General features: G+C 36.2%; 7 protein-coding genes, 1 long non-coding RNA gene and 1 pseudogene across 13 annotated transcripts; 5 read left to right on the top strand and 4 right to left on the bottom strand.

The window, feature by feature from the left end:
- Positions 1 to 15,398: 15,398 nt before the first annotated feature.
- On the bottom strand, positions 15,399 to 15,916 carry LOC141828910 (uncharacterized; annotated as a pseudogene).
- A 51,675-nt stretch (positions 15,917 to 67,591) lies between these two features.
- On the top strand, positions 67,592 to 72,505 carry LOC141829324 (uncharacterized). Of its 5 annotated transcripts, none has more exons than XM_074716776.1 (4): positions 67,592 to 67,745; positions 68,351 to 68,432; positions 68,498 to 68,568; positions 70,078 to 72,505. In XM_074716776.1, exon 4 carries the CDS (start codon positions 70,147 to 70,149, stop codon positions 72,232 to 72,234), a length of 2,088 nt encoding a protein of 695 aa, XP_074572877.1. In that variant the 5' UTR covers positions 67,592 to 67,745; positions 68,351 to 68,432; positions 68,498 to 68,568; positions 70,078 to 70,146; the 3' UTR covers positions 72,235 to 72,505. The 5 variants fall into 5 exon arrangements, with proteins under 5 accessions (XP_074572877.1, XP_074572876.1, XP_074572879.1 ...); XM_074716775.1 differs by having other exon boundaries at positions 70,042 to 72,505; XM_074716778.1 differs by lacking the exon at positions 68,498 to 68,568 and having other exon boundaries at positions 68,375 to 68,432; positions 70,042 to 72,505.
- Positions 72,506 to 72,901: 396 nt separating this feature from the next.
- Positions 72,902 to 79,811, top strand: LOC141829489 (uncharacterized). Its single transcript, XM_074716972.1, has 5 exons — positions 72,902 to 73,188; positions 77,725 to 77,986; positions 78,075 to 78,274; positions 78,360 to 78,547; positions 79,242 to 79,811. Exons 1-5 carry the CDS (start codon positions 73,094 to 73,096, stop codon positions 79,526 to 79,528), a joined length of 1,032 nt encoding a protein of 343 aa, XP_074573073.1. The 5' UTR covers positions 72,902 to 73,093; the 3' UTR covers positions 79,529 to 79,811.
- A 6,735-nt stretch (positions 79,812 to 86,546) lies between these two features.
- LOC141829391 (uncharacterized) lies at positions 86,547 to 88,373 on the bottom strand. Its single transcript, XM_074716850.1, has one exon. It carries the CDS (start codon positions 88,310 to 88,312, stop codon positions 86,777 to 86,779), a length of 1,536 nt encoding a protein of 511 aa, XP_074572951.1. The 5' UTR covers positions 88,313 to 88,373; the 3' UTR covers positions 86,547 to 86,776.
- Positions 88,374 to 92,313: 3,940 nt separating this feature from the next.
- On the bottom strand, positions 92,314 to 93,521 carry LOC141830126 (WRKY transcription factor 22-like). The gene is made up of 3 exons (XM_074717612.1): positions 93,193 to 93,521; positions 92,984 to 93,097; positions 92,314 to 92,898 (listed from the first exon to the last, which is right to left on the bottom strand). Exons 1-3 carry the CDS (start codon positions 93,519 to 93,521, stop codon positions 92,331 to 92,333), a joined length of 1,011 nt encoding a protein of 336 aa, XP_074573713.1. The 3' UTR covers positions 92,314 to 92,330.
- A 1,036-nt stretch (positions 93,522 to 94,557) lies between these two features.
- LOC141829711 (uncharacterized) lies at positions 94,558 to 96,817 on the bottom strand. Its single transcript, XM_074717240.1, has one exon. The coding sequence runs from the start codon at positions 96,805 to 96,807 to the stop codon at positions 94,630 to 94,632; it is 2,178 nt and encodes a 725-aa protein (XP_074573341.1). The 5' UTR covers positions 96,808 to 96,817; the 3' UTR covers positions 94,558 to 94,629.
- Positions 96,818 to 97,175: 358 nt separating this feature from the next.
- Positions 97,176 to 107,945, top strand: LOC141829428 (uncharacterized). Of its 2 annotated transcripts, XM_074716891.1 has the most exons (7): positions 97,176 to 97,417; positions 97,501 to 97,642; positions 103,589 to 103,716; positions 103,812 to 103,915; positions 106,753 to 106,840; positions 107,128 to 107,189; positions 107,460 to 107,945. In XM_074716891.1, the coding sequence occupies exons 2-7, from the start codon at positions 97,530 to 97,532 to the stop codon at positions 107,610 to 107,612; spliced, it is 648 nt and encodes a 215-aa protein (XP_074572992.1). In that variant the 5' UTR covers positions 97,176 to 97,417; positions 97,501 to 97,529; the 3' UTR covers positions 107,613 to 107,945. The 2 variants fall into 2 exon arrangements, with proteins under 2 accessions (XP_074572992.1, XP_074572991.1); XM_074716890.1 differs by having other exon boundaries at positions 97,176 to 97,642.
- Positions 107,946 to 108,862: 917 nt separating this feature from the next.
- LOC141829312 (TOM1-like protein 9) lies at positions 108,863 to 136,263 on the top strand. The gene is made up of 10 exons (XM_074716757.1): positions 108,863 to 109,131; positions 124,246 to 124,324; positions 126,887 to 126,985; positions 127,074 to 127,190; positions 127,354 to 127,514; positions 131,581 to 131,662; positions 133,171 to 133,256; positions 133,666 to 133,839; positions 134,180 to 134,718; positions 135,470 to 136,263. The coding sequence occupies exons 1-10, from the start codon at positions 109,031 to 109,033 to the stop codon at positions 136,090 to 136,092; spliced, it is 2,061 nt and encodes a 686-aa protein (XP_074572858.1). The 5' UTR covers positions 108,863 to 109,030; the 3' UTR covers positions 136,093 to 136,263.
- A 781-nt stretch (positions 136,264 to 137,044) lies between these two features.
- LOC141830212 (uncharacterized) lies at positions 137,045 to 142,259 on the top strand. Its single transcript, XR_012601934.1, has 4 exons — positions 137,045 to 137,172; positions 139,599 to 139,657; positions 141,916 to 142,035; positions 142,102 to 142,259. It is a non-coding gene; the product is annotated as an uncharacterized LOC141830212 (long non-coding RNA).
- Positions 142,260 to 144,179: the final 1,920 nt, after the last annotated feature.

The raw sequence follows: 144,179 nt of genomic DNA, 5'->3' as shown, positions 1-144,179 counted from the left end.
TGAAAAATCATATTGAATTTCTAACCAATGCTTTACTTTGTCACAAAGAGCCCTAATGGTGGGGCACTCAAAGAATAAGTGGCTATTGGACTCCTCTCGTTGATGACATAGGACACATTCCTTGCTCTCCTCATAGAGCATCTGATCTACCGTTCGTAATTTGGCATGTGCTAGCAACCATAATATGAAATGATGCTTTAATAATATTTCCGCCCTCCAAACAAATGGCTCCCAAATCACCGAAGGTCCTCTTGGCTTGAAGAAATCATATGCATTTTTAACCCCTTTCTTTCCTCCGACAAACCACTCTATCATCTTCATGTTCGCCTCCCCAACTCCATTCATTCCACCCAAGATTTTGCTCCGGATATCCACAAGCCTCTTCATTCACTGCTTTGTTAGCCTCTTTCTTAGCTATTGTATATATTTTTTTAAAGCTTTCCTCGTTCTTACAAATATATAATTCTTTATAGGCGGTTCATTTTTTCCTTTACTTTCTCCTGTAATTTCTCGTTTTACCATCAAGATTCCTTACTTAGTGGTGCATACTCCTTTGACTCACTAAGTACACTTTTGACCACTATTTTTAATTTTGATATTATCTAATCTCATGTTGTATTAGAGTCATCGTCTATTTCATCTAATGTTTGTACTCCTATCTTTTACTTAATTATGTTTTGTTTCCCATCTTTTAACTTCTATTACTTAATTTTAAGAGTCGTGTATATTTTCCTTCTATTGATATTATACTTGAGGTGTATATCTAACATTACTAACCTATATTGGATAGTTAAACTTTCTCCAGAAATGACCTTGTAATCTTTACAAATATCTATCTCTTTTCTTAACCATAAGAAAGTCAATTTGCGATATATTATTCCCACTTTTGAACGTGACCAAGTATTTTTCTCTTTTCTTAAAAAACATATTAGCTAGTTTAAGGTCATATGCTATCGTAAAATCTAATATATTTTTTCCTTTTTCATTTCTTATTTCAAACTCATAACCCCCATGCACCCCCTACTATATTTCTCATTTTTCATTCCGATATGTACATTTAAATCTTCTCATATTAAAATCATTTCATTTGGTGAAATATTTTGTAATACTTCATCTAAGTCGTCCCAAAATCTTGATTTGCTATCTCCTACTTGATGTGGATATATACTAATTACATTTATAGTTTTTTTTCCATTACTATCTTGAGAGTTATAATTCTATCCTTTTTCTAACCATTTCTGTAATTTTATCCTTTAATGAACTATCTACAACAATACTCACTCCATTTCTTATTTTATTATTTTTTGTGTACCATAACTTGGGTTCTCTATCATCTTTGCTTTCTTGTCTATCTATTTTGTCTCTTGTACATATAAAATATTAGTTTTTCTCCTAATCATTATATCTACTTCCTCTATTGCTTTAATAGTGAGAGTTCTTATGCTTCATATTTAAAATCTTAAACTATTAATTTTCCTATAATATTTTATCTTATTCAACTTATAGGGTGAGAATTCTTGCTTATTTAATACTACATCCAAGTTCTCCTTGCTGATATGTTATAATTGGATCCTATAACACGAACTCTTGTATATTTATCACTATACTCAAATTTTGAAGATGTAGCAATCCTTGCCGAGATATTACAGTAGGACTCTATAATATATTTCTTCTTGGAACAATCTAATATTAGTATAATAATTTAATAGATTCATTTATTAAATATTTACTTCAGTTTAACGGTGATTGATAATCTAATATAATTTTTCTTTTTTATTCAGGTTTGACATTGATTATGATGGGATTAATTCGTCACACGGAAAGTTAAAAAATATGTTGAACGTTGATTTTTAATTATGTTTTAAATTTATATGATAAATGAATTTAAAAAATTATCCATCTTATAAATTAATCGGGCGAACTTTATGCATGTGATTTGAGCCTTTCCTTGGTGTTTGAATTAGACGCATGGGCATGAACGTAAGGTTTGTATTATTTGTCTTGGAATTGTTTTTTCAAGAGATGTAAACTACTAAGCGGTGCGATCGAGTTTTTGGGCGCATGGCTCCATAAAGAAGAGGCAATTACACTATTCTACATCGTGCTTCGGTAAAAGAGCATTCTCATTAATTTTCTTGCATGCCTCTTTTTTTCAATCTTTCATTCTCCCGTGAGTCGAAAAAGATCTACTAGCATACCTTCAACACTATTGTTGCACAAGCAAAGATCTCTTAATAATTTGTTAAATATCACCTGGCGTGAATTTATCTAGAGGAGCTTCCTTTTTACCTTGTATGTTCAGGCAAATTAAATCATATTGATTTGGTAAATGAGCTAGCTTTAAATTTACCAAGCAAATGTTAAGTGAAAGAGAAATGGATTCATTTTATCAGATTAAATTACTGACTCAAAACACTTGCTGTCTCTCTCTCTCTCTCTCAAGACCATCGACGACAAACACAGTGCACATCCCAACAACGCAATCCTTCTCACGTTGCTTAATTAATATCATCCATTACTAAGCCAAAGACCATACAGCCAAATCCACACGCTAACTCTTACTTATTGGAACTAGAAGCAAGCAACCCCCATGTTCAAGCTGCCACGTCCCATGATCCGCGGCGCACCGATCCCGGCGCACAGGCTTTTGTGCTTCCGCTCCAGCATCACCTCGCCAGCGGAAGCCTCCGCTCCGACGCCGCCGGAAGATGAGCTACTTCCGGTGCTGTCCTGGATCTCTCCTTCATATGCTGCTGCTTCTGCTGCTGTTCCTGCACGACAGCCACAGGACTCACCTCACTCGCCTCTTGGGCTAAAGAAGCCATCTCCTGCCCTTCCTCTGCTCTGCTCTGCTCTGCTACGGCTGAGGGGAAGAAGTGGGTTGAAGGAGACGTATAAAGGGATAAGATCCAGAAGTTGGGATGGACACACGTGATATTCCATATGGCGAAACGTACCGGTATATCTTGTCACATCGCCATGCCGAATTAACTTTAAAATTAATTAATGAATCAAGTATTCCTATTAAATGTGTTATCATATTTTGAACATTAGATGAAAAACGGTTTCACTTTTTAAATATTAAAATAAAAAAAATACACTTCGTCTAAAACATTTTGATAATTTCTTAAAGACGCATTTTAATGTCCAAAAGGTATATTAAAATTTTATATTTTTTAAAAGACGTATTTGATTCTAAATGTATCCCTCCCTAAATATATTACTTCTTTGCGATACATGCCAATCATATTTTATTTAAAATTTTATTTCATTAGTTTAGATTCACATAACCTTCCCATTTTTTTACCCATGAAAAATAAATATATTATCTCTCTGTTCGGTGAAAATAATTTGTTTAACTCAATTCAGCGTTAACAAATCTCGTCGAAAACTTTAAAAGTCGAAACCCAACCCATCTTGTCTATCTGTCACTTACTAATAAGCTTTCTCTCTCCTATTCGAGTTTAGGGTTTAATTTTGCCTTATTATCCCTTGTCTTGTCGATCCTGCTCATCTCCCTGTTCTCCTATTGTAAATTATACTCTGCTTCATAATGACACTAGAATGTATTTCAACATATAGATTATCTCTAAAGTATGTGTTCTAGTTAAACACTGTGGATAATCAAGCTACCAGTTTACGAATTACTGACGTACATGCTTCTCGAAAATAGTCGTCCGGAGAGATAAAGAGATCTGAAAAGCACTTAAAAAGAAAATTAGAATGACACCAGGGGATCCCGACAAACCACTTCGACACTCAAGTTAGGGTTTTGCATGAGGAAGGAGTTTAATGACTTGAAAAAATTAGGATTGATGTGTGCATACCTATGCCCATGGGTATAGACAATATTTTATAGAGTTGATATCTGAAATATTAACATTCGTTTAAGAAATATTCTGAGATACGAGATTCTATTTCTTTATATGTATTCGTTTAAGAAATATTTTGAAATATTTTTCTAATCTAAGGATGAATTGGCTTTATAACTTTATCTCGTATGACACGTGAAGGTAATAGATTTCTGTCACATCACTCCAATTAGTCTAATCGAAGGAGGCATAGTTCGATTGACTGGACTGTGTTGAGTTGTCATTGGGATACATTGATGAGGTGTCATCGCTTCGCTCCATATGGATGAAGTGGTCATAATAAAATCTTGAGCTTGGGGCTAGGTGTAAGGCTATGTCATAAGCTCAGGGCTCGGTGCTCTAGATCTGTCGTAAAGTTAAGTCTCGAGTTTAGGGCTCGGTATGCTAGGTCTATCGTAGGCTAAGTCGTAAGCTCGAAGCTCGGTGCTCTAGGTCTGTCGTAAGATAAAGTCGCAAGCTCAAGGCTTGTTGCTCCAAGTCTATCGTAAGGCAAACTTGTGAGCTTGGTGCTTCGGGCCTGTCGTAAAGCAAAGTTGCGAGCTTGGGGCTCGGTGCTCTGGGTCTATCATAAGGCAAAGTCATGAGCTCAAGGCTCGGTGTTCCAAGCCTATCGTAAGACAAAGTCGCGAGTTCGGGACTCGATGTTCCGAGCATGTCGTAAGGCAAAGTCACGAGATCAAAGCTCAGTGTTTCGGGCCTATCATAAGGCAAAGTCGTGAGCTCGGGGCTCGATATTCTGGGTCTGTCGTAAGACAAAATCACGTGCTCGAGGCTCTGTGTTTTGGCCTATTGTAAGGCAAAGTCGTTAGCTTGGGGCTTGATGCTCAGGGCCTATTGTAAGGAAAAGTCACGAGCTTGGAGCTTGGGACTCGGTGCTCTAGGTCTATCGTAAAGCAAAGTCCCGAGCTCGAGGCTCGGTGCTCCGGGCCTGTCATAAGATAAAGTCGTGAGCTTGGGGTTCGGTGTTCTGAACCTATCATAATGCAAAGTCGCGAGCTTGGAGCTCGATATTCAAGATAAAGTCATAAGCTCGAGGCTCGATGTTTTAGGCCTGTCGTAAGGCAAAATCGAGAGCTCGGAGCTCGGTGTTCTGAGTCTGTCGTAAGGCAAAGTCGCGAGTTCAGGGCTCGATGTTTCGAGCCTATCGTAAGGTAAAGTCATGAACTCGGGGTTCGGTGTTCTGGGTCTGTGGTAAGACAAAGTCGCGAGCTCAAGGCTCGATGTTTCGGGCCTATCATAAGGCAAAGTCGCAAGCTTGGGGTTCGGTGTTTCGGGCCTGTCGTAAAACAAAGTCATGAGCTTGGGGCTCGGTATTTCAAGTCTGTCGTAAAACAAAGTCGCGAGCTCGAGACTGGGTGTTTCGGCCTGTCATAAGGTAAAGTCACGAGCTTGGGACTTGGTTTTCTGAGCTTGTCGTAAGGCAGAGTCACAAGCTTGGGCTAGATGCTGCAGGCTTGTCGTAAGGCAAAGTCGCAAGCTCAGGGCTCAGTGCTCCAGGCCTATTGTAATGCAAAGTCGTGAGCTCGAGACTCGGTGCTCCGGCCTGTCGTAAGGCATAGTCGCGAGCTTAGGGCTCTGGACCTGTTGTAAGGCAAAGTCGTGAGCTCGAGGCTCGATGTTTCGGGCTTGTCGTAAGGCAAAGTCACGAACTCAGGGCTCGGTATTCTAGGCTTGTCGTCAGGCAAAGTCGTGAGCTCAGGGCTTGGTGGTCTAGGCCTATCGTAAGATAAAGTCACAAGGTTGGGGCTCGGTGTTCTAGGCCTGTCGTAAGGCAAAGTTGCGAGCTCGGGCTCAGGGCTCGATGCATATGATTGAGTTAAAGTGCTAGAAGGAGGAGTGAATAGTGCTTTATCGCTTTTTCACTCTTTGAACAATTCATGCGTAAAATGAAAGTATGCAAAAATAGAAAATGCAACGGAAATAATAAATAGGAATATTTTTATTTTTACTTGATTTATAGTCACAAACTATTACTCCAAGACCCACAATCCGTGATCATTTTCAACGGACAATTCACTATAAAAACTCCTCTCTTATGACAAGGAGTTTTTACTTTACAAAATGTGTTAGGATTGGTAAACTTATACCGTCCTAATCTCTTAAGTACAAAAAGAAACAAAGAAATTACCGATTGAGATAATTAGGCTTGTAGTTGTCGATGCAGCTCCTCGGCATTACGACGACGTATTGGATCGAGTGTTTGTGTGCAGGAGGTAGTTGTAGATGTGTATTCAGTTGATATTAGGGTTTCCCCTCGCAACTGCTTATAAATCCTTATTCGGGCGCTTGGAAGGACTTCCAGGCGCCTCCACATCATCCCGTCGATCCACTTTCGAAGCTGACTTGGCATCTTCCGGGGGCCTGTATCCCTTCCGGGCGCTTAGATGCTGACATAGAGGTTATTGAATCAACTTTGACTCCGCAATACCTTATACATATCTGGGCACCTCGAACCTTTCCGAGCATTTGGTGGTTGAGGTGTCCCGACCACTAGGATTCTTCCACCTCATCTACCTTGTAGGCCCATTCCACTGACGTCCGATCACCTGGATCCCTTCCAGGTGCTTGGACCGTTCGATCACTTGGATCCAGATAAGGACGCCTAGAACACAAAGTTCCAACCCCTCCTTTCCTGCATTACAAGTTAGTTCAAAAATAAAATAACAGGAAGGAAAATAATTTTACAAACTGTTCGATCTTGACTTTGAGTTTCCAATGAAATTCATAGGTCAGACTAAAGCCTACTATTCCCCTTACCGGGAACGCGCCCTTACCCACTACACTAAGGAGAAGTTACCTTTTGCCAACCCGATCCTCGGCCTCCAGGGTTTCCACTGTCAAATGTTGCTAGGCTCTCTAGACTCGCCTAGACTTTCTACCTAGTGCTCTGATCTGCCAATTCTTCCTACTCAATCGTCCAAACCAGGACTTACTTGCCCAGTCCTCCAAATAAGGTCTTCCTTACCCAATCCTTCAGATCAGGTCTTCCTTGCCCAGTCCTCCAAACCATGTCTTTCTTGTCCAATCATCCAAATTAGGACTTCATTTGCCTAGCCGCAACTAGGACTTCCCTGTGCTACCTACATAGTTAATTCAGCTTATTAGTCCACTTCTCAAACTTAACTTGAACCTCCATTGCTATTATCAAAACTCAGGTTCAATCATCTATGCTCCTCCTTACATTAACAATCTTGCCATTTTTTATTATGGCAACCTAGGTTCCAAGTTAAGTAAAACATTTACATTAATAGAAATAAGTCATCATAGTCAATAACAAAAATTTTAAAAACTTAAAGTTTTAACTCCGCTTGACTTAGGATTCTCCCCTTAAAGTTAAGGTCTACTTAGAAAAATATTTTTGAAAACAACTTATTTTTCTTTCTCCCTCTAAACTTGGCATGATTTTTTACTTTGTCAATTTGGTTAAAAACCATCCAAGTCAAGTTTAACTTTTGAAAATATTTTGTAAATATTGATCATATTTTATAAATATTTTGAAATAATAATTTTGAACTTAATTTTAAAATTATTTGTAAACAAAAAATATTAAATATTTTGAAAAAAAATTTTTAGTAATTTATTTAAAAAAATTCAAGGCAATTTTCAAGTCATTTTCCAAGTCGTCTTCTATGTTAATTTTAAAATTTTGACCATATTTTTTAATTTAATTTGACCATACTCTCCCCCTTTAACATAATAAAAATAGTTATTTAAAAATTTGAGGGTGTTTTTAAAAAAAAATGAAACCAAAATCATAAAATTTTAATTACGTAAAAAATTAGATTTGAGTCCAAGCATGTCATTTATATAATATATAAAACATAAAATACTTAGATAAATTTTTTTATCCTTTAGGCTCATGTCTGACTTATTGGTATTGACTGACTATCAAAAGATAGTAACTTGACCAAGTTAGTCAAGTTTAAATGTATCATTCTAGCTAGCCTTTATTAAGTAGGAACACTTAACTTAATCTATATTTTTTATTTTTAGCCCAAGTTTATTTGGATGCACGGACATAAACATCGAAAACCCAAACTTTTACCCTATGCATCTCACACCGTTCTAGGTTTCACAATAGATAAGCAAGTTATATATAGCGTGCTTTGTGAGATGCGATAACCTAAGTCTATAGGTGCATGATCTCTACTAGGAGTGCCTAGACTAAGGCCAATTTTTATTTTTTTACTTTTGAAAAAAAAATAGAACTACATTTTTCAAAGACAAATATAATTTTGAAAACACTTTGAAAACTAAGTAATAGTAGATTTGAAAATCATGAGTTTGAAAAAAATTATGAAAAGAGATGTTTTAAAATTTTATACTTAGTCTACCAAGTACATTGCTAATTGTGAATAGTAATGCTATAAGAAAATATAAGTCAATGCACTAAATAGTAAATGAGTTAGAGTCAACACTATATCACTAGAGTCAAAATACAACTCAATAATAAAACAAGCTATTATTAATGGGGTCTACTAGGGATGGTGGATGAGGGTGGCCCATGCCCCAAGATTTGAGCATGTCCATCATCTCAGCATGCCTAGCTCTACCCTGCTCCTCCTAGACTCTCATACTGACAATCTGCTAGTCAGTGTCTGGTGACTGACAGACTAGTGACTGACTCCTTAAGTCTAATCACTCTCTTCTCTAGAGTGATAGGAGGTGGAGGTGGAGGGGATCTAAAGAAGGTTAGTTAAGTCGATGTCATCCTCCTCATCCTCGGTTATCAGTTGTGGCTGAGGCTGGTTCTCCTATCTCTAAGACAAGATTCCATCCTCATCTATATGGACCCCAACTAAGGAGAAGTTTCTAATACCTAACATGTCAAACTCACTAGCTGGTTTGACTTCACCTGAGGTGATGTCAAACTCAAGTGATACTAGGAGTGAAGTCAAAATGTGATAGTAGGGTATATGTACCCTCCTGCTAGTGGTGACACTAGATGAAAAGATGATGGTATGAAATATATGTCAACTAATATCTATGTCTAACCTATGATGTAGTACATATAAAAGAAATATATGAAAAGATCACATCATCGTGATATCCCTATAGTCAGGGGCAGAATACAAGTCACTAAGACTTGTATAGAACATAGTCCTGTACTCTGAGTCTGACTGATAGAAACTAGGTCACTGTAGGGATCCTCTCCTCTCCAAAAAAGTATGAATGCATGATGTCTAATGTGATATGTGAGTAGGGATCACCAAAAGATCCATCCCTAGGGGCTAGCAGATAAATGGACATAATGAATGTCTAAGTCCTAAGTGCTCTCTAATCATGGTGGGAGATAGGATAAAATCTCTCCCTACAACTCGGGTGGAGTAGGTCAGATCATCGATCTGAACTAGGTTATTGTACAGCTCGACACATAAATCTGTATTAACCGGGCTAGTACAATACACTAGTCTCTGTAGGCTGTAATGCTCTATGACCTCCATGGAAGGTATGCATGAACATACGAAAAATATCCTACATAAATATCTAGAATGCAGGGGTACAAATGTCAATGATGCAAATCTAATCCTATGTTCCTCAGAAGAGAATCTAGGATCTGTACTAGGGGTACTAGAAGTCCCAACCTCAGTAGTCTTCCTCTTAATCCTAATGCATAAATTAAGATTTTAACTAAGAAAAAATAATTTAATTGACTTTAGGATTGTTCAGGGACTTACCTAGGCATATTGGGTCAAAAAATAAAGAATTGACGACCTAAAAACCTTGACAGCAGGCGTAGGAAGAAGGCTTTTGGAGGTTGGAAGTAGATTTTGGGAATCTTGGAACTTAGGTCTCGGGCACCTATATAGACGTGATCCAGACACCTGGATTCTAATCAGGGTGCTTGGATTTTTTGCGGTGCGGGGCGCTGAATTTTTTCAAGCGCTTGGATTCTAAAAATTGAGGGCACCTGCATGAAACTATGGGCGGTGTTCGAAAAGGCTTTGGATTTATATCCAAGCTTCTGGATTACGTTGGACGCTTGGATTACGTTGAAAGTTAATTAAATTTTAAAGGTTTAAGTTTTTAAAAATTAATTAGAAAATTTAATTAATTATTAAGTTTAAGTTAAGTTAAGTTTAATTAAGAAATTAATTAAGTTGATTTAAAAATTAATTAATTAAGTTTAAAATTAATTAATTTAAGTTAAAAGTTAATCAGTTAAGTTTAAAAATTAATTAAGTTAAGTTTAAAATTTTTTAAGATTAAGTTAAAGTTAAGTTTAATTAAAATTTTTAATTCCATCTCACCCATTTCTAGATTATCAAATAGTTAATCCTATAGATTATGTGAGATGATTTTTAATTTTTAATCTTAATTAATTGAATTATGATTATTTAAGATTTGATTAATCTTGAGTTAGATTCAAGTTTAACCATTTGACTAATTAAGTGTGTATTTCAAAAATTAGCTTCTAGATAGTGGCGAGGCACAGGGGCCTTCTTGGGTATCGAAACAATGACCACCTTCTAAGACAAAACTAGTTCGAGAAATTATACACTTAGCTAATCTAGGGAAAAACTTTAGTCTAACTAGTCTAGGGTTTAGCGAGGTAGCTTCGGTTAGTTTCACTCAGCTAAGTAAACCAAATAGGGTACTCCTTACCCACTTGACTACTTAAACTGGTTTTTCTAGTGTAATATCATCTCGCCCCACCCTGGTACTAGGTTGTGCAAGTATTAATCAAATTTGTATCCTTAACTAGCCTAGGTTCAATCTAAGTATAATAAGAATAAAAAATAAAAAAATCAAAATCAAATAATTTTTATCTAACACGTATGGTTTTGGATCCCCTAGATTATGCCCCCTATTGGGTCTGATCAAATAGTGTATTTGATCCTTGGGAGTCCAGTATTGGTTCAGTCCAACTGGATTGGTCAAGTTGGACTTTGGAACTCATGCTTGGACTTAAGATTTCTTAGGTTTGATTTACAAGCGACAAATAAAACCTATGTCTTGCTTTATGTCCAAGCCTAAATCTGTTGTACACAACCCTTTGAGTTCCAAGCATCATATCAAGATACTTGGAGCCCGAAGTAAACTTTTTCAAAGATCTTTTCAGATTGTCAATTTGAAGTTTCAGATTAGAATTTTCTTCCTCAAATTTAACTTGAGTTGAAATTCTAGCCTGAACATTTTCAGTTGACAAGCTGATGTTAACTTTCTCCTTGAGGAGTGCTACCTCCTTTTGGAGAGAGTTAACTTAGACACTGGACTTTGTTAGTTTCTTAGTCAAACAGTAAATTATTGAGTATAATTTATCAGTCAAATTATTACTTACAATGCTATTGGGAACCTTCTGAATCAAATATGGATCTATGGCTCGAATTTGATTCAACTTCTGACTCTGTGTCTAATTCATCTCGGTCTTAACAATCTCTTCTCTTGCTGGGAGAGCTAGGAAGCTTGTGTTTGCTTCCTCCTCTGAGTCTTCTGAGGAGAACACATCCCAGGTGGTCTTGAACGCTTTCTTCTTAATTTTACGCTCCTTCTTGATTAGGGCAATCAGCCTTGAAATGCCCCTTCTCGTTGCAACCGTAGCAGGTGAGTTCGGTCTTGTTGGTTGGTGTTTTGGTTGAGCTTGCCTTTTGAATCATTTTCTTCATCTCGGATCTCCGAACTCTTCACTTCTTCTTGAACTATTTTTTGAACTAGATTAACTAGTTCAGTAGCAACCTCGTCGTTGCTTTCAGAACCTGATGAATCTTCGGATTGTTCCTCAGTTCATCATCTTATTTTTCAATCCTTGGTTTGACTTGCAACAAGAGCAATCCCTTTCTCAACTGGATTGACATTAGTTTGTTCGTGCAGTTTAAATTCTAAAAAGAGTTCATCTAATTTAATTTTTGAAAGGTCCCTAGAGACCTTATATGACATCAACCATTGATGCCCACAAGGTGTTCCTAGAAAACACTTTCAATGTGTACCTGATTATGTCTCAGTTCTCCATGGGTTGTCCTATGGCATGGAGTCCATTGAGCAGATCCTAAATCCGTGCATGTAGCCCACTCATGATTCACCTTCTTGCATCTTTATGTTGTATAATTTGTTCAATAGAAGGTTGTGCTTGCTCACTTTGGTGTCTGACGTTCCTTCATGTAGCTCGATGAGTTTGTCCCATAAATCTTTTGCACTTATAAAGGACCAACCTGGTTGAGCTCTTCCTTTGTTAGACCACATTATAGTGTATGGGTTGCCTTGGCGTCAGCTTCAATTTTTCGCTTTGTAGTTGCACCCCACTTCTCACAAGGTTGTGGAATGTCATCGTTGTCTATTGGAAGTGTGAATCCTATTTGGATCACAATCCACATTTCCATCTATGTTTTGAGGTGGTACTCCATTCTACGCTTCAAGTAGATGAAGTCTTCTCTTGAGAATAATGGAGGTCTGGCGATGTACTATAGCCTTCTTAATGGGTCATTTATCTTGCACAAAAAAAATCACAAAAAATATATCAAGACTTGGCCTTGGATTAGTAGTGTGGGAGAAATGAAAATAAAAAAAATTAGAGCGAAAAAATGAAAAATCTCGATTAGTGGTGGCACTAAAATTGAGCACCCCTCGCTCTTATACCAATTGTAGGATCGAGTTAGAGCACTAGAGGAGGTGAATAGTACTTTATCGCTTTTTCACTCTTTAATCAATCGTGTTTAAAATAAAAGTATGTGAAAATAGAAAGTGCAGTAGAAAGAATAAATAAAATACTTTTATTTTTACTTGGTTCACAACCACAAACTGCTACTCTAAGGCCTACGATCCATGATCGTTTTCGACGGACAATTCACTATAAAAACTCCCCTCTCACGAGAAGAGTTTGTCGCTTTACAAAATGTGTTAGGATCAATAAACTTATACCATCCTAATCTCTTAAGTACAAAAAGCAACAAAAAATTACTGACTGAGAGTACTTAGGTTTGTAGTTGTCGGTGCAACTCCTCGACGTTACGACGATGTACTAGATCAGTGTTTGCCCGTAGGAAGTCATCGTAGAAGTGTATTGAATTGATGTTAGGGTTCCCCCTCACAGTTGCTTATAAAGCCTGATCCGGGTGCTTGGAAGTCCTTCCACCTCCATCATCCCGTCGATCCACTTTCGACACTGACTTGGCATCTTCCAGGTGCATATATCCCTTCTAGGCGCCTGGATATTGACGTGGAGGTTGTCGGATCAACTTTGACTCTACAACGCCTTATCTTTAGACACTTAAAATCTCTCTGGGCGCCTGGAGGTTGAGGTGTCCCGACCACTAGGACTCTGCCACCTCATCCGCCTCGTTGGCCCATTTGACTAACGTCCGATCGCCTGGATCCCTTCCGGGTGCCTGGACCATTCGATCGCCTGGATCCAGATAAGGGCGCTCGGAACACAAAGTTTCAGCCCCTCCTTTCTTGCATTACAAGTTAGTCCAGAAACAAAATAACAGGAAGGAAAATAGTTTTGGTAAACTGTTTGGTCTTGACTTTAGATTTTCAGTGAAACTCTAGGTCAGACTGACGCCTACTATTCCCCTTACTAGGAATGCATCCTCACCCACTCCACTTGGGAGAAGTTACCTTTTGCCAACCAGGTCCTCCAGACTCGTTGGACTTTTGCTCAGCCTTGATCCTCAGCCCCCAAGGTCTTCCACTGCTAGACGTCCAGTCCTCCAAATCCGCTAGACTTTTTGCCTGGTGCTCTGATCTACCAAGACTTCCTGCCAAGTCCTCCAACCAAGACTTTCTTGCTCAGTCCTCCAAACCAGGTCTTCCTTGTCCAATCCTATAAATTAGGACTTCCTTGCCCAGTCCTCCAAACCAGGTCTTTCTTGCCCAATCCTCCAAATCAAGACTTCCTTTGCCTAGCCGTAACTAGGACTTTTCTGTGCTACCTGCACACTCAATTCATCTCATTAGTCCACTTCTCAAATTTAACTTGAACCCTTTGTCATTATCAAAACTCAGGTTCGATCATCTATGCTCCCTGCACATGGTGTTCTAGGCTTATCAAGGCAAAGTCACGAGCTTGAGGCTTGGTATTCTGAGCCTGTCATAAGGCAAAGTTGCAAGCTTGTGGTTTAGTGTTTTAGGCCTGTTGTAAGGCAAAATCGCAAGCTCGGGGGCTCGATGTTCCAGGCCTGTCATTAGACAAAGTCATAAGCTTGGGGCTTGGTGTTCTAGGTCTGTCATAAGGCAAAGTCGCAAGTTCAGAGGCTCGATGTTCTAGGTCTGTCATAAGGCAGAGTCGTGAGCTCGGGGCTCGATGTTCCGGGCCTATTACAAAGCAAATTTGCAAGCTTGGGGCTTGGTGTTCTGAGTCTGTCACAAGACAAAGTCGTGAGCTTGGGGCTCGATGTTCTGGGTCTGTCATAAGATAAAGTTGCAAGCTCGGGGCTCCGTGTTCCAGGCTTATTGTAAGGCAAAGTCATAAGCTTGGGGCTCAGTGTTACGAGCATGTTGTAAGGAAAAGTTACGAGCTCGGGGTTCGGTGTTCTGGGTCTATCGTAAGGCAAAGTTGCGAGCTCAGGGCTTAATATTCTGGGCCTATCGTAAGGTAAAATTGTGAGCTCGGGGCTTGGTGTTCTGGGCCTGTCTTAAGGTAAAGTCACGAGCTCGGGGCTCGATATTTCAGGCATATCGTAAGGCAAAGTCACGAGCTCAAGGCTCGGTGTTTCAGGCTTGTTGTAAAGCAAAATCATGAGCTTGGGGCTCGGTGATCCAGGTTTGTCATAAGGCAAAATCACGAACTTGGGCCTCGATGTTCCGGGCTTGTCATAAGGCAAAGTCCCGAGCTCGGGGCTCAGTGTTCCATGTCTATTTTAAGACAAAGTCACGAGCTCAAGGCTCGATGTTTCAGGTCTGTCATAAGATAAAGTTGCAAGCTCAGGACTCGATGTTTTAGGCACGTCTTAAGGCAAAGTTGCGAGCTCGGGGCTCAGTGTTCCAGGCCGTTAATATCCTGGATCATCATGGAAAATATTTGGTAATACTATATTTCTAACATTGATGAAATGGTTTAAATTTGTCAAGCCCTTCATTGGCAAGGTCGGCCCGTCGTCAACTCCAGGCTATAGATTCACTAGTAATGGAAGAGACCACTGGATTTTACAATTTGTCCGCAACTATGTCCTAGTCTAGGGAGATCAGGCCCTAAGAAAGGTAATTGCTGATGGATGTCACTAGTTCAAGACTAAGAGAGTTTTTGGAAGCACCTGAGAGTTTCTAGAGACACTTCAAGTGAACAAATATTAAATGAAACAATAATGTAAGGATTAGTAATCTGATGAATGAATTATAAGATAAAGATTATTAAAGAAAATATCTTGATGATCCGGAGAGAGGCTTATGCTCAATGTTAAGGCTCTACTTCAATAATGGTAGGAATGACTCCTTGTTTGGCATTTGTTAGAGAGTATATGTCTTGAGACGACACCATCGCAATTGCAGTGATAGCCAAATCATTTTTTTTTTCAAAAAATTACACTTCACTTTGATCTTATAGGAAGCATTCTCCAACTTATTCGTCGTATGTGTGGCGTCATTTTGGATCTATAGAGACCAACCGAAAATCTCCTGAGCTCCCTCTAGGAGCTCCTTATTCCCGTTGTAGGAGTGCATCATCCGAAACTGCTCGACTCTGAGCTTGTGCATGATCCACACAATCTGGAAGTATATATACTGGGAAGGTGGGAGGTCGACCTTGATGGCGTCAACCTCCAACCAAATCAGGAACTAACAAACCTTGACTCCCTTGAGATCCTTGATGCCGCCATACTTGATGATGTCAGAGACCTTGGTCTCGTAGTAGATGAGGTACTCGAATTTGATGTAGCAAGGGTTGTCGAAATCGACAGAGAAGCTTCCGTTGGAACTCAGGGAGAAGGACTTGACCATGTCAGGGAGGAGGCCTGGGGGAGGCTATACCGAGGGAGGAGATCGTAGATGGTGATGCTGTTAGAAGTCGAGGAGTGGCCTTCGACGGCAGCGAGGGAGAGAAGGAAAAGATAGGAGAGGAGGAGGAACAAGAAGAAGTGAGAAGAAGACGAGGAAGAATAGAAGATCGGCATCGCGTCCTAGAGGACGAGTCAGGTCAAGATTTGGGGAGGAAGGTTCAAGAGTCACTGCGTAGTTGCATTTCTTCCCATCGGAGACGGCGGTCAAGGGGGACCGGAGAGGGGAGATAAGGAATCAAAGATCGATCAGAGGGCGATATGGATTTAGACGGTAACTAAGGGGAGATGGAGGAGAAAGAGAGAAGAGGAGATCGAATATATAAGGTTTCATCGATGAGGAAGAAAAGAAACTTAGGATTTTGATAGGCGGAGATGGATCGCATGCTATCAAAGAAGATTTTTCTTGTTGCCAAATCCCACGGCAGCACCAAGGAAAATAAAAGAAAATCAAGAAGAATTTTTTCTAGTGTCATAGTTATTACCTCGCCGTAGCTTTTCTCTCCTACAGACTCATGATTGTCATTAGTTCTTTTGGTGTTAACCATCGTAGCGTCTCAGCTCAGAGTTTCCATAGATGGTGTCAATTTATTTTGGCCAATACACTATGGATGATCAAGCCACCAGTTTACGAACTACTAACATGCACGCTGTTAGTACCGATGGAATCAAAATATCTCCACAATGGTATGATATTATCCACTTTGAGCTTAAGCTCTCATGGTTTTGTTCTTGGGCTCTCCCCAAAAGGCCTCATACCAATGGAGATACTTTCCATCCTTTTAACTCCATGATCTTTTCCATGTACTTTAGATGTGGGACTATATTTGCACCCTTGCAACCCAACAATTCCCCCCTCAAACAAAGGACCACAGGCCCCCCTCAACGTTGTTTTTGATGTCTAAATCCTCGACCCACCAGGATTTTTTGCCCCTCGGTCCACCCGACCTACTAGGACTTCCCACCTAGCCGCAGCTAGGACTTTTTGCCCCTCGGTCCACCCGACCTACTAGGACTTCCCACCTAGTCGCAACTAGGACTTTTTGTCTCTCGGTCCACCCGACCTACTAGGACTTCTCACATGGTGTCTGGTCCTCTTGATTCAGACACGGGAGCACCCACTTCCTTTGTTTAAGGTTCAAACCACATGGTTAGATCTGGATCATGGCTCATCCGGCGGTTAGTCCGGTGAAGAGTGGTTTCGCTCTGATACCACTTGTTAGTACCGATGGAACCAAAATATCTCTACAATGGTATGATATTATCCACTTTGGGCTTAAGCCCTCATGGTTTTGTTCTTGGGCTCTCCCCAAAAGGCCTCATACCAATGGAGATATTTTCCATCCTTTTAACCCCATGATCTTTTCCATGTACTTTAGATGTGGGACTATGTTTGCACCCTTGCAACCCAACACACGCTCCTCGAAGATTATCGCCCAGAGAGATGAAGACCTGAAAAGCACTCAAAAAGAGAGCTAGAATGCCGCCGGGGGTGAGTCCCGGCAAGCCACTCCAACGTTCAAGTTAAGATTTTGCATGAGGAAGGAGTTTAACGACTTAGAGAAATTAGGGTTAATATGTGCATAGCTGTGCCCATGAGTATGGAAAACTTTTTATAGAGTTGATTTTTGAAATATTAGCGCCCCTTTAGAAAATATTCCAAGATATGAGATTCTGTTCTGATATACGCGTTCGTTTAAGAAATATTCTGAAATATTTTCCTAATCTTGAGGATGAACCAGCTTTATGTCTTTATCTCGTATGACACATGGAGGTAACAGATTTCTGCCACATCAGTATGTATTCGATTTCTAATGTAGTTCCCATGTATTGCATATGTTTAGGGTACATTAACTTGCATTCTTGGATATTTTGTAAAGTTTAGGGTTCCATAGTTGCATGTGACCTCACTATTTAGGGTCTAGAATTTAGGGTTTGTGATCAAAATTCATTGGATTTCAAAAACTAGCACTGTGGTGCTACTGTTCAATAACCAACACTCTTGGATTTCAATGAGCAACACCATCTCGAAGAGTAACATTGGTAAATTGAACATTTTGTATATATTTATTTGTGTATTATTTTCTTTTAATACATATAAAATTTCTATAAATCTTGTAGATATTGTAAATGATTTTCAAAATCTACATAGATTCAATTGAGTTGAAGTCATCTATCAATTTATTGCTCCTCAATTATCTATAATCAAGGACCTTTTTTCATAAAGTAAGACATATCAAACAACCTTATCAGTTTCCTACCTAAAAGGATTTGCCAATCTTTTGATTGTAAGAGTTTCTTTTTTAATGGTAAATTTAATTTTGTTTATATGGACATTAATATGTATATAACACTCCGTATTATAAAGCATGCATGGTTTTTGGAGCATGTCCCAATCCAAAAATCATATAATATGGAAAGTTCATGAATAAATAAGTGAAGGTCTACTCCTTCACGTATTAGTAAGGTAAGAGTTTTGTTGGACTAAGTCTCATCTGAACATGTAAATATCGAAGACTGTTAACTAAATTTATTTCATTTAAAGGTTCTAAATAAAATTTTCTAAATTGATAGGTTATTATTGAACTAGTCCTACCCCAGCTGAAATTACAATGTTTGAGAATCTCCCTTACCTCAATGATACTCCACATTCATTAGAGGCATCACCATTATATGTTATGGAAGTCAAATGCCCAAGTGATAATGAATGCCCCAACTACATTATTCATCAGAACCAAATCAAGGAGCTAATAACGAAGAACATCCAGCTAATGAACTGGTGAAAGAACTACTTGAAATAATAAATGATCAAGACAATATTGGTTGAATCAAGCAACTCCGTAGTCAATCCAAATCCTAAATCAGTTGCTTCTAGAGCCAAAACTAGGAGAGGGCGTGATCGAACTCGCTATGATTACAGGCATACTCCTATTGATAGTCTTATTTGGCACAAGCTTTTACCTTAAAGGAAGAGAAGTAACATGCACATCTATGAGCCTTTTGAGAACATAACAGGACAAAGAGTAGAAGCTGTTGTGGATAGGAGAAAAGAAAATTTGATATAGATGATATGCAAGAACAGGGAAATATTATCTCAATTTTTAAAGATAATTCTAAAGAAGAAGCTGAGGAGGAGGTAGTAAGGATTTCCAAAGTTAACAAAATGAGATTGGAAGCCATTGTCATAAGTCTATATTTACACTTCAATTAGTTTGAGTAGTTTGATTTCAATCACTATTTACATGTGTGTTTGGTTTATGGTAGTATGTTAAGAAACAATTTAAGACTCCTAAGAAGAAAAAACAAGATGAAGATGTGACCTACGTGTTAAATACATTACAAAAAATAAAGTATGGTAGATTTTAAAACACGTGAGGAAGCATATTATTGTTTAACTATAGCTTCCTTCTTCTATGGTATAAATGGTAATGTTTTTATAATAGAGGAATTAATTGATACTTATTGTTCAATTCTGTTTAGGAGGGGCTCATCATCTAGTAGGCCATACAGCAAGGTTGTATATTGTTTAAATAATATATAATATTTGAATATATTATATTAATTGGTTACTTATGTATATCTTTGCACAATTGTAGTCAACATCAAAATGTTTATTGATGTTTCTCATGACACATATAATAAAGATCAATATGAAAGAGGAAGGAGTTAGGTATATTTTTATACCTATGAACATTGATAATGCACACTTTCACTTGCTGTGTATCAACACAAAATCAATGACATTCCATTATTACACTCTCTTGCACATAATAGTAATCATCATTAGTTTTTGAAGCAGTGGTGAGTATACAATATTCATGTTTATCTTAGAATTACAGCATAAATTATAGTATATATTAGTTTTTCCATTCCATTCTTATAGGTATTCGAATTAAAAGAATATTCTTAGAGAAACTTACTACTATTCATCCTGACTTAGAATATCACCATTCCAATGATATATGAGTCTCTGTCACAGTCGGTTGCCCACAATAAAAAATCAGGTAAGTAATAGAGAAACAATATGAATATGTCATTTTAAATTAAATTTGAAATACTAAATTGCTCGTGTTATTTACAACAATGTCTGTGACTTTTTTATGATGCAATACATTAGATATTTGCTATATAATATGAAGATGGACTTTAAACAAGCAGACATTAAAAAATTTAGAATTGATGTATCAGTATCAATTTTAAGAGACATGTTCTCAAAAAATTCTATTTAATTATCCATCTTGTTGTAACAAGAACATTTGGTTGGGATACAAAAGTTAAAATTGTGTAATTATATTACTTTTATCTATATTTATACAATACAATAGAGCTATGGTTTCATTAGTCTTGTGTGATTTGTATATTGTATTTGTAACAATCTTAATAATTGTATATAATAATTATATTATGGTTGTGTTATTAATGTTGTTAATCGATGAGTATTGAACAGTATGTATGAAATGTGAAGTTTATATTGAATTGTTATAGGAATCACTCTACTATCAAGCTAAATAGAATACACAATATCTATTGGCATAATGGTGGGTTGAAGGAGGTTCTCAAGATAAAGATCGCCAAATAACGGGAAGACAAAATACTAGCTTCAAGAGTGATGAACCCGAGAAGGAGAGGAGAAGCTTGATTTAAAATAAATGGGTTAGGATTTTGTCAAGTTTCAAGTTTTTTATTTCGAAACACTGTGGTGCTGGTTTTCGAATACCAGCACCAGAGTGGGGTTGATATTTGAAAACTAGCACCACAGTGCTCTAAAAGAACCATCACAACAGTACTAGTTTTGGAAGACCAGAACCACTCGAGACCATGATTGGACACTATGTATACATTCTACACACTATTATCTCCCATCCCATTTCAAGTTTTCTGAAAGCTAAGTCCCCTTGGTCTATCAATGAGTTTCAATCAAAACCCATTGTTAGAGAGCTCTAATCGGGCTCATTCCACCTCCTATGGCGTTTTATAGTGCCCTAAAATCTGATTGTGTCTTCCTTTATCATCTTAAAGCATTCCCAACATTTCTAAAAAGGTTTAGAAAGTTTTAAACTTTGTGTCAATTGACATGATCTGATAACTTTAATTTAGAAGCTCAAAACTAGGATTGGACACTATTAGGACCTTGCGAGCTATAAGGGGGGTTGAACAACTCAAATTACTTCGTTGTTGAGATTTGGCTACGAAAACCTTGAAGCGACACATGCACAAGGCAAACTCGGATGATTTTACTTGATATTCACCTCCTTGAGGCAATTAATCCAAGGGTCCACTCCTAGCTATCCACTTCTACTAAACTTTCTCCTTCTTGGTTAAAATTTAAAGGTGAAGAAACCTTCTTACAACAAGATTATAGAATACAACAGTAAAATGAAACAAGAAGAAGTTACAATGAGTTACTTGAGAGAGATGACTTCTTCTTCTTCAAATGCTTGCACCAATGAAAGAGGTTGAGCTCAAGATCTTCTCAGCAAAAAGGTTAGCAAGAAACGCTGGCTTGAGATGAGAACTCTGCTTGCAAAATGTTCCCATTTTGCTTTTATATAAAGGCTTAACTCGAATTAGGTTGCAAACTTCTTTTCAGCCATCAGTCGATTGATGCATACCATCAATCAATTAATATGATCTCTGATAAGTATTCATGTCATTGAACGACTACTGAATCTTCTAAAATCTGTCTGATTATGTCGACAATTTGAACATCAATCGATTAATATATCATATCAATCGACTGTTAGCAATCAGTCAAATCTTGTAAATGGATCAACCACTTCTATTTGATTTTTGATTGATATCAGTCAATTAATGCAACCAACAATCAATTAATAACATCAGTCGAATTGAACAGTCGCATTCAATGAGCTTCTATTCAGTTCCTGATAGTCATCAGTCGATTGATATCCACCATCAATTGATTGATGTCATCAATCGAATCGAAAAGTCATATTCGATAAGCTTCTATTCGGTTCCTGATTGATCAGTCGATTGATGTCCACCATCAATCGATTGATGTCCACCATCAATCGATTAATGTCATCAATAGAATTGAACAGTCGCATTCAACTTGCTTCTATTCAGTTACTGATAGATATTTGTCAATTGATGGTACCATTAATTACTAATAGTATGAATCGATTGGTTCTTCGATCAATCGATTGATTCTCTTCTGTTACCCCTTCTAAGAGTTGAATTAGCCTAAACTACTCTAACTTCGTTCCTAGATACCTAATGTTAGATGAACATCTTGTTCTCTAGACTTTCATGTCTGAAGCTTCCTCATCTCCTGGTCTTCATGCACCCTTACATCCGATTTACGATCTGCTCTAGTTTTTTCCTTTTGCCAAGAATCTGATTCTTAACCTTCTTGGACTTTTCATACCTTACATCTGGTCTTCCAACTTGCATGAACTTCCCCTTGCCAAGAATTTGATCCTTAACTTTCTTGGACTTTTTCTTGTACATTTGTCACACAAGTGAGATCTCATTTTATTAGCCTTAACTTAAATGTTATCGAACCTCAAAATTATATTCCTTGGACATGATTGCATTAACAAACACCATGTATACATTCTATACACTATTATCTCCCATCTCATTTCAAGTTTTCAGAAATCCAAGTCTCCTAGGTCCATCAATGAGTTTTGATCAAAACTCACTGATGGACTTAGAAATCGCTGATTGGCATCATTGCACATCATGTAGGCTAATGAGGTGCATAGGAGTCCGAATATGTCCTCTTTTACTGTTTTAAAGCATTTCCAACCGTGCTCAAAAACTTTTGAATGCTTCTGACCACTATGATGTTGGTCTTTGAGAACTAGCACCATAGTTGTGTTGAAATCCTCAAACCAGCAATATTGTGGTTCTACACACTATTATCTCCGATCTCATTTTAAGTTTTTAGAAATTCAAGTCCTTTTGAGTTTTGGTTAAAACTCACTGATGGACTTAGAGAACTCTTATCGAGCTCATTCCAACTCCTGTGGATTTTTATAGTTGCCTGGAGTGCGATTGTGCCTTCTTTTATCATCTTAAAGCATATATTCCCAACATTTCTAAAAAAAGTTTAGAAAGTTCCAGACTTTATGCCAATCGGCACAATCTGATAACTTTAATTTCTAGGATTGGAGACCATGTATACATTCTACACACTATTATCTCTCATCCCATTTCAAGTTTTCAGAAATCTAAGTTCCATAGGTCCATCAATTAGTTTCAATAAAAATCTATTAATAGTCTTAGAAAATTCCAATTGGAGTCATTCCACATCATGTAAGCTAATTAGACGCACAGGAGTCTGAATATGCCCTCTTTTACTTTAAGTGACATGTATACATTCTACACACTATTATCTCCCGTTCCATTTCAAGTTTTCAGAAATCCATGCCCCTTGAGTTTTGGTCAAAACTCAATGATTGACTTAGAGAGCTCTGATCAGGCTCATTTCAACTTCGTGGATTTCTACTATTGCCTGGAGTGCATTGTGCCTTCTTTTATCATCTTAAAGCATTCCCAGTATTCCAAAAAAAGTTTAGAAAGTTCTTGACTTTATGCCAATTGGCACAATTTGATAACTTTAATTTAGAAGCTCAGAACTAGGACTGGAGACCATGTATACATTTTACACAATCTTCCATCCCATTTCAAGTTTTCAGAAATCTAAGTCCCCTAGGTCCATCAATGAGTTTGGGTCAAAATTCATTGATAGATTTAGAAAGCTCCAATTGGAGTCATTCCATGTCATGTAGGCTAATTAGGTGCATAGGAGTCAGAATATGCCGTCTTTTACTATTTTAAATGATGGTGCAAGTAGCACCATATGATCAACTTGGGTTTTAATATTGACAAAGGGCCAAAGTTAAAGTTACTTGTGATCTAATGTACTGATCAAGTTTGCAGGAAAGTCCTAATTGAGCCTAGGTAAGGAAATCTTGATTGGAGGAACTAGGTAAGGAAGTCCTAGTTGGAAGGACTAGGCAAGGAATGTAGGGAATCCTATGCAACAAACAATAAAATTCACAGGGGAAATAGGATCCCAACGAGCGATCCATACAAAAGAAAACTCGTACAAAGTTTGATTTATCTATCTAATAGATCTATACCTTTAAAACGAGTCATTCTCTTATCCCTCTCATCCTCGGTTCGCCAGATCTCTTGCACGTTCAAGCGTCCGTGCCTCTATGTGTATCCACATAAACACGATCTCAAGTTTCAGAGAAAAATCACCTTTGTGGTGTTAGCCACACAAGGAGATTCAACCAAAACAAGGAGGACGAAGAAAAAATGTGTTTGGCCAAGAGGGAGAAGAGAGCTCAAAAATGCCTTGTTCTTCTTGAAAATGCAAGAATTTTTTTTTATATTCATCTCATGAATATGAAGGATTTTTTCCTCTTTAGCTTCCCCACATTAAAGCCAATTAAAACTCAAATAGAGCACATGTTTCTCATGTTGGTTTTTCGTCTTCTCTTCATCCAATGAAGAGAAAAACTCTTGGTCTTCCTCTATTATTAATCTATTGAATATTTTAATGAATTAATGTCTCATTCAAATTTGATTGAGTCTAATCTAAATAAGTCTAACTCAAATTAGACTCAATCTCATAATCCAATTGGATTCACTTGATTCTAACTCAATTAATCAAATTCGGATCATATTTTAGTCAAACTAAAATCAATCAATCTCCAAAGTATCATGTCATTTGTGTGTGACCCAATAGGTTTTCGTAACGTTGGTAATGTGTCTAAACTACTTTAGACACATAAGCAATGAGTGACATCTAGCAATGCATCATTACTACCCAAGTGATGAGAAAGTCAAGATCCGACCTAACCTTTCCGTAACTACTATAATGTATGATGATGTCCTTCTATCCTCGATATCTAGATTGATCAATAAGGCATAGACCATGTCATCCTCGATATCAATCTTTGTGTTTCTTGATCCCCGAGTAGACTCACTGAAGCAAATGAGCTCAATATCTCATATTAACTCATTTGAGCATGACCATGCATTTTGTAGTTCTACTCGATCAAGGGGTCCATAGATATCATACTTGTCATATGGGAGGGATATATTTCATCTACATTATTCACATTCCTCCGCATAATTTGTTGCATACCTAGTGATCGACTTTATAATCCACCCTATTACGGATGACGCTTGACGATACCAAAGTACACAACTCCTTATATAGGGAATCGTAGTGACTTCAAGTCTAAGGACTATTCATATCAATAATCATATGAGAAAGTTTATGACACTCATATAACGATCCATGAAACTTTCTCATGGCAGGCCAATTCAATATATATTCTTTAATATATACACATATGTCAATGTGATATCACACATCCATGACTTATGAGATCAAGTCATCAATTGGCCTACATGCTAGTTTGTACTCTGCATATCCTCACATCTCCTTTATCGATGATCTCTTGAATGAGATGGAAGTGTAGTAGTATGTGTTTGGAACGCTGATAAGAGCGAGGTTCCTTAGCCTGTGCAATAGCCCCATTGTTGTCACAATAGAAGTCTGTTGGGTCCGCTATGCTAGGAACTATCCCAAGCTCTGCAATGAACTTTCGGATCCAAACAACCTCCTTTGCTACATCAGACGCAGCAATATACTTGGCTTCTATTGTAGAATTTACAATTGTGTTTTGCTTCGAACTCTTCCAGCTCACAACGCCACCATTCAAGCAAAATACATACCCTGACTACGATCTGAAATCATTCTTATTAGTTTGGAAGCTTGCATCATTGTAACCCTTTATAGTTAACTCCTCATCACCTCCAAATATTAAGAAATATTCTTTTATCCTTCGCAAGTACTTAAGAATATTCTTGACAACTGTCTAGTGACTTTCACCTGGATCTGACTGGTATCTGCTCGTCCTGTTCAATGCATACAAGACATCGAGACGAGTACATAGTATGACATACATGATAAACCCTATAGCAGATGCATAAGGGATCTGATCTATACAGTCTCTCTCCTCCTTAGAAGAGGGGCATTGAGTCTTCAAAAGACTCATATCATGTGAAATTGGTAGAAATCCCTTTTTGGAATTCTACATAGCAAAACGATGTAAGACCTTGTCAATGTATGTACTCTGACTTAGGTCAAGCAATCTCTGAGATCTATCTCTATTGTCACGCCCTGGGAGACAACTGTCCAAAAATTTCGGCAGCATCTCCCCTGTAACAATTGCAATTCCCTGAATACATATATGTCATAAGGCCTACATGGCCACAATAAGGCCTACACGACCACCATCCATACATGACAACACATATAACAAGTACACCAAAAACCAAACACATATACGCAAATCCACATGATCTAGAACAAGTCTTGAAACATAATTACTAATATCATAATCAAAATCAAAATTTATCGAAGTCATCTCGACAAGGGACTAGCAACGCGACTCTCCAGATAGACGTCAACCTGAAAAGAATGAAGCCAACGAAATGAGTTCAAGGAACTCAGTGAATATCTAGCAGATATGTATAATAAGCTATCTAGCAGTAATAATTATGCCAGTATGGTAAGAAATGCACACTGAAACTATGGGAAAGTTGTGTATACCAGAATTATCTATAACAACACAACGGCACGAACCATGCAAACAGATGCAACGTGATGCAAGGTCGCCAAACCAAATACATAAGGCCTCCTGTATGTACATGTTAAACATATGCAACAAATAAAATACAGCAAACAATAATAAATGCAATCCATGCAGTATGCACATGATGCAATGACATGGTCACCCTTGACGCCAGTCAGCCACCGTCACCGACAATGGTGAGGTCGAGTGGGTAGGGTTATGACAACTGTGCACTTTGTCGTCACTACTCCTACGTGATCGAGTGGGCAGGATGCTGGTGGAGTACACCTATCCTCCTACCTCAAGTACATGGGGGAGCATAGCTCTCATCTCCTCACCTCACAGTAAGAAGGAGGGATCCCTGTAATGCTACCACGCTGCGGCACCACTACCCCTGAGCGGTCGAGCGGAGCCTTGACAGAGCAATTGCACACACCCTCCTGATGTATCACTAACCCGTGAGTGGCAGTGTTTGCAGATCATGTAACTATTGGGAAACACTAGGTTCTGGTGAATTCTTGCAGAACAAAAATTTTTCAGAAACGAATTTAAGTTGCCCTCATAGTTAATCAAACCAAGGTTTGATCAACGCATTAAGATCATTGGGCTCTTGTGTTTGGTTTACAGGATCCGAGATAAAAAGAATAATTTAATTATAGCGGAAACATTAAATTATACCTTTTCTTCAGGATGCCTAGAAGAAGAAGATGACCTCTTGATCTTCTGTTGTATGTCCTCTCCTCTTCTCGAACGTTGTGTGGGCAACGATCCTTCGAGGCTTCTCGACTAAAATTCTTCTCCGATGGCAATCAAGAAAGCTAAACCTCTCCTCCTTCTTCTTCCTTCTTTTTCTCTCCTTCCTTCTCTTCTCAAAGCCGCCGGCCCTTACCAAGGATTTTACCCTTTGTTGTTCGGCCCTTGCAAAGAACTAGAAGAGAGGGAGAAGGAAGCTAGGGGCGCTGGCCCTAAGGAGGAAAGAAGAAGAGGGTGGGCGGTGGGGAAAAGAAAGGGATGAGGAGTTTCCTTTTACCGCCGCCCAAGGAGAACCACACCAAGGAATTGTGTTCTGATTAGCCTCCTTATCTAAACCCCCTTTTATATAGCCAAGCCATCATGGAAATTTAGAAAGATTCTAATAAATTTTCTTATCCAGATTCAGTTAGAAAAGTTCTAATAGAATCTTTAAGAAAAATTTATTATAAACAATCTAATAAACTTATCTTATCTAGATTTATTTTAGAAATAAATCTTTTATAAGATTTTATTAGAAAGAATCTAACAATCTTATCTTATCTAGATTTATTTAGAAATAAATCTTTTTATAAGATTTTATTAGAAAGAAATCTAATAAAATCCAATGGATAAGATTAGTCATCTTTTTAATAAATTTTCATTCTATTAATTTTGTTCTTATCTTTAACAAAATCTTTTTAATTATATCTCACTAATATTTAGCAAGATTCCATAATTAATATTTTGTTAATTTAACAAAATTAATTCATAAAATTTTATAATAAAATTTTGTACGAGAAGAGACGAAATTTCTTAGCGGAAATTCTTATAAAAATTTTTTTCTTATCCGAATTTTTCTCAGAAAAATTCTAAATAAAATTCCAGAAATTTTCTTTTATAATAAGAATTTCCTATCCGAAATTTCTCACAGAATTCTTTTTCAGAATTCTTTCAGAATTCATCCGGAGGTCTTCCAAGGTCTTCTGAGGTCTTCAAGAATTCTTCCGAAGGTCTCCGAGAGGTCTTCAAGAATTCTTCTGAAGGTCTCCATGAATTCTTCCTGAGGTGGATTCGAGGATTTCCAGAGGCTACAGTAGGGACCTCGAGGAGGAATTGGTTTTGGCCTCCGATGGGCTTAAGCTTCCCATGTTCCTTCTAAACACACAGCTTAAGTCCATCAATAATAACTCATTCCACTAGAGAGTTATTATTGCACTACCGCACCAATCCCATATTATAATATGGGCTCCTTCTTACTATAAGTACATTAATCTCCCTGTGTTTAAGATATCGTATGTCCGTTAATTAAATGAGTTACTGACGACTCAAATTTAATCAACTTCTAATACAAGAGTAGTATCACTCAACCTTTGTTATCATGCAGAACTAAGTCCACCTGTAGGGTTTACATGATAATCCTTTATGAGCTCCTCAAGGGGACATCATCATCCTGATAATATGGTCTTCTGTGTGTGACTCCGCACACTGAATTCCTCAAACAATATAATTTAAATTCACCAACACCTCAAACACCGGGAATTTAGTAAGCCACGATCGTGTGGACGTTTACTAATTCAAGCATTTGTAAGAGGAGGTTTTACCCATTAATTTTACTATCTTGTCAACTTAACTTTATGACAGGTAAAATTAATAGTTGGTTTATCTTTGGCCACACAAAATAATAGCAGTGACTCCGATGGGGAGGATACTATTATATGTGTTCTAAGTGTTCACCATTACTTGACACTAAGGCAATTATTTAGGATTGTGTCCCTTCAGATGGAGAAGATCACACGCTCTTAAATAATTCCTATAGTCATCCATTAAGGAAGTTTGATCTAGTGATCCACATGCAAACTCATCCGATGGGGAGGAAGGCACTCAGAGCCAACACGCAAGTTTGAATGCATCACTATCAAACCAGTAATGGAGGCCGCGGGATTTTTAAAAAAAATCCCTCTCCCACTTAGTTATTTTGATTTGAGGAATTTTAATTATGTATGCATATTTAATTATTCCAAAATTGGTTTCCAGGTCGTGGCGAGGCACATGGCCTTCTTGGTTATTGGATCATCAACCACTTCCTTAGACAAAACCAATTAAGGACATCATTAAATTATGCATTCATAATTTCCCACTAAAACCCTTTAGGTATTTTAATTATGTATACATATTAATTTGTTCAAAGAAATTGGTTTCCAGGTCGTGGCGAGGCACATGACCTTCTTGGTTATTGGATCATCAACCACTTCCTTAGACAAAACCAATTTTAAGAACTTATTAATAATGTACCCATAATGTCCCTCTAGACAAATCCTTAGGGGTTTTACCTATGTAATTCTATGCATAAAAGAAATAGTATGCAATTACATAAAACAAGGGATATAATAAAGAGCAGCATAAAGAATAAGCAAAAAATATGAAAAAATAATTTTCCAACTATTATGGCCTTTTCAATATCCGCCGTTCTTCAAGAAGCCTCCCTTTGACTTAGTCGCGTCTTCCTTGTTCCGCTGCGCATCCGGTTCTTACCACGCAAGAAGAAGTCGCAACAGTAATAGAAAAATTTTACATCTTTTCGATCCTATACTCCACAAAGGAGTTTACAAAATTCTAGATCGAACAGTAAAATAAATCTATTATTTTTACAGCAAAATACAACCTCGACAAACCCGAGGGATCCAAACACACACATCACATTATAAAAATTTTCTAGACCATAATAGTTGGAACCTAGGATGCCTGCAACCAAAGAGTTAATCTATTTGCACATCCTACTATTATTTTGCCTAATTTTATAAAAGTGCATGTAAAACTGAAACCAAACACACAGAGCCCTTAACCAATGCTCTGATACCATTGTTGGGAAACACTAGGAAACCCGTTCCGGTGAATTCTTGCAGAACAAAAATTTTTCCAGAAACGGATTTAAGTTGCCCTCATAGTTAATCAAACCAAGGTTTGATCAACGCATTAAGATCATTGGGCTCTTGTGTTTGGTTTACAGGATCCAAGATAAAAAGAATAATTTAATTATAGCGGAAACATTAAATTATACCTTTTCTTCGGGATGCCTAGAAGAAGAAGATGACCTCTTGATCTTCTGCTGTATGTCCTCTCCTCTTCTCGAACGTTGTGTGGACAACGATCCTTCGAGATATCTCCACCAAAACTCTTCTCTTCGATGGCAAGGAAGAAAGCAACCAAGCCTTCCTTTTCTTCTTCCTTCTTTTTCTTCTCCTTCCTTCTCTTCTCAAAGCCGCCGGCCCTTACCAAGGATGACCCTTTGTTGTCCGGCCCTAGCAAAGAACTAGAAGAGAGGGAGAAGGAAGCTAGGGGCGCCGGCCCTAAGGAGGAAAAGAGAAGAGGGTGGGCGGTGGGGAAAAGAAAGGGATGAGGAGTTTCCTTTTTGCCGCCGGCCCAAGGAGAACCAACACAAAGGAATTGTGTTGTTAAAGCCTCCTCTAAACCCCCTTTTATATAGCCAAGCCATCATGGAAATTTAAGAAAGATTCTAATAAATTTTCTTATCCAGATTCAGTTAGAAAAGTTCTAATAGAATCTTTAAGAAAAATTTATTAGAAACAATCTAATAAACTTATCTTATCTAGATTTATTTTAGAAATAAATCTTTTATAAGATTTTATTAGAAAGAATCTAACAATCTTATCTTATCTAGATTTATTTAGAAATAAATCTTTTTATAAGATTTTATTAGAAAGAAATCTAATAAAATCTAATGGATAAGATTAGTTATCTTTTTAATAAATTTCCATTCTATTAATTTTGTTCTTATCTTTAACAAAATCTTTTTAATTATATCTCGCTAATATTTAGCAAGATTCCATAATTAATATTTTGTTAATTTAACAAAATTAATTCATAAAATTTTATAATAAAATTTTGTACGAGAAGAGACGAAATTTCTTAGCGGAAATTCTTATAAAAAATTTCTTTCTTATCCGAATTTTTCTCGGAAAAATTCTAAATAAAATTCCAGAAATTTTCTTTTATAATTAGAATTTCCTATCCGAAATTTCTCACAGAATTCTTTCTCAGAATTCTTTCAGAATTCATCCGGAGGTCTTCCAAGGTCTTCTGAGGTCTTCAAGAATTCTTCCGAAGGTCTCCGAGAGGTCTTCAAGAATTCTTCCGAAGGTCTCCATGAATTCTTCCTGAGGTGGATTCGAGGATTTCCAGAGGCTACAGTAGGGACCTCGAGGAGGAATTGGTTTTGGCCTCCGATGGGCTTAAGCTTCCCATGTTCCTTCTGAACACACAGCTTAAGTCCATCAATAATAACTCATTCCACTAGAGAGTTATTATTGCACTACCGCACCAATCCCATATTATAATATGGGCTCCTTCTTACTATAAGTACATTAATCTCCCTGTGTTTAAGATATCGTATGTCCGTTAATTAAATGAGTTACTGACAACTCGAATTTAATTAACTTCTAATCCAAGAGTAGTACCACTCAACCTTTGTTATCATGTGGAACTAAGTCCGCCTGCAGGGTTTACATGATAATCCTTTATGAGCTCCTCAAGGGGACATCATCAGCCTAGATTATAGGACACAGTTTCCTTCTATAATCAACAACACACCATGTACATAATACTACTTCCCAACTCATCGGGCCTTTTGATCTATCGCTCTAAATCTCACCCGTTGATGAATCAAAGAAGTATATACTAAGTACATGTGTTTGTTATTATATTGGGATTAAGAGCATGTACATCGATAGTAACAGAGGTTTAGTTCGATTATATAGTCAGTATAAATCGAACAATCCTCAGGTGGTCCTGCTCAATACACACTAAGTGTACTAGTGTAATTCTATAGTCAAGACAGACTAAGACCAAATTACACTACAACCAGTCCAATGGTTTGTCCAATCCATCTTGGTTGTGAACACTGTTTATAATCTATAAGGAACTGATAACATGGTCTTCTGTGTGTGACTCCGCACACCATGTTTATCTACAATATAGATTAAGTGGACACTTGCATAAAAACTAAATGCAAACATTGACCAAAGAATAATTCTCATTTCAGAATGTTTATTTACATAGATAGCTAGGATTCTTGTATACATCCCAACTCTCGGGCTACGGAACATCTGAGAGCTGAGAACTACTGCTACCGTCATGTAACAGTCATGTAACAAAAGCTTCTGAGCCTGAATCGCAGAAATGGTTGATATTCCGTTGCCCTGAATGCCAGTGAAATACCACGAGGGTTGGTTAGGAGGTCGGAACGTAACCGCCCTCGTTTGGCAATCAACAGTGGCATGATAAACGGTCAACCAATCCATGCCAAGAATGATGTCAAACTCAATCATATCAAGAACTAGCAAATCTACTGTGAGTATGGTGCTACCGAAATCTAATGGACATCCTTTGACCTCCTGAGTGACTTCTATTGTATCACCAGATGGTAGGGATACCATCAACCATTGTGGCCTAAGGGTAGGTAGTCTACCAATCTCTCTCATGAAGTTACGAGAAATAAACGAATGGGAACTACCAGTATCAACTAGCATATCAGCGAAAAATGCATAAAATAAAATTGTACTATGAAAAACAGATCCATCAGCTCGCTGCGCATCCTCTCTGGTAACCACGTGGACCCGTCCAGTCTCGGGCGGAGGTGGGGGTGGTAGCGCTGCCAGAGGCTGCTGCGGCTGGGCTTGGGTCTGCCACTAAGGCGGATAGTGAGGCGATGCCGAATACTGAACCAGAGGCTGATATGCAGACTAAGATTGATATTGTACTGGTGGCTGGGACTGCGTCTGATACTGAACCGGTAGCTGAGACTACGACTGGTACTGAACCGGAGTTTGGTACTGAGGTCCCACAACTGAACTCTGCGATACCGTAGGGGAACTGAAGTGCTCCTGTCTGTGCATGTCATATGCAGCTGCTGCAGGGGGAGCTGTTCTCTACTGGCTATGTAAAGATTGGATCTTCTGCCCCCCCCTCTCTGTGATCCCGTCTGACCAAACTGTCCTCCCGGAATAGAAACTCCTGAAGACACGTGCTGAGCCTTCAACGAACAATCACGGCTCAGGTGTCCGGGCAGTTTGCAATAATAGCAAACTGACTGTCCCAGGGAGCAGGCTGATGTAATGTGATCTCTTGACCCACATCGGGTACAATGAGTATCACAGGCGGATTGCCTCTAATCCTATCGGAAAAATTGGGAGCATCCTAATGAAGATTGTCCTGACTTCTGGGGCTTGCTCGATTCCCCAGAAGCAATCCGACCAGACTCTCTACGACCGCCACGCTGCTGTCCTGAAGTCTGTGACTGTTGGGTCTGTGCTGAACTCTGAGCTGGTTGCTTACTTCTCTTTCTATCTCCAAACGCCCTCTGCTGGGTAGACTCTATCAGAAGAGCTCTATCCAAGGCCTCACGGTAGGAGGAAAGACCAAATCCTGCTATCATCACCTGAAGATGTCCATCCAGCCCCTGGACAAACTGTAGCATACAGGACCTGTCCTCAGCGACTAACTCAGGATAAAATCTGAGTAATCAATTAAAGTCAGCATTGTATTCTATCACTATGAGTCCTTTCCGCTGAAGACTCTGAAATTTCTGACGGCGCATCATCTAATATGACAATGGAAAATACTGACTCTCAAAGATCTCCCTGAATCTCGCTCATGTAATGTGCTACTCGCCTTAGGATCGTGTGCTACGTGGCCTACCAGATCTCAGCCTCGTCCCGTAAATTGAAGGCAGCCAACTCTACTTTCTCCCACTCGGAGCAAGCCGTATAGAAGAAGATTCGCTCCACCGTCTCTAACCAAGACTGAGCTGCCCTCGGATTAGTCCCTCCATGGAATAACGTGAATCGGCTTTTCAATGACTCCACTAATGCTAGAATCTAAGCTCGTGCCGCAATCAGATCGATAGGATGAGTAAGGTTCGCCACTGGGGCTGGCGGAACCATGGGTGGTACCGTTGCATATCCAGAGGTGAGTGATGTAGGGGGTGCCGCTGGATAAACCGGGGGAGGCATCTCTGGTGGTGCACTCGGATGTGTCAGAGCCGGTACTGCCGCATAAACAAGGGCAGGTACCTCATGTGGCACTGTCGGTGGAGGTGCCGGGTATGCAGTCGTAGAAGCTGCCTGATATGCAATAGGCACCACTGTAGGAGGTGTCTGGTATGCAGCGGGCACTGTTGGAGGTGCTTGATATGTCGTGGGCACTACTGGAGGAGGTGCCTGATATGTTGTAGGCACCGTTGGCAGTGGTGCTGAATACGCAGTGATAATTAACATTTTGACCGGGTTAATTAGGATCATATTGGGCTAATTTTGGTTATATTTCATGTTATAAATTGTATTTTGGGCTAATTCTTTACCGTGGATGAATTTTTGGTGTTTATTTTATTTTTCTATTGATTTATGGCATTTATTGATATTAATTAGTGGTAATTTATTTTGCAGAAAATATAATTTGAAGAAAAATCAATTTGGTTCGAGTTGGGCTCAAATCGAATTTAATTCGGCTCAATCAGGTTCAAAATCAGTTTGATTTAAGTTTTTGGTTCGACTTGAGTTCGGTTCACCTGGTTCAAGCTTGGGTTCACTTGATTAAGCTCAATTCAATTCATGCCCAAATCAAATCAGCCCTAAATTTAAATTTAGCCCGGTCCACTTCATTCATCAAAGACCAAATCAGATCAAGCCCAAATTCAGCTAAACCCGGTTCAAGACCAATCAAGCCGCTGGTTCAATTTGGTTCTGTTCAGCAGCTTCGGTCCATTTCCAATCGCCGGTTCACAATTGGTTTAAAAAGCTTACGGCAGTTCAATCTCACGGGTGGAGAAGAAAAAGAAAAGTCGCAGCTTTTTAGATTCCTAACGAGTTAATGGGGTTTAAACCCGTATCCAATAACCCTCTTTTTTTCTTTTTTTTTCTCTACTGTATTTTACTTCTATAGATCTTGATGCCTAGAATATAGGTTGTTTCACCTAAGTCCTTCATTGAGAAACAATTCCTCAACTATTTCTTCACAGACTGTAGTGAAGGGATATCAATTCCAATGAGGAGTATGTCATCTACATACAAGATCAAGAAGATAATTGTGCTCCCACTAACCCTCTTGTAGACACAAGGTTCATCTTAATTCTTGATGAAACCAAACTCTTTGATTGCATCATGGAATCGAAGATTCCAACTTCGAGAAGCTTGCTTTAGCCCATAAATGGACCTTTGCAACTTACATGCCTTTTCAGCATTCTTTGGATCTATAAAATCCTCAGGTTGTGTCATGTATACATCCTCGAGTAGGTTTCTATTCAGAAACGTGATTTTGACATCCATCTACCAGATCTCATAATCATGGTAAGCTGCAACAGCAAGCATGATCCGAATAGACTTAAGCATCGCAACTGGTGAAAAGGTTTCATCATAGTTAATATCATGAATTTGCTTGAAGCCTTTAGCTACCAGTCGCCCTTTATAAGTATGCATAAGATCATCCATGTTAGTCTTTCTATTAAAGACCCACTTACACCTAATGGGTTTGATCTCTTCAGGTGGATTAACTAAAGTCCATACTTGGTTAGTGTACATGGATTCTATTTTAGACCTCATGGCCTCTCGTCATTTCTCAGAATCTGGGCTCATCACAGCTTCCTGACAAGAGAAATGAATATCTTTTAAGCTGACAGGGTATCCTATTAGATCTGCGAAGAGGTTAGTCTACTTGAACAAGTTGTTGCTACACAACTTATTGTGCAACAAATCATGATCCACGATACTTTGTGGTGCCTATTCAATTTCCATCGAGGTCTCAATGCTATTTTCTGTATCTTGAACATCTTCTAGATGGATTTTACTCCCACTGGTTCTTCTAGAAATAAACTCTCTTTCTAGAAAAATGTCATTTCTAGTGACAAACACTTTGCCTTGTGTAGAATTATAGAAGTAATATCCCTTCATTTCCTTGGTATATCCTACAAAATAGCACTTATCTGATTTGGGGCCTAGCTTATCTGATACATAACGTTGAACGTAAGCCTCATAACCCCAAATCTTCATAAAGAACATCTTAAGACTCTTTGCAATCCATATCGTATATGATATCTTTCTAACGACTTTTGATGGAACTCAGTTAAGTGTGAAAATAGTTGTCTCTAGAGTGAATCCTTAGAATAAAGTAAGAAGATCTATCTGACTCATTATAGATCGTACAATATCCAATAGAGTATGATTCCTCCTCTCGGATACACCATTCCCTAAACCAAATTAAAATTAAACCAACCCATTAAAACCCAACCTGTATGCCCAGGCTGACAGAAACCAAACGTCAGAATATATATCCAGGCGCCTCGAACTGCCTCCCAAACACCACCCATAATTTCGTTTAGGCGCCCACGATTTTCGAAATCTAAGCCCCTGGAGAATATCCAGGCGCCCTGCACCACTACGAAATCTAGACATCCAGATTAAAATCCAGGCGCCCGAAACATATCTATATAGGTACCCGAGACCTAATTCATAGCCACCCCCAAATCCTCTTCCAACTTGTGAAAATATTCCCCATGCGGTCGTCAAGCGTGTTTAGGTTGTCAAATCTTCAACAGTCGATCTGATATGCCTAGGTAATCCTCTAAATAATTCCTAAGTTCAATTAAATCATTTTCTTTAGTTAAAATTTTAATTTATACATTAGAATTAAGAGGAAGACCATTGAGGCTGAGACTTCTAGTACCCCAGCACAGATCCTAAATTCCTCACTGAAGAGCATAGGATTAGATTTGCATCCATGATATTTATACCATTACATTCTAGATATTTATGTAGGATTTTTTTTTTACGTTCATGCATACCTACCATTGAGGTCATAGAGCACTATGGCCTTGAGAGACTGATTTATTATACTAGCCCAATTAACACAGGTATGTATGCTGAGCTGTACAATAATGTGGTTCAGATCAATGATCTGACCTACTCCATCAGAGTTGGAGGTAGGGGCTTCATCGTATCTCCCACCACCATTAGAGAGCACTTAAAATTTAGACATTCATCATGTACCTTTTTATATTACCCTCCTAGGGATGGACCTTTTGGTGATCCCTACTTACATATTACCTTAGATGTCATGCATTCATATTTCTTTAGAGAGAAGAGGGTCCTTATAGTGACACAGTTTTCATTAGTTAAACTCAGAGTATAGGACTATGTTCTATATAGAGTCTTAGTAACTTACATTCTACCCCTGACTACTAGGAATGTCGTGATGATACGACAATTTCATACATTTCTATTATATGCACTGCATCATAGATTAGACATAGATATTAGTTTGTATATTTTTCACAGCATCATTTTTTTCATCTAGCGTCACTACTAGTGGGAGGGTTCATATGCCCTACTGTCATATTTTGACCTCACTCCTAACATCCTTTGGATTTGACATTACCTCGGGTGATGTCAAACCAATAAGTGAGTATGATATGTTAGGCATTAGAAACTTCTCCTTAGCTGGGGTCCATATAGATAAAGATGGGATTTTGTCCTGGAGACAGACGAACTAGCCTCAGCTAGAGCAGGCAGCCGAGGACGAGGAGGATGACATTGACCTAGCTGACCTCCATCAGATTCCTCCACCTCCACCTCCTATCACTCTAGAGCAAAGAGTGATCAGACTTGAGGAGTCAGTCAACAGTCTACACGAGTCAGTTGTCACCTACCAACAAACTGTGGCTAGCCATTATGAGAGTCTAGAGGAGCAGAGTAGGGCTAGGCATGCTGAGATGAAGGACATGCTCAAATCTTAGGGCATGGGCCACCCACCTCCACCTCCCTAGTAGCCCCATTAGTTTTTTTTGTTTTGAGTTGTATTAGCATTGTCTTGACTCTAACTTATTTCCTATCTATTGCATTAACTTATTTATTTTATTACATTTTTTTGCTAAAGTAGGAATGTGCTTGGTAGACTAAGTTTAAAATTTTAAATTATCTTTCTATCATAATTTTTTTCAAAATATTTTTTCCAATCTATTATTACTTATACTTTCAAAAAAATTTAAAATCATCTACTTATCATTTTTGAAAAACTTAGTTTCAGGAATATATTTTCAAATTTTTAATTTTAAAATTAAAAAAAATTGAAATTAACCTAGGCACTCCTAGTAGAAAATATGCACCTATAGATTTAGGCTAACCGCATCTCACAAAGCATACTAGGCATAGCTTGATTGTGTATTGTGAAATCTAGAATAGTGTGAGATGCATAGGGTAAAAGTTTGAGTTTTCGATACTTATGTCAGTACATCAAAATAAATCTGGGCTAAAAATATGTACAAATATGGATCAGGTTAAGTGTTCTTGCATAGTAAAAGACTAGCTGAAAGCATATACTTAACTTGACTAACTTGGTGAAAATTATATCTTCTAATAGTTTTTTGTACCAATAAGTTAAACATGTGACTAAAGGATAATTTTTTTTATCTGAATATTTTTTATAGATAATATAAATGTCATGCTTGGGCGCAAACCCAAACATTGTTATTTTGATTGAAATTATATTTATTGCCTTTTGCAAATTCTTTTTAAAAAAAAATCCTTGAGATTTATTTTTGATTATGTCAAAAGGGGAGACAGAGCATATGCAAATAAATTTTGAAAAACTGCTTATTTCAAAGTATTTCTTGTGTAAAACTACCTTCCTTGGAATATGTTTAACATTTCAAAATCTTAATTGGTTTCAAAAGAAGCAATACTTTGAAATGTTAATTGGTTTCAAAAGATATTGGATACTAAAGACTCAGGTGGACACATGGATCATCATCAAGACTAAGTTTACTCTGTCGGTCAATGAAATTGGATACTAGCATTGGACTCCTGAAATTAAGAGATAGATTGAAGCTTACGCGAAGGCAACTCAGACATTACAATGTGGTTTGACCAAGGAGGAGCTCATCCACGTTGGCATCTTTAAATGCAAAAGACCTCTGGAACAAACTGGCCGAACTTCAAGAGCAAACCACGAGCACCAAAGTAACAAAATAGAAACCAATTGTGAACAGATTAACTAATATTAAAATGTAGGACTACGAATCATCTTTATTAGAAGAGTCAGGTAAGGGAGAAGAAACAAGCTTCCAGGCACTACCAACACAATATGAAGTGTCCAAGTCTGAATACGAGTCAAGATCCGAAGCTGAGTCCAAATCAAGTCACGAATCTATATCCGTTTCCAAAGGACCTAACCCAAATGTAAGCTCTAATATAGAATCTGATTTGTTTAACATAATTACATATTTAACTCATAAATTAGAAAATCCAACATATGAGTCAAATCACTCCTAAAGGAGATCAAACTCCTCAAAGAGTAGACTGACTTGAGTTTGGTAACCAATCAAGTTCAAGTCAAAACCTCAACTCAAGTCCAACAACTTAAGAAAGAGAATTCCAATATGAAAGGTCATGTTAACAAATTTAAAGGTTCATTGAAAAAATTCGCTATCGAATCCGGGAGACTAGATATGTTACTTGGGTCTCAATGAGTCGTGTACAACCGAACCAGACTTGGATTTAGATCAAAATACATTCAAAACAAATCTTACATGTCCAGATTTGGATTCAGATCAAAATACAATCAAAACAAATCTTACATGTCTTTAGTTAAATGAAACCAACCTAGAGTCCAAGCATGGATTCCTATGTCAAGCTTGAGCAATCAAGTTGGACTGAACCAATATTGGGTCCCTAAGGATCAGATTCACTATCTGACTAGACTCTATCAAGGGCATGATCCAACGGGGCCAATAGAAAATTCATTTTAGTTAGATATACTGCTTATTTTTTTTTGTTTAGTTTTTTACTTTTGAACATATACTGAACCTAGGTTAGATAAGAACACAAGCTTGATTGACACTTGGCCAACCTAGTACCAAGGTGGGGTGAGATGATAGTGCGTTAAGAAAGCTTGATCTAGGTAGTTAAGTGGGGTAAGGCGTACCCTACTTGGTTGGCTTAGCTAAATAAAACTAACTGAAGTTACCTCGTCACATCTTAGACTAGTTAGACTAGAATTTTTCAATTGATTAACTAAATGTTCAATTTCATTAATTAGCTTTATTTTAGAAAGTGATCGTTATTCTGATAACCAAGAAGACCACTTTGTCTCACCACAGTCTGGAAGTTAAAATCTGAAATGTGCACTTAGTTAATCAATGGTTAAACATAAATCTAACAAAAGGTCAAACAATTCTTAGAATTCAAACTAAATTATTAAACATAAAATTGACATCCATCTCACAAAATCTATAAGATGAGCTCTCTTATTTGAAAATATAAAAATGGGTGAGAAAGATTTAAAGTACAATCTAGTCAAGTTTAATCTAATCCAAAATTAACTTAAGTAATTAAAATAAAACTAATTACTTTAAATTTTAATTAAACTGAACCAATATAAACTAATTCATTAAATCAATCAAAGTTAATTAATTAAACATTAATCAATTAATTTTAATTATGCAAAATTAATTAATTTAATTAATTAAACAATTAAATCCGAAATTTAAAACTTAAACAACTCAATCAAATCCTAAATTTATAAAACCTATAATTTCAAATCTTGGAATTAAATCTAACTTATAATTAACTTAAAAGTTAATTAATCTGAAATAAATTAAACTAAATTAATTAAACCAAAACTTAATTAAATTAATCTCAAATACTTAACCAAATTCAAATTAGTCAAAACATAACCTTAATCAACAAATGGAAAATCAACCCCAAATTAAATTCTAAACTTAAATAATTAAACTCGAGTTAAATAATTCTAAAGTTAACTTAAATAATTAAACTCAATTCTAATAATTCAAACTTAACTCTAATTTAAATAATTCAAGTATAGTTAAAATACATAGTTCATAAATCAAGATAATCATAAAACAAATAGAATTAAGCAAGTATTCATCATCTTAGATTTAATCAATTCACCTAGTACTCACTCTAACCAAGTAATGAGACCAATCTAAAATTGACTAGTATCTTACTTAATGTAAAAAGGGTTAAACCAGAACAAACAATTAATTCAAAAGGGTTAAACCAAAATAAATTAACATGACTAAAACAATTAATACAAAAAGGGTTAAACCAGAATAAATTAACATGACTATTAAAACCTTGGAATTAGATGCATCCATACCTCAAATATACATTGATTCGAGCTAATAAACACTAACTTCCTAAAAGAGGTTATAACCCCAATGGAATGTAAGATTAAAATAAATATTATGCATATTCAGGTGACAATCATGCATGCTTGGACTCTTACTTTGGGTTGCTCAATTATACAATTTTTTTCAAGCATTAAAGTCCTTAGTTAATATATTACTTGATGTTACTTACTTATTTTTAAATGGAGGATTAAGGGATCGAAACTTGAAATCATTACTTAGAATTTTTGAAAGTTGTCTCTAGTTTCATCATTAAGTGCTTTCAAAATCTCAAAATTTTGATGTATTTTTTTAAACTCATTTCTAAACTTGCTTGTATTAACTAAAAATATTTTCTAAAAAAGGTGTTAAAAATACTTTTAACCTTTTTTTGAATTGATTTTCTTTTGATTATTAAGTATGTGTTTCAAAATAAAAGAGTTTTGAAAACTTTTTAAGTGACTAAAAAATCTTTTGAAAACTCTATCTCTCAAACTTCAAATTGAAAAACCTTTTTAAAAATTTACATTGTTAAAGAATTATTTAAAACATAATTTAAAAATATATTTTCTAAAAATTAAAATAGTCTTGGAAATACTTTTGAAAACTCAATTTTGAAACTTTAAAAAATTACAAAACATGTCTTTTGAAAAATATTTTTGAGTATTTAGAAAAGTTCCCTTTGAAAACTAATTATTGAAAACTTATGAAGACTTAGAAAAATAAATTTAAAACCTAGAATATTTTTGCGGAAGACATCCTATTTTTGATATTTGACAAAGGGGAGAGAGTAGAGTTAAAGTAAAATTTTGGGGGAAAATGAATTTATTTAGGGGAAGAAATGAATCAAGGCAAAAGTACAGGGGGAGAAATTAAACTACATAGGAGCAAACAATTGTTTTTATGCTTTACTTTCTAAACTTAATTTTTTTCTCCCACCTTCATTTATGTCATTTTTTTTCTTAACTTTAACCATGTTGTCAATTATCGAAAAGGGAGAGATTATTGGTGCAAATAGAACCATACGATCAAACTTGGATTTTCATATTGACAAAGGGTTAAAATTAAGATTATTTGTGATCTAATGTGCTAATCAAGTTTGTAGGAAAGTCCTAGTTGAGCCTAAGTAAGAAAGTCTTAATTGGTGGAACTAGACAAGGAAGCGATGGTCGAAAGGACTAGGCAAGAAAGTCCTAATCGAAGGGACTAGGTGAAAGTCTCGACAGATCGAGGACATCGGACAGGAAGCCCTAGGGGTTGACGGCACCAAAAAAGAAGCCCTGGGGTTGAGAACACCAGGTGTAAGTCTAGACGAGTCGAGAATCAGAGGTCTAGCAGAAAGTCCCGATGGTCAAGATCAAGCTGAGCAAAAGTCCAAACAGATCTGGTGGACCAAGATTTGGCACTAAGTTGTTGTGGTCCCTCCACATGGGCCACACTTGGGCTTAGGGTAAAAGCCCACTTTAATTTTGTTTTTAATGTGGAAGGAAAAATGCAGCCGCCGCATGCAATTCTGGTGTGCGTGAGAAACAAAGCAGCAGCAACGTGAGATGCAAGAGAACAAGAAAGGGAGAGAGAGAGAAGGTTTTGCAGATTTCTCCAGCGCAGTCTCGGAAAAACTCAGTTTGCCGGAGTTTGAACCGTTGGATCATCGTCAAATTTTGACAGCGTGTTCGTAACATCTTGGGCATCATTCTGAACGGTGGAGATCGGATTTTGACATCTGTAAGTCTGTCCGAATTTAGAAAAACGAACTGGAGAAATCTAGGATTTCCACAATTTTGTGAGGTTCTTCTTATTCCTAATTATTCTCTTATATTCATCATGGTTATGATAATGATGATTATGCTGCTGTATTGAACATTGGAGTTCCCATTATTATTGTTGATAGTGGAAGATTTAAGTGGCCAACTCGGTCCCGTGGTTTTTACCCAATTTGGGGTTTTCCACGCTAAAATTGGTGGCGTTCTAAATTTCTGTTTGATTTAGCTATTTGTTATTGTCAGATTTGATTGACTGGTTTGCATTGTCTATTTGATTACACAAAGTGGGAAAAAGAATTATTATTATTCCGCTGCAAATTATCTGATAACAGGTTTATTGAGATCATTCTTTCCCAACAAGTGGTATCAGAGCCAGGTTGATTGGCTTGATATATTTTTTGTGTTAATCAAATGGAGGAATCAAGTAATAACAACAATACTATGATTAAGCTCACGGCTACCAATTACTCAATTTGGAAGTCGCGAATGGAGGATTTATTATGCTGTCTTGATTATGAAGACACACTTTTAGGTGATAAAGGCAAACCTCAAGATATGTCAGATGCTCAATGGGCTAAATTGAATAGAAAGGCTGTTGGTAAAATTCGACAGTGGGTTGATAATAGTGTGTATCAACATGTTGCTAATGAGACAAATGCAAGTGTATTGTGGAAAACTTTGCAGGAGCTATATGAGAAGAAGAATGCACAGAACAAGGCTTTTCTTTTCAGGAAATTGATGTATCTCAGGTACAGGGATGACACCTCAGTTTCAGAGCACTTGAATGTTTTTCAAGGTATAGTAAATCAGTTGACTGGGATGGCGATACAGTTAGATGATGAGATACTTGCTCTATGCTTAATTGGTTCTCTACCTGACAGTTGGGAGACACTTGTTGTTTCACTTAGTAATTCTGCTCCAGATGGTAAGCTCACTGTGAAGATGGTGAAAGAAAGTATGTTGAATGAAGAAAATAGAAGAAAAGAGCGAGGATTAACTATGCATAATCAAGCTTTAGTTACAGAAAAGCGTGGAAGAAGCAAAAGCAAGACACCAAGAAATTATGATAGTCGTGACAAGTCACGAGGTAAATCTCATAGTAGATACACATTTAAGTGTTATTATTGTGATAAGCCAGGGCATAAGAAGTCTCAGTGCAGGATATGGAAAAGGGAACAAAGTGAGAAAGGTGAAGCGAAGAATGAAGATGTTAGTACAGCAATCGCTACAGATGGTGATGTGACTATTATTTGCGATATTAATAACATTAATCTCACATGTCAGGATTCTCATTGGGTAGTTGATTCTGGTGCATCATATCATGTCACTTCTCGTCGTGATGTGTTTTACAGCTATACAAATGGTGAATTCGGTAATGTGAAGATGGGGAACAATGCAGAATGCAAGATTATAGGCATTGGTGATGTCTACATGAATACAAATACTGGGTGCAAGTTGCATTTGAAGAATGTGAGACATGTTCCTGAAATTCGCTTGAATTTGATCTCCACTGGTATACTAGATGATATGGGGTACCATAGTTTCTTTGGTGAAGGTAAATGGAAGCTCACTAAAGGAACTTTAATAGTTGCCAAGGGAAACAAGTATAGTTCCTTATATGTGACAGAGGCTAAATCTTATGGGGGAGAAGTGAATGTAGCTGGTGATTTGTCTGCTCAGCTATGGCATTTGCGACTTGGACACATGAGTGAGAAAGGTATGCAAATGCTCTCTAAGAAACAAAATATTCCTGGCTTGAAGAACACAGATTTAAAGGTATGTACACATTGCATTACTGGTAAACAACATAGAGTTTCTTTTAAGACATTTTCTCCGTCTAGAAAGACAGATTTGTTGGATCTAGTGCATACTGATATCTGTTCTATGGATGCTTTGAGTCTTGGTGGTGCTCGTTATTATATTACCTTCATTGATGATCATTCTAGGAAGGTTTGGGCTTATGCTTTAAAGACTAAAGATGAGGCTCTTGAAAAATTTAAGTATTTTCATGCATCAGTTGAGAGAGAAACTGGTAAGAAGCTGAAATGCGTTCGTTCAGACAATGGTGGTGAATATCGTGGGCCATTTGAAGAATATTGCAGAATCCAAGGAATCAAGTTAAAGAAGACAGAACCAAAGACACCTCAGCATAATGGAGTTGCAGAGAGAATGAACCGCACAATTAATGATAGGATTCGTTGTATGCTATCTCATGCAAAATTGCCAAAGTCTTTTTGGGGAGAGGCAATGAGATTAGCAGTTGATGTGATTAATCTTTCTCCATCAGTTCCACTAAACCATGATGTACCGTTGAGGGTTTGGTCAGGAAAAGATGTCTCATACAGTTATCTGAGAGTTTTTGGTTGCAGGGCATTTGTGCACATTCCTAGAGATGAGAGATCTAAACTTGATAGTAAGACGAGACAATGCATTTTCATCGGATATGGCCACGATGATTTTGGGTATAGATTTTGGGATCCAGTCAACAAAAAGGTTATTAGAAGCAGAGATGCTATTTTCTTTGAAGATCAGACCATAGCAGATTTTGAGAAGTCAGAAGAGTCAAAGTCTAGCTGTGAAGGAGTTGATACAGGTATGGTGCGTCCACCTATGGTTTCTATTGATAATAATAATCATGTACCTGTTGATGATCCGACTTTAGCTGATGGTGAGTCAGTTCAAGAGAACCCAAATGAAATGCCAGTTGATCATCAGATTATAAGAAGAAGCACAAGAGAGAGACAACCTTCTACAAGATACTCCACCAACGATTATGTGATGCTGACTGATGGGGGAGAACCAGAGACTTATGAGGAGGTTTTGTCTCACGAAAAGAAAGGTGAGTGGTTAGCTGCTATGCAAGATGAGATAGATTCCTTGCATGAGAATCACACCTATGACTTAATGGAGTTGCCTGAGGGCAAGAGAGCATTGAAGAACAAATGGGTGTTCAGATTGAAGACTGAAGAGAATATTTTGCAACCAAGGTACAAGGCAAGATTGGTTGTGAAGGGATTTGGTCAAATAAAGGGAATTGACTTTGATGAGATTTTCTCACCTGTTGTGAAGATGAGCTCTATCCGAGTTGTTTTGGGATTAGCAGCTAGTCTGGATTTGGAGATTGAGCAGCTTGATGTGAAGACTGCATTTCTCCATGGTGACTTGGAGGAGGAGATTTATATGGAGCAGCCTCAAGGCTTTAAAGTTAAAGGTAAGGAAAATCTTGTTTGCAGGTTGAGAAAGAGTTTATACGGGCTTAAACAAGCGCCAAGACAGTGGTACAAGAAATTTGATTCTTTCATGGAAGCAAATGGGTACAGTAAGACTACTTGTGATCATTGTGTATTTGTGAAGAAATTTTCTGAAGGTGACTTTATAATTCTCCTGTTATATGTTGATGACATGTTAATTATTGGTCACAATACTGCCAAGATTAAAAAGCTCAAAGGAGAACTCAGCAAATTCTTTGCCATGAAGGATTTAGGTGCTGCTAAGAAGATCCTCGGCATAAAAGTCATTCGTGACAGGAAGAAGAAAGAACTTTGGTTATCTCAAGAGGGATACATTGAGAAAGTTCTTGAGAGATTTAATATGAGCAATGCAAAACCTGTTGTTTCTCCACTTGCAGGTCATTTTAAGCTTTCTTCAAAGGAATGTCCTATAAGTGAGCAAGAAAAACAAGAAATGAAGAATGTCCCTTATGCATCAGCAGTAGGGAGCTTGATGTATGCCATGGTGTGTACAAGGCCAGATATTGCTCATGCCGTTGGTGTTGTTAGTCGGTTTCTTTCAAATCCAGGAAAAGAGCACTGGGCAGCATTAAAATGGATTCTCAGGTATCTCAGAGGTACTTCTAAAGTATGTATACACTTTGGAAATGATAAACCTGTGTTGGAGGGTTATACAGATGCAGATATGGCAGGTGATATTGATTCAAGAAAATCCTTGTCTGGTTATTTAATTACTTTTGCAGGGGGAGCAGTTTCATGGCAATCAAAACTGCAGAAGTGTGTTGCTTTGTCAACTACAGAGGCTGAGTATATAGCAGTTACAGAAGCTTGCAAGGAAGTATTGTGGATGCAGAAATTCCTACAAGAGTTAGGCCATGAGCAAGAAAAGTATGTTTTGTACTGTGACAGCCAAAGTGCAATTCATCTCAGCAAGAATTCCACATTCCACTCACGTTCGAAGCATATCGATGTGAGGTATCATTGGATTCGTGATGTGTTAGAATCAAAGATGCTACAGCTTGAGAAGATTCATACCGATGAAAATGGTTCTGATATGATGACTAAGGCATTGCCAAAAGAAAAGCTTGTAGTGTGCCGAGATATTGCAGGTATGGGGGAGCCTTCCTCCATGTGATCGGGAGGGGGAGATTTGTTGTGGTCCCTCCACATGGGCCACACTTGGGCTTAGGGTAAAAGCCCACTTTAATTTGTTTTTAATGTGGAAGGAAGCAGCCGCCGCATGCAAGTGCGTGAGAAACAAAGCAGCAGCAACGAGAGAGAGAGAGAAAAAGGAGAGAGAGAGAAAGGTTTGCAGATTTCTCCAGCGCAGTCTCGGAAAAACTCAGTTTGCCGGAGTTTGAACCGTTGGATCATCGTCAAATTTTGACAGCGTGTTCGTAACATCTTGGGCATCATTCTGAACGGTGGCGATCGGATTTTGACATCTGTAAGTCTGTCCGAATTTAGAAAAACGAACTGGAGAAATCTAGGATTTCCACAATTTTGTGAGGTTCTTCTTATTCCTAATTATTCTCTTATATTCATCATGGTTATGATAATGATGATTATGCTGCTGTATTGAACATTGGAGTTCCCATTATTATTGTTGATAGTGGAAGATTTAAGTGGCCAACTCGGTCCCGTGGTTTTTACCCAATTTGGGGTTTTCCACGCTAAAATTGGTGGCGTTCTAAATTTCTGTTTGATTTAGCTATCTGTTATTATCAGATTTGATTGACTGGTTTGCATTATCTATTTGATTACACAAAGTGGGAAAAAGAATTATTATTATTCCGCTGCAAATTATCTGATAACAGGTTTATTGAGATCATTCTTTCCCAACAATTTTCTTAGCCTTAAAAAATATCGTTAGAAATAATGTAATAGTCTGAAATAGATTAATAAATTAGTGTTTGAAAAAAAATTATCAATATACGTGTATGTTCATCGATATTGATTGAGCCTCTCGCATAAGTCATAGACGAGTCTCCAGAATTATAAGTTTAATTTGCTTTATTCTATTGACTCCTTTGTTTGCACTCTTAGGTTTGCCAAAAAATAGAGATCCTGACTTAATTTTCCTCGATGATGTAGGGTAGTTTTTTTTCCTAGTTTTCGCATGATTAAGTACATGTCGAATGTGATCACCATATTCTTTCTTAAAAATCCTCTTTATTCTCAATTCTTTATTCAAGTCTCAATTGAATGTCTGCTAGAATGGGAAAAAATAATTAAGTATATATTCGCTTTAATTTCATATATAAACTGAAGGGGATATATACCTTAAACTCGTTCCACTAGAGCTCTTTTGTGGATGTTGGAATGCTTGTATATATCATTGAAGCCCCTCCTTAATGGTTATTCACTATTTTATTTATCTCACAAATAACGCATACAGAATTTTAAAATCTATCATAAAGTTATAAACAAACAATGTTAAATAATTAAGATAGTTGAAAAAAGAAAATATTTTAAAATACTTACGAATCTCCATGAGGGGCTATACACTCCTGAATGTCTTGCATCTCAGCGGTCGAGTATCTAGCCGAAGGTGTTTGTACTGGTGAAGGTACTAACAAAGGTATTGGCGAAGGTGAATAGGAAGATACTAGTGAAGGTACATCGAAAGGTCCTGCCTGATCAGGGGGGCGTAGGTACAATGTCATATGCTAAAACAGACTGGCCAAGAGTACTCTGTCTTTGTCCACCACGTCGAGACTATTAACCAAAATTGTTAGGGTAAAGTAAATAAAAATTTGATACATAATAAAGAGCATGAAAAAAAACTTACTATATTTATTAATAGATCAAAGAGTGCGCGAAACCAAACACTAAGATGACACCTCTAATGGCCTATAGGAAAAAATATAGTGCATTAACATATAAAATATATAAATTTAAAAATAAGACAGTATATAGACAACTAATTGAGCTACGAGTTTTATAAATTTACAAATTAAAACTAAATTTACTTATAAAAAATATTATCATATATGAAAATAAATCCTCATATTATTTTTATATAATAAAATCAAAGTCCTCATTCTCATTGGCATTCTTATCATCGTCGTTGTCGTTGTCGTCGTCGTCGTCGTTGTCATCATCATCATTCTCATAAATTTCACTTGCATCCATGTTTGTCACTATTCTACTGGGATCTCGTAACGTTGGAAGAATATAATCCTCAATCTGAAATGTGTTCATAACTTTCTCTTATTGATATACAATGTCTTCCCAATATTTCTCAATCTTTTTCTATGCTTTTGTTTTACAAATAGTCCACCAATCAATTAATTTTATCAATTTTTAAATTAGAATATGAAGCATAGAATACTTGAATCGCTTGTTGTGACAATACAAATGGTTCATATCTCTTATACAATCTCTTGTCATTTATTTCAATCAAATTATACAGTGGATGTACCTTCATCCCTCTAACAAGGTCAAACTAGTGACACATAAATAAAATAACTCATATTTCTAGGCCAAGGTATTCTACCTCTATAATTTCATCAAGCAAACCATAAAAAGCATTGCTTGCACATCCATTATTGGATGACTAAACACAAACCCCACTATTTATTGTAGTCTCCCTGTAGGATCGTTGAGAACGCTAGAGGGGGTGAATAGCACTTCCGTACCATTTTCAAAATTCATAAAGTACTCACAAATCTTTGCGATCAGAGAAGCATAGAATGCAGTGGAAAAAAGAAAAGACACAAGGAAAGAGCACACAGCGATTTACTTGGTTCACAGCCACAAGCTGCTACTCCAAGGCCCACGATCAAATGATCATTTTCAACAGGCAATCAACTATATAACTCTCCTCTTACGAAAGGAGTTAGTGATTACAAAATATAAGACCGGTAACAACGATACCGATCTAATGAAATTAAGCAAAAAAACAAATATACCAAAAGAATGATGATTGTGAATTCTGGTGCAGCTCTTCGGTATTACAATGATATTTCTGGTTGATGCTTTGCGTGCAAATAGCCATCGCTTGTCTGTAGAATGATGCTTCAAGGGCTCTCCCTTGAGGCTCTTTTATTAGAGTATCCGGGCGCCTAGAAGCCTTTCCAGGCACCTCCACACTGTCCGCTGATCTACCATCGACGCTGCTGACTTGGAATTTTTAGGCACCTATATCCCTTTCCGGGCGCCTCTATGCTGACATGGAGGTTCCGGATGAAGCTTAACTCTGCAATGCCTTATCCAGATCTGGGACGCCTGGAAGCTGAGGTGTCTCGACCACTGGGACTCTGTCATCTCATTGCTTCGTTGGCCCCGTTCCACTGACGTCCAGTCGCTTGAAACCCATCCGGGCACTTAGAGTCCAATCACCAGGATCCAGATGAGGGCACTCGAAATATAAAGTTTCATCCCCTCCTTTCCTACATTACAAGTTAGCACAAAAGCAAAATATAACAGGAAAGTAAAATAGTTTAACAATTATTTTGATCTTGACTTCGGATTTCTAGTGAAATCTTGAGTCAGATCGACGCCTACTGTTTCCCTTACCGAGAACGCGTCCTCATCCACTTCACTTGGAAGATTTTACCTGTTGCCAACCAAGTCCTCCAAACTTGTTGGACTTCTATTTAGCCTCGATCTTCGGCCCCCAGGATTTCCACTGCTAGACATCTAGTCTACCTGATCTGTCTAGACTTCCACTGCTAGACATCTGGTCCACCTAACCTGCCTAAACTTCTACCTGGTGCACTTAATCAGCCAAGTCTTTCTACCTAGTCCTCCACACCGAGACTTCCCACCTAACCCTCCAAGTTAGATCTGTATAGCCTCCAGCCAAGACTTTCACAGCCTAGTCTTTACTAGGACTTCCACTGCCTAGTCTCCACTAAGACTTGACTGTGCCTAGCCTCAACTAAAACTTTCCTGTGCTACCTACACACTTAGATCAGCTCATCAGTAAACATCACACACTTAACTTGAATCTTTTGTTATGATCAAAACCAAGGTTCGATCATCTGGTGTTCCCTGCACCAACATTCCCCATTCCATATTCTTGAGTATGAAAATTATATCCATTTATGAAATATGATAGCCAAGTGTGTACCAATGTTTTTGGACCCCATGACAGATGGATTGCTCTTGCTCAAGGTGAGTTTGATTATCGTGAACCTAAAGTCTGATAAATATGTTTAAAAGTCTGCATATGTGTATATCATGGTGCAATTTAGATTGTCTACTTACATATGATTTGAACTATGGTGTAAATTTTTCTTCACAGAAGCAATCAAACTCTTGTGTCGATATTTTAAAATATAAGTTTTAGAAAATCCTGCCATAGAATAATAAATTATAATGTAAATAATTTATGATATAAGAAATATAAAAAATAAAAATATATACTAACTTAAAATATAATATGATTTCTGGATAATTTAGTAAAATATATGTCTGGGTTGTCCGCTATCTTTGACCAGTTAAATATCTCTTCTTACCTAGTCCACTTAGTCAATCAAGGTAGTTAAAAATTGAGAATGAGTTAAAATTGAGATCAATAGGACCCTCATCATTTCTTCTTGCTCTCTACCTTTTGCTCTAAACATGAGGTTCAAAATAATATGATGCAAAAGTTATTACTTCATCCATAATGTATGTATTAATAATAGAGACTTCAACGTGTGTCTTATTTTTTATTTTTTTTCTTCAAATGATATAGGAATTTGATTGTAATATAAAAAATTATATTAGATATTAATATATAATAAAATTAGTAAATTTTATATGCATTAATCAAAAATAGAAATTTTACCTTTCAAATGGATACATGCATCGAAAATGGGTAGGACCTCCAACTTTGGTCTCATATGACAAGTGAATCAAAAGATGTTCAATGAAATCAAAAAATGAGGGTGAAAATATCATTTCTAAATTACATAAAATGATTGGAATGTCTCTCTCTAACATCTCCATATGTGAATGTCTCAAAATTGTTAAGCAAATATTATGAAGGAAAATGCTTAACTTCGGAATGACACCCCATATAAAATTTAGTAAAAGTTCCTTAAAAGCAATAGGAATAAGCTTTTCTATGAATATATGATAATCATGACTTTTCAAACCAATCAATTTGCATTTCTTTAAATTGACACATCTCCTAAGATTAGAAACATAATCATCTAAAAATCTCAAAGATTTTAACCATTCATAAACAACACGTCTCTAATCCCTATTCAATATATAAACTACTTTTGACTTTGGTCCTTTACTACTTTCATTGACATCAAGAGTGGGTCTTTTACAAAAGAGTCACATATCTTTTCTTGCATTCAGATTGTCTTTTATTTTTTAGCAATATTCATCATTGTATTTATTATATTATCAAAAATATTCTTCTCAATATGCATTACATCAGATTATGATGAATCAAATGACTCTTCCAATATGGTAAATCTCAAAATATACTCTGTTTAGTCCATTTATGTGTACTTCCATATTCATATGTTGTACTATATGGCTCTTCAATAACAGATGAAAAGTTAAACACTCTATACCAAATCTATTCACCTATTAATCTCAATGGCGGAGGTGTTCTTTCAATTATATTCTTAGTGAATTCATCTTTATTCCTTCTGAAATTATGATTTAGTGGTAAAAATTATCTTATGACAATTAAAATAACTTGGCTTCTTTCTATGTTTCAATCTGATTGACTTTGATCTCTCCATACATATTAGATATCCTAAGATCCCAACGGTACTCCATCCTGATAACATATCATAAGTCAGAAAGTCATTTATGGTCCAAAGAAGAGTAACCTTCATTACAAACATCTGATTAGTATGAACATCATATGTAGGAAAACCTTCATCTTATAGTTGTTTCAGCTCTGTAATCAGTGATTGCATATAAACATCTATTAACTTCTTCAGATTTTATGAGTCAGGCACAACCAATGTTAAAAACATATACAGTATTTTCATACACATCTCAGGTGGAAGATTATACAAAGTTAATATAATTGGCCAACAAGAATAATTTATTCTTGATTTATCAAATGGAGCAAATCATCAACACATAGACCTAACCTAATATTTTGAGGCTCCTTCACAAATTCAGGATATGTTCTATCAAAAAATTTTCACGCCTCTGCATCTGATGGATGACACATTAACCCCTCTTCTATTTGATGATTTGCATGTCAAGTCATGTGTTTAGAAGTGACCTTTGATGCATAAAGCCTTTGTAACCTAGGAGTTAAAGGCAAATAAAATAACTAAGTGTATGATTTACGTCGTTGTTGACTCCTGCTAGTTCTCTTGTACCTAGCTTGATTACATAATTTACAAACATCTGCATCTTCATCATCTCCCCTAATATATCATACAACCATCTCTGCAAACATCAATTATTTTCAATGGAAGACCTAATTCTTTCACAAGTTTTTTCATATTGTAAAAATCATTGGGTATTATGTGATCACATGGCAATACCTCTCCAATAACTTGAATAAAATTATTAAAATAATCTTCAGACACATTATGCTCTGTCTTGACATTCAATAGTCTTGTAGTGAGAGATAATTTAGTGTGACTATCACAACCAACCCACACAGGTTCATCTACAATACTCAATATTTCCTGAAATTAGATATATACATCATTATTCCGTTTTCATCAACACCTAGTACTTCTACCTCCTCCAACGGTGGTGTATAAGTAGTAAACATTTGTTCAACTATTGGAGGACAACTAGAACTTGCACTACTCGGTTCGAGAATGAAATTCTTACCCGTTATCAATTACCATCCTCTGATATGGATTTAGTTGATTATAATAACTCTGATCTCCACTAATTAAGACTTGTATATTTTGCCTATAATCCTTATTAGATATGAATAGTTCACCATGACATGTCCAATTATAGTAATTCAGGTAAAATCAAATCTACAAAGATGTTCTCGAACTTTATCATATTGTAAAAATTTATCATTGTAGCACTTTCTACACGAACATCTTATTTTATCTTCATCTATAAACTCAACATTACTACAAGAAAATCTATCCAACCCACTAATAAACTCATCAGTTAAACTTCGACATTCAAGTATGTTCTTTTTATACATCCAACTCTTTTTTTCTATATTTTTTCTATTTTTAATTTAAATTTAAAAAAACTATACAAATAAAAGCTAGTACCTCATCAACAACAATAACATAATTAATTATTGCTAAATTTATATAACAATAAGTAATATTATAGTAACGAATGTAGATATACCTAAAATAAGTGAACAAAAATGAGTGTCTCCAATACTTTAAGCCCATGTCAAAATGAGATCTACACAAACAATATTACGAAGTCAACAATCAATATAAGGGTGCACAAACAAATATTTTTGGTAAACTAAATGAATATCACAAAAATACACTATTGAAGAATGGATAGATATGTCACTTTAAGGCTTCCTAATGGGAAATAAATTTTGACTATTAATACCTATCAACTTTGACCAATTGCCTCTTACATCAGTTTTTTCACATCTCTAAACAATTGTTCCACTTAATTTTTTTCACTTCTCAGTGAACTGATTTCTAAGTTTACTCAACACCCCACATTCAATCACCTCCAAATAACAAGTTTTGCACCTACGTGGCATAAACTATAGCCAGTGGTCGGTGGCCGACCAACCTCAACGGTCAACCAACCTCGCTCGTTGTCTAGCAGTCGACCAGCCTCATCGTCTGACGGTCGGCCCTCCTCAACGGTCGGCCAACGACAAACCGACCTCATCGCCCGACGGTTGGCAACCTCAATGGTCAACCCGCCTCAGCGACTGACCAGCCAGGCTAATCGCCGGGCGGCCGACTAGCCTAAGCCAGCGCCCGAGGTCATGGTTAGCGACCGTCGCACCTCGTGTCCATGATCGATGGTCGTCGCACATCGTCGCAACCAGATCCAACCGGTGAGGGAAGGGCAAATGAGAGGGAAGGAGAGGGGAGGAAGCTTGCCGCTGCACCTCTCCAAGCTCTCGTTCGTCATCGTTGTGGTCATCATCGTTGTCACCTCGAAGGGAATTTAGGGGATCGGGGGAGTTGGGGTATGAAGTTGATTTGGGGGTGGGTTGAAAACTTGTTAAATTAGCGAATTCGACGATGAAGGTTAATTCATCGTCGAATTCGTCGTCAAATTTGAGATCAAGTAGATTTTTAAATTTGACAATAAATTTATGATTCGTTGCTAAATTAACGATGAATAGAAAATTTATCATCAATTTGACAACAAATAAAGTATTTATCATCAAATTTAGCAACAAAAAAATAATTTATCGTTAAATTAACGATGAAAAAATAATTCATCGTCAAATTGATGATGAATTGAAAGTTCGTTGTCAAATTCCCATCATATGACACGTGGAGTAGAAATTTGAAAACTATTTTTGTACATTTTTTATTTTTGTATTGTTTTGCTTAAACAATATTTCTGTATTATAGAGATTTTTTATTAATTTTTTAGGAAAAATTAAGTTAAATAAGGATATTAATAAAAAATTTGTAAATTTCTAAATCCTAAAAGTTAAAATTGTATTTTGTTTAAACACACGGTTCTATATAGTAAAAATATCCACATATGGGTGGATCATTGGTCATGACCCACTAAACTCATTAAGGCCACAGGATTTGGTGGGAGCTTAAGCATAGCCACAATCTCAATGCAACGACAACAATCCAAAACATATTATTCCTTGATCGAAAGCTCTCTATAAGCTTAGACAGTTGCAATAATCTATTATACATAATAGAAAATTATCAAGTTGTTTGGTAATTTATGATAACGACTCAGATTAGTTCAAATAGAATGACTCAAAAGAATGATAATTTTGAATTTTACAATAGGAAGTATAGTGGCATCGATATTGAGGTAGAAGAAGAAAACGCGACGCAAATGAAGAGGAGGTTGGACATAAACTAAAGAAAGTGAAGAATTGATCTACCCTTCCAAGTAGAAGTAACTCCCCACAAATCACACACCCAAGTTATCGATTGAATTGATTTAGAGAATCCACTAATTAACTCTCCAAAGACATCATCCTTAGAAGAAGAGAAGGGAATGACTACATGACTTAAGGTCAAAATAAACTATATAATAATCTTATAAAATGTTGAATGGGTACATTTTTCCTTCGCATAATTTACAAATAAACTGATATATATATATATATATAGTGTGTATAATTATTTATTTCTTCCACCATGGACCATAAAGAAACCAACAAAAGGAAGATGTTGGGCATTGGATTTCTTTAGCATTAATTTCTTCCTCCACTCACTCGTAAATTACAAATGCATAGGTTTAGATTGGTGAATCTGATATGCATTAGTGAACAAGCTCATAGTAATTGCTTAATTAGTACAAATCACATCCTTACGTTTTAAATAATGCAATTGTTTAGTCAAAATGCAAGGCTTCTTATCAAATTTAATTGACTTAGATTAATTAATTAAGCATTAATTAATCGGGGCCGATGCTTTACATCTTATTTGCTAACATGTAGCTGAGTCAGGTGGGACCCGGTCAGATTTGTGTGTTTTTTTTTAATTTATTTGATGACCATTACTTTAACCCTATCTCAGTCGCCAAGTGCGATTGCCGAGTGCCTTCCACTCGTTGTTTTTATTATTTAATTTTTGGTTTATATTTTAAAAAAAAATTGGTACGATCATGGAATCCAACGCAGTGGACGGGAGACATGTTAGTTGGAACTGTAAACCGGTATCTCCTTTATTTTATTTTATGTTTTATGTTTTATTATTTTTTTTATAAAAGATAAATATATATCATCAAAGATAAATACATGAAGATATAGGGTTCCAATAACGTCTACTTATATCATGTCTGACAAACTCTCAGATCTGAACAGTTGCCAAAGATATATTATACATGTGTTCACATAAATATCAAACACATCTCTCTCAATGTCTTTCACTCTATCATGTATACAAAAACATATCTACACATATCTCTCAATGCCTTTCACTTTATCATGTGTACAAAAACATATCTCTACTACAGGAAGACATGATGTCCGTCTCAAGTAAGAGGATAGTTATCCAATCATCCTCCTGTACTTTTATATTTTATTATTGATATAACATCACGTCGTTCATAAATCTGGTAATTTTTTTAAAATATAGTTTTATTATATGTGATACCGTCAACCTGAATAGATAATAAAAGATAATATTTCTAAATTTATCTATTTATTACTATAATTATAATTATTATGATTATATACTATATTTAATATTGTCATTTATTATTTAGATAATTTGTATAAATAAATTTTTTATATACAATAATAATTTTTTTTGTTCAAATATGGTGTCAGAGTCTGTCTTTTTCTTCTAAATATTTTTTCTCTATGGTGGTTTTTTCTTCTACTGCCGCTACAAGCCGTTCCTTGCGCCGATCTTCTTTCCAATTTCTTATCCTTTAATTTTCCAACAACAGCATCTTCCCTATTTCTTCTTCTCCTCCCAAACACTAGCAACTAATTAATCCTCCCTCTTCTCTTCTCTTAACAAATTTCAGCAACTCCAGCACTACTCCAACTTGCAACGAGGGTCCTCTTCTCCAACAGCCAACAACACAAGAGCAAGAGTCGTCTTTGCGATCGACAATAATATCGCAAGCAACATCAAGTAATCATCTTTGCCGAAGTCAATTATTTGATGTATATGATAATCTACAATATTGTCAAGGTGGTGAAAAACAAAGTTCGGAACAATGTCAAATTTATCGCATCGTTGGCAGTGCCGGCTCAAGGCATAGGCCACTAAGGCCTATGCCTAGGGCCCCCAATAAACTTAGGGCCCATTGTTATTAAAAAATATATATATTAATAATTTTTTTATATCAATCAAACAACATATTTATTTCATGAGATCACGGCACTTCGATTTTCATAGGACCACATCATGCTTATATGATTACGCATGAAAATTTGATACCGCTTCATGCATTTGATGCATTACTCACGCCTGCATGGATGAAAATTAATGCATGGCTGAATTGATGAATCATTCTAAAAATAAATATCTTAATAAAGTCTTATTTACGTTCAACAATATCTTAAAAAAGATTAAATAATCTAACAATTTTATCAATTGAAAAAATTTTATTAATAAAATTTAAATATAAAAAATTTAATTAATAATTTTACATCTTAAAAGGGTTAGAAAATTAAATTTTATATAAAAATCTATTTTTAAATTAATAGTTAGAAAACTAAATTTTATATAAAAACTCTTTTTAAATTAATATTTTATTTAAAAATATTTTAAATCTATCATTGTCGGTCGCAAGTCCGAATGAAAAAGGATGAGGAAAAATTTTATATTTTAAAAAAATGTATTAAAAGTCTTTAAAAAAATTTAGCCTAGGGCCCCATAAAACCTTGAGACGGCCCTGATCGTTGGCTATATTGGTAATCATTATCCTAGAAGATTTGATTGGTCATATAATCGGAGATGTCAAATTTATCTCAGAGTTGGACATATTGGTATTCAATGTCTAAAAAGATTTGACTCAAATTTCGTTAGTGGTACTGCAACTTCACAAGTCTATCCTAAAGTATTATTATCAATGTCTACTCTTAGTAAATTATCAGAATTTTCATCTACTGAATGATATATTGACACAAAAATAATTGATCATGTCACACCAGACTATAACATTCTTGCAAAAGTAATATTGTATTAAGGTTCAGATATGGTGCAAGTAGGTGATGACTCAGGTTTGCATACTGCTAATCTTGAAAACGCGTTTATTCAATTATCTAATTGAACTTTTTGCATGCATAATATTTTTCATGTTCCATCTATTATAAAAATTTTACTCTCCACTCGTCAATTTTATCTTGATAATAATATCTTTTTTAAATTTCATCATAATCATTGTCTTATCAAAAAGAGAGGAACATGTACTACTTTATTTCATGGTAGAATAAAAAAATGACATCTACTTTCTTCAAAGTTCCTCGACAAATCCTTAATTGGTGAACGCACAAATAAACTTGCTTGGTATGCTCGACTTGGCCACTCTTCTTTTCGCATTGTTCAATCGATCATCAATCAGTATAGTTTACCTACTTCCTTTGTCTCCTCCCCATCTCATTTTGTATGGAAGCTAAAAGTCATAAGCTATCTTTTCCTTTATCTAATTATGTTTCTAATTTTTCACTTGAAATAATTCATTTCAATGTTTGGGGTCGTGCACCTATCTTATCTAACTAAGACTTTTATATTGTGTCACTTTCATTTACCATTTTAGTAAATATACTTGGTTTTATTCTATAAAAAGGAAATATGATTTATTAGACATATTATATCATTTTCAAAAATAAGGTATACTTCTTTTAATTGAAGATACTCTCTCTTCATTTTGATTAGGGTAGCGAGTATTAAGCTCTTCATCATCATCTTATATCTTGTAGAATTGTTTATCGAGTCTCTTACCCTCACACTCCCAAGCAAAATGACTCTACTGAGAGAAAATATCTAAATATAATTGAAACTTCTTTAGCTCTTCTCTATCATGCATCAATTCATCATAATTTTGGGATGAAGCTGTTAGTATTATAGCATATCCATAAATCGTCTTCCTACCCATTGCTCAATCACAAGTGTCCTTTGGGAAAATTTTATAATCAAACTCCTGACTATATTTTCCTTTGAATTTTTGATTGTGTATGTTATCTGTGGTTATGCCTCTACTCTAAATATAAGCTTGACTCTCGTTCTCTACAATGTGTTTTCCTTAGTTATAACAATTTATATCATGGGTATCATTGCTTGCACATACCAATCGGGTCGATATATATTGATGGGAAAGTCTTGAAAAACCGTTCCGGTAGATTCTTGCAGAATAAAAATTTTTCGGAAACGATCTCAAGTTGCCCTCATAGTCGATCAAACGAAGTTTAATCGACTCGTTTAGATCATTGGGCTCTTGTGTTTGGTTTACAGGATCCAATATAAAAGTATAATTTAATTAATGCGGAAACATTAAATTATACCTTTTCTTTGGACTTGAAGGATGTAGACGACCTCTCGATCTTCTGCTGTATCCCTCCCTCTCCTCTTCTCGAACGTTGTGTGGGCAACGACCTTTCGAGAATATCTCCACCAGAATTCTCCTCTCCGATGGCTTGCTAAACTTCCTTCTCTTTGCTTGGAGAAGAGAGAAGAAGAAGAAAGGGTTGAAGTTTGGCTGCCGAGAAGGTCTCGGCCACCAAGAGAATAATCTCGTGTACTTCTCAAAGCCAAGCAACCCCTTCTTTTATAGCCTGGCCATCTCCCAAATATGGTATAATTTGAGCCATAAACATGGTATGATTGATTCATAAACATGGTATGATTTGAATCAATCAAATCAGAGAATTTTGGAATGATTTCGGAAGTTACCAAATTGAACCCGCGGCCTTTAATCGATCAAACAATCGATTAAACTCCGTAACTTTTTCTCATTAACATTGGTAATCGATCAGGTGATCGATTACCAGGCTGGTAATCGATATCAGGTGATCGATTACCAGTCATTCTGCCCGGAGTCTTGGTAATCGATCAGCTGATCGATTACCAAGGTGTGTAATCGATCAGCTGATCGATTACACCTCCTTGCATGAGCTCGAATGCCTGGTTTCTTCACGAATTCTTCCAAGGTGGACTTGAGGATTCCCAGAGGCTACAACAGGGACCTAGAGGAGGAATTGGTTTTGGCCTTCTGATGAGCTAAGGCTTCCCGTGTTCGCCCTGAACACACAACCTTAGTCCATCAATAATAACTCATACCACTAAAGAGTTATTATCGAACTACCGCACCAATCCCATATTACAATATGGGATCCTTCTTACTACAAGTACATTAGTCTCCCTGTGTTTAAAATATCGTATGTCCGTCAATTAAATGAGTTACTGACAACTCGTATTTAATCGACATCTAATCCAAGAGTAGTACCACTCAACCTTATTATCATGCGGACAAGGTCCACCTGCAGGGTTTACTTGATAATCCTTATGAGCTCCTCAAAGGGACATCATCAACCTAGATTATAGGACACAGATTCCTTCTATAATCAACAACACACCATGTACATAATACTACTTCCCAACTCATCGGGTCTATTGATCTATCGATCTAAATCTCACCCTTTGATGAATTAAAGAAGTACATACTAAGCACATGTGTTTGTTATTATATCGGGATTAAGAGCATGTACATCTATAGTAACAGAGGTTTAGTTCGATTATATAGGCAGTATAAATCGAGCAATCCTCAGATGGTCCTGTTCAATACACACTTAGTGTACTAGTGTAATTCTATAGTCAAGACAGACTAAGATCGAATTACACTACAACCACTCCAATGATTTGTCCAATCCATCTTGGTTGTGAACACTATTTATAACCTATAAGGAACTGATAACATGGTCTTCTGTGTGTGACTCCGCACACCATGTTTATCTACAATATAGATTAAATGGACACTTACAAATATTGACCAAATGTGATTCTTATTTCAGAATATTTATTTACATAGCTAGGATTCTAGTATACATCTCAACATATATTTCACATTATATTACTTTTGATGAGTCTCTATTCTTTTTTTCAGCAGGTTCTCCAATTGCTCCCTCAAATACAGGTGACACCATTTTGTTACAACCTAATATTATATCATATATCAGATATCTGACTCCCTTCAGCGAGAATTGATGTTAATTTAGGAAGTGATGGTATCCTAGGCCCAGCTCCATCTCCACCTCTCTTTAGGGTCTCTCCTATTGATTCCCTCGTTGTATCATCCAATCATGAGAATGATCATCTTCCTTTATTGAATGTGACACATATTACATCTTCACCATCCTAGCCTACTTTCTCACCCTCTTTGTCAAGTGACTCCGATGAAGATGCTCCTCAACGCATGCTTCCTTTAAGTGACATCTATACATGATGCCCACCAATAGCCATCCAATATCCTCTTCCATGGGCTCTAGTGATCTCTTCTATACTTTCTAAGCCAACATGTTTTACCCAAGCAGTTAAGGATCTAAATTGGCATGTTGCATAATGGGACATGGAGCTTAGTTCCTTGCAACTCCTCCATGAATATTGTGGGCTCTAAATGGATTTTCCATCTTAAGTATCATGCTGATGGTTCTCTTGAAAGGTATAAAGCTCATCTTGTGACTAAAGGATTCAGTCAACAGTTTGATATTGATTTTAATGACACATTTAACCCAATCATTAAATTTATAACTGTTAGATTATTGTTATCTATCGCTATCAGCTCCAATTGGTCAATCCGACAATTAGATATTTCTAATACTTTTTTCATGGCCATCTTGAGGAAACAGTATTTATAGAGCAATTGCCCAGGTTCATTCATCCATAATTTTCAACACATGTTTGTCAACTCAAGAAATCTATATATGGTCTTCGACAAGCCCTTTGTGCATGATTTTATCGTCTATCCACTTGATTATAAGCTCAAGGATTCTTTGGCTCAAAGATCAATTCTTCTTTATTTTATAAGTGCAATACTGACTCTATAATATTTTTTCTTATTTGTGTAGATGATATTTTACTAATCGGCAGTACTGATAAAGAGGGCATCACTTTTATACTTCATCTTTCTTAATCAAGAATTTCTGATTCGAGATCTTGCAATGCTCGGTATTTTCTTGGTATTGAACTTTTCTCAAATTTTGAAAGTTGTCTTCTCTCACAAAGAAAATACATCACTGAAATTCTGCAACGGGCTAAAATGAATGGTGCACATCATATTTCTACACTAATTGTTGTAGGTAACTTTTTCTACATCGTCATCTTCTCCACCTATGATTGATCCTTAAATGTACAGAAGTATTGTTTGAGCATTACAGTATGCCACTTTTGTTGTCAATCGAGTTAGCCAATTTATGCATACTCCCTTTGAACAACATTGGAAAGGTGTTAAAAGGATTCTTCATTATCTCAAAGGCACTATTCTCCATGGTCTCTTTTCATTTCGTCATTCCTCAAAAGAATTAAACGCCTACATTGATACAGATTAAGCTGCTTCTCTTGAAGATAGACGTTTTATTGGTGGATATAAAATATTCCTTGGTTGAAATATCATTTCATGGCATTCTAAGAAGCAACCTATTATTTCTCACTCAAGTACTGAAATCGAATATAAAGCAATAGTCAATGCAACATCAAAAATCATTTGGCTTCAGTCTATTCTTTCTTAACTACATCTTTCTTCCCATGTTACTCCTAAAATATGATGTGATAATATTGGAGCGACATATCCTATTGCAAATTCAATTTTTCATGCTTGTACCAAGCATGTGAAGATTGATTTTCATTTTTGTCCACAAATGTATGGCAACTCACCAACTTTTAGTTTATTACATCTCTACAGAAGATCAAATTGTTGATATTCACGATAACGCTTTACTAAGTTGGCATTCAACGTCCGGACACTCCCATTGAGTTTGTCGGGGGCAATAAAGGCAGAGAGAATAATAATGTGTAGGATCAGTGGACACACTAGAGGGGGTGAATTGTGCGTTCATCATTTTCGTTCGTTCGTTCTATTACAAAAACTAGCAGCGGAATTAGAGAAAGAGATAATTAAGGATATGTGGGTTTACTTGGTTCCTAACCCCCTGGGGTTAGTACATCTAAGGCTTATGTACGGGAGGTGTCCGCCCATTAGTGGTCTCTTTTCTGAACTTTTGTTCGAAGATAGAGAAACCTGTCTTACAGTCCAAATTATAACAAGTAAAAGTACAGAAAGTAAGACTTAAAAATAAATAAATTCTCATCATACCTATCTGAAAGTCCTAAGCGCAGCGCACTCCTCTTGGAACTTCCCTGATTGCAGGAGCAGGATATCATTCGCATTCAGCAGCACTGCAGGATGAAGAGTAAGGCATAGAGAGATAATCCCCTTGTGGTGCATGTTTAGCCTCCTTATATAGAGTCTTCCAAGCGCCTAGATCCAATCCAATTCGATCTCTTCAGACTCTATCTGAACTTATTCTTCTTGATCCGAGTGCCTGGATCTTCCAGGGGCACTTGGACCGTCCGAGCGCCTGGAAAAACATCTAAGCGCCTGGATCCAATCAACTCGGGTTTGACATGAGTTGACCTCGGGGGTGGTTTGGCTACTTCTGTGTGTTCCTCTTATGCTTCTTTCATTTTGCTTCTAGCTCCTGGTCCCTGCAAGATAAGTATACAAACATGTAAACACCCATAAGCCTACTTGTAGTATGTTTGACCTATTAGGCTTATATAAATTTTACCCTATAGGTCTAATCTACTGTCTTACCCGTGCTTAACTCCCTGTTAGGACTAGTCACTTCCATAGGTAGACTTTCCACATGCCAAACATCCGGTTTAGACTTTCCCTTGCCTAACTTTTAGTTAGGACTAGTCACTTCTATAGGTAGACTTTTCAGTTGCCAAATATCCAGTTTGGACTTAACCTTATCTAATCTTCAGTTAGGACTTTCCCTACCTAATCCTCCAAATCAGAACTTCTCCAAGCCTCCAACTATGGTCTACTTAGCCTCCAGCTAGGACTTCTTTGCTCAATCCTCCAGTTTAGGACTTCCTCTGTCTAGCCTATAACTAGGACTTTTCTAGCCTCCAACTAGTCTCAACTAGGACTTTTCGCTAGTCTTCTAGTCAAACTGACCTGACTAGACTTCACTCACATCCAAATATTAGGTTATGTTTGGAGATCTAGGTATATTATCAAACATCGAAACTCTGGGGACAGACTAGTGCTCCTTGCATCAACATAATGGACAATAATCTCAAATTAATTTCAATCAATCGAGATTTACCATATCTGATATTATCATCATGAATCGATCGCAAACGATAATATTTCTAAGTTGATCATATTTGTTGTTATGATTATAATTATTATGATTATATATTGATGCAGGTGCTATGGGTGACGTTGCCCCTTCTTGGATGAAGGTCATGTTGGGAGTATCAAGCTAAAGTCAAGCCTAGCACTGACTTGGCAGTACTATTCAACATGACCCAAAGGAGTAGAACCCCACCCAAGTGAAGCCTGGGCAAAACCCCATAACTATCTCGGCCTCCATGCTGTCTCAGTTATCTCTGTCCGTCTTGGCCATCTCATCTCGGTCCATCTCGGCTACGTTGTTTAGTCATCTCAATCCCGAGTCTCATCTCGACCACGTCGTCTCGACCATCTTGGCCCCATCTCGGTCTGCCGTCTTAGTATCTCGATCATCTCATCTCAACCATCCGTTGATCTCGTGTCTCATCTCGACCATCTCGGCATGCAGTCTGGGTCATTTCAGTCTCGAGTCTCATCTCAGCTTTACCGTATACCGTCCCATCTCGACCACATCATCTCGATCATCTCGGTCTCAAGTCCCATCTCGGCCACGCCGTCTGGGTCATCAGCCATCTCATCTTGGTTTTAAGTCTCATCTCGGCCATGTTGTCTCACCCATCTCGGTCCCAAGTTCCATCTCGACCACACCATCTTAGTTATCTCGATCTCCAGTCTCATCTTGGCCTCTATGCCATCTCATCCATCTTGGTCCCGAGTCTCATCTTAGCCACGCCGTCTTGGCCATCTCAATCCTAAATCTTCGACCTCCACGCTGTCTTAGCCATCTCGGTCCCGAGTCTTATCTGGGCCACGCTGTCTCGACCGTGTCGATCGTAAGTTTTGTCTCAACCATGCCGTCTTGGCCATCTCAGTCTTGGGCCCTACATTTACGTATTCTGCAAACCCCCGTCCTCTATGGGCCCACTAAGGAGGAGCGTGAATATTTCTGCAGACATGCAGCAGCTTAAGAATAAGCAGGCGGTTATGAGGTTGTCAGACCTAGTCCCCTCGGGTATCCCTTCCTTTCTGCATATAAGGTCAAATTGAAACAGTTGTCGAATATGATCCTCTGATAGATTTCCATAATGGTGTCATCCCACCCAACGTGGAGATATTTTCAGATGATTATAAAAACCTTAACACGAAGTCTTATTCTAGGCCATAAGATCACGGCGGCCCCAGTTCACGGTGGCTTCTAGTTGCGATAGTGTGATGGTCGCTTAGCTATAAGTTCGCAGCCTCTCCTCGAGCCCAACCATTGCCTATCCAAGAGCTCACTACTAACCCGAATTTACTGTAGTTTCTCTTAAATCTTTTTGCATAAATTACGCTAGTTTTTTTTTTCTTCAGTTGGGATGATCTATACTCCGGAGAAAACTAATACGATTTTTATATTTAAAAGAAAATAAATCTCTTTTAAGTTTTATAATAAAAAAACTATATTGATTTTTTATATTTGCCTATTTAATTAATCTGACGCAGTGGTGACGTTCCCACTAAAAAACAATTCTTAAATTTCATTAACACTTTAAAAAAATAGATTTCGTTACCCACTAAAATGTTTTCTCTTTAAAAATTTATCCTCGCCAACTCTGATAAATACTTTTCTTCTCATTAATAGGGAAAAAAGGCCCAACAATTTAAAAATTGAGATTATAAATAAATTAAATATAAACTTAAATAATTCATTAAACTAAATAAATAAATTTTAACACATATCTACTCGATATATAAACTAAATTAAATAAATATATTGAAATGCAATTTATCAATATGTATAATATGATATTGCAAAAATAATTCATCAATAAAAGTTTCTATCAGAATTATAAATAAATTAAAAAAACTCTTAAAATAATAAATAAATTTATGATATCAAACTCAATTAATTAAATAAATTAAAATATATAATAATTTTAAATAATCAAAAATTAAAAATTTGATAATATTTAAACGGGTTAAACTCAAATTAAATTCACACTAAGTTCAAATTCTTAAAAACAAAACTTTCCACATTTAATTCATTTTAGTTTTGAATTGAATTATCTCAATTATCTTATTAAATAATTTACATAATATAAAATTTGACTCATTTACGGTCTCATGAAAAACTAAAAATCAAAGATATAAAATCAAGGGAAAATTTTGGACGAAAATAAGAAACAATAAAAGGTAATTCCACTATTTTTACAGAATTGGATATTCTTGAATCAATTACCATATGAGTCGAGCCGTAAATGGCAAATGGAACTTTTGCACTAACCAATAATTCAGGGTGTTGTTTGCAAAATTTCCGGTTCCATTTATTCTTGGATTTGCTTGCCACCCTTTCTCCGTTCTTTCCTCCGTGTGCGTGTGAGGCTTCTGGTTTCCGCTGCCGTCCGCGAGAGCGAGGAGAACAGAGGGAGTGGGAGGTTAAAATAATCAAGAAAGAAGAGGAATAGAACCCTAGATTCTGTCGCCTCGATTGGGACCTCCGAATCTTCGGAATCTTCGGCTCCTTGTTCTTAGGTATTCCCGAATCGATGGGAGGTCCTTTTTTTTTTTTTGTTTTTTTAGCTTCATCTTTAATGTTTGGGTTGCAGATTTCCTTCGTATTTATAGTGAACTTGTGGATCGTTTGATTCTTCTGCTGCTTCCTGCTGGGTTCTATGTCATATGATGTTTTGACGTGACTTCTAACTCCATGCTTCGATTCGGTTGGTTCTGCCCCTTATTTGGTGGGTCTGTTGTTAGGAAAGTATTTTACTAGGGGAAGAAAATGTTTCCATTAATTTTTTTACGGGTTCTTCTGGTTTTTTGTTTTATAGTTGTTTTTTTTATTGATCAAAGTATTTGTCTACGTATTTGGATTTGGGTTCGCTGGTGTTTCTCTGGTCTGTCCATCTGCGATTGGGATTTTGAGTTGGTTTTGTCTGTAAAAAATGAAAAACTTCAGTTCATGGTGGAATTCATGGTGGAACTTTTTTTTTTCCAGCCATGTGTTTGTATCTTGTAAGTAGGGAATTGGGATCAGAACGTGTTCTGTCTGTGTATGAACTATCTAGATAGATTATTGACCATCTTCTACATGATTTGGTGGTGAATGAATCTAAAGTTTTGATTTCCCTGCCCAGCTGTATTTTTTGTATCTGCTGCAGAGTTGATGCACTGAAATCTGGAGCTGTCAACTGCTTATAAAGACATCAAGTTTTTCAGGTTTGTATGCTTTCCTTGAACTGGTTAGCAGTTATTGAGTGTGATCTTTTTTTTTTTGAAAGAAGCCCTTGTGTGGGATCGTGAACTGATCTAATATGTATTGGAGGACCAAAGAAATCTTAGAAGTCGAAATCTGGTATGTTTAACTTCGTTTAATTAGAAAGAAAACACATTTCATATTTTGTTATTTTCATGATTTTCCAGAGATTTTAGCACTCCATTAAATTTGAGATGCTTCTTAGATATGGCTTTATCCTGAGAATCCAACAGATGAGTATCATGAATGTAATTCAATGTACAATTGAATACTCATGACTCATTATTGGTTTGATTTAAAGCTAAAATTGGTAGTTTTAGAAGGTTGAACATTGTCATAATTTGTAAACCTGAAACTTTCTGATCATTTCTGATTTGGAACTTCTGCAATTAATTTTCTCTCGCAATGTTTTGATGAGTTGGAGACATTTCGTAGTTAACAACATTAGGTTGACTAGGTTTTTAATGACTTCATCCGATTAATTCTACATGGTTCTTCCAATAAGCCATAAAGTGTGATTATCATTCTACTTCTAAATGCTAGTTTTTGTTTTTCTTGGTTGAAACTTCTAAACTAGTTGATACCAAGCATTACTGCTAAATGGACCAGTTATTTCAGCAGGATCACTCTTAAGTTTTTTTAAAAAAAATTTCACTCTCTTTTTTATGTCTTTTCCCTCCTGCCATTTCCTATTTCTTTCTTCATTTCTTCTCTTTATACTTCTTCATTGTATTCATCTTATATTGTTATGTTGGTTGATACTAGTAAAAAATTTATCTGATCACTGACCATTATCTGGAACACACTTATACTTCAAACATTGAATCCCTACTATTTCAAGTTTCTTTACAAAATCATATACTCATAGAGATTTGTTATGACATGTTCCAACTTAATATCACATCCATTCCATAGATATTAACATGTGCATGTCTTTCTAGTGTGAAAATTTTAGAATGTTTAGGCTCAATAATGACATATTTTATAGGCCCCTACACACTAGTAGATGCCCTCAGTTTGTGTTTGTGTTGTTTCATGTATATGGCATGCTTAAGCTCTTGCTTCTTTTCAACTTGACATTGTAGATAAATGGTTTACTAATTCTTTATTTGTACAATAGGTGTGTTTCTCTCTTTTGAGACCTCAGATAGTATGTGATTTTCTTAGCTTTATTGCTCAATCATTTATATCACTTTATGCTAAACTTTAAGAAGGAAATTGGTAATCTTTCAGCAATATGATTGGTTGTGCAATTTTATCATGCATACTGTGTAAATTCGATCTATAAGGCTATTACATATAACTTGTATATTTAAAACAGAAAACGAAGTATAAATTTAGTTTACATATACTTCCCATTTGATATAAGACAGGTTATGGTTTTAGTATTGGTATCTCCAAATAATAATAAATGTTTCTTAGGTGGCATCTAGTGGGAATAATTTTGTGACTGCCTGTGGTATTCTGTTACAGGGTGGTTTTCATGCTTCTTATCATTGTATTTATTTTGGAAAATTGATGAAAATTTCTTGTGATTTTTGTATTTTATATTCAAGCCATGTTTCTATGCAGAAAATTTTGACTGGTTCCAGTTGCTGATTGTTATAGGCTGGCAGCAATTCTTAGCCATAAATAAGCACATTAACAGCCCTAAAAAGTTTTAGCAAATGGATCGGGATGATACATCGGGTTTTGTTAGTGGAGGCTGCTCTGATCTTTCCAGATACTGAACATATATGGCACATCCCCGGAAGTCTGGCAACTGGTTCACTTGTATCAACATTTCATTGTGATTGTATTTTGGCAACATCTGTTATGGATAAGAGGCATGGTCATCTTGGACTCAGTTTAAACTTCTCTTCTGGAAGTACTTTAAAGGATTTGGCTCAATCTCATACTGACACCAAACTATGGAATGATTCTTCTCACTCTCGTTTGAATGGTCTTAATTTGAAAGGCACCAAGAGGAAGTTGTGTGATGTATATGAAAGTGGTATAGAAGCTTCTTCTCTGACACTTGGCTTAGGCCGTCCAGCAAGTTCTTCGGATAGCAGTAAGAAGAGCTCTGCTACAGCTTGCACCATGTCTACAACCAGGGAAACAGATGATGGGTCATCCATGGATCTTGGACTAAATTTTGATCTCAACCTTGGTAATGAAAATATAATTGGCCCGATAAAACCTGCTCTTGATGTTCCAAAGGCTAAAGTTGATTTTCAGTTGAGTTTATCAGTAGGTGCATTTGACTCTGTTGTTACTGGTGTGACTCCAGTCTTTACTGACAACTATTTATCAAACAACATGCTATCTCTCTCTCAGGTGCCAACTGTTGATGAAGGATCAACTTCATCTCGCTGGTATAAGAGCAGGTTATTGCCATTTTTAAATAGTCCTGACAAACATGATAATGTATCCCCTGTCGAAGCATTCCATAATGCATCTACTCAAGCTGGACAGTCAGATGCCTCTTTGTCAACAATCATCCAACCACAGAAAAGTTCAGTTGCCATTTCTGGTGTAACCCAAACTCAACAATGCAATAGCAACACTAAAAATTGTCAGTTTCCGGGATGTTCCAAAGGAGCTAGAGGTGCTTCTGGGCTGTGCATAGCCCATGGTGGAGGGCGGAGGTGCCATAAAGCTGGCTGTCAGAAGGGAGCTGAGGGAAGAACCATCTTCTGCAAAGCCCATGGTGGTGGTAGGCGATGCCAACACCTTGGCTGCACTAAGAGTGCTGAAGGTCGCACAGACTACTGCATTGCTCATGGTGGTGGACGTCGTTGCAGGCATGAAGGTTGCCCTAAAGCAGCTAGGGGTAAATCTGGTCTATGCATAAGGCATGGTGGCGGCAAGAGATGCCAAAAGGAGAATTGCACAAAGAGTGCAGAAGGGCAGTCTGGATTATGCATTGCCCATGGAGGCGGCCGACGGTGCAAATATCCTGAATGTACAAAGGGTGCACAAGGCAGCACAAATTTCTGCAAGGCACATGGTGGGGGTAAGCGGTGCACATACTTGGGTTGCACAAAAGGGGCTGAAGGAAGCACACCATTTTGTAAGGCACATGGTGGAGGGAAACGTTGTGCATTCCAAGGTGGTTGCACAAAGAGTGTACACGGTGGCACCCAATTTTGTGTGGCCCATGGTGGTGGAAAACGATGCGCTGTATTAGAGTGCACTAAAAGTGCAAGAGGTAGGACAGATTTCTGTGTTCGTCATGGAGGTGGAAAGAGGTGCAAGGTTGAGGGTTGTGGAAAGAGTGCTCAGGGCAGAACTGATTTCTGTAAAGCACATGGTGGTGGTAAACGGTGCTCATGGGGCCAACCTGAGTCAGGTCTTGGTATCAAAAGCCCTCCCTGTGAACGTTTTGCTAGAGGAAAGAGTGGCCTCTGTGCTGCACACACCGCTCTAGTGGAGGATCAGTGCGTTCATGGAGAACGGCAACTTCTGGCCTTTGGTTCAAAGAATCAAGGAGTCATAAAACCTGAGAAGATGAAAGAGATTGTTGACCTAGCTAGGTCTGTGGAAATGGAAAATGAGAAGCACGGTCTCTCCTGGGTTGCGAACAATACTCAGGAATATGTGCATCTCACAACACCTCTTGATTCCAGGGTGGTTTCTCTTCCAGAAGGCAGGGTGCATGGTGGGAGTCTTATGGCTATGCTGGCTACCAATTCAAGTATTGGTAACACTTCTACAAGTCAAGTTGATTGCTGGAACCCTGAACTGGGGACATCATACGTTGTGGCTCGGAAATGGTTATAAGGGCTAAAAGCTGGGTCTTTAATGTTCTATTATCCCTGTAAACAATTTCTCCCAGGTACATTGTGGCATCATGATTGGTGACCTAATTGTCACAAAGTCTAGTTTCCCACTGATTGTTGTTTGAAAAATTCCTCTACTTTTAGCTGCCCTTCATACACGACGCAAAGGAAACTCTGTAAATTCTGCCTGGAATGTGAACTCTAGGCAGGCAAATGGATGCTTGTAGGTTTTTAATCATCTGCTAAACTCTGTAGATAATCTCCTGGCAGTCTGTTCAAAGTGTGAATGGCATTGCTTGTATGATGCTTATTTTATTTCGGATGCGCTGTAAACATGTTTAATTGGCCAGAAATATACAAAACCTAACATGGTAAAACCTGGTGTTTATCGTTGCAGAACTTGCGCGCGCTCTCTTTTTTTTGGTGGGCGGATAAAATTACAGCAGCGGATTTAAAATAATTGTTTTAAAAAATATTGAAAACTAACACCATTCTAATCTTTACCGTTTAATTTTTATAAATAACATTTAGTTGTTTTTTAAATTCTTACTGGAATTACAGAAAAAAGCAGATAAAGCGTGAGTGAATATTTGCCAAAATGCGACTCGTTGGTCCGTAAATAAGAGAGTGGGAGTGAGCAGTCGCGGCAAGCTTGCGACGGAGTGAACTTTCGTCCATTACTCTAGTCGACTCGTTGCCTCTCTCTTTTCCGATCGGGGGCGTCTTTCTCGTCTCCAGGTCCGTTGGATTAGCACGCGGGGCGAGCCCGATGGTTCATTGAAGACACTTCTTTTTTTTAATCTCGATCTGAACCCCCTCCGTCGGAGCCGCCTGTCCTTGCCCTACCCTTCGCGAGCGACATGGGTGCATTTCCTTGGTGTTTTGCTCTTGTTGCTTTCGGATTCTTATTCAACGAACTAGATGCCAGCGCCGGCGACGCGGATCCGGTCTATAGGTACGCGACGCTCTTAGATTTGTCTCGAAGATGTGATTCATTGGATGATGCAGTTATTCTTCCGTGAGTTTGCACATATATGCGATATTTTGCATGAGATATACCAATATTAATCTGGACCTGGGTTTTCTCTAGGCCATTTTTTAAAAAAATTGCGACGCAGTAAATTAGTGGAGGAGTGAACAAAAACAGATTTTGGCATTATTTGATTAGGGTTTCATTACCCAATAATGACAACTTTGTTAAGACCTTGTGAGCTAGGAGAGGGTTGAATAGTTCAACTCGCTTAGACTTGATCTATGACAGCAGAAACTTCTTGCGAACCAGCCACACTACGGATACAATATTAACTCAAATGATTTTACTTGGTATCCATCTTGAGGCGATTAATCCAAGGACTCACGCTCAGCTCACCACTTCCGCTAACCTTCTCTTTCTCGGACAAATCTCAAAGGAGGAGAAATCCTCTTACAGTAAGATTACAATGTTTTGCAAGAACAATTAAAAAATATAAAGAAGAAGAAAAGAAGTTTTACAATGATCTTGATAGATTTGCTTCTTCTTCTTCTAGGGATTGCTTTAAGTTGTATAGTTGAACACCAAATGGATTCTTTAGCACTTTAGCAAGAAAACTTGGAGCAATATGGTATGAACAATGCCAATCAACGGCTAACTCTCACCATTTAAATATGTTCAATTTTTTTATATTAGTTGACTGATTTGGTCAACGACCAATAATGGCTTTTGATCCTTCTGAAATGATGTTTGATTTTGTCAAATTTCAAATGTCAGTCGACTTATTTTATTCATCAGTCAATTGTTATGGATAATCGAGTTACCAGTCAAATCGATTCTCTTCTGTTTGCTTCCGAACAAAATCAGTCGACTGATGTGAAGAATCAGTTGAATCGATTCTATTATATTTGCTTCCGAAACAGACTCAGTTGACTGATGTGGAGAATCAATCGAATCGATTTTATTTTGTTTGCTTCTGAAACAGAATCAGTCGACTAAAGTTACTTGTCAGTCGAATCAATCATCAAATCAATTCGACTGACATGGGTATTAGTCGGCTACTATTTAGAATCCAACCTAAAAGCTCAGTATCAGTCAATTGATTAATACCTTCAATCGACTAATACCAACATCAGTCGACTGGATATCATTACCAATTGACTGATGGAAGGTTTTACTGAATTCGTCTAAATTACCTTCCGCGCATTTAATCCGTGATATGCTCGATCTTTCTTCTCTTGCTAAAAGTTTGGTCATCAACTTTCTTAGACTTCATTTGTCTCACATCCGGTTTTCTGACCTATAAAGACTTTCTCTTACCAAAAGTTTACTTCTCGGCTTTCTTGGACTTCTCTTTGCCTCACATTCGGTCTTCTTACCTGGAAGAACTTTCCTGCACACTTGATGCACAAGTGAGATTTCTCATACTTTGCTCTAAACTTTATTGATGTCAACCATCAAAATTATAACTCATGGGCACGATTGCATCAACAAACCTCCTAAGCAAATCCTCTGAAATGATTCTTCATTTAATGGCACAATTATACACATAGATTATCAAAGTCTCCAAGAACTAACCAGTTTGGCGCATTCCTTAGTTTGGCGACCTATGATTCTAACACTACTCATATTCAGCTGTATGGTATTTTGTATAACCATATAGTACGTCATTAATTAATTTCTCATTAGGACTTGTAACAAATTACTTGTGAAATTAGTTCACTATCTACAAAGTCTAACACTACGAACTTGTATCCAAAACAATTAGGCGTTTGGATGAAATTTTCCATGTCAAAAGATAGAATCCGCCATGCAGGCCAAAAAACAAAACCACAAAAAGTTTAACAGAATTATGTAACAATCTGAACCACCGGTCTTCCTTCGTACATTCTTGATGCAATCTGTGTCAAATTCAAATTGACAAATAGATAAGTAAACAAGATAACACTGGTTAAAAAAATTAGATTGAGAACAAGGCATAATTAATATGAATCTAAAAGAATAATTTTTTACAGTATTTAAAGACTAAGTTTAATTTTTTTAATTCTCGTCTCTTCGTCATTTAGGAGCAAAAGTCATTCATAGTTTGGTTGATTGATTTAGAAATTTGTTCACTTTTAAGAGTTTCCTGTAGTTGAGAATGAAAGGTTCCCACTTTCTTTTACTATTGATTGATACTAGGAATATTGTCTCAACTTTTAACTCTATTATTTTAAAATTATGAAACTCAATGTATCAGAAGAGTTAATCAACTTGTCTTGGGGAAGTGCTGGCCAAAAAGATAGAATCCGCCATGCAGGCCAAAAAAAACAAAACCACAAAAAGTTTAACAGAATTATGTAACAATCTGAACCACCAGTCTTCCTTCGTACAATCTTGATGCAATCTGCATCAAATTCAAATTGACAAATAGATGAGTAAACAAGATAACACTGGTTTAAAAAACTAGATTGAGAACTAGGCATAATTAATATGAATCTACAAGAATAATTTTTTACAGTATTTAGAGACTAAGTTTTTTTTTTTAACTCTCGTCTCTTCGTCATTTAGGAGCAAAAGTCATTCATAGTTTGGTTGATTGATTTAGAAATTTGTGCACTTTTAAGAGTTTCCTGTAGTTGAGAATGAAAGGTTCCCACTTTCTTTTACTATTGATCGATACTAGGAATATTGTCTCAACTTTTAACTCTATTATTTTAAAATTATGAAACTCAATTTATCAGAAGAGTAAATCAACTTGTCTTGGGGAAGTGCTGGCCAAAAAGATAGAATCCGCCATGCAGGCCAAAAAGAACAAAACCACAAAAAGTTTAACAGAATTATGTAACAATCTGAACCACCAGTCTTCCTTCGTACATTCTTGATGCAATCTGCATCAAATTCAAATTGACAAATAGATGAGTAAACAAGATAACACTGGTTTAAAAAACCAGATTGAGAACAAGGCATAATTAATATGAATCTAAAAGAATAATTTTTTACAGTATTTAGAGACTAAGTTTTTTTTTAAACTCTCGTCTCTTCGTCATTTAGGAGCAAAAGTCATTCATAGTTTGGTTGATTGATTTAGAAATTTGTGCACTTTTAAGAGTTTCCTGTAGTTGAGATTGAAAGGTTCCCACTTTCTTTTACTATTGATTGATACTAGGAATATTGTCTCAACTTTTAACTCTATTATTTTAAAATTATGAAACTCAATTTATCAGAAGAGTTAATCAACTTGTCTTGGGGAAGTGCTGAATGGATGTTTGATTTACAGTTATCCATGATTAGGATCTACCTTTTGAACCCGCTTTGCTTTTATTCTATGCAACAAAACAGTAATATATTTCTCTTGTTTAGAACTGCACAACTGGTGTATTCTCAAATCAATCTTTTGTACTTTTTAAAAAGAAAATTTCATCCCTTTAGAATGCTTAGTTTGGACCTTGATTTAAAGGTTTCCTTATTTGCACTACTTCATAGATGAATGTATTACTTGACAAGTTTGCCACTTGAAGGTCTAGAAAAGAAACTTGCACTTGGGTTTGGCATGATTGAGTTATCATAGTTGTGTGTTCCATAAACACAATGCATAATATTCGACCAAGGAAACTAAAAGTCTTGATATCAATACAAGCAACTTAGTTTACATTACCCTAGGCAATTGCATTGATGACGTTTTCTTATGTTTGGTTATTGGGAATGTCCTTGATGCAACGGTAAAGTTGCTGCCATATGACCTAGAGGTCACGTGTTCGAGTTTTGGAAACAACCTCTTGCAAAGCAGGATAAGGCTGTATATAATAAACCGTTCTCTAGGACTCCACATTGATAGGAGTTTCGTGCACTGGATTGCTCTTTTATTGGGAATGTCCTTGCAGATGTTACAGACCAGTAACAAGATATGCATCTAGGAAGTTAGAACCAAATGAGATACTTTGTGGAATGGTCTATCGATAATAGTAATAATTAAAGGTTAAAATAGCATGCAATTAACTTGTTCCATCATTGTATTGTGTTGATGCTGCTGTTTAATTTAGTCCAAAATTTCAACTCTTTCTTCTTGTTTCAGCTCGTTAGTCACTGGACCTGGAAATAGAGATGAACATTCATTTTATCCTTTTAATTTATCAGTAATGCATGCGCATCTTTTTGGAACTTCATACTAGCAGATTACAAAAAATAACAGCTATCCAATTGTGATACCATAGTATTCATCAATTTAATACCACTTTGTTGGTTTTTCACATTCAACGAGTTCATGAGGCTTAGATATTGAACAGAAAGGTATGTACTATCTTTGGGTTGAGTTATACAACTTTATTATTTTTAACAAATATGGCTAGAAGATCTTGCAATTGTTAACTATTGATTGTTGAGACTTCCTTAATCATTTGCTTTAAATTCTTTCATTATTTTTTAAACATTTTTTGTGTCTGAATTTAAATTGACAATCGATGGTTGGACTTAAATTACTTGGAAGTAGATGCTTTACACATGAGGTTATGTTTTGTGTTTCATGTCATCCCTGTGCATCAGAAATTGTGTGGAGCAATGTGAAAGAACTGGAATAATTGGTGACCATACGATTGAACACTGCCTGTATTCCAGCAATGATATGCCCCTCAATAGTTCATGGTATCTACAAGAGCCACTTTATTTGCAATGGAAGCAACTGAACTGCAGGAGTGACTGTCGGTACTACTGTATATTGGAGAGAGAAAACGAACGGGAAGAACTTGGCTTAAGTCCTCACAAGTACCATGGAAAATGGCCTTTCAAACGTGTATCTGTTTTCCAGGTTTGGTAATTCATGGTGTTTTAAAGATTAAATTTCATAATGTTGAACTCAGTAAACGCTTTATTAGCAACTTCCTCTTTTTATGCAGGAGCCAGTTTCTGCTATCTTTTCAGCGTTCAACTTATTGATGCATTTCATTGGTTGGCTGACATTTTTCATACTTGTAAATTACAAGTTGCCTCTGAGGCCTCAGAGGCAGAGGACCTACTATGAATACGCTGGTTTATGGCATATATATGGCTTCTTATCCATGAATGCTTGGTTCTGGAGTGCAATATTTCATACCCGGTATATGATCTAATCTCACATAATTTACAGCAGTTCATTACTCTCTTGATGAGTACTTACCTGATGATGTTGGCAATGATTGCAGAGATATTGGCCTGACAGAAAAGTTGGATTATTCATCTGCAGTCGCAGTACTCGGATATTCACTCATTTTGTGTTTGCTGAGAGTGTTCAATGTGAAGGATGAGGCTTCAAGAGTCATGCTTGCTGCCCCAATTTTAGCTTTTGTGACAACTCATATTTTGTACCTCAACTTCTATGAAATGGATTACGGTGAGATCTCTATTGTTTAAATTTAGCTTCCATGCTTCTTTCATTTTGACATTGAATCCTTAACCTTTCCCCTTTTCATTTTCTTTATGCGAATTTAATCACTTGTTAACCTGTACTGAGATGCACTCCTTTCAAATTAAAAAAAAATAAAACTAGGACATGTAAAATAGTTTTTTTTTCTACCCAGTAAAATGCATAATCTCTAGTCAATATTCAAGTAGTGACAATTCTGTTTCTGAATATTCTGTCAGTAAACATTCAGTTCTTTAGTTTTACCACTCTAAAGAATCTTGGATCCAATTTGAGATTAGGTTACTTCATGTCATTAAACTCATTACCTACTAACTGTTCAAGTTTGGCCGTAAGGTAGCAAACACAAACAAAATTGAGTGCTGTGCTTCATCTGATATATTTTCTTTGGTTTAATGTCTTCATGTAATATTAAAGTTTCTTTCACACTAATCATCTCCAAATATTTAGAAAAAACGTGACTATTCTTTCTAAATTCAGGTTAGATTCAAAGTACTATTGTCCTTGAGAATATTAGTCCATATCTTTTATATTGAACATAAAAATTGTTTAGTGTACTCCAAATTCAACACTCATGAGCATTCATGCACAGTGCAGGTGCAAATCCATGCAGAACATAGACATATCTTTCTCCCCAGTGTCTGATCTCTTTCTATTTCATCAGGGTGGAACATGAAAGTGTGTCTTGCGATGGGCATTTCTCAGCTTCTGATATGGGCAGTCTGGGGTGGCATAACTCGTCACCCCTCATGCTTCAGGCTGTGGGCAGCTTTATTCGGATGTGCTCTCGCACTGCTTTTGGAGGTGTATGATTTCCCTCCGTTTCATGGATATGTTGATGCCCATGCTTTGTGGCATGCCTCCACTATTCCTCTCACATATCTTTGGTGGAGCTTTGTCAAGAATGATGCTAAGTTCAGGACATCAACTCTTGCGAACAAGGCTAAGTGATTTGTTCCAGTTCAATTCTCACCATCATTGAAGGTCTTTGAAACCCTGGAGGTAGCAGGGTGCTCCTGAACTCATGATCTTGTGAACTGATGGAGTCCCACGCTTTACCACAGGTCCGTAAATTGACTCACTTCCATGTTAATGACTGGATCTATTTCTTCCAGATAGATTCTCGTGATTGAATTTATGCACCTTATGGCAGACAGGATTTATTGTCTTCTAGAAATTTAGTTCATTTGTTATCCAGTTGAAATTACTCGAGTATGATCTACAGGACTCTTGTCTGATGTATTGCCTGAGAAATATTGGTGCAAATTACTGACTGTCAAATGGTAGCAGATCAGAGAACAAATGTACGGTTAGGAAAAAAACAGACAGTCAAACATATAAATCTCCAAAATGTATCCACTAAACTCATATAAATTATTATTATATTATTTGATAATAGATAGATGGCTTTCTCCCTAACTAGTCTAGAGACATATATTTAAAGGTCAATTTTTAAATATTCATCCATATTAAAATTTATATATTATTTAATTATTCCTCTAATTGTTTTTGTCATTGGACTATACCCATGGAGTTTTTCTTCCTTTAAAAATGTTAAGATACTCCAACATTTGTCAAATGTGCATAAAGTTTTGAGTGCTTCACTTGTATAATAAATAATTTTACTGATTATAATAAGACAATTATTAAACCAATAAAGACAATTAACATCCAGCAATAATAAAGTATAAATCGAGAAATTGTAGTTAATTATGATGAAGGAGGATATTTTTTGACTTCGTCGAAATTCAAATCTTTATCTTTTTTTTTTGTAAGTGTATTCTGTTATAACCAATTCAGCTATACTTTAGGGATAATAATAAAGTATTCTGTCACATGATTAAGTATTGTGATTAATTATAATTGTATGGCCGGATACTATCTTATTAAAGTGATTAATTACAACAAATATACCGTAAGAAAATAAATCTCAGGTAGGACAGGCCGCATGCTACCCCTCGCCTGCGTGCGTTAACTATAATATAAATGATCTAATTAAAAATAAAATGTAAAAGTAGCGTGATTCAAATACAAATAGATAAATAAATAAAGTAAAATTCATGAATTCACTGAGTTAAACGCATTTTACTAACTAATGTCTCATGTTAAACTTTAGAAAGATTTCATTGATTTTAAATCATGTAAATTTATATTTAAACTTATATGATATGTTGATTATATATAATTTATATTGATAAGAATGTCACGATCCCCCTTAAACATGGGTAACCCCACCCCACCCCACCCCACCTCACCGCACCCCACATCCACATTGTCATCCGTAACCCAAATCATTGAAAATAAAACTTCCAGTTAATGGTTAAGTGCTTCCATTTTTTTATTTTTTCAAAATAAAACTTTTAGATATCTTTAATTTTTTTTTAATCTGAATATCTAAGCCTTCCGCCCAATTAGTCCCGAAGATTAGACCCAATCTTAATTCAAAACCGACAATTCCTAATAAATCGATCTTTAACTTTAACCGTCCAAGATAGTACGGTTCGAAACTGTCAATTCATAATTCAATTCATAATTCATCACAGTTCATCACGGTTCAATAATATTATATTAAAAAAATAAAATTATAAATTAATAAAAAAAAAAAAATTTCTTCTTATTCTTTACGTTTTGTTTGGGAGAACGTGCACGAGGGAAGGGAAGAGAAGGGGAAATGAGGGGAAAGAGAATTTTGATCCTTATTTGGGATGGAATGAGTTAAGGAGGAAAAGACAAGAAGGGTAAGTTTTATCCTTGCTCATGAATCGCTAAAATTTCTTATACTCCAATTTGGGGTGTAAGGAAAAGAAAGAAGAACTCAAAAATATTTTATTCAATTTTATCGCTATTTTAAAATATTAATTTCTAAATTAACTCATCTATTTAGGTATATAATCTTTGCGTCATTGCTCCTCACACAATGTGTGGCGTCATTATCTAATGTCCAACTGCTGGCACTATACGATGTCGGCACCAGCCCTCGCAGCAAATCTCTCCGAGGATGAAACTTAAGAGGACAGAAACAGATAACCCTAATCTTTTTCTTCCTCTTCTCCTCCAAGGACAGGGACTTATCCAAAAAGCATGTGTTGTCTATTTTAAGACCTTTCATATTTCAACTTCTACATATAATATTAACAGAACTTTATAATTTTCCATCCGTCTTCTACATGCATTGTCTTTTTTAAGAAGTGATGATATTTTTATAATTTTATATATTTAATTTTCATTTCCCTTCTTTTCCTCTCAAACAAAATAACATATGTTACGTTAATAAACATTCCATCTCTTCTAAACAAGAGGAACATAAATACTTTCCCCTTCCTTTTCCTTCCTTTCCCTCCCTTTCCATTCCGTTAATGAACCTTCTCTCACCTCATCCAAATAGAGCATTAGGGTATAGGGAATCAAAGTCTACGTAGTTCTTTTATCTTTTTACTCACCTTAAGAAGTGATATGGCTACTCATCTCCATTTTCCATTCTGTAATATTCATTTCTTCGGTATCAAATTTTTTGACTTCGTCATCTGAAAGTTGCATTCCTTGAATTCTTTTTTTATGTTCTAATTCAATCCTCGAGTAATGCTTAGGCTTCCAATGAGTCGGGAGATAAAGTCGATCGTCATTTATTTAATATGTTACCCCAAGCATTGAATATCTGTTCCACAGCAACTGTTAACACTAGATAAACTAAAATTTCTTTGGTAATCATGGATAGGACGGAAAAACTTTGAGCCTTCTATGACTACCATTTTAGGATATCGAAATCCGCTTCGTTATATACTTTATTAAAATCAAAAGAAGTCATAAAATAATTCTCAAATTCCTAAGTGGAACTTGAGGATATTTATGGACGTTTCATCCATTTTTTTATAAAAATTATGTATTTGTAAATATAATTTTAAATTACTACTACTAATACTTTTTTCAAAAATATTATTATATTATATATTTTATATTATATTCTTTATAAATATCATATAAATAATTTCTAATATTATATATAATATTATTAGGAAATGGAATTGAAGTATCGTAATACAAAACTAATATTTTTGATAAAACTTTTAATTTATATCTAGGATATGAAGCAAATGCAACTAAATAAATTTCAGGAATATAAAAAAAAAATTCATTTCGATTGTATTGCTAATACACAAGAAATAAAATTTTATTGTTATTATTTTCATTTAAAACTAATATTATATATATAAATCCATTACAACTAAATGAGAAGTAGGATAATAAAAATTAAATAGTTATTCGATTGCATCATTAAATATTTTTAAAATTTTATAAATATTATTATAAATATTTTATTAGTGTGAAAATAAATATATATTAGTATTATTAATAGTTTATATAAAAATAAATATAATAGTTTTTTATATTGAAATGAATCTTGTAACAATTGATATGTTAAATTCCAACGTATTATATATCACGTGAAAATTTTTTAAATCTCATTCCATTAGTTTTACAAAATCTACCTCATTGTTTCATTATAGATGGATGTAATCATAAATAAAAAATAACAATTTTAATTGGTTTAATATGATTTTCTAACATTCTTAATCCATCTTAAATACATAAATTTAAAACATAACATACGCAATAAATATAAAAAATTAAATCATCAATAATAAGTTGACATAAATTTACTTCATCAATACTAACAGTATAGAACTAACATTGTCAAATGATATTAAAAATATTTTATGAATTAATCTATATTCTTTTAAAATTAAAAATAATAACTATAAGATATTGTGAATAATATGTGATTCATCAAAAACTGTATAAACTAATAATCTTTTTAAAGATATGCAAGAGTTATTGATCCAATGATAAGTCACACTCATATTCAAATGTGTTTGCCAATGATTACTCTAAATATCAAAATATTAAAAAAATTATTATTTGATTTACTAAATTCTTTAATTATTTTTTCTCCTTATTTTACAAACCTTTTAATTATTTTTGTAAATATAATTCTAGAAACACGTTTACCTAAATTAAGAAATTCTTTACAAAACTCTTTTAAAAGTGCATTTAGATTAAACCTAAATGAAATATGTTTTACAGAAATAATCTAACTAAAGATTCTCTTAATTTATTATCAAAATATAAAAATAAACTAGAATCAATACTTCCATTAATGAAAAATTTAGATAATTAATCTTGAGAACGGTTAATTCCATATTCTGTCAGATGCTTCATTTATATGCCATTTCAACGACCCATAGTCATCACCGACTTGAAATTTATAGGAAGCGTTATAGTGCTTACATTTTATATGCAATTCTTTCAATGAGAGAGTGATCTTCTTAAAATATTTAGTAAAAATAAAAAATGAAGAACTTTCCGAACCTTAGAAATAATTGCATTAGTACTTTTTTATATTTTGGGTATCGAAAGTTGCTCGATTTCATCATCATTGGATTGAATGTTGAGCTCCTCATTCAGATTTATTATTTTCTTGTCCCTCCGAGATTAAGATGATAAAGCTCCTCAGCCTTCTTCCATTGTAGTCAGAAGTGGAAGTCGAAAGCGTGTAGAATTGAAGTCAAAAGCATATAGAGATTGCGGAATTGAGAATGAGAGTAGAGAAGATATGTAATAAAACAATGAAATGAACTATCTATTTATAGAGTTTATAGAGTAACGGATATTAAATTGTAGTCATTGATCAAAAATGGTTAAATGATTTTAACCGTCGAAAAAATACAAACTCCCCCATCTGTTATAACCGCTTGTTCAAACGGTCAAAACTATCAATTCAACGATTTTTATTGGGTTTGAATCGTAGCCGACTCAACACCCCTACTGAGCCAATTACGATTCTGACCTGGCAACTGGTTCAATAAGTACCCGATCGGTTAACCAGTTATGAGCTCGAGTTGGACCCGCCCTGCGGTCGGGTCTATCAGAGGTAGACAACCTTCCTCCTTGGTTCATCTACCGGATAAATCCAAAAGCATAGTAGTTTCTCAGCCAACAACCGGCTTTGTCCAGATTTTCAAATATTATGGGCGTAAATTGTCCTATATGAGAATCAAACCATGATTGTCGGAGATTGTCGGAGAGACCGCTGGATATCTTACTACTACACCGAACCCAAGGGGAGGGCATTTTAGATATCTTTAACACATAATCAAAACGTTATTAATTATGGATGGAATTATTAAGTTATGGAGATGCGTTATTAATCATGGATGGAATTATTAAGTTATGGAGATGCTACGGATGAATAGGGATGCAAACGAATTGAATCGAATAATATAAAAATATTAATATTTAAATTTAAGTTTAAAAAATATATATGATATTTAAAACTTAAAAATATAAATAATTTTAACTTGAATTCAATTGGAAATAAAATTTAAATTCAAATTCAGTTCAAATTATTTGAACCTTAATTCAAACAAAATCAAATTATAATTTAAAATAATTTAAATTCAAATTCAATTTAAATTATTCTCACCTTAATTTAAACATATTTAAATTAAAACTATAAAAAATAATTAAAATTCGATTTAAATTCAACTTAAATTTGATAATTTTAAATAATTTTCACGACTAAAAAAACTCAAGAACAAACTTGATTCATTTGCCCCCCTCGATGGATTTGCACCCCCTAATGATAAGGCGTTCCGAGCGAACAGGAAAGTTTATCAATGCCGGTAAAAGGCGAATTAATATTTCTCGATGTTCTAATATTTAGCAAACTAAAACAATTATAATTAACAAAAGAATTTCTTTTAATTAATAAAAAATTACAAAATAACTTTTTTTAAAATAGCTTCTTTTAGAAAAGGTTTTTCTTAGAACACATATTTATTTTTTTTAAAATATTTATAAGGACTCCTACTGTTGTGCTCCAAGTAATTGCAGGAGCCACCAACCTTATTTAAGACCTCTATTTATTTTCAAATGCAAAAACAAGAGAAAGCAAGGAATTGTAGTATAGTATCGACCAACTTACCAAAATCTTAGCTTTCCAGGAAGAAAGGACAAGAACTTGACTTTTTATATTACTTCCATCCAATCTAAGGTGATATCTAAATTGTAAATTGAGAAGCTCAATCCTCGTCCTAACTAGAAAACATGATCACAGAGAAATTCTTTTGTAGAATTTAGAATAAATTCTGTTCCAACTCTCAAAATAGAAGATATTTAATCAAGAGAACATCAACACTTAAATTATTTGTTGATATATCTTTTATGCTCTAATTGACCAAAAATTGATGGATGCAATCACTAGTAAGTTTAATACCTACCATAAGAACATAGGATTCCAAATCCATGTATAACTATAATATCTAGACAATCAACAGTAGTCTTTATAAGCAGTTCATGATAGGGATATGAAGCTCCTACAAATTGTGTAGAGGAATTCTCCAATTAAATCCTCCTTACAGTGGGCAACTACAACCTACATGAATTGGAGTGGACGCTAATTTCATGTTAGTACTAAGTATTTCCGAATCCAACATCTCTCATGCCCACACTAAACAGTGAAAGCACATGAATGATGTAAAAAAAATTTATCTAAAGGGTGAAAGCTTGTTCTCCATGAGTGACAATGAGGGAGGGAAGCCACTGATTCAATGTAATTATTAATCTAGTGTACCACACTGAACTAGTTATGCTTCTGGGTTTTCAATTCACATCTATATGAGAATCACAAGTTTAAACTCTTTAACTTCAGCAACCCATCTATGGATTGGTTTACATGTCATGATCAAAAGAAAAAAAAGTAAAAAGAGGCTTGATGGTGGCTCACAAGAGAACATTCTACCATCAACAAAATTTAAAAACAAAACAGCACATAAAAGATTACAAATCAGATAGAAATATGATTGCCAAAATATTTTTGATAAACTTCAGAATCAAGAGAATTTAAGATGACAAAAAGTTAATTGAAGACAACAAGCATACAAATAGGTAATTGCACTAGTAAATGGTTTAATTTCAAAAGCGTCTTTCGTTTTTTTTTTTTTGCAAGCAAGTATACAGCATAGAAACTTCATATACAAAAATTCAGTAATCACAAATTACTAGTCACACTATCAGTGCAGTCTAGCTATGATGATAGAACAAGTGAAAACTCGTGTCATGTGCCTATCATGCATCAGTAGGCATAAGAGAAAAGATAAACAAGCATTTCTTATGTAGACCTAGGGCGAAAGGAAGTCTAGATCACCAAGGAGAAGCATACCCTGGCCTTGATGGAGGAGAACTTGATGCTAAGCTTCCATCTCTAGAAAACCTTGACTTCTCTTTAGGAGTGCTAGAAAATGGGCTAGACCCACGATAGCTTGCTCGAAGAGTCTCATCCACAGAGCTTGAAGATTTGGCAATGGCTCTTCTCACAAACTTCTGAGCAGCTGGAGAAAGAGTTCGCACACTTGGGCTGGCACTACCTCCTCTGGCAGGCGATGGCAGTGGCGGCTTCTTAAACATCTTGGACCTTTCCCTCACCTTTCGCGCAGCTTCCCTCGCCAAGGAATGAGCTTTCATGTCTCGAGATGAAGGCAGTGGGATTCGAAAATGAGGCCCATCACTACTTCCTCCTATATCAACAGGTGACTCCTCCAGGTCCAATCTCATAGGGGTTCCCTCTATCTCTCCCCACGTCATGAAGGGGGATTCATCAACACCTGGGGCAGGGGAAGGCGTCCTAACGAAGCTGTATCCATTCTCAGCTTTCTTGGAGGAATCCACATACATGGGGTTCGGTGTCTTTCTCAGATCTTCCAAGTCATAGCTTTTTGATTTCTCAGCCTCTCGATTAGCAAACGGCCACGCCGCACCAGGAGTGGTACCAGCAACAGGGGTATAAAGGATGGCAGCCGCTTCCTCATCCTTTGTCGGGTTGGCTTCGGGTGCTGATTTCCCATGAAACCGGGTGTTGGAGCGGTCGATCTGCTTGGTGAGGCCCTTCAGGCGCTCGGCCCGCTCCTCCTCCGTCAGTGGCGCTTCCTCCTTTTCTGCAGGATTATACATGAGGAGATTCTTGGCCGTGTATTTCCAATCCTCCAACGTGCTTACAGGTTGCCCGGAGGTGCCGTACCCATCTGTTATCCGGTCTCTCTTCTCCTCTTCTAGGGTTAGTAAAGCTGGTTCCTTCTCGCCTTCCAGCAGGTGGGCGTACTTCTCCCTCCTCTTTCGATTGACTTTCTCCAAGATCTTAGAAAAGCTCTCGTTATCCTCGCTGGTGTACCGGCGGAGGAAGTCGTCCAGCGAGACAGAGGTGTCGATGTCAGCCAATGGATCATCGGGCGCGGTCTGTGCGGCAGCGCCGCTGGAGGCATGACGGGCCGAAGGCGTCGAACCGATGGGGGTGGCGGAGAAGGAGGGAAAGAATGATGACCCAGGGGTGCGGGTCCTGGAACGGCGAGCGGAGGCGGTGGCAGCGCCTGATTCCCCAGCAGCGGCAGCGCGGCGCTCGAGGATCTTGAGCTGGGCGTCGCGGATGAGGACGGGGTCGCCAGATCGGACAGCCTCGAGCCAGTCGAGGCGGTCGCGGAGCTTCGGGATGTCGGGGAAGAAGTCGCGCTCGATGATGCGCTCTATGGCAGAGACGTAAGATTCCTCGTCGAGGACAGCAGCGCCACGCTTCCGAGGGTTGGCGGCGGTGGAGGTGGAGGAGGGCGTAGCTCCGTCGGTGGGTAGGGTGGAGGCGGAGGGGGGAGTCGAGATCTGGCGGGGGGAATGGCCAGGGGAGAGAAGCATGGCTGCGCGATTAGGGTTTCAAAGAAAGGGAACGGGGTGTCGATGGATTGGGGGCAATGCGCTGTGCCCGTGGAAGGAAAGTAATAAAGGCAAGGGTTGGTAGTAGAATAAATATATTAGGAAGGGCTTGAAAAAGATTAGGAACGGAATATAAAATATATTATTATATTAAAATATTTTTTATTAATTTATTTAAAATTCTTTAAATTTAATCAATTTTTTATAACCAAAATTATTTTAAAAATTTGACATAGTTGCTACAATATTTTTAAAATAATTTTAATCAAGTTAAATTAATTTTAATTAAATTTAAATAATTTTAACTAACTTAATAAAGAATATATAATTTGATATAAAAGTGTTTCATATATATAGTATATTTTACTTTATATCATATCATGATATAAAAGTGTTTCATATACTTTAATTAATTGTTGACTTTTCTACATTATTATTTTTTCTTAAATGACTTTGAATGCTTATAGGTGTGTTGTGTTTTTCACCATCTGATGCTCGAAGTGTTTGATCTAACCATGTCAAATCATCATCTTCTTAAATTGATGGCAGGGCCGGCTTTAGGCATAGGCGGGTAAGGCCTATGCCTAGGGCCCAATTTTGATTGGGGCCCAAAAAAATTTAAGGTATTTAGGGTTAATGGAGGGTAGATTATTAAAATCCGGATCCGGAAAGCCGTCCCTTCGCATTCTTTCTCGCCGCGTCCCGATGTCGCCTCTTCATCCCGATGTCGCCGCGTCCCGATGTCGCCTCTTCATCCCGATGTCGCCTCTTCAAAACGCCCCCTCTTCGGCTCTTCATCTCCCCTCTTCGACCGCTCGACGAATCCACACGAGCAGAGACAACGAGCCGAGCTTCTTCTTCGCGTTCTTCTTCGACTGTTCGACGCGAGCAGCGACAGCGAGCCGAGCTCAAGCAGGCGCCACCGCCGGCCCGCCAGGCGAAACCGTCTTCCTCCGTTCCTCGCCCCTCTTCTTCGACTGTTCGACACGAGCCGAGCTTCTTCTTCGCGTTCTTCTTCGACCGTTCGACGCGAGCAGCGACAGCGAGCCGAGCTCAAGCAGGCGCCACCGCCAGCTTGCCAGGCGAAACCGTCTTCCTGCTTTTGTAGGTTGGAGTTCTGTTTTGTTGATCGAATTGTTAAAGATCCTTTTCTGTTTTGTTTTGTTTTGTTTTGTTTGTGCTTTTTGATTCTACGGATGTTACTTTAGATGCAAAAGCGTAAAGTTGATCTGTTCTTATGGCTTGTGCCTTGTGGAATCGCATTAAGGTCTTCTCTTTTTGGATCCTGTCTTCCAAAGCCTTCCAACAGGAGGAAGCAAGAACCATGTTATCGGCAGCTTGCTTCCCAATAGTTTTCCTATTCCTTACACAATTACGGCTTTTGGATCTTCCTGCTTGTGTAGGTTGGAGGCTTCTTTCAGTCGGCTCTCCGATGCTCCATTAATTTCAGCCGTCGGATCATCCGCCGCAACAACAAAATTAGTTTTGTGGTTTAGAACACCTTGCTTATTTCAAGGATTTATTGAACACCATTAAGTTCAGTATTTAATTGCATCTGTTTGGCATTGCACCGTTTTTTATTCTTTCTATCGATTCATTGGATTTCTGCTTCTCAAATTTCCTTGTCATTTTTCCTTGAAACAAAAAGATTAACACATCCAAACTGTTTGCTAATAATGTATTCGTCAAGATATTGCATCAACAAGGATAGTTTTGCTCCTGTAAAATTTAGAAATCTTACTTTTTTTATCTATCTCTTTAGGTTCTGGAGCCAGACAAAGATTAAGGAGAGCTCTCAACCAAAATTAAAAGAAATTCGCCTAGGGCCCCCCGTGAGCTTGAGCCGCCCCTGATTGATGGTTCATTATCTCTTATCATTCATTTAAGATGTCATCATCATGAAAAACATGATTAAAATCTATCATACTGTAAAATTCATCATCTTCTTTTTTGCGTAGATGGACCTAAAAAGTTCTAATCGAATTCATTACAACTTTTATAGCTTTCTATAGCGCCTAAGAGTACAAGGTGCCCTCTGTTATCATTGTAAAGGATTCCTAACATTTTTCAAAAAGTTTAAAAAGTTTCAAACTTTGTGCCAATTAACATGAACATATAACTTTAAACAAGAGACTCAGAGTTAGAATTTCTCATCATATCTACTCTACACACTCCACACCTTCATCTCATTATAAAATTTTAGAAATTCAAGTCATCTAGATCCATCAATGAGTTTCGGTCAAAATTCATTATTGGATCTAGAGAATTCTAATCAGACTTATTTCAACTCCTATGTGTTTATTAGGTGAATCTAAGTCCAAATAAGCTCTCTTTTATTATTTTAAAGCCCTCTTAACAATGCTCAAAATGTTTCAAAACTTTTAGAACACCATGATGTTGGTCTTCAAAAATCAGTATTACAATGTGTGATCAGAACCAACACTGTAGTGTTGGTTTTTAAAGACCAGCACCACTGTAGTGCTAGTCTTTAGAAACCAGTATCATAGTTTGTGCTAGGCACACCACCATAACTTTATCTATGTGTATTAGGACCAAGATTAGATACCATATATAACTTCTACATACTAACCTCTCTCATTTTATGGTAAAATTTTAAAAATCTAAATACCTTAGGTCTATCAATGAGCTTCCATCAAATCCATTAATAGACCTAGAGAATTATGATCATACTCATTACAACTCCTATAGGTTTCTACAATGTCTAGGAGTCCAAAGACATCTTTTGTTATCATCAAGATTTCCAACATTGCTCAAAAGATTTAAAAAATTTCAAATTTTGTGCTAATTAGCACGAACCTATAACTTTGTATAGGAGACTCAAGGCTATGATTTCACATCATATTTACCTTCTACATATTCTATATTTCCATCTCATTATAAAAATTCAGAAATTCAAGACGTCTAAGTTCATCAATGAGTTTCGGTCAAATCTCATTGATAAACTTAGAGAACTTTGATTAGACCTATTTTAACTCCTGTGAGTTTATTAGGTGAATCGGAGTCCAAATAAGTCATCTTTCACTGTTTTAAGACCCCTTCCAATGCTCAAAATAATTTTAAAATTTTAAAATATTATGATACTGATTTTTAAAAATCAACATCACAGTGTGTAATCAGAACCAACACCATATATATTGATCTTCAAAAACTAACATATGTTGTATTTAAGCTATGGTACTATTTTAAAAAATAAATATCAAAATAATTTTTTATTTTATTATTTTTATTAATAAAATTAGCTCTAGTTATTAATTTTATTTTTATTTTTATTTTTTATAATTAGATATTAAAAAATAAAATATATATTAAAAATAAAAATTATTAATCTTCTTTTTATATTTTTTAATTTTTATTACTATTTTAAATTAAAATTAAATAAATTTAGAAGAATATTTATTATAATTCAAATGATGCTGAAATTTAAATAGCATTTAAATTAAATTATAAGATGAAAAAAAATTAGAAAGAGAAGAAAGGAAAGAAAAGTCAACCGTTATACATTCAAGAGTATAAAATTTAGTGTTATTGTTGAAAATAAAATTTGAAATTTAGTGTTCTTCTGTAAAATAAATTAAAAAAGAGAGTTTGAATCCTTATCATCTTCTACAATTTAGTGCTTATTTGAAAATAAATTTAGTGTTCATTTGAAAATAAAATGAAATTCGTCATCCCAACAATCTCACATAAAATAAATTAAAAAATTATAGTTGATCATAATAAAAGAGAGTTTGAATCCTTATCATCTTCTACAAGTGTATTCCATGTAATCAACTTAATTATGCTCAAAGATTGAAATTTAGTGTTTGAATTTACATAATAGGTAGAAGTTAAACAAATCAATGCACAATTTAGTTTCTGAAAATCCAATGCAGGGATACATCCGAGACTTCCCCAAACAAGAAGAGCAGGCGACCTGAAGATCTGATGATCGCATGTTCTTGTCACTGTTTCCTTCCCTCAAATCTTTCTTTTCACTCTGCTACGAAGCAGAGACAGCCTCACAGGCAGTAGTAGTTGTGTTGTTGGATTCGCCCTTCGATGACTGCAATGGTAGAGGAAATAGGGGGTCGCCAAAGCCACCGTCGCCGTCGAATAACGCTACCATATCCGCCGTCGGAGACCCGCCGGTACCCTCCTCCGAGCTCATAAACAGCAAGTCGTCCTCGCCCATCATCTCCATGTCCTCCACCAGTAGTTCTCCCGCCTCCTCCTCGTCCTCCATCTCTATCTCCTCCTCCTCCTCCTCCTCCACCCCTTCGTCGCCGCATTTATTTCGCCGGAGGAGGATGGAGTCGGAGAGACGCGGGGTGGGTAAGAGCTCAAGCGCGGCGATCGTGGACAAAGGACTTGCTATTGCTTCATGGTTGGCTGCAGGGGTTGTGGGAAGCTTGGGACGGGTGCTTCCGGCGAGGGAATTTCGGTGGGTGGGCTTGGGGTGTTTGTGCTCGCCAGTGTAGGTGACGATGAACGCCTCCGGGTCCGTCCGGCTCCTCTCCACCTGCTTCCGGGCGGTGCAGTCTTTGGAGCTGCTGCATCTGTAGTATCCCCTGTTTCCGACGTCAAAGTTGGCCTCTTTTTGTTGATTTCTAAGCAAGACGAGAACAGCGAAAGTCAGAGGAGCTGCTTAGTTACCGGGGATAAGGTGATCCTTTGATGGGCTTCTGCCCGTACTTCCGCCATGCCCACACGTCGGAGGAGAGCCCGTCGACGGTGACGTGGCGCACCACCTTCTTCTGTTGGTTCTTCCTGAAATATTATCAAAGATCCAACTTTTATGCTAAAAAATCTTCTCTTTTGAAAACAATCGGAGAAGAAATCAGCAAAATTTGGGGACGCTTTACCTTCGCAGGAAGCGGGAAGTTTGGGAAGCTGTCCGGCCCACTTTTCCGCGGAGTGGTGGTTGGTTTGACTTTGGCTCCACCATGGCGCCAGAGCTCAGAACAGCGGCGGAGAGAGGCGACAAAGAGCCACCTTCTTTCCCCAAGACGCCACTCCGGCTCTCGTATGCTTCCGATATACTTATACAAGCTCCTCTTTTCTCGTCCGCCATCACCCAGAGATGCTCTAAGGGCCGTGGAAACGCCCACAGGCGGTTCCTCGTCGCCGTCGCCTCCCCGGACGGCCGGCAGCTCCGCACTACCGCGCTCAGGTCCCAGTCGTCGTCGTCCATCTCCTCCGCCAGGAACATCCACCGCGCCCCGACCACAGCAATATATATATATATATATATATAGCAACACCGACGCGTGCAGCCGATGGGCGTTGACAAAAGAAGCAAGGTTGGAGGTCGGAGAGGAGGCGGAGAGCAAGTCGGGATGGGAGAGGGGAACAGAGACTCTGACTTTTTTCAGTGGAGTTGACATTTATACAAAACCAGTGGCAATGTGGTAGCAAGAGCAATGATTTTGATGATGGTGGTGAGCGAGCATTGGATCCTTCCAATTAGTCAAAGCACATCCACTGAAAACCGTGTTGGTTTTGCAGAGATCGGAAAGAGGAAGCTTGTTCGCTTATTTCTTGAATTTTTCAAGCTTTGACTTTGGAACAATGTCAAAGGCGAGAGAGAGAGGCTGATTAATCCTAATGAAAATTCATATGCATCTCCATCAACATTAATTTTTAGTTGATTCTCGGAAAAATAACATGGTTGAACTGAAAACACTGAAGAATCACAAGGACATGCGCTGTGATTTTGACTGCGATTGCACAATCAATGGGGCAGTTGAGGCCAAGCTGTCCCAACTGTGCTCTCTTGACCACACTCATCAGTAGACAACACTGCACAAGGTTGACTGAGCAGAAGCAGCATCTTCGACTGCTACAACTGGAGCTGCAGTAATAGGTCAGAACTCTGAATTATGGGTGCTATATCACTTTGGGAGATTGTATTCCAGGAATGGAAGAGGAAGAACAGAGTAGAGCAGTGTTCAAGAGAGGGAAGACAAGTGCGGCGGCTCTCTCGTCTCGCTGCTGAACAGACCTTCTCTGCTTCTTAGTTTTGATGGAATGGAGATGCGAGTCGGGGAAGGAGGTGCCATCCGTCAGCTTCTCTTCTGGGTCGTCCGTGGGGATGGACCAGCAGCACCTACGACACGGCACCTTGGCGTGATCCAGAAGATCTTGATCATATTCAGGGGAGGAATAGAACACATAGGGCTATAACAAAAACTACAGATGAAAATCTAGAATAAAGGTATAAAATGTAGTGTACAATGTGCACGAAAATTGGCGCAGCCAGTTCTAAGAAATGGGGCACACAAGGAAGCTGCCACAAGCTTTCAAATCTGAGCCCCTGCAACCTCTATGCCACTCAGTTTGTGCAAATCAGATGAAATTCCCATCTCTTCCATCCTTTTCTGTAGGATGAGTAACTTCTCCTGACTTCCAAAATTACGATAACCAGATATCATTGCACTGCAAATACCCTTGTCAGGAAGCAATTTCTTCTGCAACATTTCTTCAAATAAAGTTTCAGCATCTTGCATCTTTCCTTCTAGACTCAGATGAGTAATCAAGGCGTAATAAGTAGATAAGGTTGGTCTGAGGCCTAATTTCTCCATCTCTCGGTAAAGCTCAATGGCTTTCTCTGTAGAACCTGTATTGCAATAGGCAGATATGAGAGTATAATATGTAATTGCATCAGGGCTAAGGCCTTTATCTTTCAAACTAAGGGCAAGGTCTTGAGCTTCTGTTATCTTCCCACTTCCACATAGACCATTTATGATAGTATTATAGGTAGCAATGGTAGGCGATAAACCGCTACTCTTGATCTCCTCTAGCTTTTCGAAAGCCTTTTGCAACTGACCCTGTTTAGAATATGCATCAATTAGAATATTGTATATCTTCACACTAGGTTGAACATCTCTTGATAACATATCTAGAAAAAGAGCCTCTGCTTCAACAAGCTTGTTGTTCTTGCAAAATCCATTGATCAGTGACCCATACGACACAGCATTTAGTTTCATTCCCATGTCGTTCTGCATCACATTGAAAATATCAAAGCACCTCTCGAAATTACCAGCTCGCCCATAAGCATCAATGAGAGTGTTATATGTTGCTACACATGGTGAAACGCTCTTCTCTATCATCTCCTTGATAAGACCCTCTGCCTCTTCCATCCTCTGCGATTTGCACAGACCATTTATAAGTGTATTGTACGTAATCTTTTCGGCTTTCAATCCAAGTGACTCCATTCGTCCCACTGCTGCAAAGGCTCCGTCTATATCACCTATCCGACAATAGCCATCAACAATTGTATTGTAGATCACATTGGTGGGGGCTAATCCTTTCCCTAACATCCTTTGCAAGACCTCCTCAGCTTTGGCAACTTTCCCATCCTTACAAAGCCCATTCAGAAGTATACTGCAAGTGTGCCCTCCAATTGGGACGCCAGCTCTAACTAATTCCTCAAAGAAAGCGTCGAGGTCGCCAAATTTTGCGTGACCATCAAAGAGAACACTATATGTGAACCCATCAGGCGTTAGACTTGCTTTTCTCATCTCATCCAACAAGGCATTTGCATCATCCATCCGGCAGGCGCGACAAAGCCCAGAAAGCAGAGTATTATATGTAATGAGGTTTGGCTTCAGTTTGGAAGCCAACATCTGATCCCGAATACGAAAACCAGCATCCAAGTTCCCAACTTTGCAGTACCCATCAATCATCGTATTAAAAGTGACGAGGGTAGGTGCAATTCCCCTCTTCCTCATTTCTTCATACCACTTCTGAGCGTCATCCGGGCGCCCTTCCTTCCAGAAACAAGAAATAAGACAATTAAAGGTGAAAGAATCTGGCACTAACCCGTCCTTGTGCTCCATGCACTGGAATAATTCAGTCGCTCGGCAAAGATCTCTAGATTTGACAGCTGATTGAATGGCCTTGTTGTAGGTGCAGGTGTCTGGGCGGACCGGGGAGGCGACCACCCGGTCAAATAAGGACAAGGCGTCGGAGTACCTCTTCTGGGAGACAAGGGTCTCGAGCAGGAAATTGCAAGCCGGAAGAGAAGGGAAAAGGTTCGGGCTTTCTCGTTCAACCAGAGAGAAGAGATGAAGGGCGTCGTCGGGCAGGTTAAGCGAGGCGTACGCGAAGACGAGAAGGCTGCAGGCGGATTGGGGGAGGTGTGTGTGACGACTAGGGGATGCGCCGATAAGGGATCGTAAGAGGTGGGAGGGGGTGGGGAAGAGGGGCTTGTGACACCGGATGAGGGTTTGGGCGAGGGAGACGGAGGAATGGAATCGGACCTCCTTCTGCTGGATCTGGTAGCGTAGCTTAATCAACAGCTTCTCCGCTGCCTCATTCGCACCTCCTCCTGAGCCACCGCCTTCGGCGGCCTTCTCCGTTCCTCTTCTGAGGCGATCAGCTTCAATGGAGGAGAAGAATCTTCTTCGAGGAGACGGAAGGAGGAAAGGGGGAGTCGTTAGGGTTCTGCCAAAAATGTGACGGACGAACTTCGCCATGCCTCCACACTTTTTCTGATTGCCGGCGGCGGCGTTCTGTTTCGACGCTTTGGGGGTTTTTGACAGATTTTAAGGGGACCAAGAAATTCATTTTTTGTATATCCGAAAACGTAAAAAGATATTAAATTTGTAATTATATAAATATGCAACTTAAAACTGCCATAACCTTACTTTTAATTAATACATTAATAATTTATTCTCTATCAAAATTTTTATTCAGTGTTATTCAATTATAAGTGTAAATTTTAAATTATGCAACTACGCTCACACTAGTACTGCCACTTGCCGCATTTACCTCCGAAATACTTTTATAAATTAATACAGAACCCACCTTTTTCGGCCTAATAATTCTCTATCACCGCCATTCCTTCCGATTCTTTTCAATCTTTTATTCGTTTGCGTCGCCGCCGCGTTGCGTTGAATCTTATTGATAGGGAAGAACAAATTCCTCCCAATTCCTTCTCATCCCCAAACCTCCACGAAACCTTATTCCCTATTCCCGATTGATTCCGCTGGCCTGATCCGCCCTTGGTAGAATTCGATTCGCCTACGCGACCCGGAAGTGATAAATCTCTGCCCCCTGAAACCCGGAAACCCTACTCTTTGCACCGTTGTTCAAATCCTTTCTTTGATTTTAATTCAAGAGCGGCGAGAGGGTAGGTTAGGTTACCAGATTTCCTGCTTTTTTGGCAGGTAACGAGGATTGGAAGCTAGAGGCAAGGATGGTTTTCTACTTCAAGGTCCGCCCGGATGTTGGGGACTACACCATCTTCATGGGGTTGGACAAGCACGAGAACGAGGAGCTCATCAAGTATGGTTTCCCCGAAGACATTTGGTAATTACCTTTTTCCATAATGTTGATTACTTAATCTTGTAGCCGATGGTTCCGTATATATCTATTTGTTGTCTTCTTGTCAAATTCCGATGTTATTGCATATTCATAGTCGATTGCGAGTTTGTATCTGCAGTCATTCTTTGTCCAGCCTCTTGTCATGCCAATTGCTATTCTACACATGGTAATTTGTTTCAGTACATAACTTTTCTTGTATGGACCAAATCTTGCTAGTCATATAAATTAAGAGAATTTGAGGATTATCAAAATGGAGAATTGAATTAGATGATTCTAAGATGGTCACAATGATAGGACTGGTCCATGGGTTATTGGGGGGCTTATTTGGTGTTTTGGTTCATGTCTATCTTCTAAGGGGTTTTTGCTTTGATCGTCGTTGAGTGCCTTTTAACTTTCAGCAAATTCCCAAAGGGTGCATTTCAAGTTTGGTTTTGCCCAAAAGGCACACCCAAGTTTAAGAATTCCCAAAAGACGCACTTGATTCCGATTTTACACCTCTTCCAACCGCTTACTTCATTTGCGGTTTTCCAATGCATTTGAGCCACATTTTAATTAAAAATTCGTTTGTTGGTTTTAATGGCAACGTTGAGCCCCATGTTTTCCTTATCTCTTTCTGGTTTACACGCAACTTATACCATCATAAAACACCGGTGGGATTTCAACAGAGTAAAAATACTGACGGGAAGAGTAATCGAACAAACCCTAAAAGGTGATATTCTAAGGGGTTTTTGCTTTGATTGTTGTTGAGTGCCTTTTAACTTTCTACAAATTCCCAAAGGGTGCATTTCAAGTTTGGTTTTGCCTAAAAGGCACACCCAAGTTTAAGAATTCCCAAAAGACGCACTTGATTCTAATTCTACCCCTCTTCCAACCGCTTACTTCATTTGCAATTTCCCAATGCATTCGAGCCACATTTTACTTATAAATTCATTCGTTGGTTCGGATGGCAACGTTGAGCCTCGTGTTTTCCTTATCTCTTTTTGCTTTACATGCAATCTATACCATCACAAAACACCGGCGGGATTTTAACAAAGTAAAAATACTGACGGGAAGAGTAATCGAATAAACCCTAAAAGGTAATCTAAATTTCGACGCCTCTCAAACTTTGAGGATTGACTGTTTTCCAAAGAAGGTTTCAACATAGCAGCTTGCTCGACATTTTTTTATCGATTCTCTTTAAGATTTTCTCATGTGTGTTTCTAGTTAATTTGTTTATTTATATTGATTGTAATAGAAAAGTTTGTTTTAGGGTTTCCCCCCTCCATTTCTATGTAGATAGGTTTTTATAAACTAAATACAATCATCCGATTATAATGTGGTTAGTTTTTTATATGAGATATTAAATGGATAGCAAACGAAAAAAATATATTATATATTTAGAGGTTTAAGTTTCTACAACTTATTAGTAGTGTTTTTTACAACTTGGTGTTGAAATTTCAAAATCTGGAAGATGTATAGTAGTTCGAAACCCTAACATAGTGATGTTGAACATTATATTCCATCACCATTTTGGTTCTGAACTTTTAAAATTCTAGCACCACTCTAGTGCTTAATTTTCTATTGTGGTATTGGTGATTTAAATTCAGCATCCTATTGGTTCTGTGTTAATTTGCACCTGAGAATCTAAAATGATTAGTTTTCCATTATGAGCTGACTAAATTGAAAAACATGAGGTATCTCTAACTTTTAAAACTTGAAAATGTATTTGAAAATCTAAAAGTTTGAGATGTTGAATCCCAACTTTAAAATATATTTACTAATAGACCACAAATTTGGTGAATATCTTGTGTGTTAAAAAAATAGCAAAAGGGGGTTGTTTAATGATCGCTATGTGTTGATTATGTAAATGAACAGTTCACGATTCTTTCCTTTCTTTGTTGGAGTGCAAAAAAAAAAATTATTAAAGTGACCTAAAACACTTGCCCATTGGAGTTTCAAGCCAACATCAACTAATGTCTATAATTTTTAAAAAATATAAATTATTAATATGAAAAAATAAATGTGTAGATGCACAAACAATCGTTGTAAAATTTGACATTAATATAACACTATATCCCTGTCTTTAGCAACATTGATGCTGGTTTTTCAGAAACAATACCATGTTGGTTTAATTTCTTTGTTTTCTAAAATTCGATGGTGTTAGTTTTAGAACAGCAGCACCACTGTTAGTTTTTGAAATTAAGAACCACCTTGTTTTGATTACACGAGAATTACTTTTTAGGGTGGTATTGTACTTTGAAATCGAGCACTATAGTGGTGCTAGTTATTGAACATTAGCACTAGAGTGGTGCTGGAGTTAAGTTGGTTTTTTAAATCCATACATCTCCTATACCCTAACAAGTCAAGTTGCATGCAACTATGGAACCCTAAACCTTGCAGAATATCAAAGAATGCAAATTAATGTGAAAAACAAACCCTAAACATATGCAATAGATGGGGAATACATTAGAAACAGATGTATACATTTGGAGATGATCGAGATCGAGAGGTTGAAAGACCTTTTAGCGCCATTGTAAAATAGGAGTACAGTTTACAATAGGAGAGGAGAGATATGAGCAGTGTCGGCGTCGACAAACAGGACGATAAGGCAAAATTAAATCCTAAACTCGAATGGGAGAGGGAAAGTTTATTAGTAGGTGAGCTTCAATGAAAACCCTAACTCACTTGTCGCGAGTTGAGAGTCTATGGGGTTTCAGCTTCTACAGTTTTAGGCGACAAGAGAGACGAATTATTTTGACCGAGCAGAGAGAGAAGATATTTATTTTCGTTGCACAGAGAGATGTGAAGGTTACACGAATCGAAACTAACGAACAAATTTTTAATTCAAATGTGGCTCGGATGCATTGGAAAACCGTGAATGAAGTAAGCGGTTGGAAGAGGGATAAAATCGGAATCAAGTGTCTATTGGGAATTCTTAAACTTGGTGCGCCTTTTGGGCAAATCCAAACTTGAAATACTCTAGGCTCCTGGTGTCAAAGTTCATAAGGTTAGGACCAAACATGTTCAACCGTCTAGTTACTGATATGAAAACAAATCTTGTTAGGGGACACAACAACAACCAACAACAGTTAAGCTTTATCCTACCAGGTGGGGTCGGTTGTATGAATCTTTCTACGTCATTGAGCTCTGTCCTCTACTATATCATCATTTATATTTAAATAAATTTTATCTTGTTTTATTGTTTCTAACTAAATCTTTTTTGATTTTCCTCTTCCTCATTTGATGTGCATATTTGTCATAGTTTCATATTACTTAACTAGAACATCTATTTGTCGTCTACGTACATGTTCGTACATTTTAAATGTCTCTCTGAATTTTCCCTTAATAGGTGTAACCTTGACTTTCTCTTTAATATTTTCATTTCTTATCTTGTCTATCTTTGTATGCCCACACATCCACCTTAACATTCTCATTTTTGCAACTTTCATCTTTTACTTATGTGCTCGAGTCATGTCTATCCGAGTCATAGTTCAATATTCAACTCCATATAACATAGCAAGTCTAATCATCGTTTTATAAAATTTTTCTTAAGTCTTAAAGATACTTTACGATCACAAAAAATATCTGACGTTTTCCTCTATTTTAACCATCCCGTTTGTATTCTATATAAGATATCTTTGTCATCTCTCCGTCTTTTAGTAGAAATGATCCTAAATACTTAAAATTCTCCGTCTTTTTGTAGAAATGATCCTAAATACTTAAAATTTTCAATTATAGATAGCTCATCATTTCTTATCTTAACAATTATCTCATTACATTTAATATTACTAATCTTAAATTCTATATATTTTGTCTTTACTCTACTAAGCTTAAAACCTTTCACTTCTAGCATTTTCGTCAAGATTTGAGTTTAACATTTACTCCTTCACGTGTCTCATTTACCAAAATAATATCATTTGCAAATAATATGCACTGTGGTACCATATCTTAGATATGTCCAGTGAGTTTGTCTATGTTTAGTGTAAAAAATTTGGGATTTAGAGTTGATCCTTAATGTAACCCTATCTTTACGGAGAACGCTTTAGTTAATCCACTTGAAGCCTTCACTCTTGTCATTACATTTTCATTTTCCTTGTGATTTTATCATAAGTGTTTTTTAGGTCGACAAATACTATATGTAAGTCTTGCTTCTGTTTCTGATACTTTTCAATTAGTTGTCTGAGAAGATGTATAACTTCTATTGTCGACCTTCCAGGCATAAATCCAAATTGTTAAGGGACTAATAAGGAAATTAATTGGTATGCCTTCTTTGCCTAGTAGTATGTGGATCCCTAGGCAAAACCTAATCCTTTGAAGTCGTTCTCCATTTGTTATCATTGTTGAAAAATTTGGCTTCTCATCTCATTCTGTTTTAGTTTGGTAGCTAATTGTTGTTGATTAAATTATGTGTGCTTCTTGAGTTAATGAGGATCGAGACAAGATGTGAGCAAATGATGGCGGACTCTTGCATTAATCAAGATTAAGGAATCCCTTATGGACATTGTTGAATATTCGAGAGCCTTCTTGAGCATCTACTTCATTTGACACGAACAAGCAATTGCACTTGTCCTCCAGTGAGAATGGTTCGTCAAAATTGAAGAAGGGACCTCTTGCACATTGTTTGACCATCTCAAATTGTTCAAGCATCAGATAGCTAGTGGTTTTTTTTGCCCTTGAGTTTTTTTTACAGTATTGTCAATTCTTTAGATCTCCAATATTTTTTGTTCATAGAAGTAGGCGAGACGTGAGATACTTTGGATGATGTGCCTTAACATTAATTTGTAGGTGTGGCAATGACCTAGAGGTGAAAAGGTCCATCTCTTAGTTGGTTAGTAAGGGTCCTACATAAGTAAGCAAGTGCTCGAACTAGCACAGGTTCTCATTGACTGAGCATGTATGTCAGAGCTTGGTTGTTCTCGTAACGTCCCATCTTGATCTGGTGGTTTGAAGTGATTGTAGCAGAGCTCCTTGAATTCTTTCCACCTTGCTCAATTTTTAAGAATCATACTAGTGCATTTCCTTCTAAGTGGTAGGAGACGATGTTAATCTTTTCATATTTATTTCTAGACACTTTGGTGTATGAAGAAGTGACCACACCATAATAACCATGTGAATAAGTCTTCTCCGATCATATTAGTGGAGTCTAACCTTGAGGCTTGATGTTACAATCACTACTGGAGTCACTCCAAGGAGAAAAAGTTCCCTTCCTCAGTTTCCTTGATTGCCCTCCGGTGTTCATGGTCCATTGGAGCCTTTATACACTGCTATTGTTGTCTCTCATTCATGTAGAGGTCAAGACTTGGGTGGCTAACGTTGTACATTCTTCTCGACCATTGGCTCCTTGGTCATTCTTCTTTTATTTCCTCCGTAAACTCCAGCACACTAAGTGGAAATTGACACCCATGGCTATCTCTGATACTAACTTCTTGTGGGCGCGAGCTTAGGAACAAGTTTACAGGCAATTCAGCTTCAGTTTGAGCTCAAAAGTGGGAGCAGTGACCTTCGGTTCCCCCTTGGAAGCCAGCGTAGCTAAGTTGTAAGAAGAAGAGGTGGCTGGCTAGATGCACAAACTGTAGAAAGAGAGAGACCAAGGGAGATAGAGAGAGTTAGAAGAAGATAATTTTATTGTTTCCATTATGCCATTAGGCTGCATTTCCCCTCCTTTAGAGTAGCTTATTCAATTTGGTTGCAATATTTTTGCTAACTAATGAGTAGCTAATTTTTCGCTAATTATTTTTTGTTGCTTTGTCAGGTTAGTTGCTTTTAGATTGGTTACTGTCCCATCTTTTCTTCTGTCTTTCCTAAGGACCTCTCTTATCAAATTTGTTGAATTGTAGGCTTCTATGGTTCCTTGTGGTGCTAGGATATGATGGTTCAGTTTGGCTATCTTCCCAGGAAATTAATGCTTCTGCAAGAATATCAACTTCTCACTGAGTGTCATTATGAGTGCAGGTTTCATGTAGACAAAATGTCTTCTGCACATGTTTATTTGAGATTGAACAAGGGCCAGACTATTGATGATATAAGTGAAGGTTTGTTGGAAGATTGTACCCAACTTGTCAAAGCTAATTCAATACAAGGTAAATATATAATAGAAGAACATTGTCTTTCCTTTTCTGTAAGATTTTAGAAAATATGTTACATTTATTTTATAATCCTGTGTATTTCTCTGCAGGCAATAAGATGAACAGCATTGATGTTGTTTATACACCATGGTATAATTTGAAGAAAGCCCCTTCAATGGATGTTGGCCAAGTTGGTTTTCACAATCCTAAGATGGTAAAGCTACATATTTTTGCTCACATGATGGCTGTATCTTTCACAATATTATATGTTGGCTTGCATGGAATTTCAGTTCACTTACAAAGTTTCATCTGAAATGATCAACTTAAAATTTACATTTTGCTAGCTGATGTCTTTATTGCTCTAGTAATCATTTGGATCTAATAATTTGTGATGCACTCTTCATCTTTGGTCTCACCATAGGACCTCACCGAGTTCTTGTTTATTGAAATGAAATGAAATGAGATTTAATGTAAATTTATTGGATTTCTATAGTGATATAGAGGCCTAGGATATGATCTAATGCAATGATATCAGGCTGTCAGACGAGTCGACCTGCCAAAAATATATCATCTAACGGACCAGGGCGGATTGATCCGCTAGCCTGGCGAGCTAGGAAATTCCTAACCTAACCTAACCCAAGGTGGGTTGCCGTTTAGGCGGGCTAGCCCACGAGCCTATAAAAAAAATATATATAAAAGATAGGAATTTTTAAGTTTGGGTTGCGGATTGGCGGGCCAGTCCACGTGCCTATTGAGTTTTTTACTTTAGTTTTAAGTTTTGAAAAAAAATTTCTTTTCAACCGGCGCTGCGGGCCAAAAATTGAGCCCTCCACAGGCCGACCCGCTTGGACCAACTACCTGCGCAGGCAGACCCGTTTAGGCCCGCCATATGATGGTTTGATAAAATTTCAACCCAACGTGCTTAAATTGTTTAACGAGGCGGGTCAATCTGACGAGGTCAACTCAAATTGATGGCTCTATCAGTGGCCTCTTGGCTACTTGCCTAGGCAGCTTGGTAAGGCAGGGCTAAGCTAGATGGCATCAAGCTTATCCTAAGTGAGCACCTTCCAAAAGCATGAAGCACCTCACTCTAGGCACTCAACTCTTCACGGGCATCTCTTAATGTAACTAATAGCTAAAAGGGAAATAATGTTTTTTTTTCTCTATATTGCCCTTAAGGTTCAAAATCTTGAGTTGTGCAGTCATGTAGGAGTTTTAGTCTTTGACTAGAACAATACTGATTCGATATTATGCCAACATTTTGATGTATAATGCTAGTGACAAACTAGAGGTGGAAGAAGGAAAGAGATAAAGATGACAAAAACAAGAGATTAGATAACTATATACTTGAGTTTGGAGTTTGTGTTACATCTGAAATTGTACAATTTTGATATTATATATGGACATAAACTAAAAATAATAATAACATTATTTCAATTCATCTTAACCATGTTGTAGCATTCCATGGGATGTTGAGTGTTGGCATGAGACAATATTCATTGACATGATTGACACAATGACATAAGAGATATTGTTTGTACCAATTAGTATCTAGTTTTAGTTATTTATCGGAATAATACGTTTTGTGTTACTTGACATCATATGAGATTTCAAACCATGATTGCCCTTTTATTCTTTATGATAGTAATTTCTAGAGATTCGTAGGGATGATGAAAAACCACTAAACATAGAAAGGAAAAAATAAAATGTTATTAAGCAAGGACTCATATAAGATTACATTGTAAAAATTAAGGTTTTCTTAGCAATGTTTGTTGTCATAAAGTCTATTAGGGCTTTTGTTACGATGCATCCACAAGATGAATTTTTTACTTAGTACACTTTCAATAATCGACAAGATGATAACGAATATGGACTTAACTCCTAATCCTGATTGAAAAGAAAAAGTCTGATACCTCAAGTTAATCCTTGGTGAACGCCTTCGATAATTAGAATAGATGCCCTTGAGGCAAGCATGAAACATCTCATTCTAGGCACTCGGCTCTGAGGGACACCTGATTCAACTAATTCTTTTCTTCCCTTTTTTCATGTTACGAATCTCTGGAGAAAGTACAGAAAAGGGGGAAACAAATAAAATGGTTAAGCACAGAGGCATATGTGACGCATGGTTCAAGCGGGATCTTCTTAGCATCCATGCATCACACATGAGAAGATTTTCACTTTCACATGTAGTCAAGAGAACTTCTTGACCAGTTTGGTAAAATTTTCTCAGGTTGATAGGCTCTAAATTCTAAGATAAATCTAGGTAAGAGAAAAATCAGTGCGCTTTACCCCTATACTTGTCAACTGTACATTCTACTAATTAGATGAATTAATCTTTCGTTTCTGTAGCACGTCATTTTAAATTTCGTTTGTTATTGTTTGTACATCCTATAACAGAGTTCATTATTTGTTCTTTATTGTTATAGTTTGACTCTAGTCTCTGTCCCTCATAGTTCCAGCTTTAGTCAGTTCATACAATCTTTGCGATTTGTGGAAGTATGATGCTTGCTTTATCTGTGTGGATATATTTGATTGCTTGTAGTATTGAATATTAATTTCTAGATATCTATGACAAATTATAATATTGCTCTGTTTTTTTTTCATTCGCTTAGTTGCATATAGGTTATTTTTTTCACTTGGGCAAATGCCTTGAGCTTTATAGGAGCTTCATGCCTTAAAAATGCCATGTGCTCTAAAAACGTTGACTTGATTCAGGAAGCATCTTAAACTAAAATCTTGATGTTCCAAATTCGGATATCCTTTTAGCACCATTTATGTACTATGCTACATTAGATTCTTCCAATATTTTTTACTTGATGTGCAGTTGTCTTTTTTTATTTTAATTTGATTTTGTTTTGATATATTCGGTTCAACTTAGTTTTTTTCTTTCTTATGCACGATTACCCTTTTTGATAGTCTGGACTATGGAGACAGTTATATTGTAATGTGATTACATTTGTTTGTTATTTGAAATGAAATTTGGCTTTATATGTCTGGCTTTGGCTTCCTTCTTTTGAAGTCTCTGTAACTGGCCTTGTTTATTCTTGACAGGTTAAGACATTCAGGGTAGAAAAACGCATAAATGAGATTATTAACAGGTTGAACAAGACCAAGGTTGAGAGGAAGCCAGACTTGAAAGGTATCAATTTGCAGTTGAAATTGTTGGGTAAATATGAAAGCAATAGACATTATATTGATTAATATGATCTAATTATAAGTTGAGAGACTTTAGCTTATATTGCAAGCATGGCAGAGATTATACTTTGCCAAACAGTGTTATTTGAATTTTCTCTTTTCTACACTGTCATTGTATTTCATTTGAAGTGCACAGTAGAAGAGAATCGCTTGTAACTAGCTTTAATATTTCTTTCCCGTACATATATTGGTATTTTGTTTGAGCGTGACAATTAACTTCTTTGTTTGAAGCTGAGAGAGAAGCTATCAATGCAGCAGAAAGAGCAGAAAGGAAGGCCCAGCTAAGGGATAAAGTGAGTTCCTTTTTTCACGTTTAATGAATAAGCACATTTGGACGACACATTTAGAAAATTGTGCTACAATAGGCAGCTCTATCAAGTTTGGCTAGGTTTCTTCTATATTCATGAGGTTCAATTTGTGCTACAAATTATCTTATTCTGCATGAGTGACTAAAGAATGTTTCAGTTCCTTGGAATTTTAATTGCTCAATCGACTGCATTGCTACATTACTTGTATTTTGAGAAATCTATTTTCCTCAGTGCCTCGTTTCCATGGTCTTGCAGAAGAAGAGGGAAGAACTACAGAAGCTTGAAAAGGAAAAACAAGCAGAGGTAAGGAGCTACAAGAGTCTGATGGTCTCCGAGAAGATGACATCCAACAAGCAGATTGCATCTGCTAATAAATCCCTGCAAGAACTTGAAGATGACTTCATGTGAGCGTCGAGGGAAAAACTGTTGGTTGATAGAAAAAGTTGAAGCTTTCAAAGATCTGCTTGTTCACTCTGGAGATGAATTTTGTGATTCCGGTCTACTCCAAGGCTTTCATTCCCTGGTGATGAAGCCCTCACTGATCATTCATTCATCAAGCCTTTAACTGTACTCTTTGATTTCATGGAATGTGAAGAAATAGTTGGAACTCTACCAATATTCTGATCAGTAATATTTTTTTTTATAGCGGCATGCGACCGATTGGGTTTGCAAAATTATACGGTTACATTTGTACTTATTTTTCTATCTGACCGTCCTTGATGAGAAACTATACTTCATACTGGGGATCAAGCTGTGTTTGTGCATTCATATGAGAATAAGTTATTTATCGAAATTTAATTTGTTAATTTGATCAACGGATGATCAGCACATTGCTTCATACTGTCCGGTGAAGTGCGAAGCAAGCCCCATCTATACGTCAGTGTGATTAGTCTTTCCCTAATTCTGTCATCTTGTTCATTTTGAAAGCGTACATCGAAGCAATTTTGATTTCTTGTTACTAATTATCTCTTGAGATTTTTAGACGTGTTCATGCTCCATGATTGGGCTTGATCAAGGAATGAATTTATGAATCAATCTCTCTTTAATTATTAATTTAAACTTTTTAACCACTTTTTAAATTTATGTTTTAGGAAGTTTGTACATCACGTGAATTGTCATGTTCTGAAAAATTACAATGAATTTTATAATATTTTGTATGATTTATATCGGTGCAAATAATGTAATTTAAGATATGTTTGATATGATATTTAGGATAGGATTAATATGATAGGATAAGAATTTGGAATTTTTGAGATATAATTGAATTAGTTATGACAGAGTAGAATTGTAGAAAAAAATTTAAATTTTGATGAAGTTGAAATAATACTTTCTTCTAATTTACTTTTTCATATATGATAGTGAGATCGATGATATAGGATCGTTAGATAATGGATTTTATTTTATTTTATTTTTATTTATTTATTTATTTATTTTTTGTGCAGAAGATAAGAATTTGAAATTTTAAAAACTGAATCGGATCGGATTTTTCCCACGGGAGAACATGAGACGGCGATTTTCCTGTGTGAGAACTCAAGGAACAGCCAATCCATCCAATTTCTCAACGTCAACACATGAAAACATTTTATTGGCGGGCGGCCCAAGGAATAAAAAAAATCAAAATAATAATAAAAAAAGACAATGCCGACTTGCCTTCTCTCTCGAAGATAAGGGGAAAGCGAATTTGAGCTGCGTGCGCAGGTTTCTTCCTTAGGGATTCGCCTTCTCAGCCGTTTCGCCATCTCGATCTCCCTCTTGAGTTGATTCCCTTCCGGTCGCATCCTCTTTGATAGGTTCGGTTAGTTGTTTGGGGTTTTGGGGCTTCGGCGATGGCGGGCGCTCTGGTGGATCGAGCCACGAGTGACATGCTCGTCGGTCCGGATTGGTCGATAAACCTTGAGATCTGCGATGTCCTCAATCACGAACCCGGGTATGTGATTCTGCACTGGCTTCTGCTTCCTCTTTCCTTAACGCTGTTTATTTCTTTCTTCTCAGTCGGAGTCCTGTTTCTTTTGTAGCGAATTTCTCTTCAGAGTGTAAATATTGATTTTGGTTGTTGTTTCTTTCTTCTGTTGTTTGCACCCCCTTCAAAATTCTCGATTCTTGTGGATGTCGGTTTTTATGCTACGAGATCGAAATATTTAAGTTAACCTTTTAATTCTAAACAAACATAAGGTTTATCAGCGTGGAATTCTCATCCATTGGGTCAGGTAGGAACTACTTTAGAAAAATTGCGTTTTATTTTAATTGTTATGCTTTGGATGAGACTAATGAATTGGAACCATCGTATTCTTATATTCTTATTTAGTATCCGATACCAAAAAAGAATGGTTTGGTTTAGTTGCACTAATAACTGATCATTTCATTTTGCCTTTTTTTTGTACCTTTCGATGTTTGATATTATCATAGACACTGATCATCTACTACTTTCTCTTTCCTAGGGAAAGGTAACAAAATATATCCATTAAGTGATTGTAATTATCCATAAAAGTGGAGTTTAGAATTTTGCATACTTGGGAATGTTGACTGGACACCGAGTCAGTTTACTTAAACTGACCTTGCTTCATATCCTGGATGGCATACGTGAAGTGACATCCTGTTAGCTCTAATCTTCACTAATTCATTGTTACTCTGTTAATAATTTAAATATGATAGTAAGGTAGGAGGCGTAAATGCTGAATATGTTATTATTCATGAAGTTCTGAGTATTACAGTTGAACGAGTGTAACGGGATTTTTATTGGTGAAACTAGATTGCAGCAAATGATTAATTTATCAGTGAGAGTCTCATGGGAGGTTGTTTAATGGTTTATGGTTTACGGCATCGTCAATACAGACGTTATTAAACAACATTGGTAGACATTGTGATGAAAAAGTGTAAACTTTGGAGTCTTTTTTAGGGTGGGGGGGGGGGGGGGGGGGAAGTGGTGGGAGGGGGAGGAGACTAAAGTTCAAATTATAATTACATTTGTTACGTATTTTAATCCTTATGTAACAACCCATTTAGATGAGAGAACTCACTTATTAACTTGTTAGGCTGCACCATTGTTCTAAAATCCTCAAGTCCAAATTAATCTAATCTTATAGAACTCCTCTATTAACCCACAATTCACCATGTGGGGCTAATTATGGTGTTATAATCTCCCCTACTTAAGGCTTGAATCATCACTATTTATTGGCATGTGAGGCATAATGATGGCTCCACTATCACGTATGCAACCGTTTCCAATGCCTCAACATGGTTTTAATTAGATTGGATATGATACTAATTAAGTTGTCATAATGTCTTTGTTTGAAACAAATTGCTTAGCAAGTCTGATAACAAGTGATCATGACATTATTACATAAGGTGAACTAAAAGAAGATAACGTCTCTTAACTTGCTCTTTTTTCGCAGTAAGCTCGCTATGCCGCTCATTGTAATCTAAAAATTGTTTATGCAATTGGGGTCACCGGCGGCTGAATATGGTTTTCCTTGAGTCAAGGTTAAAGTAATATATAACAAATGTAAGATCAAATAAAATATATAGAAGTGATTAAGAAAAGCAATAGTGGTGCATTTTACAATGAAAGCATAAGACTATAAGAATATAGAATGCAAACCCAAGACATGAGTGACTCATTGAGAAATGCTGATACTCCTTCAGAGTGGTATACACACCTACCGCAATGTGCCACAAATTCATGCAGTAAACTTGTTGTTGCCATGTTTGACAATTGAGGTCCCAATAAGGGACTACCATGTAACATAATCTACCAATCTTGATTTTCCACATTGTAGAGTAAAACAAGCATTTGGGTATGCCATTAATAAGAATATGAAGTTGATTATCAAGAGCAAGATAACATACAAATAAAAAGGAATTATTTAACTCCTTGTTATGCGAAATAAGTTACTAAGTTTTTCTATTGTGATGGATGATTTATTAGCCTCCAATCCATATGTGATGGGTCAATTCTTTCTAATATTTTTTTCTACAATTTATATTTAATCATAGCCTAAATTAATAAAATCTTGTAAATTGCTTAACAAAGCTTATGAATGTATTTATTAGAGTCATTATCAACTAACTATTTACTAAGCATGTTTATTTAGTTTAAAACATTTGAAATCAAAATCTATATAAGATTATAATTTAGCCATTAAATTAAGTGAGAAAATACACAAATTAAATAGTTAGGTGCATAACATTATAAAAACTTAAATTATGTTAATTACTGTTCTGGCCAAATACCATGGATGATCAAGCACTAATCAATGAACGGGTTGATGTGCCGGTGGTTATCGTTGGAGATGACGAAAATACTTGAAAAACACTCTAAGAGTTAGAACGACGTCGAGATGGATCCCGATAAACCACTCTGATGTTTAAGTTAGGGTTTTGCGAAAGGAAAGAGATTAAGGGCTTGGGGAAATTAGAGTTTCGTGTGTGCATACCTATTCCCCTGGGTATGGATAATCTTTAATAGAGTTATCCATGTGTTCCATCTCCGAAACATAAACATCTGTTTAAGGTTTGTTCAGAAATATGTGTTACCATTTATAGTATATTTTCATATATGTGCTCTCGTTGTCCATGTCTTCTGTGATACTTGCTTGCTTGGAGAAATAATTTTTTGTGATCTTATGGGTGAATCGGCTTTATGAGCTCAACCTATAACCGGATAAAGAGAGACCTAAAGCTGAGATGAGATCGGCGCACGAGATCGAGCAAAGGTCGAGGTCGGGACTCGAAGTTTGAGGCCGAGATTGGAACCCGAGACCGAGTAGAGGCCAGGGTTGGCGCTCGAGGCTTGAGGTTGAGATCGGAATTCAAGACCGAGTAGAGGCTAAGGTCGGCGCCTGAGGCTAGAGGTCGAGGTCAGAACCTAGGACTGAGTATAGGTCGAGTCGGTGCTTGAGGTTGAAGGCTGAGGTCGGAATCTAAGACCGAGTAGAGGTCGAGGTCAAGACCCGAGGCTTGAGGTCGAGGTCGAGACCCGAGGCTTGAGGCCGAGGTCGGAACTCGAGACCGAGCGGAGGTCGAGGTTGGTGCCCGAGGGTTGAGGCCGAGCAGAGATCGAAGTCGGGATCCGAGACCGAGTAGAGATCAAGATCGACGCCCAAGCCTGAGGTTGCTAACTTATTATCCTTCGAGATTTATCTAGTCCTCCTTGGTCTTGACTACTAACCCCATATCATTCCGGATCTCGTGGGCCACGTGGCAGCTGTAGGCTTCCATAGTATCATAAGCTTTTTCAATTAGTCTAGTCGAAAGAGGCGTAGTCTGACTGACTGGACTATATTTAGTTGTCATTAAGATATCTAACCTGACGAATCATGGTGTCAACACCTCACCGGGACAACTGTTTAGGTCCTTGTTTCTTAGGGGATAAGATATTACATTTAATGCTCGTGATACGCCAAATCACTGATGAACGTAGGTTATATATGATTTTTAACCTTGTTTAACACTCATCTACTTGTAATTCATTGCATATGATCTACTTATCACACCTTATTCCTTTATTATTATATGTTTCTACTTCTTTTGCTCGGAGATCTGCTCTTTGTATGTTTTTGATTGACAGGATGTAATTCGAAGCTAAAACGATGTATTATTGATGGTGGAGCAAGGAGTGGAGAAAAGAGACTCACACTGACCGTGCTCATCATCACGGGTGGGTTTCTTACGCAGCAAACATGAAGAAAAATGGAGGAAAAAAAATAACAAAGCAGTCAAGGTCATGCCCCAAGGCACGGCCATGTCACACAATCATGCCTCTATTTTCACATGACCATGCCTCTATTTCCACACGGCTGTGCCTTATTCCTCGTGTGCAAACAGTTCAAGGTCGTACTAAGAGGCATGACCGTGTCTTCTATCTGGACAGTTTTGCAGACTGAAAGTAAAACGGACATAACTTTTAGCTCAGATTGACCCACGGGCCGTGCCACCTACCAAAATGAAAATAACTTTAAGATCTACAACTTTGTTTTAGGGTGTGCCGAATGATTCCTTCTCTAGGCTGTGCTAAATAGCATGGCCATGCCTCCTAACCATTGTCATGCTCGGTGCTTTGTCCAAACTGCAGACCAAACTTTGAACTATCATAATTTTCGGCTCAAATGGAGTTATGGGTCGGTCCATCCACCAAATTGAAGATAATTTGATGCTTTACAATTTTGGTTCAGAGTTCAATTAATGAAAATTGGGTTTATTGGGTGAAAAACTCGTTGAGGCGGAGCCTTGTAAATCAGGAAAAATTTGAGCAGTTTTAGGGAGAGGATAAAAGGGGAAACAAACCCTTTCTTGAGGGAGGAGGGGGATATTCTTCAAACCCTAAGGTCTTAGCTTAGGGAGGGTTCTCCTCACTTTGGGGAGACCCTAAAAGCTTCATCTTCGCCCATCCATCCTACTCCGGAGCGAAAAGATCTTCTAAGGATGCCCGAGCTTCAAGATAAGTCCTCCTCTCTCTTGTGGATGACGATTTTCTTGCATTCTTGTTGTAGTCTTTTTGCAATGGAGTAGATCTATGAGTTTAGGAGGTAGGATAAATATTAATATAATGATGGTGATGTAGACAAAAATCTTATCCATTTGCAGATGAAACTTCAACAGCAGCTAGGTCTAGAGGGAAATTGTGAGCATTACGTTCGTGCATTACTTCCATACCAAGGTTTGCGCGGTTGATGATATCAACCCAAGTGTTAATAACACGACCCTTATTGTCAACTACGGATTGGTTAAAATTAAAACCTAGTTCATGTTATTTTTCTCTATTCTATGAAGTGTTTATACTTGTTTCACATATTGTGTGCCTTGAACGTGTTTGATGATATATTTATGTGAGCGTATGTACATGATTATGAGGGGTAGATTACGGTGTAGGAAGATCTTAGGATCGTATGGTAGGGGCGCCTTATAACAAGAGGTAAATCTTAACTGGACTTTCCGAAGTTATCCTTACATGGTAGTAAACTCTCATAAGGGATAGCTAATAGTTGGTGGCCACTAGGACAAAGTCTTTAATAGAGGTACTCGGTGACAGAGGGTATGCCGTTTGGATCGTATGTTCGAGGCGCCCTGTGACAGAGGGTAAACTTTAACCGGACTTTCTGGCGGCACCTTTACTAGAGGGTCACCACACTAGGACTTCAAGGTCAAATGCCAACGTAGCCTGACGAGGTCAGATTGGTATCTTAGTTAGAATCTCTACAAGGTGGTAAACATAGAGAGTAAGGGAGTAAACATGGATTAGGGACGTTACATAGCATTGATGTGAAATCGAAATTCTAGACTTATCCATCTCGACCTATTAATCCTCAAGTCAATCTCTCTCTTTACCATATCCACAATCCACAATTCTCAACCTATTCGCTTTCTTTAGAGTCTAGATAACTAGCCTTGTGACATCACTATAGCTATCAACAGTTACTGTGGATTCGATACTTTTTATTACTTGACGACGACCGTATACTTGCGGTAGCTATCAAGTTTTTGGCGTCGTTGCCGAGGATCGAACCCGGGTCACCCGCGTGACAGGTGGGAATACTCACCACTATACAAAAACTTGATAGCTACCGCAAGTATAAGATCGTCGTCAAGTAATAAAAAGTATCGAATCCACCGGGACTGTTGATAGCTATAGTGATGTCACAAGGCTAGTTATCTAGACTCTAAGGGAAGCGAATAGGTTGAGAATTGTAGATTGTGGATGTGGTAGAGAGAGAGATTGACTTGGGGATTAATGGGTGGAGATGGATAAGTCTAGGATTTCGATTTCACATCAATGCTTGGTAACGTCCCTAATCCATGTTTACTCCCTTACTCTCTATGTTTACCACCTTGTAGGGATTATAACTAAGATATCAACTTGACCTCATCAGGCTACGTTGGCATTTGACCTTGAAGTCCTAGTGTGGTGGCCCTCCAGTAAAAGTGACGCCAGAAAGTCCGATTAAGGTTTACCTACTGTCACAGGGCGCTCGGACATACGATCCAAACGTTATGCCCTCTATCACCGAGTACCTCTATTAAGGATCTTGTCCTAGTGGCTACCAACTATTAGCTATCCCTTATGGGAGCTTACCATCATGTAAGGATCACTTCGAAAAGTCCGGTTAAGGTTTACCTCCTGTCACAAGGCGTCCCGGTCATACGATCTTAAGATTTCCCTACACCGTAATCTACCCCTCATAATCATGTACACGCGCTCACACAAACATATCATCAAACACATTCAAGGCACACAATATGTGAAACAAATATAAACACTTCATAGAATAGGGAAAAATAATATGAACTAGTTCTTACATCACCATTATTACGTTAATGTTCATCCTACCTCTTAAACTCATAGATCTACTGTATTGCAAGAAGACTACAACAAGAATGCAAGAAAATCGCCATCCACAAGAGAGGGGAGGACTTATCTTGAAGCTCGGGCATCCTTGGAAGATCTTCTCGCTCCGAAGTAGGATGGATCGGCGAAGATGAAGCTTTTAGGGTCTCCCCAGAGTGGGGAGAACCCTCCCCAAGCTAAGACCTTAGGGTTTGAAGAATATCCCCCTCCTCCCTCAAGAAAGGGTTTGTTTCCCCTTTTATCCTCTCTCCAAAATTGCCCAGATTTTTTCTGGTTTACAAGGCTCCGCCTCAACGAGTTTTTCACCCAATAAACCCGGTTTTCTTTAATTGAACTCTGAATCAAAGTTGTAGAGCATCAAATTATCTTCAATTTGGTGGGTGGACTGACCCATAACTCCATCTGAGCCGAAAGTTATGATAGTTCAAAGTTTGATCTGCAGTTTCGGCAGAGCACCCAGCGTGACAGTGGTTAGGAGGCACGACTATGCTATTTAGCACAGCCTAATGAAGGAATCATTCGGCACATCCTAAAACAAAGTTGTAGATCTTGAAGTTATCTTCATTTTGATAGGTGGCACGACCCGTGGGTCAATCTGAGCTAAAAGTTATATCCGTTTTACTTTCAGTCTGCAAAACTATCCAGATCGAAGACACGGTCATGCCTCTTAGCACGGCCTTAAACTGTCTGCACACGGGGAATAAGGCACAACCGTGTGAAAATAGAGGCATGGCCATGTGAAAATAGAGGCATGATTGTGTGACATGGCCGTGCCTTGGGGCACGGCCTTGACTACTTTATTGTTCCTTTTTCTTCATTTTTCTTCGTGTTTGCTGTGTGGGAAACCCACCCGTGATGATGAGCATGGCCAGTGTGAGTCTGAGTCTCTTTTCTCCACTCCTTGCTCCACCATCAATAATGTATCGTTTTAGCTTCAAATCACATTCTGTCATTCAAAAACATACAAAGAGCAGATCTCAATCCATTAATCCCCAAGCTAATCTCTAACGACAGTGGCACGCTACCAGGAGGAAAGAGTTTGCCATGTGAGAGAGGAGGGGCTCCCAGGGGCGAAGGTTGTAATAGCGAGTATTATTGTAGCACCTTTAACATCACTTGGGAGGCCGATTCATTAATCTTCTCTAGCGTAATGACTATTACTTCGTCGTAGCTTTTTTCCCTAGCGGAGTCGTGGTTGTCATTAGTTCTTTCGGTGTTAATCATTGCAATGTCTTGACTTAGATTCCCACAATGTTGTTCTAGCTAAATATTGTGGATGATCGAGTCATCGGTCAACGAACGGGTTGATATGCACACTCCTTGGAAGTTGCTATTGGAGATGATGAAAATACCTGAAAAACATTTCAAAAAGAGAGTTAGAATAGCACCGGAGATGAATCTCGACAAGCCACTTCGACGCTCAAGTTAGAGTTTTTGTGAGAGGAAGGAGATTAAGGACTTGGGGAAATTAGTGTTTCATGTGTGCATACCTGTGCTTCTAGGTATGGGCAGTCTTTTATAGAGTTATCTATGTGTCCCATCTCTGAAACATAAGTATCTGTTTAAAGTTTGTTCCGAAATACGTACTATCGTTTATGATATATTTTGATATACACACTCCTGTTGTCCATTTTTTCAGAGATATTTTCCTTGTTTTCCAAGAGAAACAATCTTAGGGTTTCATGATTTTACGGACGAACCAGCTTTATGGGTTCAACCTAGAACTGAACAAGGAAAGGTCCGAGGCTGAGATGAGATCGACGCATAAAACCAAACAAAGGTTGAGGTCGAGATCGGAGGCTTGAGAGCGAGGTAAGAATTTGAGACCAAGCAGAGGTCGAGGTCGGTGCTTGAGGTTGGAGGTCGAGGTCGAAACATGGGATTGAGTAGAGGTCGAGATCGATGTTCGAGGCTGAAGGGGAGATAAGAACCTAGGACCAAGTAGAGGTCGAGGTTCAGACTCGAGGTTTGAGATCGAAGTCGGTGCCCGAGGCTTGAGGCCGAGTAGAGGTCGAAGTCGGCACCTGAGACTAAGTGGAGGTCAAGGTCGGCATTTGAGGTTGAGATTGTTAACTTACTATCCTTCGAGATTTATCTAGTCCTCCTTGATCTTGACTAATAACCTCGTATCATTCCGGATCTTGCGGGCCATGTGACAACTGTAGGCTTCCGTCGTATCAATTACAATATCTTGATTTTAAAAAATATTTTGGTATGTTAGATGGGAAGCAAAAAAAATCATCAGTAACATAATTAAATTTCAATCTTAATTAAACAACAACAACCAAGCCTTATTCTACTAGGTGGAGTCGACTATATGAATCATTCTACGTCATTAAGCTCTATCCCTACTAGATCATCATTTATATTTAAATAAATTTTATCTTGTTTTATTATTGTTAACCAATTCTTCTTTGACCTTCCTCTTCCTCGTTTAATATGCACATTTGTTATAGTTTCACATCGCCTAATTAGAGCATCTATTGATCATCTACATACATGTTTGTACCATCTTAAATGTGTCTTTCAAAGTTTTCCCTCAATAGGTGCAATCCTGACTTTTTTTAAATATTTTTATTTCTTATTTTGTCCATCCTTATATATTCGTACATCTACTTTAACATCTTCATATCTGCAACTCTCATGTTCTACTTATGTGTTCGAGTTATAGCGCAATATTTAGCTCCATATAACATAGTAGGTCTAACTATCATTTTGTAAAACTTTCTTTTTAGTCTTAGAGGTACTTTACTTCACAAAGAATACCTGACACTCTCCTTTATTTCAACCATCCTGCTTGTATTTTATATAAGATATATTTTTTAATCACTCAATCTTTTTGCAAAATGAATCATAAATATTTGAAGCTTTTATCTTTTATTTTAACAATTATCTTATTACGTCTAATATTTTTAAACTTAAGTTTCATATATTTTATCTTTACTTTACTAAGTCTAAAACGTTTCACTTCTAATGTTTTCTGTCATGATTTGAGTCTAGTATTTACTTCTTAATAGATCTCATCTATTAAAACAATATCAAACAACAAGCACTACGGTACTATATCTTAAATGTGTTCAATGAGTTTGTCTAGTAAGTTCAATCTTAATTAAACAATTATATAAAACTGTCCATAAAAACCCAAATTAATTGGACAATTTAATTAATCACATGTAGTTGAACAAATTAACTAGATTAAATGTTATAACACTAATGATGAAATATAATAATACCAATGACAAATAGATAACAATAGTGACTTATTCGTATTAATTCTACTAAATACATCATTTCTGAAAATTGAAAAAATTAATTTCATGAATCCTTTACATGAATTTGGTTAAATGCATATGATATTAACTTGAAAGAGAATAGGATGAAGCATGTGATTAATGTAAATGCCATACTAATTATGCACATTAAAATTGACAATTTATCAAAAAATTTATCAAGTCAGTTTGTGATAATGAAAGATTACTAAGATCACCAATAAAATAAAGATAATGAAAGCATATGTGAAGCAAACTTTGATGCCAACAATTCATACAATGAGATAAACTGAAGATAAATAATTCACCATTAAAGCAGTTGATTCTCCTCTTCTTCTTATAATGATCAACAATTGTTTACCTTAAGAGGCAGAGGAGTTTTATTTTTAACATAAGGTCTTAGAAACAAATGGTAATTTTTTCAGTAGGCAAGATTTAAATTATATAGATGTGTTTCATTTTTAGCCTAAATACCTAAATTTTTCTATTTTTAGTTAATTTTGAAATTTAGATTAAAGTTAAATTATAGAACACATTTAATACAATCTAAAGTTTGCCTTTTAAGACCTTGTATTCTAAATAAAGCATGCCTCTGTGCTCTCAAGATAAACAATTGTTCATTATTTATTTTCATTTTATTTCATTCTATAGATTGTTGGCATCAATGCTTGATTCATATATCCTTATATTATCTTTATTTAATTGATGATTTTGGTGATCTTGCATTATCACTAATTTGCTTGCTAACATTTGTGATAAATTTACTTGTAATGAGTATGCAATTTGCATTGATCACATGCTTCATCCTATTTTCTTTTAAGTTAATAACATAATTTGTTTCAATTTTTAGAATTTATGTACTTAATAGAATTAATCTCAATAAGTCACTATTGAAAATCATCTATTTGTCGTTATTATTATATTTTGAAATGCATGTGAGTGATTATGTCGACCAACTAATTAGAATAGATTCTTTTGGGCACTTTTATATAATTGATTAATTAAGATTAGGCGAAATCTTATTTATATTATTAATGATCCTTTTCTTTTTCCTTCCTATCTGAACAACTCATACTATTGTTTAAGCTCAAAATTTTATAACAATTAACCTTATTTAAGTTTTTATAAGTATTGCTTAACTATTTAATTGGTGTATTAATGGTGGATTATTAATTTCATACATATTTTGATTTCAAATGTTTTAAACTAAATAGTAATGCTTACTTAATATATTAATAATTAATAATAACTTTGATAAATATGAATAGGTTTTATTATTTTAGGTTAGATTAAGTATAAATTGTAGGAAAGGATGAGAGAGAACCAAACCATGATATATACATTGGGAGGCCAATAAAATGTCCATTACAATATAATATAGTAGTAACTTATTCGCATGTGCTCTTGCATAGTGAACATACGATATATAATGGGTTGGCTATTTGCTGCCTGAAATTTGGTTCTACTACAAATGTATATTCCTCTCTCCTTTAGTATATTGCTATGTTATTGTTTGTTATCTCGTCAATCACATACCACTCTACCTCTCAAGGACATTCTTTTATAGTTCTTTTCCTTCGGTTATTATTCCCTTTCTTTGTAAGTATTCTTTTATCGCTTGGATAAGACAAGTTATCCTAAATTATTTTCGGATGACGGGACATTTGAGTCAATTCCCTTCTTTATCCCTTCACCTCTCTTTTTGAGTTGCGCAAAAGACGCTTTTTTCCATAATCAATTGTCCATTCTGACACTTGCCATCATGATCCTTTCCATTGAGCCCCCAACTTTTCTGGGTATATAGCCAAAGGCCGAGATCTGAGCATTTTCTAGTATTTGATAATTCTCTCATTCTTACCATTGTCTAGAGTCCTACCTTTAATTACACTTTCCTGTTTTTTTTTTGTTTGTTTGCAAGATACTTGATAATGCTCTTCCTCTCGCCCACTTTTTTTGTTTTTGCTATTCATCTATTCAATTATTCTACTTTCTTGTGCTCAGCTTTATAGCTAATCCCTTTATTTATGATGGGTTGATTCATATTCCACAAAAAGTCTATAGTGGGTTGCAAGAGAGCCTTCACTGTTAATTGCTCTAAATGGTGTTGTGGATCGACTTAATGTTCACTTGGTGGCTTAGTGAGCCTTCACTGTTAAATGCTCTTAATGGTCTATGCACACTTTCATCATTAGCATTAGTGATGATTTGATTGGAAACAAATAAATGGAGCACTGTAGGTAATATCTTCGTAGTAATGACTTGCAATATCTCAAATAGTTTCTTGCCATAGAGGTTGCCTACTCAAAGGAGATTATCAAAATTATATGATTCATGATATGTATCATATGATTCAATATGATTTGCTTATAAAATAATATGATTTTTATGTATAAATTTTTTGTTCGTGATTCAATTTGATTCAATATGATTTAATATGAATTTTATTTTATCGAATTCTAAAAATGAAAAAATTAATTAAAGGCTGAATCTAACTAAATAAAAGTAAATCAACCCACTATGAAATTAAATGAAGTATAATACAAACTAAATTAAATATATTATAAAAGAATGAAAACAATGTATTTTATATTATATGATAGAATTATAATGGTAGAAAAGGGTGAATTCTCGAAGTTAGCATTGGCACAATCGAAAAAATTTACCAAGTGGAGATACAGAGTTGGTAATAGCCAATGTTAGTTAATACCTAATAACAGAGAAGAATAAATTTGCACATTGATACATAGAATGACAATAAGGGCAGAATTGATAGTGCCATATGTCATGTCATGACAACAATGATTTTTCTATGTATTTGACAAGGAAAATTTTTATTGCTCAGTTCATTTCAATTATTAATAGGATGATTGAGAATAATTTGTATCATCATCAATGATAGAGAATACTAACATATATATATTTTTATCATAAATAAATCTTAACTTATTCCATTTATTTTATTATGTTATTAAAGAAAATATTATATTATTTTAGATACTTTTACTTATCAAAAGTATTTTAAAAAATATAGAATTAATTTTTCACATATTTTATAATTTTTATTTGAATCTTATGATTCACGGTTTGTTGTAATTGATAATTTCAAAATTTATCAAAACAATTCACGATGTAAACCTTAATATGATAACCTTGTAGTAGACATATATCTCTCAATGATAGTATGTGTTTGATTTTCTTGAGGTTATTATGCTAGGAATCAAATCGGTTGATACCATGGTTTAAAATTTCGAGTTGTATCAGAGTTTCAATTTATGATTAGAACGATATAATTTCAATACCATATCATGCCGTGCCAATACGATTCTGGTCCTTTTTAAATATAAAATATTATTATAATATTTGATTACTATAAATACATACTATTAGGTTAAACTAATATTTTAAAATTTAAGATTGACTAAAAATTAATTTAGGATTAATTAAATTCTAGACATAATGATTAGGTTCAAGTAGGTTTAAATTATATTGAATTTAATTTATTTTAGTCAGTTTTAGTAGGAATTTTTCCCTCTGTATTTGAGGAAAGGAATAATAAAAAAATTAAAACAAATTATTTCATGTGTTTAAGGATGAATGAAATAAAAAAAGAAATTAAAATATGGGGAAGAAGGAGAAAGAATTAAGAGGGGGAAGAATTAACCAAAAAAATTAAAATTGAAAATAAACTCAACTACCTGGTAAAAATTAATTGTTAAAAAACATAAAGAAAAATTTTTTAAATTGAAAAAAAAAACTCAGCCCTGTCTGGTTGCCATGGTCTCACGTGAGGCCTTTGTGTGTTCATGGAGCTCGCGCGAGGCCTTCACGTAATCGTGGGACTTGTGTGTGGCCTCCGCACGGTCGTGTACCTGCAGCGAGGCATCCATGTGGCTCACGTGTGGCATCCTCGAGGCTGTGGAGCCTTGCACGGGGCATGTCAGTGCCAGCATCGTGCCAGTTGATAGACGAAATGATATGTTTCACTTATGCCGCTTGGTACGACATGAGATTTTAAACTATGACACATGAATTCTAATGTTAAATTAATATCATTAGAGGAGAGTCACTAGTTGGTTAGAGGGCATTCGCTAATTGATCTAGAGAAGTAGACAATGTTGGCTGGGAAATTTAATTATCTCATAATTACAATATTTGACATACACTTTACAATTAGTAAGGTTTTAAAAGGCGGTTCTAAGCGTAGAGGATTGAGCCATTAGCACATATCAAGCATGTAAGATAAACACAATTAGTTATGCAATTTTAAAGATATTTATATTGATAAAAATGATCAACAAATATTCATCCAATTCAATATACGTCAATCTACAATATAAAATATACAATACAACAATGTAGTATAACTAATATGTATATAATTATCAAAAATATTTTTCATTTTCAAAAGAATGATTGACTTAACATTTACCAGTTACATACTACCACATTTGAAACTTAATTTGTTAGTCTTTTTTAGTAAAGCAAGATATCACTAAAGTCCTCAAATGAGTTTTTGACCATCATACAAATTGAACTATATTTTTTCTTTTCACATCCTTGTCTCACATAATCATTCACCTAGCCCACTTGTTGGACTTCTTGAGTGCTCAAACTGTGAAAACAGTATATATTACATGTGCAATGCAATCCCTTGCCTCTATAGAAACTTGAAGATTAGTCAGGATCATTGGTAGACAACCATAAGAATCCAACAGCACACTAAGAATACTTCACAAGGTTTCTTGTTTCGATATCAAGGTCATCTTCAGATTGTAGGGTATGGTTCAGTCAAGTTCTCTCATAGATAGAGGCTTCACGTTACGCTATTGTGTTGTTTCTTCTGTAGAGGCAATGGAGTTGTACTAGTATAATTAAGCTACTTTGTACAACCACTAGTCCAGTGTTCTATGCGAGGATGCACCACAATGTATTGGAGACCTAATTATAAACACCATATATTCTAGAGGGTAATGTGTAAAGATATGATCCCCCCTAACTTGTGCCTTGTTGAACCAAATAGAAGTCCATGTCACAAGTTAAACAGTTTGATATTAGAAAATTACATGCTTGGTTATGTTATTCCCCATAGAAATCTTGTATTCCATGACCAACAGCCCTGTTCCCTCTATTATCAACGGCAAGTCTGTTTCTCCGTGACCTAAGTGATTAGAGTTTAAAAATCAAACTTGGAAAAAAAATATACATTGACTGATCCTTATACCCACATTTATGGCCCCGCCTAGAATCTTTCATTTACCTTTGCCCTTTGGTTCTTAATATCCTTGACCATATATTTGTGCTGCATCTCTTCTTGATAGAATTTATGTTTCTTGCCATTTAATATATGTTCGTTATCAACTGTATATTTCACAATATCTGATAATGCAAAACTTTTCCAAGTAGTGATCCAATTCATTGCTTTGGTTTACAGGCAAGCTAAAGAAGTAGTAAAGATATTGAAGAAACGTATTGCACATAAAAATTCCAAGGTCCAACTTCTTGCACTTACGGTAAGTTCATCAAACAGTTGGGTTTCAGTTATTATGATATCTTCTGGAACTATTCTTATTGGGTTTGCAGTTGGGTTTCAGTTATTATGATATCTGCTGGAGCTATTCTTATTGGGTTTTCAACATTGTTGATACAACCATGTTAATGAGTTGGTTAAGCTTATGCTTCTTTTCATCCTTGTATGCGGCATTTTAACCAGAATATTGTGACTGCATTTATCTTGTTTTCTAGAGCCACATTTTATTGGGCTTTCAACATTGTTGATGTATTATTGGAAAGATAAAATAAAGAATAATTATTCCTAGAATAGAGTAAAGAGCAACTATTCCTTATCAATTTAGAATAACTATAGTAATATATAAGTCATTTTTGCAACTATGATAATTTATGGGGAATATATCTATTCATATCAACCGATCACTCCATTAAGTTTTTCTATTTTCAATATTAATATATTAATTAATATAATTAAATTTAAAATAATTTTCACTTATTTTTTATTTTAATGTGTATCAAGATGAATTGATATAACTTCTACTCCTATAATCTTCTTTTATAGTTTTCATCCATTTGATTTGTTTACTTCCAAAAAACAAGAATATACCAGTTAGATAATCAATTAAATTAGAATTTTGGACAAATTAACTAAAGAAATAAAAATATTATTTGGATTCATGTTAGGACTTGCTAAAGCAGGCTGAGTCTCAACATGGTATGATATGTATTAACATGATTGACAGGTAACACAAAAAAGATTATCCATGTTGATTAGTATTGGAACATGGATAGATACATCTCAACCATGCAATCTAACATCATTTAAGATTTCAATTCATGGTTGAAAGAAAAATTGCTAAAACTGATCTCAAGGGGCATGTGAGGTGCTAAAGTAGGAGGATGCTCTACCTTCTCCACGCTAACCCATTGCTGGTCGAAGTGCTGCCCTGTAAAGGAGTAGTTGCAACTTTAAACTCAACATTGACGCGCCATTTTTTATTTCTCAGTTGGGATTCGCATGTAGTAGGATTGAGGGAAACACCAAGCGAAGGTTGGGTCACCACTGGATGTCTATGCCTCACCATATGGAAATAAATCGGGGGAGAGTGACAAACTCTTTGTGGAGGATTAGCATGGTTGCAGACACGGGAAGAAGTTGAGGTGCCTTTGCATTGCAGGTGGGCATATTTGGAGATGGGTATTGCATGTGGAGGAGGAGCTCTCAACCACAAAGGAGTTCCCACTTTAGTATGAAGTCCCATCAGCCTCCCTACATCCTTCAGTTCTTTTTTTTTTCCTCTCCTCTTTCTGTGTCTCTCTCTCATGACTGCCACTTCACATGGATTCCAAATCCCAAGTGCAAAAAACTGGTGTCATCTTTAGCCATTGTGCTTGTAGTAGATATGCCTTTGGTCAAAGTCTTAGTAGTACCATTCTAGAGAGTGATGCTGCATTCTCCTGCTTGCATACATGTTTCTCTATATCCTGTGTGTTCCTCCACATGATCTTGGTATTGCTGCTGCAAAGCAATTTCTCTTCCAGATCTTGCTTTGTGGTGTTCTTAATTTCTACTGCAATCATTTGTTTTCTTCAATATGTGATCTTTTTTTCTTTTTCCCTGTTAATGGAATGATCTGCACTGCCAGCTCCTCATATGTCCATGGGCAAGACAACCTCTGCACTCTTCTTCAGGGTTGCACAGTGAGGGAGTCCTTGGTCATTCTTCTTCCTTAAGCTTCCCCTTGTTCTTAGCCTCTTACCTTGACCTCCCAGGCCACTTCTTGCATTTTGACATTGCTTTGGATCCCTTTGTTCCTTCTTTAAGCACATCAACTTCTCCATTAAAGACCTAAAAACCACAAGGGGTAAAGCATTACGTTCTTAGTGTGGTACTTCTAGTGAAGGGTCATGTTGTGCTATCTGTCTCCTTGGGAAAAAATGTCTTTCTTATTTCACTACTAGCAAAGAGCCATACTATCTTATCCATCTTTTTCTCCAAGACCCTTGAGCTTTCCTTTTCCCTCAGGCCATTAGGCTCTATGGTATATGTTGTTTCAAGGAGATTCTCACTCAAGAGATTTGTTCTCAAGAAACCGTAGACAGAATCCCACTCAGGAGGCCACACTCTTGGTAAGGCATACATTTCAAGAAACCTTAGACCTATCTGCCAAGATAGAGAGACTTGGTTTTTTGCTGGGTTCTGTCATGATTGGTGTTGCTACCAGAGGGCAGCCTATGTTTCTGATGGCTCTTTAAATGACGTCACTAATCCAAGCATTATATGCTGGACGTAACATGTTAGAGCATATCATGATATTGACATGCACAAAGTGAAGTTGCTTGTGATGGAAATGACAGTGCATACCTTGTCAATGTTTGGCTTGTGGTTATTGGCGATCTCATATGACAACTAGGATAACAGGCTATCATGTTTAAGTATCCCTCTCCATGAAAAAAGGGTCTTTCTTAACTCTGGTAAAGAGTTTCTTTTGTCTGATTTAATATGAATCTGATATACCCTTGTTTTTCTTCTCTAAATTCCAACTAATTTGCTTTTTCTTCAGCTTTTAGAAACAATTGTTAAAAATTGTGGCGACATAGTGCACATGCATGTTGCTGAGAAGGATATATTGCATGAGATGGTCAAGATTGTCAAAAAGAAGGTTCTTGTTTCTCTCATTCAGATGCATCACTATTTTCTATACTTGCTGATAAGACTGAATCATGTTTCCTTGGTCTTTTTTCGTACAGCAATCTGATTTTCATGTTAAGGAAAAAGTACTCATATTAATAGATACATGGCAAGAAGCTTTTGGTGGTCCTCGAGCACGATATCCACAATATTTTGCAGCTTATCAGGAACTGTTGGTATGCTTATGTACTTTTTAAGCAGCCTTAAAGATAGCTGGTTGCTATTACAGATTTACAGATGTTTATCAAAAAATGTCTAAAGATGTGAACTAGTTAAAGTTTTTGTAAATGATGATCATGTTTGCCAATAATTTTCTTTTCTTTAACTTTTTATGCTCAGAGAGGTGGAGCTGTTTTCCCTCCAAGAACAGAAACGTCTCCACCTATCTTTACTCCTCCACAGACACAACCTCTGCGAACTTATCCGCCATCAATGCGAAGCCCTGGTTTTCAAACTGAACCACCTGAGTCTTCAGTTGCATCTGAATTTCCTGCTTTGAGGTACTTAATTATGTTCTCATAATTTTCTTGTGTTGTTGAGTATATATTCCTTGTTAGCTACTTTCTTTTTGTTTCCACTTTGATGGCTTACCTTTTCTAGTAGTACTGTGTCTATTCAAGGGAAAGGGCTATTCTAGGAAGCATGGGGCATCAACATTTAAGTTACAAGAAAGTATGGTTTGGGATGCCTTCGCCTGTAGGGGTTATGTTTAATACCTGTTATTGTAGACAAATTTTCAGTTCATTAGCATGAAATATACAATTTCCATTGTACTTTTTAAAAAAAGTTCTTCATTCACTCTTTATCTGTTGCACTTTCATTTTTTTTCCCAACACATTCATTTCTTATACATTTCAGCTTAAACTTTAGATTTTATTGGGTATGCCAGCTAATATGAAAATTTGAAAAGTACTGATGGTGGTATTAAGTAATAAAGATTGGGCTTTATGTTGGCGTTTACAGCCAACAGTACAAGTATAAACCTATGATCTTAACAGAGGTGAGATCATCACTCATATGAGACAAGAGGGGTATTTACCATTTTAGTTTCTCGAAATGCAAAGGATGGGCTCAGGGGTTAGGTGCCAAAAGTGATCCATCTTCACCACTTGGATTGCAATGAGAACTAGCAAAAGATTCTCATAGTTTTGTGGGCCAATCTTGTATTGATATCCGTGATAATTAGGAGAATATTAAACATAATAAGTTTACAGGAACAAAATGAGTTGGAGAGAAGTGATGAGAAGAAATATGCAATATATAGTCTTTAAATTTGTGTATATTGTGAAAGTTCAAAATAAAAATGGAATAGGTATTGATAAGGCGGTCAAGGACTAGCATTGGCATAATATATTGAAACACACTGATAATTCTCATGGTTCTTTTTTCCTGCTGGTCATCTCTTTATTCACTGTTTACCCCAGCAATTCCTGTTTTCTTGATGCCGATCTTCTTTGGTGATGACTCCTGCATGAGTGAGCTCCAAAATTGTTATCCTGCACTTTTCTACCCTTTAGGTTGAGCTATGGGATTAAGCCATGATAGAAGTCATTTATTCCAACTATATGACACAATCAGTACCTAGGAGAATATTAATTACACAAGTGTATGGTTGCAGATAGTTATAGCTTGTAGTGTTTCAATCATTAGACTTTTTTATTATTGTTTTTGATGTTGCTCAAGAGTGCTTTTATATCAAATTGATGCAACACTTGATCTAATTAAATTAGGATAAAATTGATGAAACACAAGATAATTATCTCACAGAGAAATTCTACAAAGAATTGAACAGGAAAAATACTCTTAAGCGCTTTTATAGCGTGATAATATGACTTGTTCTTTGTGAAATAATATCTTAGTTCATCCCTAATAAAACTCTAACAAAACTTTTGTAAAAACTCTAAACAACTTTTTCAAATTCTTTAAAAAAATCTTTTCTACTAAAAATATAAACAATTTAGATAGTTCTTAAACTTTAAATAAATTTAAATGAGATTTGAAAAGGGATTTTTCTCCAACCAAGGAGAACTTGACTCAGGCTAGATGTTAACACTTTTTCCCATTGTCAATTTCATGCAAAAAGTATAAATGACCTGACAAAGTTTGTTGAGCATGGTCTCTTGTTATGCTTTCTCTGGTGACCTTTTCAATGATTGATTTCTCCTTTATTTTTAGTCGCCCCTACCAATGAATAAGAAAGTGCATTAACTTTTGATAGCATGAAGATGATGCCCACATTTTCATAGTAATCTTTGGGTGTAAAAGTGAAAATATTGAGGATGAATACAACTAAATACAATCTTTAATAAAGCCAACATTTTAAGGAGGTTCAAATTTCTACCAGTAAATCTACACGTTCTTCAATTTTAAAATTGAATTAGTGTTTAAATAAATTGGCATTTAATTAGCTAGTGTAAATAAATGACATGTTAAATAAACTAGCATTATAATCAAATTTCATCTCAACGTAGCTTCAAAAGTATATGATATGAGATAAAATGGATTTATACTGCAAGGTGAGATTTATCATATTACTAGTTATTTTATAGTAATTATTATTTACTATAATGTTATTCCTAGTATCCACACACGTCTCTTGTAACTTATCATTGGAACTATTTGTAAGGTGGCTAGTAAATAAAGAAACTAAGACAATCTTTCAAGTGATGAATAACTCAACAAATACACATAATATAGGAGTTTTAATTGATTTTCCAATTTTAAAATTGACGTTGTCCATTCTTAATTCATGATGTGTTGGCTTCTGAACGATATATAACTTGTGAGCCCAGGTATGTTGATGATTTTTAAAGGGGTCAAATCAACACAAGTTCTTTTAAGGTTGCATTAGAGGGCCTTTTAAGGTCAAATTACTGGCAAATCTTTCTTTATTCAAGTTATTAGAGAAGTTCCTTAAAGTTAATTTATCATACATTTTTAGGGTAAAATTAACAAAGGTTCCAGCCCCCCCCCCCCCCCCCCCCCCCCCCCCCTTTTGACCAAACCAGATTTCAACCCTTTTATTTTAATTAGAAGTATTGTCTATTAAATTATGAAGGGACATATATTTTAATATTATTTTTTCATTTTATGTCAATATATGATGGTTTTTGTGTCTATCATGTGATGGGTTTTAAACATTTTGCTAAACTTCTGTACCGACTTCTACAGTTTATTGTTGGTAAAACGTGCTCATGTAGTGAAGGCCATCTTATAAGGATGAAAAGATTCCTAATGTCAACTAACGAATCTTTAAATTTTCTAGGGTCTCTCTTTTTTTCCATCAAAAGTAACATTGTCACGCTTAGGCTATATTGATTGTGATTCTCATTCTCATGGAAATATATTGGTTCTTCTCTACCAGCTTCTACAACTTTGTGGGGAATGATGATTATAAAGTAAAGCAATGTGATAAATAAAATACAATGCAGAAAGATACAATGAGTAACAGTGACAAAAACCAACATGTGAGTAAATAACAAACTATTGACATGAATGAAACTTTGTGTTTTTAAGAATAATATACGATCATACATAAACATTTATGAGAAAAACTAATTAAATGTAAGAAATATAAATTTACCAACTAGATAAACAAAAAAAAGGATTAATGAGATAATGTGAATTGAATTTGGCGATGAGGTTGCCACAAGTTTGAATCTCTAATCTAGCAAATTTTTTGTTGCAGTAGTGTTGTAGTGATTTGGATTGCTCTGCAAGATATTTTTGGAATATGGCTTGGACCAAATCCAAATAGTGTATGCCTCCACTTGAACTAATCTCATTCCCTCAATTTTCTACCAGATGCCTAGATCCCTTATTTTAATTGTACTGAACCTGTTCTATTAATTAGCAAATTGGACCAGATCTCTTCCTTCAATTAACGTGCCTACCACTTTTTCTTTTTATTTCCTGTGGATAGCTAGCTTCCTATGGATAGGATCCTTTCCTTGGTCAGGGAGGATTGCCGATGAAGATATGGTGTGGAGATGGTAGATGGGTGGATTGGTGATGAAGACATGGGAAAGAATTAATCAATAAAAGGATGACTATTTCACAGAAAAAAGATAAATTTATTCGCTGTTTAACTTGAATATAATATATCCTAACTCCTTTTATATATTGATGATAAGATTTATTCTTTTGTAAACTAATAACTTAGTTCCTCCTACGTAAACTGTAACAAACTTTTTCTAAACAAGCTCTTTGTTTTTACATCATACTAAAAATTTAAACAACTTTGAAATTAAAAAAAAAAAATTTGGATTTGAAAATCTCAGTTGCATTAGTTTCCTCTATTCACACTTTATATCCATAGTTTTTCATGCTATACTAGATTATTACTCACTTGAAGAGGAACATTTTGGCTCACATGTACTGATAATTCCATTCAATTTTGCATCTTCACTGAAATTCAGAATGTTGGTGGTATAGATGTTCTGGCTGAGATGTTAAATGCTTTAGATCCTAGAAAATCCATGGTTTTTCATGCTATACTAGATTACTACACACTTGAAGAGTAGCATTTTGGCATACATGTGCTGATAATTCCATTCAATTTTGCAGCCTCACTGAAATTCAGAATGCTGGTGGTATTGTAGATGTTCTTGCTGAGATGTTAAATGCTTTAGATCCTAGAAACAAAGAGGTATGGTTTGCTTTGAGACTTGATGCTGTTTCTTTTACTCATTCAAATATTACTTTTAATTTTGGCGTAGTTGTAGAATGTGAGAGCAATATTGTCATCAAGATCCTACCTAGTCATAGATCCTGAAATTTAACAGTGTTGTCACTGTTGTTGGTCATCAACCCATGTTTGCACAAACCATTTGAGGTTGGCTTATGGATCTGATGGCTTCACTAAGTTCGATACAAGATTGTAATACTAGTTAAAATTCAAATCATTCAAACATTTTTATTATTATATAAATTAGAGTTTTCTTTGGTCTCCCTCTCTCCTTTTACACCTTGATCACCTTGAATCCCTTGAATGTGGTTGTTTAGTTAATCAATTTTCTTTCATTTTATTATTTATTTGAGCTACATCTATCACTCTTGAATGATAGCTTGCATCAATCATAGCTTTCTCAAATCTGCTGTATTGAGTTTTACATATTTTCTAACACCACTTTAACCTTTTTAAGTATCGTATCTCTACTTAGATATTTTCGACAATACAATTCTAGAAGCTCCTCTCCAATTCAACTGCTCACTTCAATCCTCTCAACAATATTTTAGTCAATATCTTCTTGTTAAATAATATATCTAAGATAGTAAAAAATCTTACTCGCAACCATTTCATGCTTATCCATCTCAACAGTTACATCAATTCTTTCTTATAATTGAAAAGAAACTTATATAATCTCAAGTCTGCTTATTTTGGATATAATTGGTGAGGTTTATCTAGTACCACTATTACAAATAAACATTTCTTGGAAATCATATTTAGCATTAACATATCTATTAATTTCCAATATTTAGATTATTATCACATATTCTAATATCATAAAACATAATTTAAAATTTCTACAGTGAATATATATACAACATAATATAGTCGATAAGTATTGCAAGTAATAACCTTTTATAAGATTGGCATGAAAAATTAAGGTCTTTATTCAGAAAGGGTTCAAAATTCCTTAGATGATATGACACGAAAAATTAAGGTCTATTTTAACAAATGCCAAACTTTAAAATGTTTATTTTAATACAACTCTATTCCAATATTTGATTAAGTCAAGTTTGTCATGCTTGAGATTCTACCTAGGAATTGGTGGGGAGGCATAGGAATGAGTCATGAGTTTGAAAGATTTCAACCCAAGTTAGACCCTACTTGTAGTTTGGACCATTGAGGCCAATTTGGGTTGGAGGATCTTAAGAATCTAAGAGCTAGATTGTCTGCAAGTTTTATTTTTATATCTTGGTCCAATGTCCACTTTGAAGGGAATAAAAAAACTAAAACTGATTTCCCACTTTTGAAGGGAGTTTTGTTTATAGATTCTCTTAGTTGCATTCTCTGGAGTTAGAAGTTCATGTCTCAGATTGAGTTGATAACAATACATTTTTACCTTTAGAAATCCATTTATGATAAACACTACCTGTACAAAATTTGTATTTAATGTTGAATTTTCTTAACCAGAATGATTTTATATGCAGGGGCTTAAACAAGAGGTAATTACTGACCTTGTCAGTCAATGCCGCACCTATAGACAGAGAGTTGTCCATCTTGTTAACACAACATCGTAAGTCCTCTGCTTCTTTCATTTTATATGAAATTCTTAAAAGATTCAGTCTAGTGAAGTTATGTAGTAGTTCATCTTCTTGTGCAAAAGTGATGATCTATATGGCTAAGAAGTTTTCTATTTGTATCTACACCACTATTTATAGTTAAAAATAACTTTGTGCATTCGATTCACATTATCTGTACTTCTTGTATCATTCTTCTTTTCTTTGCTTGCCTCGCTTTATTTTTTCAACTCTCTATTATGTTTCTTGATGATGGCATATTAAAGTTGAATGTTCTGTTACTTACATCTTCTGTCTGATGTCACATTTAAAATTTTATTTTGTAAGTTGCCTGGTTTTGCTCATCACTTGTCATGAGTGAGTTTTTTTTTTTTTTTGCATAATCCATGTCTTGCTTTATTACAGAGACGAGGAGCTACTTAGCCAAGGACTTGCTTTGAATGATAATTTACAGAAAGTACTAGCAAAGCATGATGCTATAGCTGCTGGAATTGCAGTTCCTGTTGAGAAACAGCAAAAATCTCTCCAGACACTTATAGATGCTAATGTTTCTTCATCTAGCAAAGTTTCAGTCCAAAGGTAAGAACCTTTTTATTTCTGTAGGTGGTAGTTGCTACTCTTGAAGCCATGCCCATGTTATAATAATTTTGAATTCTTGATACAAAAATTTTAGGTTAGCTGTTGCTTACAATAGTTCCTGCAAGAATTTGCTTCATCTGAAATCTTTAAGTATAGTTTGAAGATTCTTGCTCTCCTCAAAGCTTAATAAATTCAACACACCAAAATTAGCAGATCATGTTAATGAAAGATTTGAATAGCTTCCATAGAAACCTTAGTAATTTTTGGCTTACACCTATAATACTAATGATAATTTGATGCTCTTTTTTATTTCTATTTGATTTTTGACATTCTGGGATAGGTTGTCAGCTACAAGCACAAGTGCAAATAACCAACCTCCTCTACAGAAATTATCGCTGCCCACACCACCTCAACCTGATGGTCCAAAATCTTCTTCAGTTAAATTAGATCCAAATATGGACCTTCTTAGTGGTGACAACTATAATAAACCTGCAAAGGACGATCTACTAGCTCTAGTTCCTGTAGACCAACCTGCTACAAATTCTGCTTCAGACCAGAACATTTTAGCTCTTGCAGACATGTTTCCTCCAACCAACATTAACAGTAGCACACCTCCAACCAACTCATTTGATTCAAATTCTGCATTCCCACCACAACAGATATATCCTGCTGGGTCCGGGTCCAATCTTCAAATGCAACTCCAGCAAACATCACAATCACATGCAGCGCCCTTTGGTAATGGAAGTATTCCAAACTCAGTGGCATCCCAATTTGAACAGACAAGCTATAACAATGGGGTACAGCTAAACCAGGCAACAAATGCATGGAATGGTCAACTTACTCCAGCACACAATCCACAGCAGCAAACCCTGGGCCATGGTAATATCATTTTTAATCCTTCTTTCTACCTGTTCTTTGTTTCTATTTAGCACTTTTTTTTATTAATTTGATTCTTGCTCTCTTTTCTTTCCATTCATTGTGTTTGTCTCTGGACAGCTATCTGTAATAGAGTAAGGATGAATTGCTAAAATGGCAAAATTCACTTGCTTTCTTGCAGTGTTTACATAGCATAAGGTCTTTGCTTTCCTTATGAATTGTTTAATGAGTAGAAGTATGACAAGTTTTGTGTCTGTTGAATATTACTTTCATCCTCTATTCATCTTATCTTAGACAATACAATTGTATTTATGTATGATGTACACATGGGCATACCTCCATGCTCATGTGGCTTCTTATGAAAATGTGAATATATATCATTATATTTCTGGAGGGGCTAGCGCACACTCATCTCACTTTATCTCAATTTTTTGTTTTTTTTTCTCAATTAATTAAATTCTCAATGCTTATGCGCCAAGTGTCTGTATGAGTATGCATACATGTCTTATTAGGCATTAACTTTAGGACTAGACATCCATGTGCATGGCTAACGTGAGGTACCAAATCAGGATTCCTAGATGATACTTAATGCTATGAAAGAATGTTGTGGAGAATTTCCAACTGTTCTGAAAATGAATTATTTATCATAGTTATAAACATTATAGACACAATTAACAGAAACATTTCCTTGGAAAGTTGTACCTACACTTATTTGCTCGGATAGTTAGATGGTTGTTCTTTCATTCTATTGCAGTCGCAACTGAACAAGACGAGGCTTTTCCCCCACCGCCCTGGGAAGCACAACCATTGCAGAATGAAATAGCTAGCTTGAAGCCTCAACCACTGCAAGCTGAACAACTTGGAGCTGTACAACCTCAACCCACTCCAGGTGGACAGCTGGAGGGAATGCATCCACAGCATATGTTGGGCGTCCAGCTTACTGGGGGTTTACAACCTCAATTTGGGTCAAGCAGTCAATTTCCAGGCATCTATCCTCCAATGCAGAACAGTCAGGTGATGCCTATGTATCCGCAACAAATGCTAGGAGGTTATGTAGGTACGAGTCAACAGACAATGCAAGGGTTTCAGCCAACAGGATATGGATATGGCCAGCAACCTGAAGCTCAGTACTATGATCCATCGAGATCTGCTTATGCTTATTCGAGTTCGAATGAACTCCCACAGAGAATGTATGGGCTCTCTATGCAGGATAGTAACTCTTACTCAAGCATGACTTCTTCCTACCAGATGCCTTTATCCTCCCCCTCATATGTGCACAAATCGAACAAACCATCGAAGTCACAGGATAATCTTTTCAGTGATCTTGTTAGTATGGCCAAAACAAAGCAAAATAAACCTACTGCTAGTAAAAGTTGATAGCTTGTGAAACATACGGATATATAATTTTTCTTTTACGAATTGTTCCAGTTATGGCGTCTCTCTTTCAATGTATTTTCCCGTCTCCACATTTGTAAGATCTCTTTTACTAGCAATGATATGTATATTTGTATTTTCATGGTAAAAGAGTCGAGGTTGATTAGAAAGATATTAGAACTGATTGCTTTCACATCTGATTTGTTGAAGTTTCTGAGCTTGACGGCTAGATTGAGTGTAACGCTGGAACTAGCTTCTGAAAAAGTATAGTGTTTGCTTGGTTCAAGTTACCATTGTGGTTTAACTTGCAAGTCAAGGGTGATTAGAAAGATTTCTAATTACCTATTGATTTCACATCTGAATTGTTCAAATTTCCGAGCTTGAAGGCAAGTCTAAATTGAGTTCAAGTATAGTGCTTGCTTGTTTCAATGTACCATTGTATCTAGATTTTCAGAAAAAAGATTCGTAAAGATTCATGATAATATTATTTATTTGAGCATCTTCACTATTCCATTAGTTAGTAGACATTTTTCTTTGCATATAAATTGTTAAGTACTTTTTCATCCAAAGTTTTTGATAGACTAAAATATTTTATTTTGAGTTTAGAATATTTTTTTCAATGTAAATTTCATTTTTTTTTCAAATTCAATAATACTTTCAATTTGTCTAAAATAATAAACTTTTAGTTTTCTAAAAAGAGAATATTGCAGAATCAATTGTTTTGAATAAATAAAAAAATAGATAAGAGAAAGAATTTAAAAGTTAGAATTGCTAATATGATGTGGAGCATTTTGGGTAATTCAAGTGGGAAAAGAAAGGAGTTCGATTTAAAAAGTTAGAATGTGAGGACGTTTTTGGGAATTTTGTCAAGGCGTCCTGGAAATTTGCCTTAAAGATAGATATGGCCGTTGATTCGTGTGTGTGTCTATTATGTCGTTGATTGAGAAGAGGATGATGGCTATGCCTATGGGCCGGTGATTGAGTTTCCGAATTCCGAAGTTGCCCTGCGCTGCGGATTAATCTCGAGTCAAGTTCGTCCCGCGAGGAATTTTTTGCCCCCATCCCATTCTTGTTTGATTCTAGGTACGATTGCCTCCTTATACTTCGTTTATCCTCTAATAGGTTACATAGTTCATGGAATCTCTTCTATTATTCCTTTTGGATCTCATTTTAGCGTTTCTTTTCGCCGTTAATGGAATCACTCCTGATATTGGATGCTTCAATCTCATTAAAGTTTAGACTTTTTTATGCTTGAAGACCAAAGCAGATGTTTTGGATATTACTTCTTTAAAGTTGTTTTTTCACAGTCAGATTTGTGGAAATATTTTGCTTAATCAATCTTATTAGGTTCTTTAAGAACAAGATTTTTATTTATTTACTTTTTTGAGTAATAAGTCTGAACGCAAGACTTATAATTTTCGTCAGGAGACATGCTGATTTTAGCTATATATATTATGTATCCTTCCATTCTTGTTGGATCATAAATAGCTACAGTGTTGTGGTTCTTTGCCATTAATTTTGATTCACAAAATAATATGGATCATGGAGAAAGCTTTAACCATGCTTGATTCCTTCTCCTTGCTTTATACTTGCAGTGGCATTTCTTTGTAAATGAAGTTGCACTTGTATCTGATTGGTTAATAAATTTATCAGTCGAACCCAAAGTTATTCAATGTAGGGGATTGTAATGGGCTAGAGCAGGATGTCTTTTTTTTCCGATTATTTCCACTGCACCACTAGTTGGGATCGTCTAGATGAATCTCATCCTATCATTGAGAATTTGAGATCTATAAAATGTTGTAGAGATAGTAATACTACTATCATTTATTCATTTATTTATGTCTAGTTTTATTTGGTCTCTTGTGCTCTTTCTACCACTTACAATTTTTGCATAATTTATTTATCATTTAACTATTATGTCTAGCCGACCACACTTAGTGGGATAAAGGTTTGGTTGTTGTTGTATTTAACTATTAAGTCTGTTAATTAATCGACTTTAATACACCCATCTTAACTTATGTTCTAATGTTTTCTCTGTATCTTCTCAAAAATGCTGATATCTCGTATAATAGTTCATACATCCATTGTAAGAGTATGTTACTGCCTAATGATGCTCATAAGAAGAAGAGGGGATAGTTAAAACGTGATGTCATTTTACATTGCATTTTCTTTGTTAAATACATGTTATCACTGAAGCAAAACAAGAAACTACTCATAATCTGTTATAACATTTATAACCAGCCCAGAAATCATCTACCTGGAGCAATAGGAAATTACCTTCACGTGATTAAATAGGAAATACCAAGATTGCTAATAGAGGACACAAGAATAAAGGGCTACATATAAATATATTGGTAACAACATTACTAATGGTCACATTACTCCTTAGTTCCTCCTTCGCAAGTTGGGGTCCTTAATTCTCCTATCTTGTTCCAAAGGGAGAAAGATTGTTCTCCTCTTTGAGGATGTTGTCAAGCCACACCTTATATCCAGATCTACTTCTGAACATGTACTTGATCCCTCTTAGCCCACTTCACAAACTTAGCACACTGCCTCTTTAATATGAGATTGTGTATCACCAGCTGGAGAAGAGGAGGTATAGTAAATTCAAATTTTTAATGAATCCATGCATACATACAAGCTCAAATTCAAGGGTGTAATAAGTGCCTGTGTGTAATGATTAGTGTTGCAATCACAATAGAAATAAAATACAAAAGAAAATAGCATACGCCAACTAAATATCTAATGTGGTTTAGAGCCTTACTCCTACTCTACAACCTACGTTGATTTTTGCAAATCCATTATCACCACCTACTGCCTTATAAAATGAGTCAATGGGGTAACTTTCTAATAAGTTTGCAACCTCTAAAGATAACACCTTGACCTAAATAATGGTATTTTGCACACTCTCTCTGAGCTTGCAACCAAGATTTCTTTTAATGAAGAATTTCACTTTTTTCCTAAAGATGGAATTGAGAGACTAGAAAAGAAAAGAGGTAAACTACCAAGTGCTTGAGATGTTGAAGCCTTTAACCTTGGTTCAGACTTTCGGATTCCTTTGGGTACTTGATCTTCATGAGTATCGGAGTTTTAGATACTTTTTCAGGAGTTCATAGTGCCTAAAAGATTTCCAAGAGCTTATATTCCCTTGACTCCAACCTTCAATTCAGAAGGATGAAAGTAAGATCTTCAGTCAACTGACTTTAGCCTTCAAATGACCCATCATACTATTTGGTCGATTAACATTAAAATCCCAACACTATACTATTTAGTTGACTAAAATGACCATCCAGTTGATTGTACCACTATTAGTTGAATTGCCTTGAACAAATCATTCTGTTTGCATGTTAATTGATTTAAATCCCTATTTTAGTTTATTTAAATCTTCTTTTATAGAATCATGAACTTTTGTGTCCAGTTATAGTGACCCCTACAACTTGTAATTTACTGTTTACTTATTTTTTTAGTTGCATCAATTTATTTGTTATGAAATCCTTTGCATTTTGTAGAACATACTCCAATACGATACTGTTCGGTCCCAGCATATTCATCAGCAAGAATGATGCAGGTTAGGTCAAAAATCTTATATGTTCATTTTGTTTCCATTCTGCTGCTGCTGAATCTCTGGCTAGGCTCAAATGTACTCTAGAAAATCACATAATTAAACATATAAAATTTTCTATGAAAACAAAGTTAGTGCTCAATGGGGACATTGTAGAGAACCTGATTACTTTTATTCTCTTTACATAGAGGGGTAAAGTTAAAAACTATGTGGTCTTGAAATGTCATAGGTCAGTTTAATCAGTGACATACCATTTAGATTATGCATGCCATGGTTGTCAAAATGTAATGCATCTGACGGATTAGAATTTATGCATTGCATTAGATTGTTAGGATTGGCCAATCACAATTGAAAAGAAAAATTCAAAAACAAAGAATAAATAAATAAATAAATTATATTTGTTTTATAATTCATAATTGTTCTTATTATCAATAAGTTTGATATTTATCTCAGATTAATGATAAATGTATTAGCTCTATGACTATTTTCCTTAACATATTATTATTCTTATTATATTTCAGTAGCAATAATCAATATAGATGAACAAATATTTTTATTTAAAAATTAATTTGGTATGCAATTTAATTTTTTTAATTATAATGTGATATTTATTTTAAAGACAATTTAGATAAATAAATAATAGAATATTCGAAGATATCAATTTGTACGTTTAATTTGATAAAATTGATGTAATTACTAATATTATTCATTCCAAGATTAGGTAATTAAAATTTAATTAGTATTATTATTATTTCTAATTAATCCAATATTAACCAATGATACAATTATCTTGAATATTAATCAAATATATTTTAGTGATTCTCATTTAATGATCACAATTAGCAAATAATTAATATATAATTACTGATTACTTAATATACATATAATAGTAACAAATTACTCATTCACATAGCCAGCTTGTTTGGTCCTTAATCTTAATATCTTATGTCTTTCACAATTAACCTCACCTTACACTATCTCATCAAATAATCTTTTATTACTTCCTAATTAAAAACATATTACTCATACAACAGATGCAGTATATTAATAATTCATTAAGCACTTACGTGCACCCAACCAGCCACCCAGGTTAGCAAATACTAAAGTGCATTTCCAAATAAGTACATTACTTATGCTAGCACCAATTAGTATATAATTAATATATAATTACTGATTACTCAAGATACATAATAATAGTGACAAATTACTAATTCACATAGTTGGCTTGTTAGGTCCTTCATCTTATGCTTTGCATAATTAACCTTTACATTATTTTTATCAAATAAACTATTATTACTACCTAATTTAATACATATACTCATACAATACTTGCAGTATACTAAACATTCTTTAGGTACCTTGGTGCAACCAATTAGCAACCCAGGTTAGTACATACAAAAGTTGCATTACCAAATTACTACATTACTTAAGCTAGCATACTAACTAGTTAACTGTAATTTATTACTTTACATGCACCTAAGACCCACATGTTTTGTTGCTTCTTCCTGAACTGAAAGAGGGGATGATTTGATCCTTTCAAACACCAATTGGTGGCAACGACTATGCAGTCCTGCTCAACTTCTCCTCACGTAGTTGCATGGAGCTCAGTTCTGGCTTTGACAAGTCGCACGGTGTCTTTACACAGTGGATCCCATTGATGATGATCCTCATGTCATAGCAGTCTTCCTCTTTGGCATGTTCATCTTTTCCTCGTTACCGAGTCTAGGTCTCATTGAATATGTTGGCTCGATCTTATCTCAGTGAAAAATTGGCAGATTTTCACAAATAATTACTGATTCTTTTTTATTATCTCTCAATTTCAGTGATTTCATTTGAGAAATTAGCAACTTCCAAAAGTTTAATATACAAATAATTACTTATTCTTCTTTATTATCTCTCAATTTCGGTGATTTCCTTTGAGAAATTAGCAACTTCCAAAGGTTTAATTAATGTTTGACGATCCTCCAGTAATCTCCTAATCAGCACATACCCAAGATGTTTGACAAAATTGGGTTGGCGACTTCAGATACCGTTCCAGCCTTTAGCCAATCTGTACCACAGTTAGCTGAGTTTAACAACCATGCCATATTACTGGTTCACTGTTTGACAATTGTCTAGTTGTTTTTTCCTTATCTGACTGGTGATTGTGCATGCGAGTTGTTATATTTTTTACCTAACCCAAAGCATATACCTGCTATTTCTTGATCAAGAGGAATAACACCTTTCAATATACTAATCAAGCATAAATTATCAATTATTTGCAGGCATCAAGAGCTAGACTTTTTAAGGAATACAAGGAAGTGCAACGAGAGAAAGGGGTAGACCCAGATATTCAGTTAATATGTGATGATTCAAACATATTTAAGTGGACTGCTCTTATAAAGGTAAAGTGTAATTGAAGCAAGGATACTATTTTATAATCTTTGATTGCCTGACTTTTTCTGCATTAGGGGCCTTCAGAAACACCATATGAAGGTGGTGTTTTTCAGCTTGCATTTGCTATTCCAGAACAATATCCTCTATTACCTCCACAAGTTCGTTTCCTTACCAAAATTTTTCATCCAAATGTCCATTTCAAGGTAGCTTCTTGTTTCCTCAAGTTTTTGTTATTTTTCATTTCAAGATTTTTATGTATTGCTTATCAATTCAGAATAGTGGATTCTAGACATGCTGATATGTTTGGAAAGTGTGTCAGTTAACTCTATAAAATTGTAACATCTCAATGAATGCGTTATTATGGACAAAAATTTTATGGTGAGTTGAACAATGGATTGTAGCTTCACTAGGGATTCCAGAAAGCTTTGGAAATTTGATGGTGAAATAGAAGCCCATTGAGACTGACAATTTGATTACATGATGTGGAGACTTAATGTTGAAAATATCACTAATATTTCATCATGAGGTGCTTGATATATTGATTATTCTTAACATTGATTGGTGTGAACCACTTTACATAAAAGCAAGCTCAAGTTATTAGAACCACTGCACTTGTCCATGTGAGGCCAATGATCATGGAGCATTTCAGCTTCAGTAATTGTCATGATGCCCATCATGACTATATATTTGACACAGGGCTTGAACTTAGAGATTTGATACCATGTTATCAATAATTGGCTGACCATTTATTCTAAAAGATTGATATTAGGAAATAGACCAATTATATTTAATGGATCATCACATTTGCCCATGTGGGACCAATGAAAGTGGAGTCTTCTAGCTTCAATAAGTTCCCTCTCACCCATCATGATCTAGAGGTATGCTTTTGTTTTTACGATAGCTAGAATTCAAAGCTCAAACCCCCTGTTCCAATACCATATTAGCATTGATTGACTAACACTCATTTAAAAGCATGAGTTATTAGGAAATACCAATTTATATTTATATAATAACCATCTGTTTCAGATTAGGAATAAGAATCAAATTACAATTTTTAAATTCTGGTTTTGAGTTGTTTGGTAATTATTCTATTTTCATTTGTTATCTTTTAATTTGGTAGCCATTCTATGGAATAATTTGTATTAACCACTTTACATAATTATTTCCTAGTTTTTGTTAGTATCAAGTCTATGAAAGTGTCTTTGTTTTGTTTAATAGTTATTGTAATTGTGGCTTAAATTATGATGACACATTAATTTAATATCAAAGTATTCTTGTGTCATGTCAATTTGGTTTCAGAGCATTCTTTTGCTACATCAATTTGATAATGGAGAATGTTGTTGTGCTATATCATCACCGCACCTTCCATGTGGAACCGATGGGCATGGAGCCTCTTAGCCTCAACAATTATTAAGGCTTTGTTTTCTATAGGGGGTGGGAACTAGTGAAAATAAAAATAAGGAAGAAGAGAAATAAGAGTGATTCCCTTATATAGTTTTAGGAAATATTTTCCATCATTTCTTTGGAGGATTAATAGGAGCATAAATCATTCCTTTTCATTTATAAATTCAAAATCTATAAATAAGAAAAGTATTAAATATTAGGTGAAAAGATAAATACAAGAAAAAGTATATTTTTGTTTTTTTTATGATCAGTTGGATCCGGCTCGTTTGCTCCCACCTAAAACAAAATGAGAGAACATTTTTTTCCTTCCCTTAAATTCTTTCCCAATAAACAGGGAGATTTGGAATATATGTTCTCTACTTTCTCTTCAGTCCTTTTCTCTACAATGTTGTTGATGTAGGAAAAGCAGACTATATGTTTTGTTTGCCTGAACTTTTTCTATAATTCAGAAATAGGATGTACACTCATAACCTGTTGTTCCCATTTTGTTGGTAAAGCTTGCACATGGATTTTCTACATTTTATTATAGTATATATGCTTGTAAGGTAATTATCCATGGATGATTTTGATATGCTTGGTCAGCTTCCTGATAGATGGAGTGCTATTGACACTATTCTTGCTCTTATTTTGCCACATGTTCTTTTGATGAATTTATATTTCAATTTCCAGCTACTTATTTGATATGCAATTTTCATACTGAAAAACTAAAATTGATCATTATATATTTTTTTAAATTGCATATATCTCT

This window comes from Curcuma longa, chromosome 5, assembly GCF_044706935.1.
Source record: "Curcuma longa cultivar G26 ecotype Majalengka, Jawa Barat chromosome 5, ITB_CL_G26_1.1, whole genome shotgun sequence".
NCBI lineage: Eukaryota > Viridiplantae > Streptophyta > Magnoliopsida > Zingiberales > Zingiberaceae > Curcuma > Curcuma longa.
Note: the sequence above shows the minus strand (reverse complement) of the source record. Positions and strands in the feature narration are given on the sequence as shown.

Bases quoted from the DNA above. Each gene is read 5' to 3' on its own strand.
- LOC141829324 (XM_074716778.1), top strand. From the start codon at position 70,147: ATGATACATCGGGTTTTGTTAGTGGAGGCTGCTCTGATCTTTCCAGAT.
- LOC141829489 (XM_074716972.1), top strand. From the start codon at position 73,094: ATGGGTGCATTTCCTTGGTGTTTTGCTCTTGTTGCTTTCGGATTCTTA. The intron at 73,189-77,724 runs GTACGCGACGCT...CCTGTGCATCAG, and splicing joins GACGCGGATCCGGTCTATAG to AAATTGTGTGGAGCAATGTG. The intron at 78,275-78,359 runs GTATATGATCTA...CAATGATTGCAG, and splicing joins AGTGCAATATTTCATACCCG to AGATATTGGCCTGACAGAAA.
- LOC141829391 (XM_074716850.1), bottom strand. From the start codon at position 88,312: ATGCTTCTCTCCCCTGGCCATTCCCCCCGCCAGATCTCGACTCCCCCC.
- LOC141830126 (XM_074717612.1), bottom strand. From the start codon at position 93,521: ATGGACGACGACGACTGGGACCTGAGCGCGGTAGTGCGGAGCTGCCGG. The intron at 93,098-93,192 runs GTAAAGCGTCCC...ATAATATTTCAG, and splicing joins ACTTCCCGCTTCCTGCGAAG to GAAGAACCAACAGAAGAAGG. The intron at 92,899-92,983 runs GTAACTAAGCAG...CGTCGGAAACAG, and splicing joins AAAGGATCACCTTATCCCCG to GGGATACTACAGATGCAGCA.
- LOC141829711 (XM_074717240.1), bottom strand. From the start codon at position 96,807: ATGGCGAAGTTCGTCCGTCACATTTTTGGCAGAACCCTAACGACTCCC.
- LOC141829428 (XM_074716891.1), top strand. From the start codon at position 97,530: ATGGTTTTCTACTTCAAGGTCCGCCCGGATGTTGGGGACTACACCATC. The intron at 103,717-103,811 runs GTAAATATATAA...ATTTCTCTGCAG, and splicing joins CAAAGCTAATTCAATACAAG to GCAATAAGATGAACAGCATT. The intron at 103,916-106,752 runs GTAAAGCTACAT...TATTCTTGACAG, and splicing joins GTTTTCACAATCCTAAGATG to GTTAAGACATTCAGGGTAGA.
- LOC141829312 (XM_074716757.1), top strand. From the start codon at position 109,031: ATGGCGGGCGCTCTGGTGGATCGAGCCACGAGTGACATGCTCGTCGGT. The intron at 124,325-126,886 runs GTAAGTTCATCA...CTTTTTCTTCAG, and splicing joins TCCAACTTCTTGCACTTACG to CTTTTAGAAACAATTGTTAA. The intron at 127,515-131,580 runs GTACTTAATTAT...TCAATTTTGCAG, and splicing joins TCTGAATTTCCTGCTTTGAG to CCTCACTGAAATTCAGAATG.